The sequence below is a fragment of the Eubalaena glacialis genome, chromosome 14 (assembly GCF_028564815.1).
Source record: "Eubalaena glacialis isolate mEubGla1 chromosome 14, mEubGla1.1.hap2.+ XY, whole genome shotgun sequence".
Taxonomy (NCBI): Eukaryota; Metazoa; Chordata; class Mammalia; order Artiodactyla; family Balaenidae; genus Eubalaena; species Eubalaena glacialis.
Window position 1 is genome coordinate 21,665,517 of NC_083729.1, and position 137,630 is coordinate 21,803,146.

Here is a 137,630-nt window from a genome sequence, read left to right on the forward strand (position 1 = left end):
GCAGGTTAGGGCTTCTGTGGATCATTCAAAGTGTGTGAGCTATTCCATTTCATGAACTTTAGCGGCGTTAAATTTCTGGAGCCAGCAGGCTAACTTACACCCTCTGGGTACAAAGCACCATGTGCAGTGGGAGTATAAAGATGAACAAGGTAATTCTCATCCTCAACTTTGAGGCCTCTTAGGTGGTGAGACATCCAGTGACTTCTACAGATTGAATTGGCACACGATGGTCCAAACTGCTCCAACATCATTCAGGAAGAACCTGCTTTGTGCAAAGAGCTGTTAGCTATTAGCAAGTTGCAGGGATGGGAAAAGGAGATGGAACTCGTTTTTTGAAAACTTAGCATGAGCAGGAACTTTCCACGTATATTTAATCCTATGCCAAACGTCCAACCGTTTTACAGACGCGGAACACTCAGAAGATTACCAGGTGGCTTAACCAACGTCACATCGCTAGGATTCACATATCAGGACCACTTGACTTCAAACTCACCTTTCTGTTAAAAAGGAAAAAGTTATTTCAGGCTTGAAGGGCATTCAAAATCAGTGGGAGAGCCAAGCCACACAGATCTAGACAACCAGAGAACAAGTCTAAGGTGTGTGTGGGGAGCTGGTTCTCAGAAGAGAGCAGCGCAGGTCTCCTGGTGTCAGAAGGATCCACGGAGTTGGGGTTTGGGCTGGTCCCTGCGGAAGGGGCAAGCTTTGCCAGGTGGATGGGAGGAGGGTGAAGAATCTTGCTTTCCAGCTTGAACATAGGCGTGGTAGTTCTGTGTCTGCAGCGCGGTGAGGAGATGCACCGAGACCCAGCAGGACCTTTCTGCGCCGTATTGTTCGGGTTGAGAGCCTGATGAGCCAGACCAAGAGGTTTGGATGTAGATTCCAACAGAAACAGGAGTTCATAACCACAGGCGCTGTTTGAAGAAGGGTGGGACTAGGTGTAGCACCATCTGCCCGTCTGGGTCGCTGAGCTGTCTCCAATCCCCCTAATGTTAATCCTCCCCAGGCTTTTCAAACCCCTGACCCTGACGAGTTCTCCCTCAGGTACCTGGAGGACCTGGTTGGTTGGAAAGGAGAGTATCGTTTCTAGAACGCTTCTACTCCTTTCTAGGACTTCAGTTACCCTTCTTACGCTATTCGAACAAATCAGAGATTTTCCCAAGTACTAGGAAACTGTCACACACACATTCCCACAGAACTCAGGGAGGCTTGTCCTCAGCGGAAGCGGCGTTTGCCGCCAAGCGGCACACACACTGCACTCAGCTGCTGAGTGGTGGGAGGTGTCCCTGCCCTGACCCTTTCTTTGGCTCTCCTAATTGTAGCACAGCTCTAAGTTGAATAAACTTCTTTCCCCTACAACCAGAAAGGAGATCTTAGGACACTGGGAAGTAAAAAGAGACTATCAGCAAGCAATGAAAACAGGCCTTTAAAAAAAACACCCATGTCTGAGACTGTTCCACATTCATTAGGAAACAGCTTCATGTGCTCCGTGTGATTATCATTAACCGCATCGAGTTACAAAAAATAGTTTCCTGGTCTCCCTTCCTCCTGAGATACTTAAGAGGTTTGATCTATTTGTTTTTAAGTTAACATGGCTCTAATTATGTGCCAAGCACTGTTCTAGCACTTTACAAATATTAACATTCTATTTTACTTACTCTTGGATGAACTCTTTAAACATATTCCCCTGTGAAAAGAGGTCTGACCTAATGTATTTGCCTATTTCCTTGCAAAATCATTTCCCCCAACTCTTCACTGTCTATCCTAGTGAAGAAGAAAAATCCCCTCAAAATAGGTATTCCGCTTGGAGCTTGACCACCTTCATCCTATTCCTGCCACTTGTCACTAACGACCTGCAACCGTGGGCCAGTAAGTCAGTGCACCTTAGGGCTTTAAGTCGGAAGGGTAGAGTTGGAAGTTGCCAGCGTAGCATCGGTAGGCGTGTGTAATTCTGTGACGACATCCTGTAGACTGTGGGGGACCTTGCTGGTGATGGTGCGGGGTCGAGAATGAGTGCCAGAAGAGCTGGGGGTAGCAGCCATTCCACCATTAGGGAAGCCAGGTAGGATGTTGTTGCACTAAAAGCAGATGATGGCTGAAGAGAAGAGACAAGAATGGATGTTACAAAACACTAAGGATAGGAAAGTGAAGGGTGGCTCTGTGGGGCGGGCTCTTGAGATGAGGAGAACGGGGATGGGTACAGACCAGCTTGGGGTGGGAAAGGATGAACAATTTGGGCAGGATACTGTTCAGCTGCTGTGGGACATCTCTATGGAAATGTCTCGTCGATAACAAAGCTGGGGAATTGAAACAAGTGCAACAGAGGTAAATGTGATATTTATATGTGATAACGTTAAGTGCCATGAGAACAGAGACGTCGTTATTCACTGATACATCCCAAGCACCTAGTAAAGTATTGAGCACAGAGTTGGTGCTTAATAAACATTTGTTGACCGAATCATCAACATAAAGGTAATGAAAGCTCTTTAAATTTGTGCCTCTGTATTATTCACCGAGAGAATGGGAGCAAAAGCGGGCAGCTAAAACCTGAACCCCAGAAAGGGTTGGAGAAGAGTTCAGAAGAAAGCCCTCAAAGAGGCCCAGAATTTCAGATATGTGAGAGATGGGGAGAGGTGTGGACAGGATCAGATCCTGCAGGAGGCCACAGAGAATGCAGTCTGAGGCACAGACTCAGTCTGATGCTTTGTGAGTGGGAAGGTGGACACCATGTTCATGGGCTTAGTGAGGTATTGGCTTAGAAGCTGAGGGTTGTTTGCCAAGGAAAAAAGAGGTGTAGGGATTAGAACCTGAAAGTCTAGAAAAGGCTGGGAAAGCTGTGATGGATCCTCAGGAGAAAAGGATCACCAAGCAGGGCTCAAAGGGGAAGCTAGATATCGTGAGTTTGTGGTAGGGTTAGGCAGGCAATGCCCAGGCAGGGCCATGGCACCTCACCCACCTTGGAGGACCCTCTCTCTAGAAATATCAATTACTTCCTCTTTGACAGACTCCTGATTAGCTACCACCAAAGGGTGGTGCAGATTTGCCCTGGGGAGTTAGCCCGTAAGGCACCGGCTTGCTGGCCCACGGCTGGGGGCCTGGGGACTAAGATGGCACCTTATGGGCTTGTATTGACCCCATGCCCGTTCCTTCCCTATCTCTCCATCCATTCATTCCTTCACCAGCAGTCGTTACTGAGAGTCTACTAAGTGCCAGGCTGTGAGCTTGGTGCTGGGGAGGCAAACATGAGGAGAGCAGTGCCTTCCCTCAGGGGGTATAAGCAATCTGCAGGGCAACCTCACCCCCTTGCTGTGCCTCCCAGAAGTCTTGTGTGACTGGGTCCTGATCTGAACCCTGCTCTGGTGCAGCAGGTGGGCGAGGTGGACGAGAGCCGGGAGGTGATCTCTGGGCAGACTCCATGGTCAGGGAAAAGGCAAGTTTGCTGTTGTAACGTCTGAAACCTGCTTATTTTGGTAAGCTTTAGCTGTCTTTTATTTCCTGGATTTGGTTCCCTTTTGTTTCTCCCTAGGCTTTTTGGCTACAGTCCTTTTAAAATTTATAGCCTATCTTGGTTGAGCCAAAGGGAATGAGAGAATGGAAATGGATGTTCAGACTGTTTGGGTCAGAGAGAAAGTCAGGCAGTAAACCCTGCGACCAGGTGCCATGGGCACAGCACCAAACAGGATAGGAAAACTCAAAAGGGGTGCACCTGGAGACCCACCTACACAGAGCTTTCCTGTTCTATTCTGGGAAGATTTTGTTTTCTTTGAAGAATGGAAACTATTCTGTATCAGGAGCCTGCAGCCTTCCCTAGGATCATAGCTCTAGGCTAGGATGGGGGAGGCTATGGATGGCTGCACTTTTCTTCTCTCCAGTAATGAGGCTTCCACTTAGGAATTGACCATAAAATCTTCCAGAAATGTAACAGGGAAGAACAAATCTGACTTCACATTGGATCTAGCTTTTTTTGATTTGTTTGTTTTGTTTTATTTGTTGTTTTTACTTTAACTTTTGTATGCTATTACTTTTGCTACAAGTTAAGAATGTTGCCTACAGCCTGAAATATACAGGATAGCCCCAGGGCTCTGACCTTTAAAGGTATAACACTTTTCCATTCATATAGAGATAAAAAGTTGCAGAACAGAGAATAACATTTGTCTTGTTGGAGGTTTGTAGGAACATTGTGACCAGACCTACCTAAACAGCTGCAAGAACAAAGCATTCCAGCACCAAAAAGTTTGCAACAAACAACCACACCTCCTCTCCTTTTAGTATAAAAGAAGCCTGAGGGACTTCCCTGGTGGTCCAATGGTTAAGAATCCGCCTTCCAGTACAGGGGGTTTGATCCCTGGTCAGGGAACTAAGACCCCATGTCCTGCATGCCGTGCAGTGCAGCCAAATAAGTAAGTAAAGAAAGAAGAAAGCCTGAATTCTAACTCTGTTAAGATGGTTCTTTGGGACACCCGTCCACCATCTTCTCAGTCTGCTGGCTTTCCAGATAAAGTCACTCACTATTCCTTGACCCAACAACTCATCTCTTGATTTTACTGGCCTGTTGTGCAGTGAGCAGTATCAGGTAACAGAGGGAGTGGGAGTTCTGGCTCAGGAGGAGAGGCTGGGGATAGCTCAGGAGCGGGCTGTGATGTGCCCTTCCCAGGGTGGCTACCACGGCCTCTACACTGGTGCTGGGTACAGAGGGTCAGCCCAGACAGGAGGAGACCTGCCCTCTGAGTGAGCATCGCCCAGGCCTGGGGCTGCTTCCGGGGGCTTCAGGATGCTGTAGCCAGAGAGCAGCAGAGGGAGGGTGGGGAATGGGGCGCAGGAGCGGGGCGCAGGCTCTGGCAGCCTTGGGCCCCTCCTCCTCCCCATGTTCCCCACCCACTTTCTCTCATCAGTCCTGGCAACAGGGCCCACTTTGTGGGATCATTTGTGATCGTGGCTGCACGTGCAGCCTCAGGCTCTGCCCCGCAGGCACCTGGGAACTGCCCAGCACCCTTTGGAAGGTGTTGACCAGGTGCTGATGGGATGGCCGGGGGCCTCAGAGCAGGGACAGGGAGGCCCAGGGAACTCCCAGAGTTGGGGAGGAAGAGTCCTTCAAGTATAAAAGAAACTCTAGGGAATTCCCTACCAGTCCAGTGGTTAGGACTTTCACTGCCGGGGCCCAGGTTCAATCCCTGCTAAGGGAACTAAGATCCCACAAGCCGAGTAGCGAGGCCAATCAATCAGTCAATCAATCAATCAATAAAAGAAACTCCCTAAATGCAGTTCTCCACAGAGGTGGGGGAATCTGCCAGTAATAGGGGCAGGGGTCTTCCCAGCCTGACTCAGGGTCCTGTGATTCCCTCCAGTCTCCCAGCTGCCTGGGCTGCTACCACAGCACAGGCCTCAGGGGGGCGCTGCTCCCCCTCTGATAGCACGGCTCAAGGCATTCCAGGGTGGGCCCACAGCTTAGGGAAGTCCCCGAAGGGGCAGCAGGGTCACTGGAGGAAGGAGAACACCGCTTTATCACCCTGAGCTTGCTCTTGACCACAGACAGGCTGCTTCCCTGGTCTGCCGGGTCCTCAGCCCTCGCCCCTCAAACAGGAAAGCACGGCCCCCCCACCCATGGCCAGCTGGCCCGACAGCCCCCCGGGCGAGCAGCTCCCTGAGGAGGGCAGGGCCTGCCCAGCTGCCCAGATTTTCCCCTTCAGCACCTGCCCTGTCTCTGCAGCACGAGGCCCTCCAATCCACAGCCTCCCATTCTGGCTTTTCCGTCGTACTCCTTGGTCTCTCTCAAGCGCTCCTACAACTGCACTGAGCCCCCGCTCCTGTCCACCTCATCTTCCTCTGGCTTTCCCTTTTTTCTGGTACATCTCCACTTCTGAGAGCGGCCCTCTCCCCTCTCCTCCCCTGGTTAACCAGCTGTGTAAAGAGCTGCCAGGGCTGGGCTGATGGATGGGCCCTTCCCCCGCTCTGCTCTTCCTCAGGCCTCCCCTTCGTCCCCACGCCTCCCGGCCCTTTCTCCTCACCTCTCCCTCCACCACTCATTTTTACCATCAAGGAAGGACACCAAGAGGAAAGGGCCTTCTGGATAAGCAAGTGGAGAGGTGGGTCAGGGAGATAATAGGGGTGTGCAGGCAGCTCCTGCAGATAAGGATTTCCTGGACTCCCTCGGGAATGCCCTATGAATGGGGGAGAATGCTCCTGATTCTTCTGTGCTTCTCTGTCCCTGACAGAGCAATGCCTGGAGGGGGGTGGAAAGGCAGGGTGGTGTTGCAAAGGGCTGGGGACTTAGTGCAGCCAGAACTGAATTTGGATCTCGACTGTGACAGTTATTAGCTGCATGATCTGGGGCAGGTAAGCCTCAGTTTCTCCATCTGTAAAGCACAGATAATACTGTCTGCCTCACAGCGCCTGGCACCAAGTGTAAGCTCAATAAATGTCGGTTCCTGTCCCTGCTGTCAGGGTGCTGGGTCACCCTTTTCCCTGAAATCCCTCATAGATGCCACCCAAAAGGTAACCCTTTCCTACATGCCCTCTATATACCAGACACACTTGTACCCACAATGTCATGTTACCCCTCTGTTTATAATTAGGAAAGCTGGAATGCAGAGGGGTTACCAGTGACCAGAATATTAGCAGAAGGCCGAGGCAGAACCAAGGAGCCTGAGCGCAGAGCCCCAGGACGGGCTAGCCAGCAGCAGCAGGTTGCTGGGAAAGAGCAGAGAAGAGTTTTGCTGAGAAACCCAACTGTGCAAAAAAGCCTCCCAGGGCCTGGGTGGGAGTGAGAGCTCAGGCTCTGCACCTGCCCCGGTCACTTGCTGGGTGACCCTGGGGAAGTCCTTTTCCCTCTCTGAGCCTCAGCTTCCTCTTCATTTTGCAGGGGTATGGGACAGAGATGGACTGCATGCTTTGTGAGGTCTCTTCCTGCCCTGAACGTTCTGTTCCCTCTCCTGCAAGGGGATCCAGCCTTGTGCATATAGGGCAGGGCTGCAGCTTAAGGCTGTTCGAAAGGTAAAAATCTAGTCCTCGTTTTCCCCACTCTCTATTTCATCACTCTTCCCCACCCCCATCCTGTCACTTGGGGCCTGTAATCAATGAGTCGTAAAATGAGAAAGTAGCAGGAACTAGCAAAGCATGGAGAGCAGCTGGGGCAGCCTTGGTGCCGGGTGTGAGGGACTGCTAGCCCTTCGCCTGCGCCCAGCCTCCCGTGCTAGACTCAGGCCAGCAGGCCAGCAGCGACTCACCCATCCTGGTCGAGGGGCCCCCAGCTGAAGATCAGAATGGGGAGGCCTATTTTCAACGGGTCCAAAGACCACACCTTAAAACAAGGTTTTACAAGATTTCATACACACAATGAAATCTATGTGTATTGACGTGGAAAGACGCACCCAGGATATATGGCTGAATCATAAAAGCAGGTTACATGTTATCGCCTATAATGTAATCCTCTTATGTTATTATGTAAAAGTCTTTGTACATTCAAGAAAATATGAGCAGAAAGACTGTGAATAGCAGTTATCTCTGGGAGTAAGAGTATAGGGGAATCATTCACTTTCTACTTTATACACTTTCCTTTGATAGGTTTTTATTTATGTATTTTTATTTTTGGCCACACTGCGCAGCTTGTGGGATCTTAGTTCCCCAGCCAGGGATCGAACCCATGCCCCTGGCAGTGGAAGCACAGAGTCCTAACCACTGGACCACCAGGGAATTCCCTCCTTTGATAGGTTTTTAAAGCGAACATATATTGCCTTTATAATTTTAAAAAATCAGCACAATTTAATAATAAAGATATTTCCATTGTGGGGGAGGAAGCTTGCAGAAATATGCACGAGCTAATGAAAATGCTCCCGGTCTTTGCTTCAGGCTGGCATTATATCAACCTAGGATGGGAAGGCCAGTGGACTCCTGCACTATATCCAAAAGGAAAGCACAAAGGGCTTGATGTTTTTTTAAGAGAAAATGAACAATCCCTTAATGAGATTTGTAAGGTCAAATCTGTCGAAGTATATGATTCAACATATATGAGGCAAAGGGAGGATAATTGTAAAAGAGGTCCTTGGTGTCCACAGCTCAAACCTGGACTTGGGGTTGGCTGCTGTGAGGCAGGGTTGAGGCAGTCGGGACTGAGGGCTGCTCCCCAGCACCTCACACAGCTCGAGAACAAAGCCAAATCAGCACTGTGGTCCAACCCCTCTCTCCCAAATGGCTGCAGCTTCCCGCCAACCAGCCCAAGGCCACCCTGGCCTGCGGGAGCCTTTCAGAATGACTCCAGTATCCCTCAGCTCCTTGCCATCCAGCTTTCTCCTATAACCAAGCCCAGAACGAATGGGCATCTCCCTGAGCCAAGGACCCAGGCTCGAGCACACTGCGAAGTAGGGGAAGGCAGTAAAGGGACCGGCGGGTTTCAGCCTACATCAGAATGGATATTTGAGGGTGGAGAGGATGGAGAGGCTGGAGAGGCTGGGAAGGGGGTAGGGGAGCTGTGCAAGGTCACTCTGGCTGAGGGATTCTATCTGTTCCCAGATGACCGATTCTATGTCCCCCTCCTGAGGAGTCAGCACAGGGGCTGAAAGGTGCAGTTAGATACAAGTTTATTGGCAGAGCTGCGGCGGAGTCCTCCCTCTCTCTGGGAGAGCCGAGGGCACAGCACCAACAGAGGGATGGCCAGACAGACCCCCAAACAGACACATGGATGGTGCAGACTCAGAGAGACCATAGCACAGCCACACAGGTAGAGACACACAGGCCACAGCACCAAGACACACACACACAAAACCATAAGGCTAGAACACACGGACAAAGTGCAGGCTTTGGGGCTCCTGCATAGACAGAGAGAGAGCCACGTGGGGAGGGGGCCCCTGCTGACCTCCCCCAGGCTTAGGCACACCAACAGCACAAAGACAGGCAGATCCCCCAGCCAGCCAGCCTGCCACACAGACAAATGAACTGCACGGAAAGGAGGCTGGGGGCTGCCCCGAGCACGGAGAGCAGGGACCACAGGACTTCTACACACCCCGACTGCCCTGACTTCCCTGTTCAGCCTGACTCTGGCCCCACTCCCCACACACACTTTGGTCTTGCCCACTGGGGCTGGGGGGTTGGCAGGTGGAAGCGGGCAGAGAGGAAGGGTACGGACCCAGCTCCGTCCCTTCTCCGTGAGCAGGGAGGCAGTTGCTGAGAGTCCAGGGCTGAGCCTGGGCCTGGCAGTGGGGTGAGGGTGCGGCCGTGCCTCAGGCTTGGGGGGGCTCCCGGCAGCGCAGGCACTGGGCCATCTCAGGCTGGTACTGCTCGACCTGCAGGGTAGAGCTGGAGAATCCAAACCGGGAGTGGAGCCGAGATGTGGCTTCAGCCAGGACGGCTTCAGGGTCAGCCGTGGAGTCTGCGGGGGAGTGATAAGAGGCAGCAGGTTTCCAGGGGAATTGGGAACCAGCCAGGGGCCCAGATAAGGATGGGTGAAGGGGAACCAGGGGTTTGCATGGCATGAAAGCCAAGATTGAACGGGGAGCTTTATTTTCTCTATATATTGTATGAACAGTGTAAAACTGTCAAAAAGGTCGGAGAGACTCATCCCTAATCGACTAGGCTAGCACACTAGACCATTATTTTTCTATTCTCTTCTGTTCTTTGAGTATCAGTATACAGCTGTGTATTTCAGCAGCCATACCACCCGATTTTCCACAACATTCCAGATGTTAAATATTCTGTTCTCATTGTCCCTCTAGAGTTACCATCAAATATCCTACAAAGTATAATATTTTTGGCATCCAAATTGCATGTCTGATTGCTTCTTGCATCTGGAAGAAACTCAAAAATTCTTTGTCAGCTTGTGAGTCACCATATATATTTTAAATAGTTGAACCATAATGTAGCTAAAATTTTATATTCCACTTTCTCTTTTAGCATTACACCATAAACATTTTTCCTAGTTGCCCTACGGTCTTCATAATCATCATTTTTAAAAGTTACATGATACTCCACTGAGTGGAGGAGCCATAATTTACCTAACTGTGCCCCATCACGAGACCTGTAGGTACCAGTGATCTTTTAAAGGGTTGCTGGTTCCCCGCACTGCTTCAGAGAGACTGAAACCTCCCCCAGAAAACCCTGTCCAGCCAGGGCTCCTTGCCTCCAACATACGAGAGAGAGAGAGAGAGAGAGAGAGAGAGAGAGAGAGAGAGAGAGAGAGGGATACAAAAGACAGAGAGATGGAAACATTCACAGTTAATTCAGACCATCTTCCTATGTTTGGATGGTGGTAGGGGAAGGGAGAAATGTTTCTGGAAAGTAATTGGCTGGGGTCAGTGTGGACTCACCAATGGCCAGGTGTGCGGAGGCAACATGGTAAGTAAGCGTAAGGGACCACAGGTGCAGCTCGTGGGTTGCCCGAACTCCTGGCACTGACAACAGGGTATCCCGCACAGGTTCAAACCCCACACTTCGGGGGATACCTGCAAGCAGCACCCACCACGCCTTATTACCAGGGCCACTCCTGCCCAGAGGCCAGGACCCCACCTCCCCCATCCTGTACCACTCACCCTGTTGATCCCCACAGTTTACCCCATCGCTGAATCCTCCTTCCACCAACAGGCCTTCTCCCCACACTTTCTCCAGAGAAAACAGAGGTGCCTAGTCCTGGGGTGAGGTCAGAGAGGGCCCCGGGGGGGTGGGGAGCAGTGGCGTCTGACTCACCTTCCATGAGGACGCGGAGAACATCTCGAAGGGTGGGAGCCGTGGATCCAAGGGCACAGATGGAGAAGAGAAAGGTGCTGATGGGGTCAGCTGCCTTGTATTGAGGCTGTAGAGAAAGAAAGCCCTAAGCCTGGGAATCAGGGACCTTTCAGAGGAAGAACTAGGGGCACCCTCGACAAACAGGACCTGAGAGGCCCCTGAGAACCCTGCTGGGGTGAAAGGGACGATAACCCTGGGCCAGGAGTCCTGGGGAGCTGGGAGCTGGAGTGGGGTGGGTGGGGGTCCAGGGAAGGAGGGGCTGGGGGGTGGAATTGGGGGAGGAAGGCTGGGGCAGGCTTGCACAGACGGTACCTTGAAGTAGATGAGGATGGAGGCGGCCAGCACCCCAAGGCTCTGCAGGAGGTCCCCCAGCACGTGCACAAAGGCCGCCCGGACGCTGGTGTTCCCCAGGGGCAGGGGCTCCCCAGGCCCCTCCTCCAGCGGTGCATACTCTGCCCCCCTGGACCCGTGGCTGTGGTGGGGCCCAGCCTGGTGCAGCACAAAGGCCATTCTGAGGGGGAAGCAGAGCAGCTCAGCCCAGGTGGCCTGCTCCCAGCCTCCTCTGCCCACTTCCACACCTCCTCCTCTCACCTCCCCAGGAGCCCTCTCTCCACCTATTTTCTCCCTATTTTCCCAGTCCCAGGAAAAAGACAATACGGTCCAAGAGAGACAAGTAATGCAGCCTGGGGGCAAGAATACGTGGTGCCAGAGACGTGGATTCAGATCCTGGCCTTGCTACTAAAGTAGCTATGTGCCCTGGGCAAGTCCCCTGGTCACCTCTTGGGATCTATCTGATTAACTGTATACCAGGAGTGATACTACCTACCTCATGGGGTGGTTGTGAGCTTTCAATGAGACAATGCTGATGACAGCCCCCAGCAGGGTGGCCAGTACACAGCAGGCCTTTAACAAAGGTCTTTTGACTCTGAATTTTAGGTCTCTACCCCAGTCCCTTCTCAGGCATCCCTAGAGCAGAGAGATGAGAACAGCATGTGCGTGCTGCGAGTCTGTCCGGGAGAGGAGAGCCTGCTCTCCCGTCCTGGAGGAGGAGCCCTCGCCCTGAATCCCACACGGTGCCTGCTCCATACTGGAACGTACAGCAGATTGGCACAGACTGCGATGCTGGCGGTCAGCAGCATGGCACCCCCCTCGATGTGGTAGTCGCTGTGCAGCAGGCGGATGAAGGCCAGGTACAGGAGGATGCCAGTGACCATCCAGAGGGAGACCACAGAGGCCAAAGCCCCCAGAGTCTCTGCAGGGGAAGACAAGCTATCAGAGAGCTGCCCAGGACCCTGAGAGGTACCTTCTGGCAAGATTGGGGGGGGGGGTCATCAGACCATGCAGGGGCCTTACCTGAGCGGTGCCAGCCAAAGGTCATGGTGCGGGTGGCTGGACGGGTAGAGAGCCAGAGGGAGAAGAGGCTGCCCATCATGCTGCCCACATCTGCCAATAGGTGGGCTGCATCAGTCATAATGGCCAGGCTGTGCGCCAAATACCCACCTGCAAGGGTAAAGCGATATATGGTCTGGTCCATTTAGAAAATATCATGCAGTGTGTGTAGAGGCATGGAAAAGAGATGGGGGGGACATACACCAAAATGTGAACGGCAATTTTTCTCTGGTGATGTGATTACACATGGGTTTTATTTTGTTTTTTTTTTTCTCTTCACTCATTCACATTTCCTAGTTTTTCTACAATAACTTTTTTTTTGACCACGCCGCGCAGCTTGTGGGATCTTAGTTCCCCGACCAGGGATTGAACCTGCGCCCTCAGCAGTGAAAGCGCAGAGTCCTAACCACTAGATCACTAGGGAATTCCCTACAATAACATATTTTAATAACGAGAAAACAGGGCTTTTACAAGACCAGTTCATACTGATGAGCCAGCCCTGAATTCCCTTGGTGCTGTCCCTCGCCCTCTCCCACTTCCTGAGTCCTGGGCACCCACCTCCCCCGTCTCAGCCATCCCCATCTTCTCTGCATCTCCACCCAAGAACATTCCTGGGACTCTGGGTGGGAAGTGGCTTAGGCAGGCGTCCGGAGGATGGTGTTGGAGGAACTGCTTTCCGACTTACCGACTACTTCCCCGGCCATGAAGACGCAGCACACAGCACAGGCGGCACACAGCTGCCTCTGTGCCTGCAGCCTCTCAGGGGTGAGACCTGGCTGTGGCAGAGGGTCCCTGTGGCAGTGGTGGAAGGACATCTCCACGGGTTTGGGCTCCTCGGTGAGGGGCTCGGAGGGCTCTGTGAAGAGACTGAGGCAGGCAGCACAGTTCAAGCTGGGGCCTGGTTCAAGGGCTAACTCCTCACTCCCAGGTCCTGGATCCCCCAGACTGGCTTCATCAGATGTCCCGCCTCTCTATCCTTTCCTGAGGCCTTGTGGACAGAGGGCCACAGGAGAGATGGGGCTAAATGGACAATTCAGATTCCAGTCTCCCTTTTCCTTTCACGTACAGAACCATAGAATCTCAGAGCACACATGGAAAGCAACTTAGAGACGTCTAGTCTACCACTTATTAAAGAATTAGAAGTATGAGGTTCAAAGGGGGAGAAGACTTATGGAGGCCACACAGCTAGTTAGTGGTCGAGCTGAGATTAAACTCCAACCAAATCAATTCATTATGATAGGCACCACGAAGAATACAAGATGAGCAGGCTATCCTTTCTGATCTCTGGGAGCCTCTGGTGAACAAGACAAATGTGTACCTAAATACTATGAGATGTAGCAAAAGGTAGCTATTGCCTTAGAGCAGTTAAAGTGCTATCAGGGCTCAGAAGGACATACTGACTCTAATGAGGAAATCAGGGAAACAACTGAAGGAGGCACCTGAGAAGGGCCTGGAAGGATGGGAAGGATTTTGATAAAGAGGAGGTGCACGTGCCCGGAGAAGGCAATATGAAGGGGAAGTGGTGTTAAAGTGTGGGGTGGGGCTCAGCACGTGGTCCTGGCCTTAGTGCCTCCCTGCTGGACCTACCTCCTGGTGCCTCCACTCCCAGGTCCTTCACCTTCCCTCTCTAAGACATTCAGCTAGACGTGGCCCTTTAAGAGGAGAGTAGAATGCTGGGACCCAAAAAGTCTGAAGTTCCTGGCACAGAGAACTAATGGCCAGATTCCAGAGCTGGGTTGTCATGGGGAGGAGAGAGCGCAGACTGATGTGGCTGGGATTGGTAGCAGTAGGAGTGCTGGGTTTGGAGTCTGCCACATGTTAGCTGGACCTCAGTGTGACCATAAGCACCCAGCAGAGGCCACTTTAACTGCACAGTGCAGTAAGCCTCCCTGGACAAATGAATGGGGCTGGAGGCCTCACCTGGGGATGCCAGAGGCTGAGCTCAGGCTGAGTTTTCAGTCCATTCTGGCTTAATTCTCACCCCCATTACTACCCAACCTGAACCCCAGGGAGAACAGAACCTTCCACAGCATAAAAGACCTAAATAGAAAAGTACAGTTCTAGAAATACTCATGGAGGTGTCACAAGAATACTCTTGAGAGAAAATGAAGGCTCCAGATAGAAATGTGATCACAGCAGTAAAGTGGGGAAGGGTGCCTGGGGCCTTCTGGCTGAGGACAGCTCTGCCCAATGGGCGAATTCAGCTGTGAGGGAGATGGGGGCACATTTGGTGCTTCTAGGGAAAATACAAGTGCTGGCAGGTAGATTAACTTCTTGGAATCCCCTTCCAAGACTTAGAATCTGGGTGTGTATGATTCCAGGTGTGTTTCCAGAGGAGATGGGAGATGAGGGTGGCTTTGAAATCCATCCTCATTCTTCAATGAGAGTACCAAGCAGCGTACATGTACTGAAGCTCAGTCTAGTGGAAGAGACAGAAGTGTCGCAAATGACTGACTATGCAAGAAGAAGCTGGGGCCAGGAGGGTTATGAACAAAGGACTTTGGAGCACAGGGGAAGGAGTGACCAACTCTAAAGGGGATGAGGAGACCCTCACAGAGAAGGAGATGTTTAAGGGAAGACCTAGGTAGAGAAAGGAGCTCCAGACACATGGAATGACAATGACAAGATATGCAGCTTGGAGCTTAAGTGTGAGGAACCAGGGGAAGGGCTGAGGAGGAAAGTGATGGGCTCAAAGGAACATAAAGGGAGATACACCGATTGATTTAATCTTTCCTGAGCTGTGAGATGGATGACCTTGACGACGTACTAGTCTGGGAGGAAGAGAAGAGAGGAGATGGAGGGGTCCAGAACAGACAAGGCCAGAGGCTCCCTGCGCAGAATCTTAGAGACAGGCAGGCAGGTAGGGAAGAGCTTCTACCAGAAAATACTGCAGGATTTGGTGACTAATGGTCATATGAGAATGAGGATAAGCTGGGAGTCAGAGATGAGGGTCTGAAGAGCAAACAGAGGGTGAGTGGCTTTGAGGCAGAGGGCAAGATGCCTTTCCTGGCCCTGTAAGACACAGCGCGGCCAGGCATCAAGGTAGTCACCCATCAACAGGCTGCTCCCTTTTGTTTTGCATTAACTGGGCACTAAAGAAGCCTCATTGTTGGTGTATAGGGGTGCGGGGAGCTACCCGCTGTGTGCAGAGAAGAAAAGACAACTTGCTCTCCCTGGCCCTCTGAAACCCCCAACAAACAACAAATACTATTGAGCGGGGTAGAGGGGAGACTGGCCTGAAGCAGAGTCGAAAGGTACGTGAAGAGACGCCAGGGCCACAGCTGCCCCGTCTGCAGTCCTCCGCGGGAGAGATTCCGACGGAAGTCTTCCCTCCCTTCTGCTCATCCACTCCCCCATCCACCCAGGTTTACGGCCCCCATCCAGGGAAAGAGCGAGAAACCCACAGAAGCACCACATCCGAGACAAAGAGAGAGGGGTTGGGAGGGAAAAGAAAAGATAGGGAGAGATGAGGAAAGAGAAAAAGCCGGAGACCCTGTCAAATTCCCGAGATAAACGAACGGTGGGCAAAGAGACAAAATGGCCAGCGGAGGTGGCCAGGGAGGGCCTGGCGCGGCCGCTCGAAGGGACAAGGCGGTCGGCGGGCGCCGGGCGCCCGGCGCGGGAGGCCGGCGGGACGCGGAGGCGGTTCTCCGGCCGCCCCCGGCCCGCTGTCCCAACCGCTCCGAGCGCCTCATTTCACACCTCGCCGCCCCCGGCCCCGTCTGTGCGTAGCCGGGAATACCCCCGCCGCCCAGACCGCACCTGCTCCTTCCTTACCGCCCCCTCGCTTCCCAGCGGCCGCCCGCCCCCCAGGAGCCCGGAAGACCCGCTGCGGAGCCCGGGCCCATCGTCGGCCCGGATGCCCACAGCTGGCCACTCTGGAGGGGGCGCCCCGAGCCCAGTAGCGCGGAGGGTAGGGCCGGGGGCCTGGGCGGCGAGGGGCTCCTACGACCCCGGAGCAATGCGTACATCGGGGCACCTGGCGCGGACTCCGGCCAGACGGAGGGGCAGTCGCTCGCGGGCAAGTCAGACGCGGCGGGGGCGACGGAGGGGTCGGGAGGCTTGGGGGGCGGGCCGAGGAGCAGTTTCCCGGCACCGGGAGAAAGAAGGTAGCCAGGAGAAGGCATATCGGCTGTTGAGCGGCGGGGGTCGGGGATGGCTGGGCGAGCCGGGGCTCTCTGTGCAGCCGGAGGGGACAGAGCGCAGCGCCACGAAGCCGAGGGGGTCGCGGTGCGCTGGGCCGGCCGGCCGAGAGAGACAACGAAGTGGACGGAAGGCGGAAGGGTGGCGCCCCCCCAAACCGAGGGCCGACCCAGGTCAATCCTACCTCTTCAAACGCAGGCCGCCACCAGCGCCGCCGCGGTCTCGGGGGCTCACCAGGCGAGTGGTCTCAGAGCCCCCCGTGGCAGGAGAAGCCTCCATTTCCCCGCGGCCCCGACCGTCTAGGCCGCACCGAGGTAGGGAGAGGCGTGGCCAACCCCGCGCCAAGTCCGAGCGGCCCGTCGACCCCCAGACTCCCCGCAGGGCCTCGGGGCCACCACAGTGGAGGGAACTGCGGCGACAGTGGCGCCGGCAGTCCGAACTGCAGATCCCGCGGCTGCTGGAGCCCCGCCCCGCGTGGGGCGAGCTCCCCAAGCCCCGCCTCCAGGCTCCCCAGCTTCACCCCCCACGCCTAAGCCCCGCCCCCGGAGCCCCGCCCCCGGAGCCCCGTCCCCGTAGGCATAGCCCTATTTCCCGGTGCCGGAGCCAGGTGGAGCGGTGGAAGCTCTCTGCGCCCCCGCCGGGTTCTAGAGAACGCCTAATATCCATAGCCGACCCCTAGGCAGACCAGCCCCGCCCCTACCCAAGCCCTGCCTACCAGTTCCCAGCCGAGCTCCTCAAGCCTAGGGACCTTCCAACCAATCTTCGCCCATGGGACACCGCCCCGTGCAGGTCCGCGCCAGGGCATCCCACCCCCTCTCCCCACCACCCGTCACCTCGTGGCCCCAGCCTCCCCACACGGAGGCAGAAGCAGGTGTGGAGGAGAGAACCAGAAAGAGAATGTGGGGTAAGCAGTGTGACAAATCCGGGAGAACTCCAGGGACTCCGGCCAGAAACCCCTCTGTGGCGGATGTGGGGTCGGAATTCGCGAGCAAAGTCTGCTGCCAAGCACTGTACCGCTCATTATCATTTATTTTTATAGAGACATGGGGCGACAAAAAGCTTCCAGCTCTCCTTCAATCCATTATTATCCCTATTTTTCGGACGAGTAACAGTCCCAGAGGAAGAAGTGTCCGGGGTCATGCGACCAGTGAATAAAGGACTGGGCCTGGAACCTCATCCTCTCTCCCTCCCCGGTTCATGATGCCACAAGGCGACTGGAGAGAGCGCACAGCCGCAGCTTTGTAACTGAGAGGCTGGGGCAGCCGAAAGGAAGAGCGCTCCACTTCTCTGGGGTCACAAGCCCCAGGTTCATGGAGGGAGGCTGCGGTCAGCTTGTCCTTACCTCCAAACCTGTAGCACCTTCCCGGGCATTACTTCATCTTGCCTCATTTAAACTAAAGCCCAGGGGAAGGAGTGACTTACAGCAAAATCTGTGGCTGAGCCTGGAGCCGAAGCTTCAAATGCTCAATGTTCTGTGCCCCTCACACCTGCCACCAGTGTACAATGAAAAGGGGTGGTGACTGGATTGTGCACTCCAAGCTGTGACACTCTGTGAAGAGAAGGGTCCGTAGGAGGAGGGGAAAGAGTGAGCGTGGAGGGTGACAGTCGTTAGCTAGCCCAGGCAAGAAGCCCATCAAACGCACCCTTCAGAGTACCCTGGGCTTCAGAATACCCGTCAGAATGAATTTAGGGTTCTGGTGACAGTTATCTAACCCCAACATTTTTTTTTTTCAGACAATGAGACTGCGTGTGTACTTCTAAAAACAAAAAAACTGGAGGACGTGCCAGCTAGAGTGGTTGGAAGTGATGGGGTTAACCTGGGAGAGCTTCGCGGAGGAGGTTAGGCTTGAACGGATTAGGCAAGCTGGGCGGCGAGCTGGCTGTTCCGGCGGGGAGAGTGCGGCTTGTGCCAAGGTTTGCGGGCGGCGTGTGCTAGGAGATCGTACTGCGCCGGGAGCGCTGCGGCACGGAAGAACGAAAGGGCCTGCGCGCGCCCTCGGCGCCGCCTCCACCCACGCCCTGCACGGGGCCCGCGCCAGCCTCTTCTCCACACTCTTCCCTTAAGGCCCAGCCCAAAGTCCACGCGGGGCAAGGGAGCGAGGGTGGGGGTGGCTTTCGACCCCCAACCTCCCCTAGAGGCATGGGGCCTCAGGTCCCTCCGTGGGTTATAGGAAGGCGAGAGGGGAAGCCACCAGCAAGGTCACCTTGTTGGTCCGTGTCAGAGCTGGGGTGGAATTCATGTCCCCCTCGCCTATGCCAGGGCCCCGGGCACGTCCCGCCTGGCGCCGTCGGTTTTCGAAGCTCCGTCCGCACTGGGCCTGGGGCACTGCCAATTCTGAGAGCCTTGGAGCTGGGACGTGAGGACCACTGCTCACTCCAGGGCTCAGATGCGGTAGCCTCGCCCAAAGTGGCGCGGGGCGGGCGGGCGGGCTCGAAAATGGGCAGAAACCGCGGGACCCTATGCGGGACCGGGTGTGGGGGACGGGCTTCTAGGCACGCCTCGGCCGATGACGACAGCAGGGGGACGTGGTAATAACAATGGCTTCCTCCGGGATTTCCTTTCCTGGGCAGCCCGTGGTGCAGGAACAGCAGCCCCGGGTGCCCGGGAGGGGGCGCAGACGCCGGCACGTGCCCGCCCGGCCACCGCCACCCGGCGGGGAGCGAGAAGGCAGGACGGGAAAGGGGCGTCGGAGCAGACGGATAACAAGGCTGCCCTTCGCTTCGCCTCCCTGGCCTTGGAACGTGCTGCCTCCAGAAGTCGAGTGCAACGGCAGGGAGAATGCCAACAATTTCTTTTGCTTGGACATTTATGCATGAAAAGCCTGGCAGTGAAACAGACGGCTTGCACCTGTTTCTCAAAGAACCATCAAGTGGACCTATGAAAATCTTTGCAAAGGGTCCTCTTGAATTCCAGGTCTGAGGAAGGCATTCTGCACCTGGACAGGAGCTAGGAAAACTGTGCAGGAGCTAGAAGGACAGCTGAGGGCTGGTGCCCTGTATGGAACTCTAGTCTTCATTCAACATTTGCTGAACACTTATTCCTGCCATGCGCCCTGCTATCCTAGCTGCGGATTCCTGGTGAACAAGATAGACGTGTTCTCTCCCATCCTGGCTTTAACTTGATTGCAAGAGATTTCTGTTCTGCAGATTTTGGTTACTGATTTACCCACATGCTCTTACACCTTCCTCAGATACCAATTTTCCCTAAGGTGAGTCCTTAGTCTGCTCTTAGCTGTGGAGGCAGGAAGGCCTGGGTGTTCCCGAGAGGACAGGTCAGTGCCAGCTTCCAGAGCAGAGGGCAACAGAGCAGCTCAGAAGGAGGCTTCAGGGAGACCCAGGCTGGACCAGTTCATATTGAGAGAGAAGGAGAGCAAAGCCCAGTGCTGAGGTCAGGATTTAGGCTGGGCCAGGGATCTCAGGCAAGATTTGGAATCCAAGGCTGTGGGCAAGGGTTAACACTTGAAAGGGCCAAGCCAAGCTGAAGGGTATGCACAGAGGTGTTACCCCTAGAAAGCCTTTCCTGACCCCTACCACCCCTGGGTGGGTTATGTGCCCTTCCCTGGTGATCTCAAGGCCCACTGTGCCTCGGTGATGTTAGCACTCACCACATTTTAACAAAATCATTTACTTGTCAGGCTTTTCACTAGAGTACAAGCTCTCTGAAGACGGCTGTTGTCTTTCTCAACACTGTGTCCCCAGCACACCATAGTGCCTGCTACATAGTCCTCGATAAAGCCATCCCAGAAAGGAGGAGCTGACTGTCAGAGTGGAAGCAGGACGGAGGAAGCAGGATTTTAGTTGGAGGTACAGAAGATGAGGGAAGGCTGCAGCTTAAATGTCACATCCTCAGAGAAGCCTTCCTGACCCCCCAAATCAGGCTAGTGCATGTTATGCATTCTCATTGCACACTTCTTTTTCTGCCTTAGCACTTATCCTACTGTAATTAAATTGTTATTTGGAGATTATTTCTTTTTTCACTTGGCTTCCAGGATACCATAATCTAGTTTTCTTCCTATTTCATTGACTGCTTATTTTCAGTCTCCTTTGCTGGTTCCTCCTCATCTTCCCAACCTTTTAATGCTGGAATATTCCAGGACTTAGTCAGCCTCTTCTCTTACCTTCCTACACTTAGTCCCATGGAGATATCATCCAGTCTCAAGGCTTTAAATACTACCTAGAAACAGCAAGAAGCAATGATTGTTGAAGCTGGGTGATGGGTACATGGAGGATCATTGTACTATTCTGTTTCTACATGTGTTTAAAACTTTCTATTAAAAAAAAAACTTAAAAAATAAATGGCAGCTTATATGATGATTCCCAGATCTCTCACTTGAACTCTGAACTCATATACCCAAATGTCAGCTTGACCTCTCCTCTTTAATGTCTAATAGGCATCTCAAGCTTCATCAAAATCTGAGCTCCTGATCGTCACCCTTATCCCAAACCTTCTCTTCCAGCAGTCCTCCCATGTCAGAACATGCGAACTCCATCTTTCCACTTGCTCAGACCAGAAGCCTTAGAGTCATCCTTGACTTCTCTATTTTTACCCCACATCCAATCTGTCAACAAATCCTGCTCCCATCCTTGTCTAAACCACCATCGTCTGCCTTCTTGATTATTGCAGTAGCCTCCTAGGTTGTCTTCCTTTTTCTACCTTTGTTGCCCTATAGTCTATCCTCAATCCGGGCTAGGCAACTAGGCCAGATTTCATCAGTCTCTGTCTCAGTATCAGCCAAAGGCCTTCCACTGGCCTGCAAAGCCCTATGCAATCTAGCCCCCTCTGATCTCATTTCATACTACTCCCACCTCCCTCCCCAGCCACTCTGGCCTTTGTGCAGGTGGGTCCTACGACATACCCGGTATGTTCCACCCCAGGGCCTTTGCATTTACTCATCTCTTTACCTATAATACACTCTGCCAGATGTCTTCACGACTCACCTGAGCATCTGCTTCAGGTCTTGAATCAAATATGACTTTTACAGGGACTTCCCTGGTGGTCCAGTGGTTAAGAATCTGCCTTCCAATGCAGGGGACGTGGATTTGATCCCTGGTCAGGGAACTAAGATCCCACATGCCACGGGGCAACTAAGCCCGCGCTCCGCAACTACTGAGCACACGGGCCACAACTAGAGAGCCCGTGAACCACAACTAGAGAGAGAAGCCCGCGCACCGCAATGGGCGCAACTAAGACCCGATGCAGCCAAAAATAAGTAAATATTACAAAATATACACATATATATATAACACTTTTACAGGCCCTCTCTGCTTATCCTTTTAAAAAGTGCAGTCTTCCCTCAAATTTTTTCCATCTCCATCCCCTGCTTTATGGTTGTCCATAGCAACTATTACCACCTAACACACTGAATATTTTACTTATCTTGTTTACGGTCTATCTCCTCTCACCAGAATTTAAGCTACATGGTGGCAGAAGTTTTTGTCTGTTCTGTATGCTGCTATATCCCCAGTACCTAGAACAGAATCTGGCAGAGGATAGCACCTAATAAATATTTGTTGAAGGTATAAATGAATGTCTATCTTCCACACTAAGCTATAATCTATGAGAGCTGATTATCACTGTATCCAAGGTACTAGGCATAGAGCAACGATTAATAGATATTTGTTGAGTAAGTGAACTGATTAATTAAAAGGACAGTTCATGAGGGGAACTGGTGTGAGGGCAATGGTATCGAGGTGAGAAAGAACAGGAATATTTAGGAGGAAAAAAAGACTGATGGTTATGGAAGGTTTACTTCAGGGCAATAGCAGACAATGCATTTGGAGGGATAACATGGTATCAGATTGTAGATTTCATTGCCATATTTAAAGGGTTGTTTTGCACCCCATAGGCTATGAGCAAAGGAGTGGTAACGATGGAAACATTGCTTTGCTCTGGTAACCAGTATCCAGGATGAGACTGGCAGCAGGGAGAACAGTTAGAAGGCTAAGACAACAGTCAGTGTGACATGGAAATCCTTTAACTGAGGTGCTTCAAAGCTGTGGGAGCTGAAAAGAAAGGGACAATGAAAGAGCAATTTTGAAAAAAGAAATTAGTAAGACTTTTTGGCCCGAATTTGGGGGAAATAATGGTCCACAGCCCACTGATGTTTGGGTTTTGAGCAGCATTATCTTGGAAAGAGTCATAACATTAACGTAAATAGAAAAAGCAAGAGGGACAACCAGTCTGGGGGCAAGGTCATAAGCTCAGATTTCAGAGTGTGGTTTTGAGGCAATGGGAGACTGGCATGTGGATGACACTAAGCTGAGCTAAAGCAGAGTAGTGCCAGCTGAAGCCATGCCCATAGACTGCATCTCTGAAGTAGAGAGGAGAGAGGAGAAGCAGGAGCTTAAAGACCAAACCATATAGAATATCCACAATGAGGAAATGAAAGAAGGGAGAGGAGCCAGCAAGGGACAGGAAACTTATCAGAGATGTAGGAGGAGACACAGAATAATGCAGAGCCCCAGAATTGAAAAGACATGAAGTTGGTAGAGCTGAACAGAAAGGAGAGGAGAGATTGAAGGCCCAAAGTCTCTTCCCAAAACAGAGCCTGATATTTTTCACTTCATTCAGTCATACTGACTGAAATTCTGCCAGTTATTCCTTTTGTGTTGGTTAAGAATTAAGAGGGTGAAGTATTAATAGTTGTTCTCACTATAAGCTGAATTATAAGGTTTTAATTAGATTGCTTTCCACCTAACCCGTAGGGATGAGATAATTTTATGGAGGTAATCATTTTTATTAGAAATGTTTAAAGGAGAGGCAGTGAGAGAGGTAATTTTGGAGTTTTGACTGCTTGGGGAACACTATGGATATTTTGGAGGGCAGAGGGCACTGGGTAGAGGAATGAGAAAATAGGGTTCTAAGGAGCTGAGAAAAGAATGTAGAAAGGGGATGGAAGGATTCCAATGACAATTTCCAAATCTTCTTAGAGGGAGGACCCTGATTTACCCCCTTCCTCCCAGAGACAGAATGAAAGCAATTTCTCTCTTTACAAAATTGGGAGGAGACAGGATAGAAAGAATGATGATGATGATGACGACAATGACATAGCACTTACCACATGCCAAGCACTGTTCAGATTAAATATTTAATCCTCTTAACAACCCTAAGAGGCAGAGACTATTATCTCCATTTTACAGGTAAGGCAGGTGTGCCCTGTTAGCCTGCCCTTAGGTCTGCAGAGTCTGGGGTTGCAGGGCAGAGAGGACAGGGGTATAAAGCAGCTTCTCTAACTGGAAGCCCTCCACCTCCCACCACGAGACGTCTGCCCTGGGGAGGACAGGCAAACAAACGGGGCCAGAGGTATTTTTAGTCACATGTAGTATGTATGCCTTCAACTGGGGGGAGGGAAAGCAGGATATTACCTGACATCACCATGAGAAGAGGTGAATATCAACTACGGATTTGGTCTGTTTCTACACTTAGATTTTAAAGTGGAAAGGGAGCTGGTGTGTATAAGGAGCAGACACAGTATAGGCACTGAACTTGGAGTCAGAAGACAGGTCTGGACCTCACAGGTTGACCTTGGGCAGGTTAATCCCTTTCTCTGGGCCACACTTTTCTCAATTACAAAAGGAAGGCATTGTATGAGAGTTAAGTTTCTGAGGTCCCTTCCAGCTCAAAATCTGTACGCTTCTAGAACCTGGGGGTTGGGTGTGACAAATTATGATCTCTCTCTCCCACTGCATATGTTCGAGAGCGTGATATTTTGGGTATAAATATGCCAATGTCTGCCGTCTGTATGTGTATATTCCAGCTATATGACTAAAACTTTAGTTGTTTGTGGGTAAATAAGGGATGCTTCTTGGTTTTCTCCAGGAGAGACCAAATGGCTCTATGACATAGTAAACTTCTAAGATCACTGACTCAAGGTATGACGGGAGGGCAAATGATTCCAGAAAAGATTTGAGTCTGTCATCATTCTTTAGCATGGTTTTTAAAATTTTTTTCCATTTTTTTTTACAACCAAATTTAATTTAGTCTTGACCTCAACCCTGTGAAACAGCACAGGATTTTACAGAAGAGGGAAGAGACTCAGAGATTAAGTGACTTGTCCAAGATCACACAGCCTGTTAGAGCCAGAGCCAAAACGAAGATCTAGGGCTTCTGACTCCTGGCTTGTATGTTCTTCCTAGTTCTGTGCTGGATGTTAGAAGAGACCCTGTGCATGGAAAATGGAGTCAAAAAGGGTCTGTTCCTAGGTAAAGGCCAAGTGGAGGCCCCTGGCCAGAGGATGCCAGCTGACCTGCTTGCTCTATTCCCATCTCTGCAGCTGCTGGCTGCAGTGTCATCTCATTCAGAGCAGAGGCGCAGAAGGCTTAAAGATAATGGCTATTTCAAGAGCCACTATGATTAGAATTAATTAGAATGTCAGAGGGCAGTGATAAGAAGTAATAACATTCTGGAGCCTCTGGCAAGATGTGAAAGCTGTTTACTAACTCTTCTCAGAGCCTAATTTGCCGTCTTTCTTGGGCTCACTTCTGTAAAGCAGGGATGGGCTCATACCACCTCCCAGGGTTGTTGTGAGGATCAAAGGAGACAATGAGGTAAAAGTGCTTCAGAAAAGGTACACAAAAGCGTGCTTGTTCATTCAACTTAACCAACATTTATTGAGTACCTACAATATTCCAGATACTGTGTTGGGAACTGGAGGAAGACTAAGACAAACAAGAAACAAGGAGCCCAGAATCGCCATTACTATCTCTCCTAGTGCCTTCTGTCTCTTTACCCCTCATGTCAAGAAGATTGTCTCAGATCATATGAGGAAAAGTGGGCTCTGCAGTCCTGTCCAATTCCCCAGCTAACTGCTTCTGTCGCAGGCAATTCTTGCTATGGCCCAAACTCTGGGCCTCCACTGGACCAGCAGAGGGCTCCCTCTGCTATAGCTCATTCAGCAAATCATTAATTCACTTATCATAAGCCAGGCATGGTTCTAGGTGCTGGGGATACAATGGTGAGCAAACATACAAGGTCCCTGCCCTCATGGAGTTCACTGTCTACCGGTGAAGGCAGACCTTAAACAAATCAACGTGAGATAAATATATATTCACAAATCAGGGTGAGGGTGTTAACGAGATGGGGAGAGAGAAGTGGAACTCAATTTAGAAGGACTCTGCGAGGAGGCACGAAGCTGAGAGCCACAAAGGATGAGAAGTCAGCTATGCACGTAGCCTGGGGAGGAGCCCTCCAGGCAGAGGAGTGGGAGGGAACACGGTGTCTTCAAAGAACTGACAGAAAAGCAGTGCAGCAGAGACCAGAGCACGCAAGACAGTGGTACTCCATAGAGCTGGAGTGAGAGGCAGGGGCCGGACCACACTGGGCCTGTAGACTGAGGTGAGACGTTCCCTGTAAATGCACTGCACTTCCAGTGCCTTCTGTCCTCTTCCCAGTGCTGGTAAAGAAATGACTTGGGCTGTTCTAGTTCTGTCCCTCCATGATGGTGACGAAAGGCTGGAGGTTAGTTAGAGAAATTTGGCATGGTACAAACCATCAAAAAATTGTTAGCTTTATCTCCTTTACTTTAGGTGACTAACCTCTAAACTCATCTAACCCAGAACCTATGAACTCAGTGAGGGATACCAAAGATTTTCATCCCCACCCCTACACTGATCACGAATCTACAGAAATAAACTAATTCAGTGGTCGTTGTGCCTGTTGCCCATGGACTCTTTAGTTTGCTCAGATGGCTCACATCTTTGGGGTGCAGTATTTACAACTTAAAACCTAGAAGGGAAGGTAAATGTACACAGGTAACAGTAATAAAAGGAAGAGATAATAAGTCACAAGAGAGGTAACAGAGAGATAGGATTGAAACAATAAAGTTCTTTCAATTCCATGTTATAGGAGCCACTGAGTGCTCCTTTGTTACAAAAACCAACATCATGAAGTGGTAAATTATAAGGGATGCAAACCTGTAGGCGATCACAGGAATTGAGTAGAAATAGGCGCTCTTATGCCCTGCAAGTAGCATGTAAATTAGGGAGGTAAATTGGTACTTTTGGTAACTTTCTGGAAAGAAAGTTAGCAATATGGATCAAAAGCCTCAAAAAAATTCGCTTTGACCCAATAATTCCACTTCCTGGAATCTACTCGAAAGAAAAAAAAAAAAGATTTATTTGTAGATTTAAAGAAAAGAATTTTCATAATAAGGTCATTATACTATCAAATGATTAGAAACAATTATCCAATCTGGATTATATAATTACATTACGGTACATCCTCGTGATGTAATAGTATTTAAAGGAAGTTTCTGAAGAACAGTAATGACTTTTGGAAATGTTCAAGACATCAATTTAAAGGAACATGCCATCTAAATTACAATATGATAGGATAAATGCTTTTACAGAGGAAGGTGAGAACAATTGAGCGAATGAAGGAAAGTTTCCTAGTAATACTGATATTTGATGTAGGTCTTAAAGCATGTGTAGGAGTTTCCCGGCAGAAGGGAAAAAAAGGACCAAGTGGAGACCCCTAAATTCCGTAAAAGAAGACTGAGAAGGTAATACACCTCTTGAGAAAGGTTTGTAGCAAACATACCTCTCATACAGCCACGGTCTGCAAGCCCCGTTAGCTTTCCTTAGGTGAGTCGATGAGCCATGTGCCTGATCAGAATGAATGAGTCCCCACCCCACCCGAGAAGGGACGGCCCTGCAGCCTGCACCCGCGGGTGGGGCTGGAACCAACACACCGCAGCCCTTGGCCGCTGGCGCCAGGCAGATCCCTACGCTCAGGCTTCCCGCGAGAGAAATAAGTCCCTCCCAGACCTACCTACAGCGCCAAAAAAGGACTCCTAGTGTTGACGCAGCGCGCAGGCGCAGTCGGCCACTGGCCCGATGCCGTGTGAAGTTTCACACCTTGATGGAGGTTGCTTGAGGCCTACCCGGCTGAAGAGAGCGACTCCCAGGTAGACGCCAGGCCGGGTGGGGGGTCCACACAGAGCCAGAGGGGACCTGGGGAACCAGAGCGTTCCCTCTGAGCTTGTTGCCTTGGTTCTCCCAAGCCACATCCTCCCAAGCGCTCCCCCCGACCCTCTGGGGTCCTGCTCGCTGCTACCTCTCTGGTCTGCCCCACAGCTTCTCCTTTATCCCTTGAGTCACCCCTCTGTTCTCCCTGAGGGACAGAGGTGGGAGGGTTTGAGAGGGAGGTTAGGAGGAAGAAAGTCTCTGGCCTAGGTGCAAGCACTGCCTTCTGGCCTGGCTTTTGGACGCCTGACTTCTCTTAGGCAGCGCAGGGTTTGGGCTGACTTGTTTCTCCCTTGGGAATTGGGGATCTCCATGACTCCCCACCCAAGCTGTTCAGGGGCTGGGGCCCTGCTGGTCTTTCAAACCCAATAATGAGATTGGACAGGCTCGGGGCTGTTTACTTAATGTACCAGTAGCTCTGGACAAAATCGATCTTTTTGCAGGGTTTAGACCTCCCTTGGCTTCACCTCTGTAGAATGTGGGGTGTCTGGAGGTCTGTGTATCTGAAGGACACTGGGAAATGTGAGAAGATGTTTCCTCTTTAAAATTTGAAGGTCTTGTCCCCTGCACTCTCCTGCTAGTCACAGCTGCCAGTCACTGTTGTCTTATACCTGTCCCGTTGTAGCCACTTACCTGCCTAGCCCCTGAAGGCGATGAGCTTCCTGTCACTGGAAGTTCACTTCTCTGTGGCCTCACCTGTGGAAGTTCTCACAAATGCTTCTTCTCCTCTGACCCAGATCATGGCTCACGTGGACGAAGCAGCCCGCCGGTTGTCCAAAACTGGATCAACCCTCTATGCAGTGCTGGAGCTTAAGAAGGGCGCTTCACCTGAAGACGTCAAAAAGGCCTACAGGTTCAGACATCAGCCCCTTATTAAATCCTGCAATTCTCCCCCTTGAACCCTTTTCCCTCTACCTTGCTTTCTGACCCATTTTTAAATCCCCAAGCCTTCACTTTGGGGCCAGGTGGGGCCATCATCCTCTTCAGTGTGACATGGGAAGGAACGTAGACTTGGGCTGCTTGCCTCCATCCTTTGTACCACATCTCATGCATTCTTTTTTCACCATCTAGAGACCTATCCCTGTCATTCATCCTAACCCTCCCTCCTCAGCCCTTCCCATCCTCTCCCCACCCTCCTTTGGGTATTGCTTGGGTAGGAGACTGGCCTTGAAGTATCATCCAGACAAGAATCCAGGGGACCCTCAAGCAGCAGAAGTATTCAAGGAGATCAACACAGCCCACTCCGTACTGAGTGACCCTAAGAAGCGGCAAATTTACGACCGGCATGGCTCATTGGGAATATATATATACGACCACTTTGGCGAAGAAGGCGTCACATACTATTTTACGCTGAATAGTTGTTGGTTCAAGGTACACAATTCTTCCTAGTCTCTTAAGAATAAGGAAGGAGGGGCAACCCTCCTCTCTTAGGACAGCTAATCCTCCTCTCCTAGGACAAATGCTTCTGTTGTCTCATATAGCAGGTGCTGGAAGGATTGAGGGAGGGGAGCTTGAATGGAAATACACAAGAACTGCTGGATTGAAGCCATTCTTTCCCACCTTTTAGACGCTTGTCCTCCTGTGTGCTCTGCTTACCTGTTGCTGTTGCTGCTGCTGCTGCTGCTTTTGCTGTGGAGCACTTAAGCCACCACCCGAGGAAGCAGCTAAGAAAAAATATGAGCCAAATGTCCAGAATCAGCCTCCAAGGTCAGGTGAGAACCACAGGCAGGGACGGGGATAAGAGCCAGCATAGGGATGCAGGAAATGGTTGGGGGTGAAACTGTGAACTCCCAACTATGGGCATCTCAAGTCAGTACTGGGGCGAAGTGAAGAAAGAGAAGGGGATACACTTGGTTTCTGAGTTTGTTTATGCCGCACACTGACAGTTTGAATGTGATGTTGGCCTCCTATGACTGTTAAGCTTAACAAATGGGGTGGGAGTTAAGGAAAGGAATGCGGTGGGGGACTGTGCCTAGAAAAGGCAGTAGTCGAAGACAAGTTAGAGGATGCAGTTCATTGCATTTACTCAAAAGAAAGGTAAAGTGCCTGAGATTATCCCCTAAAGTGTGGGTTGACTGACGTTCACACCAGTGCCACCTAGTGATGTGAATGCATAACTGCAAGGTAACCATTTTTTCACCAGTGGACTAAAAACTTGTTACTGAATGTTTACATACATGTTTTTCAAATTCCATCACAGGACGCAGAGAACATTTTAGAGGAGGGGAAGATAATTCTAGTGACGATAATTATTAAAAGATGAAGAAGAGTGAGGTATGAAAACTGAAATGCAGCAATAATTAAAGGGTAAGAAAAGGATAGACTCTAACTTCAGATGAGTCATTAGTGGAAAGTTTATATCTTTATAGTATGGACTACAGGTATTTGTATCCTTACCTATAGGGGGTTGGCTTTAAATTCTGGGTGATCATTCGTTCCGGTTAATAAGATGCCATCTTCTTCTGCCCTTAGGTGCTGACCCAGTGAGGGTGCCTTCTGCTGCCCAGTCTGCTGGACTCGGTGAAGAGAAGAGCAAGTAGCCCTGTCCTGACACTGACCCTGATTTTCCCCTCTACTTGTAAGACTCCCATCTTCAGAAGCATCGATGGCATCCATCCCAGTGAGGATGCCATCTTTGTCCTTGATGGTATAACTGACCCTGGCCATACGAGTCACCCAGCTATTCTTCTTTTTAGCTGCAGTCCCAGTTTTAATCTGTTAGAGAGCAGCCCTCATATCCCTACCCTTATGAGGTCTTAGGCAGTGATGACAATCTTTTCCTGAGCATTCTTTTTCCTGTGCTTTCCTTGGGATTTGAGCCAATGTCAGCTGGTAGGGTCAGCCACTTGCGATATCTCCATCAGGATCCTGATAACCAAGCTGGATGGATCTTGTCCTGGAGCTGCTATACCAGCTAACCCTTCTTTGTTGCAGTTCTGTGTACCGAGAACTCTTAGTGTCAGCCACATTCCTAAGCGAGTACACCTTTCTGGCGGCTGGTCTCATCTTTTCTGGTGCCCATGCCTTTGGGATTGCCAGCCTCATTCCATACCACCATGAGACAACTCAGGAAAAGTATCAATGCATTTGAGGCTTAGGGGTAGTTATCCCACCTTTGGATTCTCCCTGGACTGCAGCTGCCAGCATAGCACCCATTAGCAGGGCGCCTGTGGGTTGACTGAAGTTCACACCTCAGTGCCTGCCTGCCTCCGTCCTTTTGACCACATCTTATGCAAGCTGATCACTATATGTTTTGTTCTTAAAACTGGGGCATGAAACGTGTGATAGGGTAAAGATTGCACTCTTACAGACCCTTTCCCCATGTGTGCCTCATCGCACTGTCTGTTTGGTATCCTCATCACACCATTTCCCGTCTACGCAGGGTCAGAGTCTAGTAACTCCTCAAACTTCTCTCTCCTGACTGGGAGAGGGGCTAAGGGATGTCAGTGAATAAAAGAGCTTTTGTCCAATCCCAATGCATATGTTGGGCCCCAAAAAGACAAATTGTGCCTGGGATATAGAAGAAGTAGGAGAAAAAGATAGAGGACCAGTGTGCACATCTGAGACCAGCCTGCCCTGGAGAGCAGGAGTCCAGGACAACTGTGGAGCTGGGGCAGAGACTTCCCAGAGCCTTGTGATGATGACTTTGTCAGTGCTCTAAAATTCCCCTGGAGACTGATTCCCCTGGTGCCCGAAATAGGTCCCTGGCATTCCGGTCCTTTCTGCCCAGCTCAGCTACTCTCAATTTCCTCACAAATTTAAAGTCCTTGGAGTGGCTCCAGTGATGTGTTCATGGACCAGAATCCCATACTTTCTCAGGGGCATGCTCATGAGGTAGTTCCAGGCCCTGGCACACCTGCCAGCTCCAGCCTCCTGGGCTTCTTTTCCTAGGGGGATATAAGAAAGGTCTGGGCAAAAACAAAAATGGGTCCAGAAGTGTTGAACCAGAGCCTCTCTCTCATCTCTGGTGCCCTTGTTCTGAATCACAGGGTTCAGAGGAAGAGGGCCAAGGTCACTGGCTAAGCCTTGGAGGCAGAAACTTTCACTAACTGTAGGTCTGGCAGGATCTTTCCTCCCACCCCGAGCCATGGATGGTGCCTCTCATACAGGCCGATTCAGATTCTGTGTCACTGCCCTGGAAGAGGGGCCCAGGCCAGAGCATGGGGGTCAGGGGCTCACAGGAGCCCCCTGAGTAAGAGCCCCTTTGCTGTCCTACCTTCCACCATAAGCGGTGAAGCTCACCCCGGCTCTTGCTCAAGGGAGTCACCCGCTCCTGAGTGAGTCAGGGTCACTCGGTGACAGCTGTGGCTCACCTTACATGAGCTAAATTGGGAGCTGGAATGTCACACACAGATGCCCCTTGTTCCCCACCCCCACGTTAAAAAATAATCTCCTCTCTGGGCAGTGAGAGACAAACAGTGCCGCCAATAGAGTGGACAAGAGTGGTTTGGGAAACAAAAGGAGAAATTTCCTGGGACAGAGCCATTCAGGGAGGGAGGGATAGAAAAAGCTACGTGTGCCTGGCTGGGGTACAGAGCAGAGACTCAAGAGAGACAGAGAAGTGTCTGAAAACAGCGATCTAAGACAAGGCAAATTGTTAGAGGAAGGGACAGAAGAGATAGCAGAGCTATTTCGGGAGTGAGCAACAGAAGGGAACACAAGAATCCGCAGAGTGTCTAAAGTAAACGAGGAAGGGTCCAGAGGCAGTGAGGGAAGGCCAGGACCAGGGTCAAGGCCAGGGTAGGCACGATTGCTGAGGGGATGAACTTCACAGTGGGTTTCAAGCCGCTGCTCGGGGATGCACACAGCATGGACAGCCTGGAGAAGCAGCTCATCTGCCCCATCTGCCTGGAGATGTTCTCCAAACCGGTGGTGATCCTGCCCTGCCAGCACAACCTGTGCCGCAAGTGTGCCAATGACGTCTTCCAGGTGGGCCGGGGCAGGGGCAGGGCCGGGTAAAGCAGTGCAGACTCGTGGGAGACTTCTCATCGGGTCAGCGCTGAGATCCCAGAAGGTGATGGGAGGAGGGTTCCATGAGGTGGGTGGTGGCTGTCCTAGCTGAAGAGCAGAAGAAGAGCCAGGGGTCCTAGCAGATCCCAAAGTAAGCGTGAGTCAGCAGCTGCTCTGCAGGCTGGCGAGTACAGCCTGTGCATGGACAGCCGCTGGGATGCTGGTATCTACAGAGGAAAGGAGACCCCCTTAGAAACTGGGAGGGAAGCGATCCTCCACCAGGCTGTGTGACAGTCTGTGCTAGACTCTGCATTCCAGTTTGGAGTTTGAGATTTCGAGAACAATATGGAAAATCTGGAGAAAATAGCAGTGAGATAATGAAACGTTAAAAAATAAACTCTGTGAGAAAGGTCCATGATGACAGTGAAACTATTTGTATTTAAAGCAAAGCTGAATGCATCCATCTCTGGGGGGGCAGAGTTAGACAGTGGGCAGGAGACTGGGAATCCTCCCCAGCTGAAGTTCACACCTGTGTCCCACCTCAGACTGGTCAGTAAAGGGACCTGCTTGTTAAAAGGGATTGAGGTCACTTAAGCAGGGAAAAGGCAGAGAATAAATTTTACTTCCCCAAAATGTAACCAGTCTTGGCTTATGTGTGGTCATGGAGCAAAGCATAGCTAGTCAAATTCACAGATATCATTTTAGCTCCTGGTTTCAAAAATAAAAGCACATATCAGAATGGTTTATATAAATGGGTTTTCTTTCTTGCCCCGTGCCCTGGTGTAGGTTCTAGTAACCTATAAAATGAACAAAGATCAGGGAGAGTGAGGGATAAAGGCACGTACACACACACACACACACACACACACACACACACACACACACATACACACCCTTGCAAATGAAGTAAAAACTCAGAATAGACCAGAGCTGGCTGGCTTAGTAGGCATGGCAGCGATAAGGAACATCATGAGCACATATTCTTCATCTGTATCAGAAATTATGAGGAAATGTGTTGAACATGTGATTTTCAACTTAACCGAGAAAATGTTTCCCTTTTAAGTTCTTTAGGGGCAGCATGTTTGGGGGAAAATAATGGGCTGGCTAATTCAGGTCATTCCACAGCTGTGCCCTGTGACCCACCCTTTGCTGTCTGCCGTCTTCACTGAACTCCATGGTCTCTCCTGCCATCTTCCCATCAAGGCTTGTTCCCATCTCCTGTTCCTCTACGTGTCCAAACCTGCCATTATTTGGCTCCAGAGAACCTCGGAGCCAGTGATTTCCCCTCTCTGGGATCTGCTTATCCCGGGCACTAAGTCATGTACCAGAGGCTATGCCTTGCCCACTATCTTGGGTTTTCCCTCGGTCTTGGTAACACTGAACATCCTTCAGGCTGAGATGCCTAGGAGGGAATGACAAAAAGATTTTGCCATCCCTTCTCATGAATTTGTAGTGAAACGTCTTTTCATTAGAGCCTGAAATATGTGAAAGCAAAACAAAGTTTTGAAAGTGAAGGTAACGTGTTCTGTAAAAAATTGGTCAGAATATTAAAGTACATGGCACACAGTGTCATTGGGAAGAGGACCCAGGGACGGTCCTCCATATGGAGGCTAGAAGATGTTCCAGTCCATCCTCTGTATCTAGACACACTGTTTTGGTTCCTTGAAGCTCTGGAATACTGATCTGGGCCCTGAGAGACCTGGGAATTGTTTGGTACAGAATATTTGGGAGAGTACATGATTCCCAGAGCTTTGGGATGGTTCTGTGCATCTGGACTACTGTGTATCTTTTAAAGGGCAGGGCACCCCTGGGCCCTCCAAGGAGAGAAGTTGAACAGCTCATTTCCTTGCTGCTTTATTTGGGGTGGCCTGGTGGGAGGCTGACCCAGTTCTTCAGCTGCACTTATGTATATACATCTCAGTAGATCTCCCTGTGAAAGATGAGCATATTTAGTTTCTTCACACGTTGCCTCCACATTTTGACAACTCTAGGCATAATCAGATTGTCTGTTTTCTAAGTATGGGGACAAGAATAGGACTTGTGGTTTCTCTCTCTTAAAACTACTTAGGAAGAACACCCTTAGAACATTGCCTAGAAAGTTAATAGGACTTAGAAAAGTGATACCAGTATATTATACACCCCCCCACACACACTTTTTTTTTTCAAACGCTATAGGAATTTATATCATGAAAAGTGAATCTTCACCTCAGGCCCTATGTAATTCCCTTCTCCAGATGGAGATAGCCATTACCAACTTTCTTGGGTATACTTCCAGAAATTTTCCATGGTCCGGTACACGTTTCTCTCTGTGTGTGTGTATACACACACGTTTAAACTAAATTCATCCTATACCTGCCTTTGTTCACTCTCTTGGCCATTGTTTCATATCCGCACATTCTGATATGCACCTTCGTTTTGGGACTTCCCTGGCGGTCCAGTGGGTAAGGCTCTGCACTTCCACTGCAGGGGGCACAGGTTCGACCCCTGGTCAGGGAACTAAGATCCCGCAGGCCTAGCGGCACAGCCAAAAAAAAAAAAAGTTAATGCACCTTCCTTTTTCATGGCTGTGTAGTGGTCCATTGTTGTAGCTGGGCCAGTCTGTTTAATCTGCGCTCTGAAACATTTAGATGATGCCCAGTGTTCTGCTGTCCTAAAAACTGCTGTGATGGGCAACAAACAAGAATTTGGAGGGATTATGATCTTATAACATCAGGTTAACAAAAGAGCCAGGAAGCAAAATTTTAAAAGTTAAAATATTTCATTGAGGTAATTCCCTGGCAGTCCAGTGGTTACGACTCCGAGCTCTCACTGCTGAGGGCCCAGGTTCAATCCCTGGTCGGGGAGCTAAGATCCCACATGCCACACAACACGGCCAAAAAAGAAAAAAAAATTTTTTTTTCATTGAAAATGTTGAACCGTATTAAGGGTTTGGGAGGAAATCATCCATAATCCCACCTCCTCCGACACAATTATTTTCATGTTTGCATATTACTTTCAAGTGCTTGTCTCATATTTTTACATAGTTGCCATCACAATTTAACTAGTTTTCTTCAGAGCTGTGATACAGCTCTCTCTCTCTCTCTCTCTCTCTCTCTCTCTGAATTTAAACAGAATAAAACACCAAAACACCACATTAACCCCCTCTAATTTCTCTCTCTCTCTTTCCCCACACTTGCACCCACTCAGCTACCAAGCATTTTGACTAGAGGAAAGCTGTCGGTGTGGGAATTTGACACAAACATCTTCCCATGTGTTTCTGAATTTGTAAACTCTATTCACTCCTAAACTACTTTAAAGCAGCCTTCGGTTTATTTTTATACCTGCTCCCACTTCACTGTGGGCACTTGTTTATGAGCTGCAACCTGTTGTAACTTAACAGGCAACCAGAAGGCCTTGTAAGAAGGTTGATCAGAAACAGCTTTTCTGGAGGGTGTCCATGTAGGGAGAGATTTACAGAGATGGGAATAGCAAGAAAGGGGCCTCCTTCTCTCATAAAGGGCAGTCTGGGAAAGAGATGACCTCTTTTACTTCATCCCGAATTCCACTTCTTTACTGGCTAATTGTTAGGACCTGCTGTCATCAAGTACAGGCCAGCTGGTGAAAACCCTACACAGCCTGTCTCCTTGGCCACTTCCACCTGCTACTGAGGGCACCAAGACATCCCCTCCCCAGCCCAGCCTTGGGCAGGTCTCCTTTTTGAGGAATTGGTTCACTGAAATTTTGTGAATTGTGTTAACCTTGTAGCAGGCTTAGGATCTTACTTTAGGGAAGAAACTGGGTTGAGTGGGAAACAAAATCATAGACAGAGACTCAGCATTCCTGGGCTCAAGTCCCACCAGCTTCTTCCTTAATTTGTCATGTGATGTAAAGCAGGCTATTTCACCTCTTCAAGCCTGTTTACACATGTATGGATGAAACGGAGGTTTTAAACTGATCTTCAACATCCTTGTAATTCTAACAATCTGATTTCACAAATTCAAGAAATATCATTATGGATTTCCATTTTTTCAGGACTTTGCATTCTGTTACTAGTGTCCTACCTTGGCTCACTCTTCTGCTTACCAGCCCTCCTTTCAGCCAGCCTCCGTTCACAAACCCCTGTGCCACACTCATTGCTAGGTTCTGTCGGGCAGAGCTAGCTCACCACCCAAAACCCCTTCTCCACCCACAGCTCAGCTTTTGCCGCCAATGCCTGTATTCTTCTAAAGCTCAGAGGAAGAGGGCCAAGGTCACCAGACCAAATGTCTGGTCTTCTGCCACCATTTTCCCAGTTTCTCCAGTGTATTCTGAGGGTCTGGCCCAGAGGATCTGCGTGGTCCACTATTCATCATTGGCCAGGCCAATAGTTCAGGGGAGGTAGCCTCCAACAACCCCCCTTACATCCTGGGCCAGTATCCGCTATCAGCATCACTCTGGATAGCCAGGAAAGTGGGAAAACATTCTGAGATAAGAATAGATTTGATAGAGAAACTGCATTCACGGAGCATCTTTCTAGATGGAACATTTCTATTGGATGCCATGGACCATTACAAAAGAAACAGAAGGCACCGTATAGCTCTTAGGCCACACAAAACCCCTGATCGTGGCCTAGAATTCCATGTATTTATTCCATTCCATTTTATCCTTCACAGTGAAGAAAGAACAGTTATTTCATGTCCTGTGGTTCTATGTGGTCATATATTTTTAAGGTCTAGATTAAGATTTTTAATAACCATTTTTACAGTGCTTTATAATTTATAGAGTACCTTCACATGTGTGATTCCATTTGAGTTAGAATCAATGTTATTTCCATTTTACAGGGGAGAACACAGGAAACAGGTTACAGTCACACAAACAAAGGGACAGAGTAGGGACATAAATCTAGGTGTTCTGTTTCCTAGAGTGATGGAATTTTCTCTACACATCACATTATTGGCCCGTGAAATTTTACTTTATGGGGCTGGCTCCCTTGTGTAAATGTAAGATTTAAGCAAAGCTATTTCTTAGTCTTGAAATAGAAAGATAAACAGAAGCAGAAGATAGCTTATGCTAACTGGATACTGGTCAGCTGAGAGATCTTTAGCCCAAGGTGGAGACTGTCAGCTATGGAGACGTATTAAGGAAGTTGCCATGCGCACCTCAGAGTGTAAAGTTCCTATTTGTGATGAGACCATCTGGGGACTCACGATCAGGGCAGGAAGTAATCTCTCTTTGTGCTATAGATCCCTTTTTAGTTTGTGAAGCCTATGGATCCTAAGGACAATGTATGTGTGTGTTTTTTTAAGAACAGGGTTTTTAAGTGCATAAAATATATATGATTATAAAGAAAAAAACAGTTGCATTAGAACACAGCATGCAGTCTCAGTGGGGGTGATATTGCTCCAACTTTATCTGTGGTATTAAAAAAAATTTATTGCAATTTTACTTTTTATTTATTTTCTGCTCTTATGTAAAACTTTATTCCCCAGCTCTGTTGAGGTATAATTGACAAAATTATATATATTTAAGGTATACAACATGATAATGTGATATATCTATACACTGTAAAATGATTACCACAATCAAGGTAGTTAACACATCCATCACCTCACCGTTTCCATGTTTGTGTGTGAGGGGTCTAGACTCTCTCAGCAGATGCCAAGTACACAACATAGTGTCATTAACTACAGTCACCATGCTGTACATCAGCTCCCGGGAACTTCATTTTATAACTGAAAGTTTGTGCCCTTTGACCAACAGCTACCCATTTCCCCACCCCGAGCCTCTGGCAACTGGCTTTCTAATCTCTGCTTCTATGAGTTTGACATTTTTAAGATTTGTGGTGTTAAAATTTAATTGCGGGGGATAGCAATTGGGGGGAAATGTCTTAAAAGGCTCTTAGAAGAGGCAGGAGTGAAAAAAAAGCTTGAGAAACGCTGGAATATAATTACCAAAATAATTAGAACATGTTTTTTGATAGAGTAATATATGTGCTTCTCGATTAACACATTAAATAATGAGATGGGGGAATTCCCTGGCGGGCCAGTGGTTAGGACTCTGCGCTTCCACTGCACAGGGCATGGGTTCGATGCCTGGTCAGGGAACTAAGATCCCACATGCCTAGCGGTGCAGCAAAAAAAAAAAAAAAAGCGAGAGAAGGAACAGTGGGCCTAATAACTACTATAGTTTAGAAGTAGTGATAAGTATAAATTGTTTTTGGAGATTTGATCAACAACTATAATGCGATATGAAAATACCCATGATTTCTGTTGGTGACAAAGTCACAGGTACTACTAAACCTACGTGGTTTGTCGCCTACCTTCATAATTGAAGAAAGTGCTCAAGTTCTGCTAGGCACGTTAGTGAAAATGAAGATGTAATTGTTTTCCCATCGAGGCTCACAGACCGCTTAAGTTGTAGTCATGGATCTTTTGGGGGCTGTGGCCCCCAGGTTAAGTTCTCCAGCATTTATTCCTCAGCTCTGTTGAGGTATAACTGACAAAATTATACATTTTGTCATACAAAATGTATACAGCATACAGCTTCCGGTGTCTCCCCAAGCATCCAGGCTTGAAATACCTGAATTGTCTTACTCCCTCCTTTCCCCACAGCCCACCCACAGCCAAGTGATTGGCCAGATTCCACCTCTGGCATCCCTAGTCTTTGCAGGATTACTGCCACTATCTGAGGGCAAGCCTGTGACCTGCACTGACTATGGCTCTTGCTTCTGATCTGTGCCTTTAGATCAGAAGCAAAAGCCATAGTCTCCTCTCCCATGTATCCAAATCACCTCTGTTGGATTAATAGTCACTCTAATTTTCTCTTGCAGTTTAGAAACCTTGCCTATAAAGTTAAGTTCAGATCTTTACCCTTGGATTCAAAGCCCTCCATGATTTTACCACAATTATTTTTAAAAAGCCCTTTTTTGGGGGCTTCCCTGGTGGCGCAGTGGTTAAGAATCCGCCTGCCAATGCAGGGAACACGGGTTCGAGCCCCGGTCCGGGAAGATCCCACATGCCGCGGAGCAACTAAGCCCGTGCGCCACAACTACTGAGCCTGCGCTCTAGAGCCCGCGAGCCACAACTACTGATCCCACGTGCCACAACTGCTGAAGCCCACACGCCTACAGCCCGTGCTCCGCAACAAGAGAAGCCACCGCAACAGCGAGTAGCCCCTGCTCGCCACAACTAGAGAAAGCCCGCGTGCAGCAACGAAGACCCAACGCAGCCAAAAAAAAAAAAAAAAAAAAAAAGCCCTTCTTGGTAAAACCTACCTTTCTAGCTCCCCCCGACCCCGCAACCCCCGCCCGTCTCAGGACTCCTCTGTCTGTAACCTAAACTCCTATAGTATCTCTGGTCTCCTGAAACTCTTTCCTAACGACCATCTCCTGCTTCCTGTCTACCCTGTCTTCAAATGGTATCTTCTTAAACACCTCCTCCCTCGAACTAACATGGTTCCTTACGGTCTCCTAAGTAGCGTTTTCACTTGTTAACTCGCCTGTCACTCTAGCGCCCCCTTTTCATTCACGGCAGGATTGAGCATTGCACTTTTTTAAAGTAAAGGTTTTTTTTTCCCCCCCAAAGTCCTTGTACAAAATTTGGAAATTATATCAAAAAAAAAAAAAAAAAAAAAAAAAGGAATCACCCACAATTCTATCACTCAATGGAAATGATTGCCAAAATGTTTAATTTTTATTTTATGTATTTTATAAAGTAATTTCATGGTCTATACAAAGATATTTGGTAAATGTAGATGACTACAAAGAAGAAATTTTAAAATCCTGTAAATCCCATCACTCATTTCAAAATTGGGATCCTACTGTCTATATAAACTTATATCCTGCTTTTTTCATGGGTCTCTCCCCATGTTAAGAACTGTTAAAGATAGTTGCATAATAATTCCTCTATAACTCATTTAATCTTTACTATTAAATAACCAGCATGTTAACTATCTGAAAAAGCAATTTTACTGTTCATTCTGGTTACAAAAATAATACAGGTGTATTATGTAAAATTTAAACCTCACAGATAATACAAATTGTAGAATGTATAAATCCATCTAAATACACTAGGGCTGTTTCAGAGGAGATGGGATTTCAGGAAGTGCCGACATCAGACAGGAAGAGGGAGATCCAGGGACAGCTAGGGACTGGCAAAAACAAGTGAGATACCGGATCACAGGAGCCAAAACTTTAAACAGAGTGGGATATGGTGGCCTGCAACGTGTGAGAGGAGAAGGTTGTTATGAAAACCAACAACTCCCTTCCCCCATACTGGGCAGTATTCTTACCATAAATATATCCATTAAGGCTCATTGCTCAGAAAACATCAGCCTTTGAAAGGAGCTAGTGCTAAGTACAAATCCTCTTTTTAGATCTGAGGAAATCTGAGCCCTGAGAGAAATTATTTTCCCAAGGTCATAAATGGCAAATCCCAAACCAGATTTTCAGATCAGTGTTACTTCCCCTATATCATCCTGCATATCATCTCTGTTAAAATATAGAGATGTTGCCAAGAATGGGTAACAATTTTATCTACATATCCAGTACAGGTGACTTTCTCAAGGTAGCCACCTAGCATTTGCAAAAGGTTTGGGATACAAGACACACAAGTTTTGATAAGGGGAGGGAGTCAGAAAAAGGTTAGAGCAAACGTCCCAAACTTCATTCTCGTTTCACCTTCCTGATGTTTGCCAAAGCTGTGTACCACCTATGCTATGCTTGAATATTTCTATTTAAAAGAACTCACATTTTTAAAAACTTTTTATTTTACAATATATTGGAGTATAGTTGATTAACAATGTTGTTCAAAAGAACTCACTTTTTTTTTTTAATAAATTTATTTATTTTTGGCTGCGTTGGGTCTTCGTTGCTTCACACGGGCTTTCTCTAGTTGCGGTGAGCAGGGGCTACTCTTCCTTGCAGTGCGCAGGCTTCTCATTGCGGTGGCTTCTCTTGCTGCGGAGCACAGGCTCTAGGCACGCGGGCTTCAGTAGTTGTGACTCAAGGGCTCAGTAGTTGTGGCACGCGGGCTCCGTAGTTGTAGCTCACAGGCTCTAGAGCGCAGGCTCAGTAGTTGTGGTGCACTGGCTTCATTGCTCCGCGGCACGTGGGATTTTCCCGGACCAGGGCTCGAACCTGTGTCCCCTGCATTGGCAGGCGGATTCTTAACCCCTGCGCCACCAGGGAAGTCCTAGAACTCACTTTTAAAGCTGAAATATTTATGATTCTAAATGACAAAATCCATGAAAAATCACCAGTTTTATAGGCTGGTTATTTTTTCTAATATGCATTGAGATAAACACATAAAAAATTTAAATATCCATCCTCCTATCACCTGAAATCTTCACACCTGTCCTCAGTATGTATGCCGTATTGGGGGAAGTACTGAGCACATGGGTAGCACAGTGAGGCCTCTAAGCAACATGCGTGTTGGGCCATAAGCTTGAGGGCCTGGAAAATGCAAAAGAAAAACTTTACTATTTTATTACCAGTCAAATTTAGCCCCAGTAACAAAGGGCATATATATACACACATATATATATGCTTCAGGGTTTAGCAAAGGAAGTGGGGCGGTGTGGAGTTGGGTGGGGGAAACATTGCCAAAGGCATCACAGAAAGGAAGGGGTGCCCTCGAGGTTAGGAGGAAAGCCAACCAGAAGTAGGATATGGCAGGAGGAGTTGAGCTGTGGAAGAGGGAGGGACTCTGGGACCCAGGGATGAACGGCAAAGCTGTGCTCAGCTGTGGCATCTGCTCCAGGGAGCAGCACCACCCTTAGGCCAAAGCGGTGCAGCCCTCCGCCTCGCCCGCCCTGTGTGCTCTCCAGCTCCCCGGAAAGGTGGTGTTCTTCAAACAAGGGATGGACGGTTGACTGCCTGAGTACTGATTGCCTCTCAGAGCCCCTGGTCCCGGGAGAATGGTCATGGTTAGCCAGTGGGATGAGCTACCACAGAAATTTCTTTGGCAGGTGGGGAAGCGGTGAAGAGGTAGAGTGCCTCGCCAGCCCACCTCAGGCCAATCCCTGAGGTCAGTCCTCATGTGGGGAGTCTGAAGTAGGACCCTTGGCCAAGATAACCCAACAAGTCCTGATTACTTTTTCTTTTCTTTTGTAATACTGTGGTAAAATCCACATAATATAAATTTACTATCTTAACCAGTCTTTTTTTAAAAATTATTTATTTATTTATTTGGCTGGGTCTTAGTTGTGGCATGTGGGATCTTTAGTTGCAGCATGTGGGATCTAGTTCCCTGACCAGGGATTGAACCCGGGCCCCCTGCATTGGAAGCGTGGAGTCTTAACCACTGGACCACCAGGGAAGTCCCTTAACCAGTCTTAAGTGTGCAGTTCAGTGGCATTAAGAACATTCACATTGTCGTTCAACCATCACCACTATCCATCTTCAGAACTTTCATCATCCCAAACCGAAACTCTGTACCCATTAAATAATAACTCCCCATTTCCCCTCCCCCAACCCCCGGCAACCACCCTTCTATTTTCTGTCTCTGTGAATTTGACTATTCTAGGTGCCTCATATAAGAGGGATTATACAGTATTTGTCCTTTTGTGACTGGCTTATTTCACTTAGCACAGCATTTTCAAGGTTGATCCATGTTGTAGCATGCAGTCCTGGTTACTTGTGTCTCTGTTATTTTCTACTAAAATCTATGTGACTTTTATCAGTATCATATATTCTACTTCTTACTGTGTCAAATGTGAATTTTCTTTCTATGTTGATAACATATTTTACTTTCCTTAATTCTGCCAGCTCACTTTTTTCTTCCAGCTTTGCTCCCTTATATCTCTTCTTTAATTAAGGAGACTATGTTTTCTTCATTTCTTTAAAAATGTTAGATTGAAATTGAATTGTTTGCTGGAGCAATTCTTCTTCCAGAGGGTTTTCTTCATCTGTCCTTTGCTCATCTTGCTTTCTTTTCCCTTTTCTTTTTGTATTATCTTGGCTTGTACCTCCTGTTAGATCTCTTCTGCTTATCACTCCTCTTTGTATAGGGGTAGCTTTATCTGGTGCTGAGGGTGAATTCTTCACTCAACCCTGTTTACCTTGGCTTCCTTCCTCTGTTCTCTTAAATGCAGACTGGCTAGCTGGATGTTGTCATTGGTTTGTAATCTCTGTTTAGCTCTTTGGCTTCTTTGGAGAACAGAGGGGTATGACCTGGATTAGTAGGCAGTTGAGTGTCCCAATTTGGTTATGTTGCCTCAGAATATTTTTCACACAGAATCTGATGAATTATCTACCGTGGGGCCATGTGAGGATCCGTCTCCCCTGAGATTTGAGCTATTTCTTCTTTTCACAGACAAGCAGATCATTCTGGTTGCCCGCTGGGCCCTCTTAGCGTTCTGTGGCAACGGGATTTTGGTTTGATGGGTCATCTTTTGTTTATTTCTGCTCAAATAACTTCAATCCACAGTTGCACAGTTGCAAAGTTGATTTTTAGGCTGTCCTCTCTTTTCTGTGTGACGGGTTGTTGTTTGGTCCTTCATGACTCTTTTACTAAAATGTTTCACCTGAGGCTCAGAGAGACAAATGTTAGCTCTGGGCATCGTTCTTCAATTGGCCTAAATTTTATTGTATCTGACAATGCAGTATAATGATTATTAGGATGGGCTCTGGGGTCCGAGTGCCTGAGTTCAAATATTGATTCCGCCACCTATTAGCTGATGACCATGTGCAAATTTATTTAACTTTTCTGGGCTACAATTTCCCACGTTTGAAATGGGGCTAATGATATGAGGATGAAATGAGTTAATACAAATAAAAGGACTTAGAGCAAAGCCTGGCATAAACTAAGTGTTCAATAGGTGTTAGCCTTGTGGTTATATTTCTTGTAGTCCAAGTTAGGGGGTAAATGTTCATTCCCTCCACCATCTTTACAAGAAATTCTTGAGGGTTAATTCAGTAATGTCTGGAAAGCCCACAGCACAGTGCTTGACACATAATAGGCCCTCAAAACATGTGTTGACTGTTAAATAATGAGTATAGAGGAAGAGTGCACTGAGAGAGGGAGGTTAGGAGAGGCTACTTAGCAGTTTGTCTTTGCTCTGGGTCAAGACTTTAGAATACGCCCGCTTTCCTCCCATTCAGACATTTACTGAGCACCTTTATATGCTTGCCACCAGCAAATCAAAGAGAAGTAAGATCCTTCCAGGAGTAAGTCTGCAGGCTTAGAGCTCTCCTAACACCATCTTGCTCACTTGGATTCTAAATATTGAAAGATTATTGTATTAAGCAAACAAAAGCCCAGTGATCTCACACTTTAACCCAGTCTTTAAACTAAACTCAACAATATTCATACAATTCCAGTTACTGAGAAGGACAGATGCACAAACACAGCCTTGAATAATCTCAAGCTAATCCGTTCTAGCTTTATGATGGGCTAAAGTGTTAACTTCTTATAATTCTAAAGAAATTGCCGGACTTCCCTGGTGGTGCAGTGACTAAGAATCCTCCCGACAATGCAGGGGACACAGGTTCGAGCCCTGGTCTGGGAAGATCCCACATGCCGCGGAGCAGCTAAGCCCGTGTGCCACAACTACTGAGCCTGCGAGCCACAACTACTGAGCCCACATGCCACAGCTACTGAAGCCCGCGCGCCTAGAGCCCGTGCTCCGCAACAAGAGAGGCCACCGCAATGAAAAGCCCATGCACCGCAACGAAGAGTAGCCCCCACTCGCCGCAACTAGAGAAAGCCCGCACGCGGCAATGAAGACCCAACGCAGCCAAAAATAAATAAATAAAATAAATTTAAAAAAAAATTCCCCCAAAATGTAATATTTATGATATGCCTGTCACTCTCCCCAAGATAAGTCACCCAATTCACAGTGGGGCCACATTTCCTGCCTTGCCTACATCTCTTGCTACCAAAGGATCAAATAAGACTCTGAACTTGGATGCCCTCTATGTGCTATAGGTGCTGCTGCACACGCATTAGGGTCCTTCTGGTTGATTTATAGCACAAGGATTTGGAGAATTTTATGGAACCCAATTGCGGGAAATACATCTGAACATACAAAGTCACAGGTGACTCTCTCTCCATTACTCTCTAGGAGTGCATGGTGTTCCAGCCAATTAGGATTAGGTTCGGCTGTAAAAGACAGAAAACCAAAAATAACAATGGCTTCAAGTAGGTAAAACTTTTTCTCTCCAGTGAAAGTATGGGTAGGCAGTCCAGGACTGCCTCATAAGAGACTCACTCCTTTTATCTTGTTGCCTTTCTCGACATGTGGCTACTTCATGGCTCAAGATGGCTGCTTCAACCTACGCCAGTCCATATTTTTTTAAAAAATTTGTTTACTTTATTTATTTATTTTTAGCTGCGTTGGGTCTTTGTTGTTGTGTGCAGGCTTTCTCTAGTTGCGGTGAGCGGGGGCTACTCTTCGTTGCGGTGCGCGTGCTTCTCATTGAGGTGGCTTCTCTTGTGGAACATGGGCTCTAGGCACACAGGCTTCAGTTGTTGTGGCACAAGGGCTCAGTAGTTGTGGCTCACGGGCTCTAGAGCGCAGGCTCAGTCGTTGTGGTACGCGGGCTTAGTTGCTCTGCGGCATGTGGGATCTTCCGGACCAGGGATGGAACCTGTGTCCCCTGCACTGGCAGGCGGATTCTTAACCCCTGCGCCACCAGGGAAGTCCTGCCAGTCCACCTTCATTCCAGCCAGCAGGAAGGAGAGAGGAGGAGGAGTAGGGCATGCCCTTCCCATCAAAGATACTTCCTAGAAATTGCACAAAACATTTCTATTTATATACCATTGGCCAGAACGCAGTCACCTGGTCACACCCAGCTGGAAGGGAGGCTTGGTCACATGGTCTTTATTCCATGTGTCTTGCTAAAAACTCAGGGGCTCTATTATTGAAGAAGAAGGGGTGAATATCGAGCAACACTAAGCAGTATTTACCAGTCTTTCATCTCTGCTGCTCTCCCCAGATTGACTGTTCCTCTTCCTTGCAGACCAGCCTTCTCTGTTCACAGTGTCTGACCCCTCACGCTGTCCACTTGCACAGATTTTGGGGTGGCCACAATGTCAGCTTTTAGCCCAACTTCACAAGTCTTTTTTCAGTTCAAAAGCTGCACATGGTCTAGTCACCTCAGCCTCTGTGACTCGATTCCAAGTTCCCAGAGAGAAAATTTGATTGGTCCTGTTGGGTCAGGTGATCACCTCCTCAATTCTGAGCCAAGCATCTGTGGCCTGGGCCGTGGCAGGGCTCTCCCTTTTAGGATGGGATGGAGCAAGTTCCCTAAGAGGTGTAAGCGGGAGGAAGTGGTGAGCAGCTCTGGTAAACCCTTCTTCTGAGATTCCTCCTGTCATAACACGCAGCCCACTGGATGTGGTTGTCAGTTTGCTCTCCCTGAGGGTAATGTGATGTACCTGTTCATGTTTTATCCCCAGAGCCTAGCAATTACCTGACACACTCAATGTTTACGGTAGAATGAATAATCCAATCTCGTCCTTAATTGTACAGAGGTTGAATGCTTGCCCAAATATGCATAGTAGGGCAGTGTTGGGGCAGCACAAGAACCCAGGACTCCTGATTCCCAGTCCCTGGAGTGATTTTCCCGAATTACCCGGCTCGATATGTCTGCCCCATTGTTCAGCACTTGTCTCCGTGCCCCTGACCGTGGCTGCAGGGAACGTCCCCCAGATGTGGCCCGTGAGAGCCCCAGGCTGGAGGACTGCAACACTCAGAGTCCATTTCCTACTTTGGCCTTCCTGCTGAGGTCAATGTCTCCCCACAGCTCCAAGCTGGGCCGCTTTGAGGAGAGCTTGCCCTAACTAGGCTTGATCAAGCTAGGCTCTGGATGCAGGGACACTCAAGGAGGTGGGCTGAGTAACAAGGCAAAGGTGGGAAAGTCTCCATGGCCACCCACCGAGAGCTGCTCTCAGAGGAGCGCCCAGCCATAGAAAAGAGCTGATGCTTCCTCTTCTCCACTCTCCTACTCCCCAGTCCCCGTGATATTCCCCCTGCCTCTTCCCAGTTCCCCCATGACTCACTGTGCCTTTCTCTCACGCTCCCCGTCCCCACAGGCCTCAAACCCTCTGTGGCAATCCCGGGGCTCCACCACTGTGTCTTCAGGAGGCCGTTTCCGCTGCCCGTCTTGCAGGCATGAGGTTGTCCTGGACCGACATGGTGTCTATGGCCTGCAGCGGAACCTGCTAGTGGAGAACATTATCGACATTTACAAGCAGGAGTCCTCCCGGTGAGCTGTTAGGCTCTCTTGTTTCTCTAAAGTGCAGGGCCTGGGACACAGCCAGGGAACCCATCAGGGCCAGAAGAGAGGAGCTGAAACGATCAACCTACCTGTTCAGTTTAGTGATGAGAGGACTGGACCTGAGAAGAGGAGGGACTTGCCCCCAGCTCGTCAGGTCACCCAGCTCAGGCAGCCTCTGATTCCTGGTTAGTGCTTCCCCCTCTTCACCTGGGGAGGGGCTGGCCGTCCACCAGCAAGGTCCTTGCCAACCCTCCATGACGTCCCGCCCCACGGGACTTCCCTGCCCTGGAATAGAAACTACTCTTGGATCTAGGTCTCCGCTACGCCATAGCTCTATTCCTCAAAGGAAGAGCCCCGTGGAAGTCACTCGCCTGCCCAGCCACAGCACCAGCTGCAGGGGCAGAGAAGGTGGCGCTGGATGGTGGAGGCTGAAGAGAAGGTGTTCATGGAGGCTCACACTCTTGCCCCCCACCCAGCCTGGCCCCTGACCCTCCTGCCACCCTGTCTGCTCCCCTCCAGGCCGCTGCATTCCAAGGCTGAGCAGCACCTCATGTGCGAGGAGCATGAAGATGAGAAGATCAATATCTACTGCCTGAGCTGTGAAGTGCCCACTTGCTCTCTCTGCAAGGTCTTCGGCGCCCACAAGGACTGTGAGGTGGCCCCACTGCCCACCATTTACAAACGCCAGAAGGTATCAAGCAGCAGAGGGAGCAGGCGTGTGGGGGTGGGGACATAGGACAGGGTCTCAAACTATAGCCTCTTACTCCACTTGGTTTCAAAGGCAGGCAGATCAGGGCTGAAGTCCCAAGTCTATGCGTGACTCAGTGTGTGACCTTGGGTAAGTCACTTGACCTCTCTGGCCCTCACGTTCCTCACTTGTAAAATGGGGATGAAAATGTTTACCCCTGAGAGCTGTAAGGATAAAATGAGAAATGGATGCAGTATGGTGGACTCTCAACACCATCTCACTGTCACACATCTAGATTCTACATAAAACATAATTTAAAAATTAAATTGGTAGACACTTAGGAAGTAAAGGAAAGCTCCAAGTGCCGGTGAGGTGGGGAGAGGAGGAGGGGAAGTGGGATGAGAACAGAACCCTGAGTGATAAGCACGGAAAAGGCAGGATTTCCCACAGGGCAAATTATTACTGAACTAGAGAGATGAGATTATGCCTCCAAACTCCTAAAAGGTGGGGGGCCTGCAGTGAGGACCCCCAAGGATCCCAGGTTAAACTGGAATCCCAGGAATCCCTAAAGTGGTCAGTTGTGCCACCTGGCTTTTGACAAAAGCAAATGCAAATTCTGCCTGGAGGAAAAACCCTCAATTTAGGCCTTGGGTTTTTCTTAGATTAAGAACAACAAAAGATTTGCTCATGATTGAAGATACACAAAGAAATTCAGATACTGGAATTACTGAAGAATGAAAAGTCACTTTGCATAAAATGCTTTAAAATGGAATTTTAAAATAAGCAATAGGGACTTCCCTGCCGGTCCAGTGGTTAAGAATCTGCCTTCCAATGCAGGGACAAGGGTTTGATCCCTGGTCAGGGAACTAGGATCCTACATGCTGTGGGGCAACTAAGCCTGCACACCACAATGAAGAGCCCGTGTACTGCAACAAAGATCCTGCATGCTGCAACAAAGGCCCGATGCAGCCAAAAATAAAGAAAGAAATAAATATTTTTAAAAAGCAATAATAGACTATCAAAAATGCAGATTTGACAAAGAACCAAATAGAGCTTTTAGAAATGAAAATATAATTGTTGAAATAAAACATTCAAAGGATGAATTAAATGACACATTTCTCTCAGGAAGAGAGGACTGGGGAATTCCCTGGTGGTCCAGTTGTTAGGACTCCACACTTTCACTGTTGAGGGCCCGCGTTCAATCCCTGGTCAGGGAACTAAGATCCCACAAGCCACGGGGCACAGCAAAAAAAAATTTTTTTTTAATTAAAAAAAAAAAAAGGTGGGGAAGAGGGGACTGAAAAAACCACTTAGAATACAGCACTGGGAGATGAGGAGGTTGAGAATGAGAAGGTCTAACATATATCTAATCAGAGTCACAGAACGAAAGAATAAAGAGAATGGAAAAGAGGCAATATTATCCTAATGGATAATCATGAAGAATTTTTCAAAATTGATGGAAGACATGAATCTACAGATAAAGCATCTAGGCCAGTGCCTGGCATTTGGTGGATATTTGGTGAATGTCTCTTCCTTTCTCATTTGGTGGTGGAGGACTTCCTCTCTCCACCTCCTTCCAGAATCCATAGAGTGTGCTTCCACACTTCTTGAATGGCTCCAAACTCTCTAGATCTCTGTCGGAGCTGCCCTGAAGATGCCCTAATGGTGGAGTGGAGGGGGCAGTCCTTTCCTGGGCAGCCTGGCCAGGGTGGGGGCGGGGCACAGCTCTTGACTAGGTCCTCCAGCCCTAAGTGCTGGCCTGTGTGTGTGGCAGAGTGAGCTCAGTGATGGCATCTCGATGCTGGTGGCAGGCAATGACCGTGTGCAAGCAGTGATCACGCAGATGGAGGAGGTGTGCCAGACCATTGAGGTAAGCCTGGGATGGGAGGGAGGGAAAGTTTCTGGACTCCTGGAGGTGGATCACAAGCAGTGGGATGTGCTTACCAGGCTGCTGGTTTGAATCCCAGCTCTGTCCCTGACTAGCTCTGTGACTTTGGTCCAGTAACTTAACTTCTCTGTGTTCAGTTTTTCTTGTTTTTAACTATATAAAGTAGTGATGAGAGAATGATATGTTAGCTACCTCATTGGATCATTTTGAGAATTAAATGAGATAATACAAGTAATATAGACAGCACTCATGAAGCTTCTTTAAAATATAGTGTTATCTGCTGAGAGAGTAGATCTTAAAAGTTCTCATCACAGGAAAAAAAAAATTTGTAATCTATGTATGGTGCTGGATGTTAACTAGACATATTGTGGTGATCATTTCACAATATATACAAATACTGAATCATCATGTTGTACACCTGAAGCTAATGTTATATGTCAATTAAACCTTAACAAAATATATATCATTATTATTACTGAAAAGATCTGGGAATCAGCAGCCCTTGGCTGGAGTTCTGTCTCTGCCACTAATTTGTGGTGTAATCGACAGGTCACTTTTCTTCTTGGCTGTCTGTGACTTCCATTAAGTCGGGAGTGGGACAAGTAGCCCCGTGCTCTCCCAGTTATGAGGTCTCATCCTTGCTTCCGGTCTTTCAGGACAACAGCCGGAGGCAGAAGCAGTTGCTAAACCAGAGGTTTGAGGCCCTGTGCGCAGTTCTGGAGGAGCGTAAGGGTGAGCTGCTGCAGGCGCTGGCCCGGAAGCAGGAGGAGAAGCTGCAGCGCGTCAGGGGCCTCATCCGCCAGTACGGAGACCACCTGGAGGCCTCCTCTAAGCTGGTGGAGTCCGCCATCCAGTCCATGGAGGAACCGCAGATGGCGCTCTATCTGCAGGTGGGCTTTGGGGGATGGTGTCAGGCTGCCTAGTGGCTGCAGTGGGGGCCTTGGCACGGGGAGACCGGGTTCAAGTCTTATCTCTGGCACCTACTTGCCCCACGGCCTTGGGCAAATCACCCCCTCTGAGTCCATTATTTCCTTAACGAATTGGGACGCGCATCCCCACCGACCCCGCAGGACTGTGTTGGGCATCAGAAATGGGACTTTGCCAGAGGTTGGCACAATGCTTACTCTCACCCTCTTTTCTTCCCTGCAGCAGGCCAAGGAGCTGATCAATAAGTGAGTAGGTGGAGTGGGAAGGGAAAGGAAGGGGCCGAGGGGGCTCCGCTGCCACCGGGAGGGGGTGAGGGTGCTGGGTGTTTCCAAATGAGCCGCTGCAGCTGCGGTTGCCGCAGGGTCGGGACAATGTCAAAGGTGGAGCTGGCTGGACGGCCGGAGCCGGGCTATGAAAGCATGGAGCAATTCACCGTGAGCGTGGAGCATGTGGCCGAAATGCTGAGGACCATCGACTTCCAGCCAGGTGAGGGAGCGAGGATGGGAGGGGGCGGCGGGCTGCTAGGACTAGGCGTCCAGACCCTCCAGGTTGGGGGTCGGGGGATGGGTGCAAGACGGCCAGAGAATCGGGGACTCCAGCTCACCCAGCCTTCCTTCCGCCCAGGCGCTTCTGGGGAGGAAGAGGATGAGGAGGTAGCGTTGGACGGGGAAGAGGGCAGCGCAGGGCCAGAGGAAGAGCGGCTGGAGGGGCCGGAAGGTGAGTGTGGGCATTGGCGGGGTCTGGCTGGTACGGCCCCTCCCCCGGCGATCTCCCTCTCTGCTGCATCAGGGATCGCTTGGGGCCCCTACTCCCAACCTCAACCAGGAGGGGTGCGCCCCCTAGCGCGCGTGCTGAAGTACAACTTTCTTTCCCACCATCCATTCCTCTTGGGGTTTGGGAGTCCGAGTTGGGTGGGGAAGTGGAGGAGAAACCCTCCTGGCTGGGGAAAGGGAGTGATCTGGGCTTCGGAGTTGCCTTGTCTCTTTGGAGCGCCCGCCCACCGAGCTTTCTTTCCCGTGGACAGGCCTGCACTGACTCGCCCCTGTTGGGGAGGCTGCGCACCCGCGGCCTGGCGCTCAGGTGGTGAAGGACCTGAGCAGGGACCACCCGCCACCCAGCTCGGAGCGCCGCCGCGGGGGAGGGGCTCAATAAAGGGCTAACGCGTCCCGACCCGCAGCTCCTTTCACTGCTCACTCTCTCAGCCTCGGCTTCGGCGACGATCGCATCACCACCCATCCCAACCTTCTCCTAATCTGGGACCACTTCGGGGGCGGAAGTGGAATGAACCCCTATTGGGCACCTCCTTGATACCAGGCACGGATTCGCAAGCCCAGTGCCAAGAGGGTCGGGGGTGGTGCGGCGGCACCGGGGCTTGAGTTCCTGGGAGACTTGGGGACGATGGGGACCGCAGGACCCTGGCTGAAAGCCGTTCTCGCGGAGCCCTCCCGCAGCATCTGGTCCCCTCTCGCCGACCTGGAAGCCCCACTTTCCCACGGGTTTACACCCTGCTGTGGTTCCCCGCGCCCCGCAGCAGAGGCCAACGGCTCTTCGGCACTTTTATTAAAAACTAGTAACGCGGAGAGTGCTCAGGGTATCCCTAGGCCGCTCTAGCCCCGCGGGACTGGGTCAGTTCCTGTCGCGCACGTCTCAGCCCGGGGGTGGGGGATGGGGGTCGAGATTTCCGGGGCCCCAGACCCCGCCGATCACTTGCCCACCGAGTCGAATATGATGCGGTTCTGCTCGGCGCGCTCCCTCTGGCTCTGCGTCCGCGCCAGCTCCAGCAGGGTCCGTAGCAGGTGGAAGGTGAGGTCAATGGACAGCGGAGGGTCGTCCCGTCGCGGCCGCTCGCCTGTGATCGCGGATCCCCATCGGCCCTGCCCGGCGCGGCGCGGGAAGCGCTCCGCCAGCAGCAAGAGGAGCGCGCGGGCCCCGCCGCCGTGGTTCCGTGTCCCGGGGCTCCAGCGCAGACTTGGGTCCTGGACCCCGGCCGCCGCCGCCTCCGGGCTCCACTGGCTGCTCCCCGGGCGCAGTTGTGCCAGGAGCAGCAGCGCCGCCAGCAGCGCCCCGCGTCCCGCCGGCCTCATGGTACCACCGGCCCTGGACACACAGGCGCAGCGCAGGGTGAGGTGCGCCAGGGGCAGTCGCAGGGGGAGCCACTCCCCTTCCCGCGCACTTCCAGCGCCCCTGTCGGGCCCCTGCGACTGCTGCCCGGTGCCCACAGCCTTCCCTCCAGCCCCAGCCGCTGCCCAGTCCTGTGCCACCCTTTTCTCCCTCCCTCCGTCTTGGCGGGTCGCGGTGGGTGAGCTGAGCGCAGTCCCGGCGCTGAGGGAGTCTGGGCGGACGCTGAGAGCCACTCACAGTTTGCCGGAGAGCGTCTGTAGCCTGCAGGAAGGAGCTCCTGTCTCGGTCCCTCGGGGCGGGCTGAGGGCGCCTTTGGGAACACGGGGTCTGTCCCGGGACTGCCGCCAGCCTTATATAGCGCCAGGACAGCTCCGGCTGACGTCAGCGAGGAACATGCACTGATTGTAAAGCAATGACGGCCGCAGCTTCGAGTCCGACCCTTGCGGCTGCGAGACCCCGTGGGGCGCGTCTCTGGAAGTGACACCTGGCTCAAGAGAGTGAGAAGCCTGTTGGGGAGTAAAGATTGCTCCAGCCATGAGAGTCCTTCACCTGTTTAGAACAGCCAGCAGTGACCAGGGGGCCTGTCCCCAGACCAGACTAGTCCAGATCTGCAGTCTTCTCTGGCACATGAAAGGAAGGCTGGACCACGGGGCTGTCCATGGTGCTGACCTTGTCCTCAGCCTCTAGAAGGGGCCAGAGGCCTCTGGAGAATGCTGTCCTGCGCAGACCCAGTCCCTTGCCCCAGCTATCAGTTCTGTAAATGGAGGCAATCAGGACAGCACTGCTGGCACTCAGCTACTATCATGGTACCCACCCAAGAGGCGTCTGAGGCAGCAGGATTTTTGATGTCATTCTAGCCCCGGGATCTAAATTCTAGGGCTGTTTGACTGAGGCACCATAAAAAAGAGGGCCTCTGGTCAGGGTGCTTTCAGACAACAAAAGGCTGGTCCATCTGCTTCTAGGTTTGCCCCAAAGCAGGAGTTTAGCCAAGTTACTTTTTCTCCTGGGAATCACAGCAGCAGTATTACTTTCTCTTTGACCTCCAGGTTAAGATCACTGGGTAGGAAGTAAGGAAACTTGGTGTCTTAAGTGTTTGAGCTGCTATAACAAAAATACCATAAACTGGGTGGCTTACAAACAACGAACATTTATTTCTCACAGTTCTGGAGGCTGGGAAGTCCAAGATCATGGTGCCAGTAGGTTTGGTGTCTGGTGAGGACCTGCTTTCTGGCTCACAGATGGCACCTTCTTGCTGTCTCATCACATGGCCTCTTTTGTAAGTGTACTGATCCCATGAGCACTCTGCCCTCATGACCTAATCACTTCCCAAAGGCCCCACCTCCTAATACCATCACCTTGGGCATTAGGTTTTCATCACATAAATTGGGGAGTATACAAACATTCAAACTATAGCACGTGGGTTCAAGTTTCTACTCTGCCCGTAACTCATGGTGTGGACAGGTCACCTCACTTCTGTGGACCTCAGTGTCCTCATCTGTAAAAGACTGGGCTTAGTGGTCTCCAGGTTCTTTCCAAACTCTAGAAAACGGGACTCCCCAGTCGGTTTCTGCTGGGTCTTACTCATTGCCTCTGCAAGTTCCAGATTACCTATTTAGAAATATATTTATGGAGGCACCATATAAAGAGCTTGAGGGGCTCCCCCAAAATTGGAGCTAGACTAGGGCTGGGAAGGGTTAGAAAAACAGATGTGTCTATGAAGAGTGGGGATGAGTGGTACTTGCCGGGATATGGGTGTAAACTGAAAGTGACAAAATCACATGGTTCAACAAGTATTTATGGAGTGCCTACTATGTGGTGGGTATAAGACCATTATAAAGGTTTTAGTGATTTCAGTAGGAGTCAGGTTACATTTTAGAGTGAAACAGGCCACTTCAGAGTGCTAACCCCATTAAGCTCTGACCAGCCACCAAACCCTGTGAAAACCAACGTGCCCACTTTGAGGAGGTGGTTTGACCCTTCCAGGGTCAAGCTGCGTCACTGCAAGCTTGAAATGATGGCGTGAGGCAGACCTAGAGCCGATGTGCCTTCCAGGACAGGTAGGAGTTCCAGATAACGGCAACACACTGGACAACAGCCAACCTAAGGAACAGGGATGGCACCGTGAAGCAGCAGCAGCATAAGCAGCAAGCAAGCGGGGAGAGATGGGAAAGCACAGTGGGAAGAGGGATTCTTCCCAAGAACGCCCAGATTTAGCTCTCCTTCCTTCAGCCCCCCACGGAGGGATGTCTGGCTCAGACGAGAGGAAAACCAGCTCAGGTTCTGGTGCCAGCCCAGAGCTCTGTCTCCTGGACAAAAGCCCCAAAGTTAACCCCCCCTCAGCCGCCATCTCGCCATGCATGGCTCCATTATTCGTACTCCTGTCCAGGCTCCTTCTAAATACGCATCTGTCCGTCTTGTACAGCTGAGATCTCATCTTCCAAAAAATGTGCTGCCTGCCATATAAAGTAGCACCTCCTTCTCTTTATTTTAAATATACCTTGCTCTAGTTTCAGAGAGCACTGCAAGGACTCTAAAGTTTCATTTAGTTCGTACGTCTATACTCCTTTTAGCTATGCTACTCATGTCCATTTTGACCCTGTCCCCTCTGAAGAGTTTCATGTTTTTCCCTGTTCCCAAAGCCCCCACACCTCCAATAATTTTAACCACTCATCTTGGTTCCACTATATTTTTTTTATTGAGATTTCAGCAACTACCTTTATTATCTAGGATAAAATAATATTTTGCAGTGGACTAACCTGACCACGTTCCTACTTGTCTCTCTGGTCTACCTTTCTGCCTAACCTAGGTTGTAGCACTGCCCCTGCAGACATGCCATCAAAGGTAGAGAGCCCAGGTGGGATGGAGACAAGGACTGTGGAGCAAGATCCTCCCTAGGAAGATGAAAGAAGTCAGTGGACAGACACTCTGGGATGTTCTGTAATAAAATGCTCAGGAGTCTGAGGAGCTCTGACCAGGGCAGAGTGTTCTGGGGGGTCTAAGGTAGTTCAAGGTTAAAATGAGAATCACTTTGTCTCCAACCGTTCATAATGTGCATCTTCTTTGAAGGGTGGGGTGGGGATCTGTCATACCTGTAATGAAGAGGGACCAGGTAGAAGTTGGCTAACTGCACAGCAGGCCAGAGCTACAAGAGAGAGAAGGTAAAGGTTGGTGGGCTGCCTCCATCACCTGACCCCAGACTCACTGCCTTGCCTGGTCTGACTCCAGCTGACTCCTTGTCTGGTCTGACAAGAGTATGTTGCACAACTGGGTGAGTGCTTCCCTGAGTATGGTGCCCATGTGGGAATGAGAGAGTAATCCCAACTGAGGGATTTCTGTGTCAGGAGGACCCCCAGTCCCTGGCACTTCTGGACTCAAGAAAGAAGAAGAGGCAGCTGAGGTGTCAGCTCTTACATAGTAGTTGGTGATGAGAGCATCAGGATAATCCTGAGGAGACAAGAGAAGGAACAAGTGAACATTTGCATTTCCAGGCAGCTCAGACCTCCCGATCTGAGTATCACATAGAGACTTCTGTTCAGAGAAGACACCCCTGCACCACTGCCCCTCAGCTCCTCTCCTCCAGAGCTGGGGTTCTGCCTGCACCTCCACCTTTCCCGTCCCCATGAAGCCTGCCTCATTCCCCTGGGCCTGCCGGCCTGCCATCCAGAAATCATCCCCACACCTGCCCAGCTCACCTGCTGGAGTTTGGTCCAATTGTCCTGGGCTGACAGTCCATTGAGTGTCCCTACCAGTGAGAGGAAACAGCCCAGAAAACATGGGGCAAAGCCCCCCTAGGGAAGAGAAAGTAAAGCACTGTGAGCTCCTAAACCCCTGCCCTCCCTCGACACAGCTCACCCTCCCCAACTCCCTTTTCCTTGCGCTCACCTGATCCAACAGCATCTTCTTTAGTGCATCCACCCTGGTGGTGCCAGGGATGAGGCGGTCCAAAACCTTGTACCAGCCTCCTACTACAGGGCCCTGAAAGTAACCCCCACAGAGGGGAGCAGGGAGGCAGAGGGGAGCATTAGGCCTTTACATCACAAAGCTCCTCCCCCAAATATGAGAAACCCAACCCCAGGGGGAGCAGACACTCAAGGCTGGCTTAGATGTGACAGGGTCCAAGGGAAATTAAAGGATGACAGGGAACTGAAACCACTGTCCAATCCACCGGCAGCCCTGCTGTGGGCAGAACTTACCACAAAGCCACAGCCCAGGGAGACCATGGTCAGGGTCCGGCCAGTCTTGTGTGCCTGCAGACCTCGCCTCTCCACCAGCTGCTGTGAGATAACATCACCCAGGCCCATCAGAGACCCTGTGCAGGGTACACAGGGGTTGTCAGGACACCTCCCAGGGACAAGCTGCCATCCCAAGGAGGGAGGTAAGTCTGCTCACTGAATGAGGCTCTGGCACTCTGAGGCCAGGGGTTTCATTCTGGGGCAAATGGCCAGTCCTTTCCTGCTGCTTCAAGGATGGTAACACCTCCCCAAGGATGGTGATATTTCATATGTGTCCTGTTAGAAACTGGGATGAGCAGCCTTGAGCAGGCCAGGGCCCAAGAACACTGCACTGAGCAGTGAAGGAAAGTTGGACTCAGAAACCGCAGGTAGGGGAAGGAGAATCTGAGGTGCCAGGGGCTGAGACGCACTGACTGTCGGAATTTGAAAGGCCTTCCAGATGTTTTCGTGCAAACCCCTTACTCTAGAGTTATGGATGGAAATGAAGGTCCGGGACCTCACATAACCGGTAAGTGGTAGAGCCAAGGCCAAGAACCAGGTGGCTTGATGTCCTAGACAGTGTCCTTTCCAGGACGCCTTACTATGAATAGATCATGTGCAGAATGCTAAGGAATCCTGGGGTTGTTTTTCCCCCCAGCCGAAGGCAAGACCTTGGCCAATGTCCTTCACCTTGGTTTTGGGGTCTCTGTTTGTGGAGAACAGCAAGAATAACTCTAAAACATAAGTGTTCAAATGGTCCTAGGCAGGAGGATGACTGGCTGAGCTGGTAAAGAGTCCCTGCAAGGAAGGATCCTGTCACCTCCCAGCACAGTCAGGTACACCCAGACTTCCCATTCACAGCCTCAGACTGAGCTGCCAACAGGTATTAAGGCCATTTCTCCCCAGGTCTTTGCACCCGCTTCCCCTCCCCTCACTTGCACAGACACCCAGCTCCAAGCAGCACTAGTAGGACACCCACACCCAGAAACCAAGACAGAAACCATCCCTGTTTGGGCTTCCCTGGTGGCGCAGTGGTTAAGAATCCGCCTGCCAATGCAGGGGACACGGGTTCGAGCCCTGGTCCGGGAAGATCCCACATGCCGCGGAGCAACTAAGCCCGTGCGCCGCAACTACTGAGCCTGCGCTGTAGAGCCCGCGTGCCACAACTACCGAAACCCGCGTGCCTAGAGCCCGTGCTCTGCAACAAGAGAAGCCACTGCAATGAGAAGCCCGCGCACCGCAACGAAGAGTAGCCCCCGCTCGCCGCAACTAGAGAAAACCCGCGCGCAGCAACGAAGACCCAATGCAGCCAAAAAAAAAGAAACCATCACTGTTTACAGAGCCCCCGTCAGTGATGGTGGTGTGATGGTTTCTAGCAAACACACACTTCTACTAGGGCCACTTGGGAGTGACCGTATGACCTTCAGCTTGCCTGTCCATCACAGTGAGTAATGAGAGTCCCCTCCAGCCCCATAGCCACCACTGTCCCTGTGCCCTCAATTAGCACTGGGCAAACACATCCTCATCCTTGGCCCGGAGCTGGCTCTGACGTCCGTGCTGGCTGCACACTCATTGCTCTTCGCCCGCACCCCTGCACAGCCCTGCCCCTGTGCAGCCTCGTCAGAGGCAGCTGAGTAAGGCTGAGAGCTGCGGTCGGGCTGGGGCACCCACAGGTGACCTAGGCTGCTGGCCTCAGCTGCTGGGACCCCCAGCACACCCACCAAGGGAGCCCTGCCTCTCCTCTCCCTGAAACTCCCAAAGTGGTGGAGGCCCTTCCCAGAACACGGCTAGACACGGCCTCCCAGAGGGCAAGGACAGAATCCTGGACGTCTTTGTTCTCTTATCCCCCACCATACCGAGCCTGGCAGGTGCTCAGAAAATAAACTGGGAGAAATGTCAGAGGTACCACCCAGACAACAAGACTGCCCTGGGAAGGGCACAGAGGACGCCAAGTGTAGCCCAAAGGACGCACCCAGGCTCAAGGTGTGAGGAGCAGTGGGGCTGAAGGCTTGCTCCCCCTCCACGCAATTAGCACTTAACACCCTATCCCCTCTCCCTAACAACTGGGGGTCACCAGCTTCGTGCCCAGGGAGGGGAGGGAGCTGCTGGGGCCATGCATAAAGGGAAGAGTGACCCTGACGAGGCCTGGGGAAGGGGGAACAGAAAGACAGTCACTGCTTAAATGAAGGGACTAACAGTTTGACATTTGGCAAGATGTTTACAGTATACAAAAGGGCTCTCATACATTTAATCCTCACAAAAGGTCTGGAAGGTAGAGGTCACACCTCCATTTAATGTCTTTGAGAGATGAGGTGACTTGGTAAGGAGTGGAGCTGCAGCCTGAAACCAGGCCTTCTCTCAAGGGGGTACAGGAGGCCAGGGAATCCCCAGCAGAGGCTGAGACCTGGGCTCAGGGGCCAGTGGGCACCAAGAGGCTCCTGTGGCTGCTACTCACGGGGCGGGGGGCGGGGGGGTTCCTGCCCAAACAAGGCCTCAAAAGCCCGCATATCAAAGACACTTCCTGGACTAACGCACTTCCTCTCTGTCTTTTACTCCCCAGAATGTGACCACCTCTGTTCCTTGTCACCTTGTGGGGAGGGCAAGCAGCAATATTCTTGGGAAGGAAACAGTCACAAAGAGAGGGGTGTTTTCACTCTTCATGGCTTACCAACAGTCACACAACAAGCTAAAGGCAGAGCAGGAGTGAAAACCAAAGTCCCTGACGTGTAGTGCCACAGTCCTGGAAGCCTGCAGTCTTTGAGAAAGGTGGATTCCAGGCCCCCAAACCATGCCCATCAGGCCTGAGAGACAACCAAGCAGCAGGAGTGAGTAGGTGGTGTGTAGCCTGTAGCCCTGCCAGTTCTGTCCATTTCAGACAGAACCATGCCCAGTTCGTCCTCTGGAGGAACACAGATCATCAGGCCCCATGGGCCTGCAGCAGCTCCAGGGAGCTCTAAGGCTTTGGTCTAAGCACAGAGCAAGGCCTGCATTTTTGGTCAGAGTGATTGTTTGAGCAGGAAGGGCTGACATCCAGATTCCTCATCCCACCTTCCCCAACCCAGAGGCCAAACAGATCCCAACCACCCTAGGCTCTGGGAGTCCTCTTGGACATATTTGGTTGGCCTGGACCCTCCAGTGCTCTGGCTCCCCTTTCCTTGGACTTGTTTCCAGGGGGTTGGGACTAGAGGCCTGCCGAGACATAATGCCTGAGCCCCGATGGGGCAGGACAAGGGGCTGCCGGGCAGTGATGCCCCAATGCCAGGCTGGGCACAGAGCCCAGCGGGCAGATGCTGGCGTGGGTGTGACATCATGCCCCTGGGTAGGTGCCAGTTCTCATGCCGTCACTCGCCACCAGATTCAGCAGAGTGGGGCGGGGGGTAGGGGTTGGGGAGCGCCTGCATCTGAGCACAGATCTATTTGGGACCACCTTCTGCCCGCTAGTGGAAAAGCCCCAACTTCCATGCCCTCATCCTAGGCATGGGTGGGGGTAAGTTCTCTACTTCCCCTATTTTGTTCCTCTCCTGGCTTTTGTGTGTCGAGTCTTAGATGCAAGAAACCAAAGTATTAATGGAAGATGAGAAAACTGAGGGGCAGGAAGTTGGAATGAGGAGCAGGAAACTGTCCTTGACTATGGGAGGCCTGGGTCAGCAGGTATAGCTGCTGGCAGGGGGCCAGGGTGCTATCTCATTCCCCTCCAGAAGTCTCCAATAATTAAATAGCTGCCTGGGGTAGGGGCTTGGTCTGGCAGAGCATGGAGGGAGCTGAAGCCCAGCAGTGAGAGGGGAGCGCCTCCTCTGGGATCGGTAGGAGTGCTCTCCCCACTCCTGGCCTGAACCCTTCCCACTGCTAGAAAGTAAGACAAAATGGAGGGTTCTGCAGCCTGTCAGGTACCTAAGCCCAGACCAGCTGGAACTATACTCAGCAATCTGAGGTCCCAGGCGTCTCAACTGCAGGGCAGTGCATTGGGAAGTGCCCCAGGTTCTCATGCCAGCTCCACCACTGACCATGAAGCCTCATGCATATCACTCCTCCCTCGTGCCTCAGTTTCCTTCTCTGTAGTATCAGGGGCTGGACTGGATGGGCTCTAATGCCTGTTGAGCTCTCACATTCAGACTGCAGGGAAACCAGTGTCTGCAGAAGCTCAGCTGCTTCCACAGCAGGACCAGAGTGGCCTAAGATGGATGGAGCTGGGCCCCCTGGAGACTGGAAGGGCCCTCAAGAAAGGATGGGAGAAGGCTGACTCAGACTCTGCAGAACACACCGCATTCCTTTGCCCAGGCTGCCCTGTTCCTGACTCTGGCTTGGCCCAAACTGGGTGTACCAGACACTTCTTTTGAACCATATCAGATCTTTTTGATTCACTTATCTCTTACTCCAGCCACCACTGAAGTTCACCTGATGGGTCCTTGTCTCAGGCCTATGCCTTACCTGGGGCTGAGCTACTGATGCTTTACCTGGGGATGATGCATGTGCAACCCGGTAGAGCACAGAGCACGGGCAACAACATCCCATATGGCAAACCTTTGACCAACGTGGGATGGAGCCGGTGGGTAAAGGTTTCTCCTTTTCTCCAGAAAAGACTATTCCCCCATAAAGTCCTAAGAAGCATTTCAAAGAGCTTCTCAGTCAGTTTTAAGGGATTGAGCAGCCATGTGCCCTAAGCAGTGTCCATTTGATAATGCATCCTTCTATTGGCTGTCCCTCTTCCCTCTCTCCCCACCATGGGATTACTTCCTAACAAAGTACCTGCAAAGAAGCTTCAGACTCTACTTTTTGGAGAACCGAGGCTAGATGGTTATCCATGTTCCAAATTTACGGCAAGTGGAACAAACCCAACCCAAAAACCACTATAAAAATAAGAGCTTGTTGTTCTTGGGTTGCCAACACTCATATAAAGGGCCAACTCCTGGAGCCTTTAAGTTTCTTGAGCATTTTTTGATTTCTAAAGCCTTTTCAGAGATAATTCCTACACTGACTCTGTGAGGTCATATAACTAAACTCAAATTCTAAACGAGGAAACTGAGGCTCACAGAGGTTTATTTTCTTGTCCTGATTCACACAGCTACTAAGTGCTATGGCTCTGGGATTCAAACCTTGGTCTTCTAACTCCAAGTCTGAAATCTCTATTCTGTTTTCCAGTGTGATGAGCTATGCCGTGGGACCTTAGGAACTACTGTACTGGGATCTAAAAACAGCTCAGTGAGCTAAATCCACTTCCCCCCTTTATTTGTAGTTTGATTCGAGTACACTGAGCAGCAGGGAAGGAAAAGTCTGAAAGGTCTGGGAAATTCTGAGAAAAGTGCTACCTAGAGGTTGCTTCAGGGCTGAGATACTGGCACAGCCTCAGGAAGACTGGGGGTGTGGAGCCACAGAGCTCTAGCACTGACAGACCAGCACCCCAGTTCAGCTACGTATCTGCACTTGGACCCCTTGGAGCTCTAGCTCCTGCCTTCGTCAGCTGCAGATCCCTTGGGTAAGGAAACACCAGGACCATCCTTCCCTCCCTATTCTTGATGGCCACGAAGGGGAGAGGGGGAAACTTCCTTCCGGCAGTTCGGGTCCCTGAGGGAATGTGAGGCTGGGCAAAGGGCCCAGCGTGTCAGTTCCCATCACAGCCACCCAGTCCAGCGTGAGTCACCACACACGCAGCCAGGTGAGTCATGCAGGCTGACGGACACTCTGAGGACAGGATGGGGGACAGCTGGGCACAGGAGGCTGGAGAGGGGCCCAGGGAGGGGCAAAAGACTCCTTGGCCAGTCGCTCAATGAAGTTCCTAGTGCTGATGTGGGGCTATTCCAGTAACAGGACTGCTGTTGCATCCTGGCTTTCAGTAGCATCCCCCCCACCCCTTTTTAACAGTCTTCCTCTCAGAAGCCCATGGTCCTCATTAGAATCCTGTTCCTTTCCTCTAAACATAGGCAAGACCTTATCTTAACCGGTCACCCTCGCACTGCCCCAATAGTCACAGGCCTTCCAATCCTTCCCCCTATAAAACTTATCTCTGTGCCATCTCCTCTCATATTAGCTAATCTGCAAAATGAGATGATAACAAATACAGGTAAGTCACTGGGTTACCTTTGTGAGGTCGCTACTCAATCACTGGATTTAGAGTAAAAATAAATCCTTCATTAGTATATTGTTTGAGGGTACATCCATAGATAGTAAACTATAAGAAAAGCAAAAGAATGATATAAACAAAACTCAGGAAAGTGGTTATTTCTTAGGGTGTATGAATTAGGGACAGGCATTCAAGGGGTCTCAAAGCTGGGTACTGATACAGGAGTATTCAGTTTACTTTTATTTCAATGGTACATACATATCTTAATCATTTTTTTTGTGTATTAAGATGTATTTCACAATAAGAACAATACTAAGAAAAATAAACTGGGGTAAGAGTCTGATTCCAGCACTTATTAGGTGTGTGATCTAATGTGGACCCAAGTAATCTTAGCCCACTTTGTGTCCCCACCTTTGTGGGGACCCTATGAGATAATGTGTGTTGAAAGTGTTTTGCACACTGTGAAATGTTAAAGGAGCCTTTGTTATTGTTCATTTTCTAAGTTAAGGCCTCCTAGGGGCAATGCCTTTCTTCATCCTAAGGGGATCACTCCTCAGGTTTGTGAGGACTTTCAGATCCTACTTTATAGCCAGGTCATCTATGCATACCCCTTTCCTTAAGAACAGCCTTGGGGACCCTCCCTCCAAAACAGACTGGGGTGAGAGCCAATCCTTCAAGGGGTCTGAATAAAAGCAAAAAATGAGGGCGGGGGGGGGGGCTGCAGCGAGCTTCTGCCTCCCAGATCAGCCTGCTCTGGTACCACTAGGTCCCACAGGGACACTTACCAGCTGTCAGGACCTGTACTTTCCACGGGTGAGCAGTCAGAGCCCGCTGGTATGCCCGCCAAAGTGCCATGCTTTCTGTCAAGGCGAGAGGAGAGAGGGGTCACCCCCACTGCCCCTCTCCACTGTTAAAGAGACTTTTGTCCTTCCCTTGAGCCCACTCCCTCTCCCCCTCCCGCTTCTAAATGGGCAGAGGCTTCCTGGACAGCTTCCTGTCACAGGGATCGCCCTAGGCAATCGGGGAAGTGAGGAAGGCTGTGGGCGGCTATGGAATACCGGTGGCCGCCACCCGCCACCCCACCCCCAGCCCTGAAGCAGGTCTATCTGGGGGCCTCTGTCCCGACCGAGACACACAGGAGGACAGGTTTGCTCTGGCTTTCACCCAGAGCCTGGTCGGTCCCCAGATTCAGACTCTCAGTTGGAACCAGCCCGTATCCTTCCTGAGCCCAACTCCACACCAGAAAAACGACCTCTGACTCCCTGAGCCTGGAACGGTCACACGCGCTGCTGCCGCCGCGGGCTCGCTGCGCTTTGAGCCGGTGACCGCGGAACTCTCGCTACTCAACAGCGCGCGAGCTCAGCCCCTCCCACGTGACCTGAGCGGCGGAGGGACTTCCGCCCCAAATCCCGTCCCTTCCGCTCGGCTGAGCGCTAGGCTTTCCCCAGCATCCAGGGCCGGAATGGGAGTGGACTCCGCCCCTAATACCGTGGAGAAGGGTTTGGCTCGGTCTGCGCCGAGTCTTGGTGCGCGGTTCGCCTGCCCCCCTGGGTCCGACCTCTGTCTGCTTCTGCCCCTTCTCTCCCCGGTGCACGGGCCTCTTAACCTGGATAGACTCTCACTGTTCCCGCGTTCCGGAACTGGCCAAGGTCCAGACGTCGTTTTCGGTCTCAGGAATCATAGTTTGGAAACTATTAGCCATAGTTAAATGCGTGCGTGTGTGTTACTTTTTTAAAAAAATGTCTATAAGTTCTTCAGTAGCCTCAACTGTGAGCTCCTGAATGGGTGGAACTGGGTCTTGTTCATATTTGTCGTCCTCATAGCAACTAGTTCAATGCTTTGTCCACAGTAGCCTTTAGAAATGCTGCGTAAAGATGACTGCTCCATGGAAATCATTCGGACTACAGAACCTCTAGTTTAGATACTGGTTTCATAACTAGCGGGTTTGCAGCCTTGGTCATCACTAGACTTGAAGTTCCTCATCTGTGAAATTAGGGGGTTGGACTCTTTGTTTTTCAAACTGGGCTCCTCAGTTTTAGGGCTTTATAGATGTTTGGGGAAGGGGTATCACAGGTTCTTCTTTACCTAAGCTTTTAAAAAATACGTGTATACTTATAGAAAAAGCCACATTTAAACAAGGGCCCACAACTAAAACTGTTAGGAAACCAATAGATAAGGTGATTTCCTAATCCCTTTCCAGCTCTAACATTCTAAAATTTTGTGAATATACTGCAACATCCTTTCTAGGGTAGTGGAAATATTCACAAGGTCCCTAGCAGATTGGTCAGGCTGACAGCCTTTGCTTAATCATCCCTAGGGAGCTCACACTTCAGGAGGCAACCATATCTGACTCTTTCAGGGTCTTTACCTGGCTAGCTCCAGCCCCAATTTACTCAATTCCTATATGATTAAGGCAGGGAGAATCCTGTAACAGATAACTGGAGAAACACAGTAAGGAGGCAAGAGAATTCGATGTCACAAACGTTTAACCAAAGCTTTCTATATGCAAAACACCATGCTAGAGGAGTGAATTTACACTAGTAATAGGAGACCAAATGTGCTAAGTTGGAAAGTTGTATTCTGAAGTCAGACTGTCTACCACCACTCAGTAGTTATGTGACCTTATTCAGACTGCTTAACCTCTCAGAATCTTATCTTTGTCAAGTAAAATGGGGCAATACCAACCTCATAGGGTTAAATTAAGTAACATATGCTAAAGTACTTGAAATAGATCAAGTGCCTAATAAACTCTCATTTAACCTCTTTTCCTTCCTTTTCTCTTGGGAGCACATGGAAGGGAGAATTATTTTTACTGGAGAAATCTGGGAAGCCCCTTGGTGGAGGTGGAATTTGAGCTGGGGCCTTGAACAATGAATAGAACTTAGGTGGAGATGGTGGAAAAGGACACTCCAGGAGGAGGGAATAGTGTGAGCAAAGGCACAAAGGAAGAAAAGTGCAGGAACCCATGGATAGTATAAAGTATATATCAGGAGGAAAGTTTGGAAGGGGAGTGGCCTGGGGCAAAAAGGGCTTATGGCAGAGAAAGAGAGCAAGGGCTGAAAGCATTTTCCTGCTTTTCTTTTGGAGGATGAGATTAGGGCAGAGACCCAGCAGCAGGAGCGGGGCTGCCAACACCAACCTACAGCCTCAATGACATGGGTCCCCAGGCCCCATCTTTTCTACCACTGAAAGTGGGATTTCCTGAGGCAGTGTCAAGGGGCCGTTGTGTAGAATGAGCAAAGCTCCTCTGCAATGGAAAGCACTTCCCTACCAGTCCTCTCAAAAAGAAAACTGGCATAAACTGAGCTGCCACAATAGGATGGTGCATACTTGGCTGCTTTGCATTGACGTGAGTTGTGGTCTCTCTGCTGCTGATGGTCTGGGTTGCCTCCAAATCTGTTTCCTCTTCTGTACAGGGGAGGAACTGAACTACTTGATTCCTTTCCTCTTAAAGGAGATTTTCTCACATAATGCTAAGTTCCCTACACTGAAGAGGCAGAAAGCTGTTCCCAGATATTTGGCCAATCAGTCTACAGTGTCAAAGTGTTCTGTTCCAGGTAGGCACTGAACTAATCTCCACTCCCTTAAATAGGAGCTGGCTATGTGTTTTTCTCTATTTCCTGAAGTCATCTGACTACTCCCTGCCCCAAACCTCAGGTTGTACTCATACATTCCAAGACTATGGTTTGCTTATTTCTCCTTGTGGGGTCTATCCTTGCTTAAGAGGCAATATTGCAGTCACTGTGAGTCTGCAACATCCCACAAGAGGACTCTAACAAGATGAGCTATAATACACTACTGTGCTTGGGTTTGAAATACCTCCTATAGAGTTGAAATAAAGTAGCTAAATACGTTTAATAAGTCAACAGTGTGACAGTATAATGAAGGATCAAAAATCATGACGTGTAAAAGAATGGTTAAAGTAACTGAAGATATTTAATCTAGAGAAGAAAAGACTTGGGAAACACATGATAGCTATTTTTAAATACTTAAAAGGGCAATCATAGGGAACAGTGACTAGATTTCCTAACACCCATGGTAAAATTTATAGAGGTATACCGTTTGACTTGATATAAAGGAAGATTTTTTAAAAATGACTGTCTAGGAGTGCTCAAGAAGGGTCAGGTGACCAGTGATTGGGAACATTTCATAAGCAGGAGCAAGTAAGATCTGAGCCAGTTCTGTTGGCAGGGTGTCTGTGGTGTGTTCCTCAGTTAAGTAAGTACTATAAGCAGCTTCAGTGCAATGAATTACCATCACCCCCTTGTGGGCCTGGGTGTTGGGTACTCTAAGGAGGAAGTTAGGAAGGCAGTAATATTGGATCCTGGAATATAGTCAGACAGGAGCCTTCATGCAGATACCCTTTCCAGTTCTCCAAACACCCACTCACATGTGGTCTCAAAAACACCCAGTACCTTTACTTAGTTTTACCCACTTCACAATATGCTCAATATGAGCAATTTGACTCCCAAGCCTAGGTCAGGCCTGAGTGTTTCTCGTGAGTCATAGTTTTATGCTGAGGAGACTTGAGAGTTTGTGGAGGGAGAACCCCCCTGCCCGCGGGGGGCCGTGATGACAGAAGTCTGTGGAAAGAGAGGGATCTAAGGAGTCCTGGGGAGGCAGGTCTAAAGGTCCAGGCCTGGCAGCATCACTGTCCAGGAAAGCCCCAGTTCCTATGGCTGTGTGCACGGGGCCAATTGTTCTCGGCAGACTTCATCCTGAGTGTTCTGTGGGGACCACGACTAGGGACCAGGCAGAAGGCGATGGCTGGTTGGAGGGAAGCCAGGCCCTTTAGTGGGGGAGGCCAGCTGGAACATAGCATTGAAGTGGGCTCGGCTTTCAAGCTGCATACGGTGGCCCAGTGGGCAGGTGAGTGCACGGACAAAATGGATCCGAACGAGCCCTGACTGCCCCCCAGAGACCAGCCATCCGTAGGAGTCCAGGTTTGGGCTGAAACGTACCTGTGAAGAGAATAGAAAACAAAAGAGATGCTCACAGTTGTTGCTTTAGGGTGAGTCTTAGCTGTAAGAGCAAAAAACAAACAAACAAAAAAAGAGCCACAATCTGAAAGGATAGGAGGACCACGATGGGGTGAGATAGGAATGAGAAGACGATGAATGAGGTATGTCTATCATGCTCTGGAGGATGAGAGTGCCGGAGCTGTTTCCCCCCCTTCACCGTCTCCATTACCTTTTCATCTCCCATTTCACTGCTCACAGGCCCAGAGTTGGGAGGAAATGAGATGAAGGATGGCGAAGATGAGAGATAAGGTTTCTACCTTATGAATAGCTTCCAGCTGCAGCCGGTCCAGGCAGAGCCGCGTTTGCCCCTCTCCCTCCTGCATGCGCAGTATTGGTTCTCTGTGGGGCAGACCGTGGAATGAACCCTGGGGAGGGTGTAATAGGAGAGAGAAAGCGAGCAGCCTCTTAGTCTTGCATCTTTCTGCTGGAACTCCTTAGGATTCCCTACTATACAAGGACTCAAGTTTTTTACTTTTTCTAACGCCACACCCATTCTCCTGGCCTCAATTTACCAAATCTGTGTCTTGAAAGAGCAAGTAGTGATGGTTGACGGTTTCAGCGTAAGTTCGAGCCTTGGGAGGGTTGGGGGCCCCGGATGAAGCAGAAGAGTGGTCCTGACCTTCAGGACTGTCCTGATATGGCATCAGATCTGCTTTATATATAGGCTAGAAAGAAGAATGTTAGATTAGGTTCTATAATACTGAAGACTGAATAAAAGTAAAAGAGAGAAAATTGGTTTGGAGCAGGAAAGACTGTAAGTAGTATGTTTAAACATATGTTCAGATGCACGAGGGTAGGGGAGATTATGTACAGCTCTATTCTAAGACTTCCAGGGAGAATGTCAGGGCTGGGAGACCTAGTACTAATTTGTACTCTGCTGCTAATTGGTAGCACTAATTTGAGAGGTCATGTGGATTAGGACCCAACAGATGGTGCTGCTATTAAATATTCATATACGTACGAATCTTCGCTCTACAGGTCGTTTGACATTTATTGGGTTCAGTGCCATATCAGGCAATATAGCTGCAATGAGCTCCCCAGATATATCTCCTGCAGCTATTGTCCCGAGCCAGTCGGATCCTGAAAGACTCTAATAGGAAGAGAGAGATATTTTTCATTCATTCATTCACTCATATTTATTCAGTTCTGTGAACTGGTAACAACTTCACAGTCTGAGGGGGGAGAGACATATTCGCACAAACAAATATGAGTTTATCATAACCCATATCGCTGAAGATACAATTACCACACACCTATCTTCTCCTTTTATCCAAAACTACTGCCTCTGGGACTTCCCCAGTGGTCCAGCGGTAAAGAATCCGCCTTCCAATGCAGGGGACGCGGGTTCGATCTCTGGTTAGGGAACTAAGATCCCACGTGGCGCAGGGCAACTAAGCCAACGTGCGCCACAACTACTGAGCTCACGCGCCTCAACTAGAGCTCATGTGCCACAAACTACAGAGCCCACGTGCCCTGGAGCCTGCGCACCACAACTAGAGAAGAGAAAACCCGCATGCCACAACTAGAGAGAAGCCCACGCGCCACAACGAAAAAGATCCCGCATGCCTCAGTGAAGATCCTGCGTGTCGCAACTAAGACCCGACGCAGCCAAAAAGAATAAAATAAATTAAAAAATATTAAAACAAAACAAAACAAACAAACAAACCAAAAAAACCACTACTGCCTCTTTCTGACCACCACTAGGTGAGTAAAGGAAACGTTTTCCTGTGTAATGAAGGTTTGGAAGAGAGGGGCTCACCCAGACAGTGCCTTTTCGAGGAGCAGTGAAGTAGGCCTTGAAACCAAGGTAACCAGCATCAATATAATGAATTCCACAGAGTCCATAACTGTAAGAGAAAGAGAAAAGAAAACCTTGCTTTTTCTAAGATTAGATTCATTTCTTCCCCCACAATTCAAACTCTCTCAGTGAAACAACCCTCAACCCTCCTCTCCCCACAACAATCTGGCACAGTGCACCCCAACCCTTAGGGCTTGCCCCCAGAGCTCCTCCTCTCTCCATCCTGCCGTACGAGGCATAGCAGTTGTCCTGAGCCACAGTGACGCCATTGTAGGGGAGCAGCCAGGCCAGCTCTGTACTCAAGAAGCGCTTGATAGAGTTTATTGGTTCATAAGGTCGTCGAAGGTCCCAGAATTTGATTTTCCGGTCGCTCCCTGCAGAGACTAGGAAATGACTGTGGAAAGATGGGAGAAGAGGGAGAGGATCAAATCTGAACAAGCCTGGAAGAGTCAGCCTGTCCCAGTCTTCACCTCCCACCTCCACAACTCTCCTATTCTATACCTGTTAGCTTTGCACCATTGAAGGGTACGCACAGCCTGGTCATGGGCTAGGAAACACTGGAAGGGGTAGAGCTTCAAGGAGCCATCAGAGAGCCGTATCCGCTGCAGAGGCGAGTTCGTGGGAAGGTTCCAGAAAACCACCATGCCTGAGGTAGGGACAGAATGCGTAGGTATTAGAGCCAGGTTCTCCCTTCTTGTTCTAATTCCTTTCTCTGGCTCCTAGGATCTATGTCTTCTGCTCTCAGACCTGATGCCTTATGAAAGGCTATAGGGATCATGATTAGCTAGCCAACATTCCCTCCGTGGTTTAAAGACTCAACCTGATATTATTAGTTCCAATTCTCATCAACAAAAGTAATAGCTCAGTCTGAGATCTGCAGTTGAAAGATAGGTTGAATGAACCCAGTGTCCTCTACTCCCTACTAAATAAAAATAAAGGGATTTTTTAAAAAGCATAAACCTTCCAGGACAAGGGTTGGCAAACTACAGCCCATGGGCCAAATACAGCTTGCTGCCTATTTTGGTAAATAAGTTTGACTGGAACACAACCACACCCATTTGCTTACCTGAGGTCTGTGGCTGCTTTCACTTTTTAATGGCAGAGTTGAATAGTTCCAACAATGGCCAAACAGCCCACAAAGCATAAAATACTCACTATCTGAACCTTAAGAGAAATGTTTGCCAACTCTGCTCTAAGGCAAAGAGAACAGGCAAGGAGCCAAAAGCAATAAAATGTAGAGGAATAGAAAACAAATGGACAAATAGAAACTAACTCAGCTGATCCAAAACAAGCTGACCCCTGACCAGGCTGGCAGAGGACGAGGTAATCAAAAGTATAACTTTGATAAAAGTGAAAGACAAATTAAAGAACAATAAGAATTTAATAAACAAAAGTGGGGGAAAGCGGGACTTCCCTGGTGGCGCAGTGGTTAAGAATCCGCCTGCCAATGCAGGGGACACGGGTTCGAGCCCTGGTCCGGGAAGATCCCACATGCCGCGGAGCAACGAAGCCCGTGCGCCACAATTACTGAGCCTGCGCTCTAGAGCCCGTGAGCCACAACTACTGAGCCCACGTGCCTAGAGCCCGTGCTCCACAATAAGAGAAGCCACCGCAATGAGAAGCCCGCGCACCGCAACAGAGTAGCCCCCGCTCGCCGCAACTAGAGAAAGCCCGCGCACAGCAACGAAGACCCAACGCAGCCAATAAATAAATTAATTAATTAAAAAAAAAAAGTTGGGGGAAGCATGTGAAGCTAAAACCCCTTTTATACATAAACTCAGGAAATGTAGCATCTATGAGCCTTTTTGAAAAAACTTGACAGTGAATTACATCTAAGCAATATAAGTAATTCAGCAATGGAGGGGGAGACCGAGATGAAAGGACTGGTGGAGACAGGCAATCATTTTCAACATAGAGTTAAGATTAACTAACTCTGGGAATTAAGATAGCAAAACAGCACTGAGTATCACATACCTTGACAGTGTAAGAACAAGACCACCAAAAGAAACACAATTAGGAGATCGTGAGAAGGATGACAGGAAGCAGTGTAAGAGTGCTAATTTCCTTATCACCCTAGCAGAAAGTCTACTGGTGTGTCGAAAAGTGAAACTGTCATTTAAAAACAATAACGCCAATTACTTAATGTTATTTATAATTTTTTACTTTTTTCCCTTTTAATCTTAAAAGTATCTTTAGGGAACTAATCTCTCTGTGGTGAAGGAACATTTATTGGGAGCTTAACTAATTTTTCAGTTTCACTTGCCTTTTCCTTCCATAAAGTTAAAGTATAATTAAACTTAATACCTTTTAATTTAAAATAGTATCTAGAGTATGATCCCATTTTTACAGAATTCTTTATCTCTCCATCTAATCTTTTTATCTTTATACATGCATAGAGAGCAGCATGAAATGATGCTGCTCATTTGAAAAAAGTCTAGTGACTTTTTTTCTCTTCTTTGTATTTTTTTACATTTCATGAATAGTTTTAAGTATATAATGTTGAACACTGAATCAAAAAGGAAACAACAACAGAAAAACAAGCATATATAAAAGTTTAAAGAGCGGTAGCTCCTTATGTTCTGCTTTGCTTTTCACCATTATAATATCCAGCAGCCAGGTGGTGGTGGGGCCGGGTGGGCATCCAAGCCAGGCTAAGGCACTGACCACACTCAGAGGGGTCTGACGCTTGCATAGACCCCACCTGAAGGGTTGCCACACATTGGACCTGCAGGGACAGGAGAGACAAGGCTAGGGTTAGGGATAACTACTGTTTGGAACAAAGGCTCCAATCCTTGTTTAATCCAGCAGGAGGTGGGAGATTTTTCAGGTGGAAGGAGACTCGCTGTGGAATCAGTAAGGGAGGCTCAAGAAGATGGAGCCTTGGCTAAGGTAGCAGGTCCCTCACTCACCTTATAGATGGCAGGCTTCACTGCATCTGTGAGGGAAGAAGAGCAGTAACTGACACTCTGCATCCAGAGGACTGAGGTCCTAATCAGGCCTTGCTCTTAGACCAGCACCCCCGGCCCTTTCAACCATGCCCTTCCCTCACACTCTTCTCTTTCCACCATCAAACAGATGAACCTGCCTCTATCTGCCCCCAGATTCTCCTTTCCTCCTGTTCTATCTGATAGTGCCCTTCCTCCTATCAGAATGGCTAATCCCTCCACTCGGCTCTCTTCTCATCCCCTCCTTTTCCAGAGCGTGGCTCATTTGGTTACCCTCCCCTTCTCCTGCCCTGTCCACTTTCTCTCTCCCTATTGGGTCACTCTCATGCACACATGTAAACATGCACTCTTGTCTTCCATCTAAATCAAACGAACAAACCAAAGCCTTCCTTTACCCATTATTCATTTTTTTTTTTTTGTCCGCGCCACGCAGCATGTGGGATCTCAGTTCCCTGACCAGGGATTGAACCCACGCCCCTGCACTGGAAGCACGGAGTCTTAACCACTGACTACCAGGAAAGCACCCCTTTACCCCTTTTTCACCTCCAGCCACCGCCCTCATTTATATGATCCCCTTCACAGCCAAACTTCCCGAAAGAATTGTCTATACATTTCTGTCTTCACTTCCTCACCTCCCACTCCCTCCTCAGCCCACTCCTAACGCCAGACCACTGAACAGGGGATTTCTCAGGGTTCAAACCTAGGTGCCCTCTTCTTTAATTACTCAGTGCTGTTGAAAAACAAATAAATTCAACCAAATAGGAGCTGCATTTCCCTGCCCCTTCCTCTATGTGCTCACCTTCACGAAGGTGAATATAGAGGGAGAACTCTATATTCTCTTCCTCTCTTCACAACAAAGAGAGTGTGTTTACGTGTATGTGTGGTGGTGAGGGCAGGAGAGGTGGAGGACAGGATCTGGGGGAGGAAGAGTAATATGGCAGGGGAGACAAGCCCCAGGCGCAAGCCTCAGCCTTCAGCAGCTCTTTACACAGCCAATTAACTGTGGTTGCAAGAGGGGGAAGACCTGAGAGCACAGGAGAGCAGGGAAGGGGGGGAGATAAAAGGTAATGTGCTGAAAGTGGGCAGTTACAAGACTGCACAAGAGAGGACTGCATGCAGGCTGCATGCAGGCATGAGGTCAAGAACAACATGTGTGAAGTCAGAATGGGAGGAGTGACTTGGTAAGGCTTTGTACTGCAGAGACTGGGCCTGGAGGAGTTTCAGGGGAGACAGAAAGGCTCTGCTAAGCTCTGGCCACAACTCCAGCAGCCCCATTCTCCTTGCTGTGTTACTCACCTAGGGGCTGCTGAGCCAGCAGGGCCTCGGGATGGGGCAGACTGAACAGCAGCACCTTCCCGTCTGAGCAGGCAAGAGCCAGGAGACCCAACCGGGGCAAGAGAGGCGCCTAGAGGGTGAGACCAGATCTGCACTGAGGCTTGCTGCCTTCAGGCACCTCTCAGAAAACTTTTCAGGTCCTGGTCCCTGAAAATATGATATGGAGTTGCTGGAAAAACTCCACCCACCACTCTCTAACCTCCCTCCCTCCAACTCTGGGAAGACCCAGGGCCCCTTTGTCCTGGCTCTGAGTCCTAGGGCCATCCCACAATCAACTGGGAGGTACCTTCCGAGGGGTGCCTGGAAGTTCCCACGCTCCACTGGGGCAGAACTTGAGGTCCCAGATGCAGCCGTGGTCACAAGCAATCCCATAGACAAAGTGGGCTCTGTTGCCAGGACTGAGAAGAGAAAGCATGTGGGGAGAATGGGTGGGAAGGAAGGGCCTGGAGCTGCCAGAGCCTGCGCTCCCCTTGTCTCAACCCAATCCGAGCCTTGCCCCCTTCCCCTGCCCAGCCCCATCCTTCTCTCCTCCTCAACCACCCTCCAATGGCAGTGTCCCAGCCCCACCTCACCAGCTTTCTTGCTGCAAGGTCCCAAGGTCCCAGAGCTGGAGCAGCCCAGGGCCCGAATGAAGCTGGCTCAGTGGGTGTGTCTCATTCATGTCAGGGCTGGAGAAAAGAGCCACATACTGCGAGGCTGCTGCCCCCTCTGGCACTGGGCACCAGTCCAGAGCCCAGAGCGGTCCCCCCGTAAAGAAAGACACATCCCAGCGCTCTGGGTGTGCTGTGATAGAGCTAAATCTAGAGAAAAGTCAAAGATGGGATGAAAAAAGGAGTTAATAAAAGGTAGTACGGACTTCAGTAGGTGAATGGATAAATAAACTGTAATACACCCAGACAATGGAATATTATTTCACACTAAAAAGAAATGAGCCATCAAGCCATGAAAAGACATGGAGGAACCGTAAATGCACATTACTAAGTGAAAGAAGCCCACCTGAAAAGGCTATATACTGTATGATTCCAACTATAAGATATTCTGGAAAAGGTAAAACTATGGAGATAGTAAAATGATCAGTGATAACCAGAGGTGGGGGAGGTGGAGGATGAACAGGCAGAACTGAGTATCTTTAGGGCAGTGAAAATACTCTGTATGATACCATATTGATGGATACATGTCATTATACATTTGTCCAAACCCACAGAATGTACAACACTAAGAGTGCACCCAAAGGTAAACTATGGACTTTGAGCTATTATGATGTGTCAGTGTAGGTTCATCAACTGTAACAAACGTGCCACTCTGGTGAGGGATGTTGATAATGGGGGAGGCTGTGCATGTGGGGGGCAGGGAGTATATGGGAAAAACCCCCTCAATTTTGTTGTGAACCTAAAACTGCTCTTAAAAAAGAAAAAAAAAAAAGTAATGCGAACAGAATGGGAGCTCCACCTGGAGCTCCTATGAACTGACTTAGGCAAGCACCAGAACATCAGTCACAGTCTACAAGTGAAACCCGTCCTAGCCACCATTTGTATCTTCCTCCTTTCCTTCCCAAAGTCTGTCTAGTCCTAGGCTTACCTTCAAAGATGACAGGTTGTGCATTCTGGTTTACTACAGTGTTCTCTCTAGGGCCAGTTTGTCTAGGTCTATCTGAGTAGATGTGACCTTGAAAACTGGTTTTACCCTCAACCTCCCTAGGCTCCCTCAGTCTGGCCAGCAGCGATAAGCACTGCAAATTCGAGAGGGCTGACCAGATCTAGCCAGCACTCCTACCCTTGGGACCAATTGGACCAGCATTAAGGGAAGAACAGGGCCAATCTCTCATCCCTTTCAACATCCATTTTTCATTTTTCTGTCTCCCAGAATCAGAAAAAGACGTGCAATCGTCACCTGTTTATTCGGTAGAGTGTGCCATCTTCAGGAAGTCCTTCACGTTGTACAGAAAACAGTGGCGACTTCTCCTCCTGGGGCAGGTAGTGAGCTGCCTCACTGGGGGAGGGCAAAGGGAATAGCCTAAATTTGGAAGAGTTTCATCCATCCTGGGATTCCCATTATAAATCTAGAGTCCTCTGTTACCCTTCTGTCTCCAGTGGTGTCACCCCCTCCTAGATTTCAAAGATGTTTCTTCAACTTACAGTTCAGATAACAATTGCCACTTCCAGGCTAAAGGAATCCATTCCGCAAACTCCCAGTATGAATGCTTCTGTTCTCGGCTGGAGAAACAGAAGCATCATGAATGAAGGAAGAGAGAAATTCTAGAGCAGCGCTGCCCAATAGAAGTTTCTGTGATGATGGGAGCGATCTATTATCTGTGCTGTGTAACACACTAGCCGCCAGCTGCAAGTAGCTACTGGGCACTTGAAATGTGGCTAGTGCAACTGAGAAACTGGACTTTCAATTATATGTAATTAATTGAAAATGAAATTTAAATGGCTTCATGCAGCTAGTGGCTACCATATTGGACAGCACAGCTCAAGAGCTCTTGCTTTGGACTTCCTTGGTGGCGCAGTGGTTAAGAATCCGCCTGCCAACGCAGGGGACATGGGTTCGATCCCTGGCCCGGGAAGATCCCACATGCCGTGAAGCAACAAAGCCCATGCGCCACAACTACTGAGCCTACGCTCTAGAGCCCGCGAGCCACAGCTAATGAGCCCACGTGCCACAACTACTGAAGCCCACGTGCCTAGAGCCCGTGCTCCACAACAAGAGGAGCCACCGCAAGAGAAGCCCGCGCACCGCAACGAAGAGTAGCCCCCGCTCGCCACAACTAGAGAAAGCCCGCACAGCAACGAAGACCCAAGGCAGCCAAAAAATAAAATACAATAAAATTTTTTAAAAAAGAGCTCTTGCCTTTGGAGCAGTGCCTTTTAGTTATGAATGTCTTCACAGTGTTCTACCCTGTGAGTGCCTTCCACCCTTCCCACAGCCCCACTGCTAGATCGTCCTTTGCACTCCTCCACCACCCTTTCATCCCCAGTCCCCGTTCCCCAAGTCTCACAGGTCCTTGGTGAGATGAAGGCACTTCCAAACAGGAGCCATGATGTGATTTGGTAAGCCATTGGGAGCCACTCCCCGGCAGTGTGGCTTCTGCTTCTGAGGATCAAATTGAAGAAAGTGTAAGGGGGAGAATCTTATAAGCTGGAGAAAGTCCCGAGGAGACCGCTTTCCCAACTTTTACTTTTCTTGGCATTACTTCCTCTCCAACCTTTTACCTATCAGCATCTTAAAAGATTTGTATCTCAACCATTACAATGACTTCTTCATCTTCTGCTCTTATTCCTCCATCAAAACGCAAAACCTGCTATCTGTTTTCTGTTCATCTTCCTTAGCGTGTCTCCATGGCACTTGATTCAGAGGACTCCTTTTGCTTCTTGAAACTCCTGCCCTATGGGGTAGTCTCTCCTTATTCCTCCCACGTCTCTAATATTCCTTCGCAGGCTCTCCCTCCTCTGATCCATTTGGTCAGTGATGGTATTTCCCAGAGTCCCTCTGTCTCCTCAGCCCTCAATACACGTACTCCTAATTTCATCCTATGTCTCATGGCTTTGACCACCATTTTAATGCCTGATTATCAAGTCTGCATCTTAGTAAATGTAAACTTTACTCAGTCTCAACTTTTCTACAAATTCTAGACTCAGTGTGGTGCTGAGCCATATTAGAGCCTGAGGCAAAAGGGAATATCAATTATACGGTTCCTGTCTTTACTTAAATTTTTGATATTTTCTTCACCATAGATTTGTTGCATTAATTTTGATTTTTAAAATGTTGCATCGAGATATTTATCTTGATTACTGGGGGTTTTGGTGCTCCCTTAAATGTTGCATCTGGGAGAAGTAAGGCACTGGTCCCATATATCTGACTGGCAAAGAGACGTCTCCAGAAGGATGGCCCTTGATCTACCACCACCTCCAACTCGACATGTCAGAAAGTAAACTCATCACCTCACCTGCCCACCTTCCCCCCTCCTGTGTCCCCCACTCTTTCTGTGTTCCCAAGTTCAGTGTATGAGAGCACCATCAAAGCTGGAAAATCTTACTCCTTCCTCTCCTTCAACTCCCAACTGCTATTAATTCTCTTATATATCTCTTTTATCTGCCTCCCCGTCTTCTCTTCCTTCACTGCTTAATTTAGGACCTTACTACCTCTGGAACTGGAGAACTGAAGCTGTCTTCTTTATTGTCAACTGCAAATTAATCTATTTTCCTAACTGATCATGTTATTTTTCTACCTAAAAACCTCTGTTGTATAGAGTTTCTGTTTGGGATGACAAAAGTTTTGGAAATGGATAGTGGTGATGGTTACACTACATTGTGAATGCACTGAATGCCAATGAATTATACATTTTAAAATGATAAATTTTATCTATTTTACCATAATTAAACAAACACACACACACACACACACACCCTTTGTTGGCTCCTATCAATTTTAGTCCTTTCATCCTCTCTAGTTTAATCTTCCCCACCACTTTACCGCAGGCCCTATGCTGCAGCCACAACCAATTTCTGGGAAAACCATCCTCTCTGGCAAACTTCTATTCCTTTCAAGACCTAGCTCAAGTATCATTTATCCATGAAGTCAAAGCAGTTAATCATCCTTCCTCTATATGCCTAAAGCATATTGTTCACTCCTGATGGAGCACTTATTACACTGTGAGCTCTGTAAAGCAGGACCTTGTCTTATTCATGCTTGTGTTTCCTAGCATAGAGTAGATGCTCAACATATGAACGAATAATCTTGTTTAGTTACACCCGCAGCCCCTACAATCTCAAATGTGTTTGAAGTTGCTCTTTTTTCCTTTTACCTGTTTTGGCCATCCTAGTTACTAGGCCAAAGCTTTCCTCCTAGGCGTCCTGCTGACCCCCTAATAATCCTGCTATCCCCATTCACTTTGTCTATTCAGGTTACCCCTGAAGTGGATCCTCGTGCGGTGCTCCGGGGCACTGTAGGCTCGGGGTCAGACGAGCTCTCACTTGGGGCCTCACTTTCTTCTCCATCTTCAGCCTCAACCTGGAGAACGAAGTCTTCGTCCCGTGCGGTGTCATCCTCTTCTTCTCTATAATGACAGGCTGCCTGCTGCTGGCTCTTCTTGGGTTTGGTGGGGCTGCTCACCTTGGGGCTCTCAGGACAGGACACTGGAGCAGGCAGGGCTGTTGAGAGCTCTTCAGCCAGTTCCTGAAGATACAGAAGTGCCCTGTAGGATAGGGCAGAGTCAGAGCAATACTCACAGACACTTAACTGAGAGCCCACTTTGCCCGACACTTGGCTGATTCTTATCTCACTAGATCCTCCCAGTGACCATGTGAAGTGGATATTAATTTCCCTTCCCCTTTGATAGATGTAGAAACAGAAATCCAGGAAAGTTAAGTGACTTGGCCAAGATGATTCAGATCACACATGTGGAATCTGAACTCAGGTCTTCTGACTCCAAGTCCAAAACACTTTTCACTCTACCAGTCAAAGATCATTGAGGGCAAAGGGAAAGAATGGAAGGGCACATATATACTGACATATACTGGGCAGTAAAATTGCAATGAAGACTTGGAGGACATTGTGAAAAATATGATAGGATATGAGGTACAGAAAGGAACCTCCCAGATAGACAAATTTAACCACAGATAAACTTGCTGTGGTAAGAGCTAGAAGACTGCTCAAGTCCCCAGAACCCAGACACCACCCCTGCTTACCTGACACCTCCTCACAGTCCTCTCATCTCTCCAGCATCTGCCCCACCCTCATCCCTTCGCCCAGCCCCCCTCCACCAAGCTGTGCCCCGAAATCCTTACACTTGGGCAGCCCTTCGGCGGGGTCGTTCCCCAGGAGGGGTCTCAAAGTCCTCAGGGGGCCTCTTTGGATGTGGAGACTCTGGCTGATCTAGGCCTTTTGACAACTTCAGCAGTAGCAGATCTGCCTTGGACTTTCGACCTCGTTTCTTAGGCATGGGGGTGGACAGAGGGTTGGATTGATCTAAGAGACCAGGAACCCGAGGGGCTGATGGAGAATTAGGCTGCTGGGGCCTTTTGGGGCCTTTCCGTGTCCTACCACCTCTCTTCGGGCCAGGCTTTGAGGCCCTAGGCTTTGGGACCTTTGACATCTCTGAAGAAAGATCTGTAGAGAAGAATATGGGTCTGTGAGATGGGACCAGAGCTCAAGCCTCTTTGGAACAGATTACACCATACCCAGGTTTGTAAGGTCCTATGAGCTCAACCTGCTCTCGTTCAACTTAAGCTGAGCATGGGGAGATAAAAAGCTGAAAGGTCAAGGGACATACCTTGCTGTTCCAGTCTGGAGAGGGTTTCCTGTTCTGGAGGGAGCCTCCTCTCATCAAGAGAATCCTCAAATCCAGGCAAAGGGGTAGGTAATAACGTCTCTATGGAAGCCTCCACACTGGTTGTTTCTGAAGAGGCCTTGACATCAAGCTGGTTTAGCACCTCTTGTCCAGGAGAGTCTACCACAGTCATGTTCCCCACGGGGCCGGCCTCCTCCAGAGCAACACAGCCGACCCCGTAGGGATCCATCAGCACCCCCTAAAATGGCTGCGCCTGCATACAAGAGACATACAAGTGAGTAGAAGGTAAAAGCTATTTGCACTGGCTCAGATTTTTCTACTTTCCTGTTTTTCTCTTCTCACAACCGTTTCTCCAACCTCCCCCCACCTTCCCCACCAACAAGAAACCCAAGCTCTCTGATCATTCATTCATTCAGCAATAATTACTAAGCATCTTCTATATGTCAGGCACTATTCTAGGAACTGGTAACATGACAATAAGCAAGACAGACAAGGTCCCTGACCTCACGGAACTCACATGTTAGTGGAGCTGACAATAAACAAACAAACGATAATAAAGCTACCATTTATTAAATGCTTACTATGTGCCAAGTATTGTACTAAGTGCTTTATTTAGATGATTTAAAGTGAGTGAACAATTATTTAACTCCTCTCCCTGAAACCCAATGAAATGAATCATCCCCTCCCCTTCAAAAAAAAAAAAAAAAAAAAGAGAGAGAGAGAGAGAGAAAATCACCTGTTATGAATGTAGGAAAGGGCCACAAGTTTCTAGAATAGACTATAAAGAATAGCTGCCAGATACTATAAAGTTTACATCAAATTGAAGGAGGACAGGATGACGAGATCTGACATCCATCTTTGTGAATATTAGTCAAGGTACAGATTTATTTAAGAATAAGTAATTCTCTAGTGTCCTGCTAGCAATCTCTCAGCTGGATGGGGGAGGTGGTAGCCTATGAGACAATTAAGGAGCATCCTACTAAATTAAGAGACCATTTTCACACTGAAGAATAGACTAAAAAATGGTCATGAATCTTCATTTTCTTCAAACCCAGGAAACCAGCTGTGCAACCATGGACCAAAGTAAACTGACAGAGATAAACAATACACTGACTACCAAACCAAAAACCTGAGCAACATAGAACTCTGCAAGGGCCCAGTTTTTGGCCAGAATAACCTACTTGTCTGTAACAAAAGGGAAGAAATAGCTCAGATTCCAGGAGGAACCTCTCCATAGGTCTATATATGTCTTAAGGATAAAGAACTCATCAGCCTCAGTGGAAAAGTGTGCTAATACAAATACCACAAGAAATATCATACAAATTAAAGTTTCCAACTGTCTCTCTTGAGGAAGCTACAGTCTATCATTATAAACTATAACAATAGCCAACTCTTTAACTCAGGTGCTAAGGATACATTATAACATCATATGCTAGGGATATAATATAACACTATCAAGGTAAATAGAGGTCAATGAGAATCCACCTACATTGTTCTCTGGTAAACAGCAAACCCTGAGAGAACTACTCCATTCAAAATTAGTAATAAGCAAAAAGGATCCAATGGGACCTATGCATAGTTACTATGGAAAGAATAAAAAGGACACAAATGAAAAAGGTGAAAAGTACCCTTTCAAAGAAAGTCTCCAGAAAACAAGAAAATTTCCAACAAAAGCTTCTATTCTTTCAAAAAAGCCAAAGAGACTGTGGAATCCAAGATTTAAGAGACGAAAGAAGAGATAAAACAATGGCAAGGCAAAAAAAAATGAGCTGGCAGTCATAAGGAAAGAAACTGAGTAAAAGAATAAAATCAAAGAAATGAAAACCAGAGGAGAAGCAAAATGCTGAAACTATATGTACTACTGAAAAGACAATCAGTGATATGAAAGACATGTTTGAAAAAAACCACACAGGTTGTAAAGAGATAAAAGTGATTAGTGAGAAGATGATATGGATGAAAAGAGAAAGTGGGAAGCCAACATATGAATAATTGATGTTCCTGAAGAAGAGAGAAGAAAAATGGGAACAGAAAAAAAAATGTTCAAAGACCTAACAAAAGAAAATTTCCTGAAATGAAAACTAGAAATGCGTACTTTCCTAACATAAAGGAAGATCTCAGTCTATAGATCAAAAGGGCTTATGGTGCAAAAGGGAGACAAAAATCAATAAATACTCATCAAGACCAAGAAATACAAGTGAAGATACTAAATTTCTCCTACAAAGAGAAAAAAATCAGGTCAGCCTCAGAGTTCTCAGAAACATTTGATGTCAGAAGATAAAGAAACATGAAAAGGATCAAGAGAATTCTTTACTTAACTGTCATTCATGTAAAGGTAATGGGATGACATTCTAAATATGCAAGTTTCTAAAAAAATCCACTTGAAGACCTAATTTAGCCAATGAAAGATAAATCAATATAAAGAACTTCCTAGTGGAGAAGTTGTGTTATTAAAAGGCTGGTAGTAAGGATTTAACCCAGTGACACATCATTAACTGTGGTAACTACAGGTATAAAACAGACTATAAATTAAAAATTTCAATGCCCCACAATGTAAAAATACCAATATTCTGATTGTAGTAGATTGGGGCAAAAGAAGAAGTATCTTAATTTTGCTTCTAAGGTTGACAAATTGAAAAATATAGGTTTACTAATACCATTTTTTTTGGGGGGGTGGCACCGTGTGGCTTACGGGATCTCAGTTCCTAGACCAGGGATTGAACCCCAGCCACGGCAGTGAAAACCTGGAATCCTAACAACTAGGCCACCAGGGAACTCCCTACTAATACCATTTAGATGTTTAATAGAACTAAAAACAGTATACTATATTGCTTCCGAAATACCCAATAGGGCTAAGAAACAGAAGGAATTTTCTAAAAGACCACATAATAAAAGATCATTAAAAATAATGGAAACACACACACACAAAGAAAAAAGAAAAAAAAAAACAACACAAGGGTGACAGAAACACGATAAATAAAAGGGATTTATTACAGGGTATTAAATGGTTCACATCAGTGGTTCTCAAAGGGTGGTCCCAGAACTGGCACATCACTTGGAAGTCAGTTAAGTGCAAACTTCCAGTCCTACCCCAGACCTACTGAATCAGAAACTCTGGGATGGGGCCAGCACTTCATGTTATAGCAAGCCTTTCAGGTGATTCTGATGCATACTCAAGTTTGAAAACGACCTGCATAGAGGATCACTGGAAGGGTTGGGGAAAAAACGTTTAGGAACAAGTACTTGTCAAATTGAGAAGGTGTTTACAGCTGCTGGTTCAAGAACCACATGGCTTCTCCTCTGCCATGGTGGGGAGCCAGAAGCTGGATCAAGAAGCCCCTGCCATAGCTGATGGCTCCATAAACAAGCTGCCTCTGCAATAATCAGAAAGTGACCAGCTGAGGAAGACTCTTCTCTGGCTCCCAGATCCAGAACCGTACCACTGCCACAACCTGCAACAGCAAAATGCATGCCTTCTGGCCTGCCTCCTCTCTAAACTCAAGTCCAAATTTGAGTTCTTCAAGAGCACATTTGATTGGCAAGGCCTAAATCATATTCAGAATCTTGGATGGAAAAATTCCAGGAAATGAAATTTCTAGCTTTCCAGGCTCTCAAATGGAGGGTGCTCATTCTCTCACATCCCACTTACCCCAGGGTAGAAAGTAGGATCAGTGTTTTCTCAATTCCTCTCCAGTGTCAATTCTTGACCAATAGTCCTCCCCATCTTGTAAAAACCTTGTTCCTTCCAAGCTCATAACATTCAGCTAAATCACTGCTAGTCACTCCACTGTCACACCTGAAACTTGTCAGCATATAAAACCTTTTAACCTCTAAAATCACTATGACACCCAATATCTGATCACAACCTCCCATCATTACAGCTAGATTGCTCAACTACTATCACTATATCTATTCTTTAACCATATTAATTAATCCACTGATCTCTCCAATTTCTCCCTATGTCAGCCACATACCATCTAGTTTAGACTCCTTTATTTTAATCAGACTCTTGTTGATATTACAAACTTCCTTTCTTTTTGTCTTTTTGTTCCATAGGCCCGGCAAAATTCAAGCCTGGATGAACCAATCACCCGTCTTCTCCACAGGAGCATCTAAGGTAGTTGAGCACTAGCAATCACACGTTCTCTGTAATCAGCTCCCATACCCTCTCTCCTCCAATGTCTGATCCCCTAGTCCTCAGCAGATAACTTAGCCTCAGATTTCTGAAACAATCAAAAACCATACTTCAATTTCTTGTCAGATAACCTAACACTCCCTGCCTCTGAGCCCCTCATCCACTTTCTAAAGCCAAACTTTCCACTTGTGTTCTAGCCCCATGCCCCCTCCTGCCCCACCCAAAGAAACTGAAGATGTTTATCCTTTTCCTTTCCATTGGCTCCTTCTAAACAGAATTTAACGGGAATCCCCTAGTGGTCCAGTGGTTAGGGCTCTGCGCTTCCACCGCAGGGGGCACAGGTTCAATCCCTAGTGGAGAAACTAAGATCCCGCATGCTGTATGGTGCGCCACCCCCCCACCCTCGCCAAAATAAATAAAATATGTGCCTCGCCAAAATAAATAAATAAAATAAAATTTAAAAAATAAACAACATTTAACTATTTTTAAATTTTCATCTTAACACAAATACAACTATCCTTCAACCCACAGTTCTCCAACTAATATCCTCCTGCCCCTCACAGTCAAACTTTAAGAGTTGTCTGCCCTTGATGTTTTAATTACCCTGCTGCATCCTAACTAGGATATTGCCCTCAACTCATCACTGAAGCTAAAGTGATCAATAACTGTTGTGTCAATTAGTCCAATAAACTCTTCTCAGTCTCGTTTAACTTGACCTCTCAGCAGCACCAAGGCTCCTTACCACTTGTTTCTTGAAACATTCTCTTTTCTTGAGAAGCAATTCAAGTGCAGTAACCTTCCAGATGTTTACAAAATTTCCTCAGTCTTTTACAGTTGTCTTACACCTATTTGGTAGCTTTTTTGCTTGTTTGCAAACTCACCACTTTTGTCTCTCCAAAGTATTCAGTTTAGTTTGCTTTCTTTTCTTTTTCAGAGTTGTTTTTATAAAATCTTTAGTTGATACAAAATACTTATAAAATAAGTGTAGAATATAAAGAATAACAATAAAACACCTGTATATCTGCCATGTTTCAACTTACTTTTAATAGAAACAGTAACTCTTACATACTCAAATTTCCTTAAAATTTAAATATGTCGCAATTATATAAACATAGTGACAAATCAACTGATATTAAAAATGTTCGAACCAATACAATGACTCTTGGCAAGCATTCAGTTCAACTAGTTAGAGTGACCAGGCCTATAGGAAAAAAACCTACAGGCTTCGAGAATTCAGTGTGCCATGGGCATCAGTTTGTATGCTTTACACAGGAAATGGAGAATGTCAGTTAACAGAGGCAGCTAGTTAAATGGAATCAGTTAAGAGAATTTCTACATGTCTTAAAGATTTTTCCATATCATTTTTCCACATGCATCTTTTTCATTCTTCTTAGTTACTATATGGTATTCCATAGGATTATAGTTTATTTGGATATTTCCCATTTAATGGACAATTGGATTATAATATTATTACAAATAATATTGCAATGAATATTCTAGTATAGATCTCTTCATTAATGAGAAATTACTTTTCTAGAATAATCATCTGAAGTGGAATTACTGTACTGGGTTAAAGGGTATACACATTTCAAAATTTAACAGATACTGCCAAACAGGTCACCAAGGTGAAAATCAATTTATACTCTTACTAACTGTAAAAATGCGTATACCCATTTTACCACCCCTTGTCAATCTTTGATTTTTGCCAGTCTGATGGGTGAAAGAAATCTTCCCTACTGTATTTATTTGCATTGTCCTGATAATAATTGAGATTAGCAACTTCTTTTTATATGTTGGACATCTATGTCTTTTATGAATTGCCAATACACATAATTTGCCCATATTTCTATAGGACAAATTGATCATTCCTTATTGATCTGTGCAGTTATTTATGTTGCAAATATTTTCTCTCTGTATCTACCTTTTAAAAAAACTTTGCTCATGTTTCTTGCTAAACTGAAGTTAAATTTTGAGTTAAATTTCTCAGTCTTCTCCTTTATGGCTTCTGTTTGTGTCTTTTTTTTTGGCCATGTTGCATGAGGCGGGGATCTTAGTTCCCTGACCAGGGATTGAACCCATGCCCCCTGCCGTGCAAGTGCAGAGTCCTAACCACTGGACCACCAGGGAATTCCCCTGTTTGTGTCTTAAAAAGGCATTTCCTACCCCACTGATATAATATGAGAATATAAAATATTTTCTTCTAATAATTTTTCTAGTTTTGGATTTTACATGTAGCTCTTTAGTCCATCTGGAATTTTCTTATCATAAGAGATACGGGTATTTACCTATTCCATATCTATCTTCCTTAAAAGTTTCAAGAGATAGGGATCTTGTCTATCTGACTCACTATTGTATCCAGAACCTGGTACGTGGTAAGCGCAATAATTAACCTTTGTTGATTGAACAACTAACTTCTCAAGGTACAAAAATCTCTATAAGGATTCACTTCTCATAGAAGGCATGGCATTGGTGGTTAATTTCCATTTTTGACTTCACAATGCAAATTCTGGACACAAGTAAAGGATGTTGAGTAAATGTGTACCAGAGTTTATAAAATTTTGCATCTGCACCCCAACTTGTCTGGTTCCCATGCTGCTCCAAGGCTGCCAGCCTGATCTCCCCAGATGTGGAAAATGATTAGATAACACTGCTCCTCAAGTATGGAATTACTTTACACACACTGTTTGGTCTAATACATTGTTTCCCAAAGTGTTCCTATGATACAACTGGTGGTATGCAAGATGATTTCTGAGATACAAAAATGAACGATTTTATTTGACTAATTGTGTTTTTATTTTAACTTGTATATATAAAAAAAAAACTATAACTAGTCCATGAAACCCATGGTTTCTTCTACATTGTTTAGATCAAGACTAAAGCACTTAAATCTTAAAATTAAGTCAATTTAAAGAAAATTACTAAGAAAACAATACTACAGTTGATAAGAAGGGGTGGCCAAAAGAGACGAAGGCGCAGGAATGACAGGTTTGTGTAACAATATGCCACTGGGGCTATAAGGCTTGGCCATACCCTGCACCCCTCTAACAAAGTGAGTTACCACGGGTGAAGCTAAAGTCACCACCTCTGCCTTCCCCAACAGAAAGCCAAGTTGCTGCGGGATAAAAGGACTAGATTGGGAAACATAACTGGCCCCTGGCTGCGCCAATGAGGTTGCAGCGCGCGGGGCACAACCCCCAGGGTTAGAAGAGCCTCACCGAGGAAGAGGCTGGTACACAGCAGAATGAGAAGACCGACCCGCTACCACTCTAGGGGTGACCGCCTGCCCTTTCTCAGTCCTGGGCGTGGGGTAGCTTTCACCACTAGCCTGTTCGGGAAGCGAGCCCTGAGTTTCGTAAGGCTGAGGACTACGGTAGGTTCGCAGAGTCCGAGGATTGCAATGTAGGCAGCGCCGCGGCCGGGACACAGGATGAGGTGTTACGGACACCGCGTGGGGAAAGAAGGCGAGACCCGAGGAGAGCAGAGATGGGGGATGCACGGTTGCCACCGTGGGTTAGGGAGGTGGGGACCACGACGGTTTCCGGAGGAGTTCAGGGGCTGGAGGTCGCGATGCTGTGCAGAGGCGGAAAAGCGGAGCCGGAGTTGGTTCCCAATATCTTAGTGCTACCGAAAAAGAAGTGGGGTGGGGGGGTAGTAATCGTGGGGCCCCGCACATCCCGCTGTGGTACACTCACCCTCACCAAAGTCCTTCCGGAAGTCCAAGTTCGAAGATGGCGCCGCCTGTCTGGTCGCCGTTTTATGACGAAATCTGGTAGCTACTCTTCATTGACGTCCCCCCAGTGCACAAGGTAAACACGTGGGCTTGGTTGGGAGTTTGTGCCCCAGGACGTTTTCTATTAGACTATGTATTCCATAATGCAGTGCGGCGAGCGTCCCCGAGCCCTGTCGCAGCGGGCGCAGCTCCCGGGCCTTAGCGGCGCAGGGGATGCCGCTGCACGGCCTTATGGGAATTGCAGTGTCCCGAAGGGAAGACTGACGCCTGCGCGGTGACAGTCGTCGCGCCCCCGCCGGTTCCCACGCGGCTTCTACTCGAGCATCGAGAGTGCGGGAGCCCAGGCCTGAGTGTCGCTCCCGAGCGCGGAATCCTGGCTTTCTGTCGAGACTACCGGCCTGTGGCGGGCAGGGCCGGGCTGATGTGAGAGTATCGACCTGCAGCCCCGCCGTCGAGCCGAAGACTGGGAGACAAAGGAATCCTTGCCTCGGGGGACGACTCCGGCTTCCCCCTCAGGGCAGCCCCCAGCAGATCCAGCCACTAGTGAAGTTAAGGATGGACCCGAGACAGAAACACAGTGAAAGGGAAGAGCAGTAGAAAAGCCTGGCATGGGGACGCTCTACTCAAGTGATCCTCGGGCTTGGACCCTCCCCTTGGTCGTAGGCCTTGCCCCACTCCCTCCCTGGGAGGTAGGATGCTGGTGGAGAAAGAATGTAACAAACTTCCGCCCTTTCCTGAGGCATTTAAAACTGTGTAAATCTCACAGGTCTCCATACACCGAATAGTGGAGTTCAGGATGTATAAACAAACAGGAAAGGGTGGGGTAAACCAATCTTTCTCTTCCCAGATAATCTCATCTATTAAATTCCCTTGGTTACACAAACCATTTAAGAAAAGCATGAGAGAAGCTAGCTAAGATTTAAAATCTGGAGCAAGGGGACTCCCATCCCATTTGCCCTAAGTGGCCTAAAGACAAGCTAAGGCTGCGCTGTGGCTTAGGACTGACTCCTTTGTGAGAGTGCAAAATCGGGTGCAGTCGAGGCTGCAGTTCCTCTAATACGGGGTATCTACAATGCTTGTCCGATGGACAGCTCTCAACTTGACAACTTCATGCATTTATTTATTTTTCTATTAGAAATTTTTTTCAAGCATTTATTTCTGTAATGAACAAATCTGACTCTTCTCCATTCCTGTTGCCTCAGATTAGACTATCTTTGACTTCAACTAAAGCAAAATCTTTTTTATACTAATAATTGTATTTATTTGGGGGATAAGACATTCACATGGCTGAAAATTCAAAAGATACATAGGGTATAAAGTGAAGAGTACCTTTCACCTCTGTGTCCAGCCTCCCAGACCACATCCACCCAGGCAGTTTTCTTGTTACAGGTCCAAGATATTTTCTGTATTTATACACATGCAAATACATATATATCTCCCGCCCCCCTTTTTTTTAACCTTTTGGCCACGCTGCGCATGTAGGATCTAGTTCCCCAGCCAGGGAGTCTTTCCCCTTTTTAATTCAAACAGCAACTACACACACTGTCCTGCACCTTACTTCTTTTGAGTGTACCTTGGAGACTATTCCATTTCTCTATATAAAAACCTTCCTTATTCTTTGTTATGATTGCTTAGTATGTAATTATATGAATGTAGTATGATTAGCCCTTGTTATTATTAATGGATATCCAGGTGGTTTCCAGTCTTCTGCTATTATAAACAATGCTGCTATAAATAACTCTGTATCTAAGCTACTTCAAATGTGCAACTATATGGCTAGCAAAAGTTCCTAGAAGCAGAACTGCTGGACCAAAGTTTAGGTGCATTTGTGATTTTGATTGATAGGCAATCTTTTTTTAATTGATCTGGTTCTCTGCCTCTAATCTCTACCAGCTACCTTTCTAAAGCACAGAGCTGACCCTGTTGAACCTCTGCTTAATTTTGATGATTGAGTGGTATGCTCAATATGTAAAAAAACATGAATTCATCATGATCTTTATAGAGAGAAAGGCAAAAATTCAACAACTTCTCATTGTATGCCACTGGAAGTAACCAGTGATCAATCCTGAAAACTGGCAATTAAAAGGAAAGAATTAAACATTTCTCTTGCCTTCCAGTATGAATTGTAATTCAGAATAGTAACTGATGAGAGGGAGTTCTTTATAGAAGATTATCAGCTAGTACGTATGGAATGATGTAATTAGGAAAAAAAAATTTACCATGTTGCATCCTCTAATGAAATAATTCAGGCAACAATAAAAGTGGATGAAACCACTAAATGAAAGTTTGTTGGGAAACTTTAAAACACCTGGACCCATTCATCACTGAAAATGGACCAACCAACCTGATGGCAAGGCAGTATGAAACATACTCAACCTGGTTCCTGGCACAAGTCTACGTCATGAGAAAAGAAGGGGTTGGAGAGACTGCTTTTGATTACAAAAAATTTAAGACAAAATAACGACATGTAATATATGGATTTGTTTGGATCCTGATTCAACAGTAAAAAGCTGCTTTTGAGACAATCAAGGAAATTTGATTATGGATTGGACAATAAGGAAGAGTTTAATAAGTGTAATGACGTGGTAAGCTTCCATATTTTTTAGAGACATACTGACGTTTGGAGGAGTAAAATGATATAATGACTGGGATTTGCTCTAATACAACTTCAGCAAGGAAAAAAAGGGAAACAAAAACCATATGTGGCAAATCTTGGTAATTACTACATTTGGTGATGGGGATTCTTTGTATAGTTCACTGTACTTCTATGCTGCTTGAAATTTTTCAATAAAACATACACACACACACACACACACACCCCCAAAATGGATGACTCTAACATTTTTTTTAGGCTAACCACAATGGTTAGACTCTCACAATCTGGACCTAATCCAACCTACGTTAGCAGCTGTATCGCTAATTGTCCACATAAGCCGCAGTTCTAGCTTTACCACACTACTTGGCACTTTGGAATTGGCCAGTCATTTTAAAGCCTATTCTGTAGTCTGTTTAAGTTATTTCCTCTGTTGATCTGCGTTCTCATTCTTTTCCAACTGGGAAATTTCTTATCCTTCAAGGACTAGGTCAGATGTTACCTGTGAAGTCTTCTCCAACCTCACTAGATCTCCTGGCAACATCCTGGGTTGCTTCCAGTGAACTCTGTTCATACTACTAGTAGAATGTATCTCATACTGTAGATATCATCTGTCTTCCTCCATCATGATGAGTACTCCTTAATGGCAGATAGCATAAAAATTACGGGCACAGTCTCTAGATCCAGAATGCCTGAGATCACATGCTGGTTTAGTTAGTGTTACCTTGGGCAAGTAACTTCACCTCTCTGTGCCCCAGTTTTCTCATCTATAAAATTGCACTTCATAGAGTGGTATTAATCTTCCTAAATGGATAAGAAAGGGACTACAACAGTTTATGACACACAGTAAACACTCAATACTAAGGATACAAAATATTAATATATTAATGTGTAACTATTTAATATAAACATCAACATATTGGTTTAACTTAAATATTAATGTAATAATAACACTGAAATACTAAGGATAGGACTCTTATTTGTCCTTATCATACTTCTCCTCATATCTAGCTCAGTGTCTGGCACATAGATGCTCAATAAATGGTTGATGACTTGGATAGTTTTTGGTCTCCATACTGACCTTCACTTTGGCCCCAAAGCACTGGCATGGAGGTTGGTAGCAGGTGCTAAGAGGGGCTGGAGAGTCTGGACTCCTAACCTAAGCGGTGGCGATGCTAAAAGAGATAAAAGGCAGCAGAGTTGCTAAGTGTAGGGAGTATGTCATTTATTGACCCTGCGTTCCCCCACTCACTGGTCACTACTCTTGACTCGCAGCACAACAGGTACAGAACTGCAAGGGATCATGCCCAGCTCCGTGATCACCAGATCCACCAGTTCTGGGGGGGTCACATCATAGACCAGATTCAACAACCGTAGGGACGAGTGGTTCTGCCAGTCAGCCAGGGCCACACGTTCTCCTCGCTCACACAGCAGGTCGTCAGGGTCATCTGCAATGGGAGGTGTACCCTTTTACATACTTCTAAAAAATAAACTGTGGGCTTCCCTTGTGGCACAGTGGTTAAGAATCCACCTGCCAATGCACGGGACACAGGTTTGAGCCCTGGTCCGGGAAGATCCCACATGCTGCGGAGCAACTAAGCCCGTGCGCCACAACTACCGCGCCTGCACTCTAGAGCCCGTGAGCCACAACTACTGGAGTCCGCACACCTAGAGCCCGTGTCCGCAATGAGAAGCCCGCGCACCGCAATGAAGAGTAACCCCCACTCGCCGCAACTAGAGAAAACCCGCGCACAGCAACGAAGACCGAACGCAGCCAAAAATAAATAAATAAATTTATAAAAAAAATAAAAATAAAAAATAAGTTGTACTTCAACCTCCCCTCTCCCTCCCAAATCTTCTCAGGTCCCTGGAACCTTCTCTCCTGCCCTCCTGGGCCTCCTTACCTAGCTCATTAGAGACAAAGGCATCAGTCTGCACACGCTCACAAAACTTGTATGTTTCACAGCAGACCAGCACTGGCACATTATGGGCCCGTGCCACCAGGGCCAGCTGTGCTGTCCCTACCCGTGACATCACAGACCCGTTGGCCAGGAGTGCATGAGCTCCCAACAGCACCTTAGAAACCTATTTTGGAGAGTAGAGAGGACATGTCATGTGTGACCAGTGCAGAATAAGGTTCCCAGCTCTTACCCAGGACAGCAATATTAAGGCAATGGGTAACAAATCTTTATAAAGGCTCTTGGAAAACACCTGACCATTGACTCACCGCACCACCCACAGGAAAACTAAACTCTTTTGCCCTGTTCCCTCTCAGCGGCTACTAGTTTAATATAAGGTTCTTGCAATAGCTAGACATGCTGTAGAACACGCTGTAGATGCTTCTCCTACTAAATATAAACACAGCTGTATAATTTTAGTATTTCTAGACAACTGCAATGTTGGGAAGGCGACACTATGTCTATACTACTATACCCTTTTACTCCCACTTTGGAGTCCTTTTCCTCTGCCCTCACCTCTGGGAGCACATAGGAAGCTGCAGGAATCAGCAGGTAGGAGGCAGGGACCCCAGCACGGACCAGAGAACGTAGCGTGTGCTTTCCCTCCAGCCGTGGCCGGCTGTCCACCACTACCACCCGAAACCGCCGGCCCTTAGCCCAAGCCTCCTGAAGAATTCGTGATACCAGAGATGAGCTGGAGTGAATGGAGAGGAGGATTCAGTTATAAATGTCACTGACTGATGGTCAGCTCATTCCTAAAGGGCAAAGGGGCAGTTCCTTCTTCAAATCACTTCACTCCCCAATTTTCTCAGTCATGGCGTCTGGCCCATACCATCCATATACCAGGATCACATCTCCATTACTGATCTTCCCATAAGCAAAGCGTGAGATTGCCTGAGCTGCAAGCCCAATCTTCTCTTCCACATATCGATCGATGGCTGCTCGAAGTTCTGACTTGGCCTAAACGGAGCAAGATACTTACGGAACAAGAAATGGACACAACTTTCCCTTTGATTATCATGCTGGATGCTTGAATATGCATATAATGACAGGCCTAAAGGGGGCCCAGGTCAGACAGACCAACCACCTCCTTAACCCTTGACCAGGCAGACCAGAGAGTTGCCCCTCTGGGAGTCCCGAACGTGTTTCCAGCTCTATCCCCCAGGTGCATGCCTTGCTCATTCCTCATACTCATCACCTCCTCTTCCCGCTTGGTGCTGCTCACACCCGTGATCTCCTTGTTAAGGAACTTGATGGCGTTGTACATGCTCGCTGACAGGGGACGGCACTGAGTCAGGAAGCTACAACAACAACACCTTGCATCTGTGCAACTCTTCACAGCTCACAAAGCTTTCACATTTAAAAACATTTTTAAAAAGAGAAGACAGAAAAATGAAAATAGAGATAAAAGAGCAAGAAAAAGGGTCCAAGAAAAGGACTGAGCAAGGTGGGGTGGGAGTGGATGTGCAGTGGTCATCCTTACCTGAAGTAGGGCTTTAGTTTATTCACTAGGTCCCTTGACAGTTCTTCATTGGGAGGTGTGGTGTAGTCCTGAATCACCTGTAGGGTACACAAGTTGATCAGCAAAATGCGCCCTAACAAAAGTCTCTGAAAGGGGGATAGGGTAAGCTTCTCTGAGGATAGTCTTCTGAGGGTGGAGTCATTCCCTCTTCCCCCCAGAGATTACTCTGGGTGAGAGAAGCTGGGGTAGTGTTGGGGAAGGTGAGGCTGGATCATAAGAGGTAACAAGATGGGACATACCTGCTGCAAGGCACGAAGCAGGGCAATGCACCGGGCATTGGAGCCACTGACCAGGCCCTGGGAGTACTGCAGGCCAAGTCGCACCATGACTGGGTGGATCACAGAGGATGGGATGCTGATGGGATGGCGGTGTCACACACTTTGCAAGGGAACTTGAGCACCTACCGCCCACCTGCCCCTGATGAAAAGGAACCTCCTTCACTCGCACAGACACCCCCATTTCCTCTAGAGTTCTGCCTTGTGTTCATGCTTCTTTCCACAGATCCAACCTCAAGTTTCCAGTCACTTTCAAAACAGAATTACTAAAACTTCTCATGCTTAAAAGTTATGACAATTTCATAAGCTCCTACCTCATAAACTGGGTCAGAGAGTTTTGTCTGCTGTACTGGGGTAGGTGGGAGAAGAGACTGACTTTGGATCCATAATCCTTTCGTGTAGGAACCTTGACAAAACAGGGGAACAGGACCAAGGGCCTAGAGTTTAAAACTGTGGGATAATGCTGGGAAGGAAGAAGATGGTTAGCCAAATACCCATCCTTTTCCAGGGTCTCACTTCGCCCCGAGCACCTTTCCTCCCTCTATTCCATCTCCCTAGGCTCTTTCTGGCCACACACCAAACCCACTTCCTACCTGCTGCCGTTCTGGTTTTTTAACAAGCCTCCTCAGAAGCGTGGGGTCATCAACCTGACTATGCTCGGGTAGACGCTTCACTCCTAGAAGATAACAATCGTGTTTTCAAGACACTGTAGGTGATAACGAGAAATCTGCTTTCAGGGCATAAGGGACATCAAGAAAGATTTGAGAGAGAGACGGAAAAAAACAGGAGAAAAGAGTAGAAAAAGAAATGGGTAGGATGAGGTTAAGGAGAGAATTGTGAACTCTGGGAACCAAGGTGAAAATTGGGAGCTGTTTTACTGTGGGGAAGCCTGAGCTAACATAAGCATTTGAATCAACAGAGGTCTTGAAGTGAAGATACCTGAGGGCGTTTCTCCAGCTGTGCTGGGGCAGGCCTGAGGAGGTGGCCCTCCTTGGTCCCCTTTTCTTGCCTGCTTCAGGGCCCGCTCAGCCTCCTGCTTGGCCCGCCTTTCAGCTCGAAGTTCAGCCTTACTCCGACCTGCTGGAACTTTCTCCTTGGCACTGCCCAACTGACTGTCCAGTCCAGGCAGGTCTTTGGTCGGGCCTGCTAAAGGTAGAAGGAAGAGGTGCCCAAGCCCCAGGTAGGTAATAGCTATGCCCCAACCAAAGCTTCTTTTCCTGTTTATCTAAACGTTTTCCCTTTTCACTTGTTCAAACCAACTTTGTCGTGTCTCCCCCTCTTCTCTCCCACCACATCCCTTTACCAGCTCCACACCCCGGCCCTTTAAAAAAGCCCCCGCACCTTGACAATGGGCTGCAGATACAGCAGAGACAGTTTCTGGTTCTGCCCCCTTTTCCTCCTTCCGTTTCTTCTTCTGCTGTTTCTTTTCCTTCCGAAGCTGCAGCTTTTCTTCTTGGGTCATCTCCCTCCCCCCTGCCTAAGACACAGACATAGAACACTGCTCTTCCCCAACAATTCCAAAAATGAATAAACACTACTGGATACTTACTAGTCTCCCACAGGATCCCTAATCCTTCCTAAGTCTCAGCAGCTACCTGTTACGAGCTTAGAGCCCACAGGGATCGAAGTTTCTCCTGCAAGTCACAGTCACATTACCATTAGGGCTGAAAAAGCTCTGTAAAATCTCTTGGCTTTACCAAGAAATAAAGTGAAACGGGGATGAAGATTGGGGCGGAATGAAGTTGAAACGGCCTCCTGCGTACCTCCTGACAGGCGGCTAGGAAGGGCACCCGCACTTACCCCAGGCCGAGGAACAAGCTCCGCCTTCATCCCAGATCCCGAGTCTGCATCAGAAAACAGGGCACAAAGTGAACCAGAGAGGCTCCGGGAGGGTTTGCGGGGACACGTACTCGGCGCTGCTAGCTGCTGGGTCTGCATGACCACGGGTCCGCCACCAGGCGGGAGGTGAGCCGGGGATCGGCGTGGGGTACGCAGTGCGCGGCAGGATCAAAGGGAAGGGGGGCGGGTGAAGGAGTGAGCACGCACACCTCCCGGCGGAACAAGCCGGTTCGCGGCAAGGAGTGCGCCCGAGGCAGTGCGGAACAGAGTCCGGCGTGGCGCGGCAACCGAACGACGTGGCCCAGAGCTACTCAGGGCCCATCAGTAGCCATCCGGGGCCCGTCCGCTCGCGTACCTGTTTGTGCGCCCGGCCCTTCACTCACCCTCGCGAACAGCCACGGCCACGGCAGCCATCATCCTCCGTCCTAGGCTCCGCCCGCCTGAGTCACAGGGACTACAGCGCCGCCTGGGTCACAGGGACTACAGCGCCCCCTGGGCCGACAGCCTCGGCGCGCAGCCCCAACCGGACTACAAGCCCCGAAGTGCTCTGGGGCTCTGCCCCTGGCTACGGGTCGCGATAAGGGCCTTCTCAGCTTTGGGCTCCCAATCCCGGCTGTCGGCTCTTGCCCTTTAGACTACAGTTCCCAGGATGCCGGGGGCGCTGCGCCCCAGAGCGGACGTTCCCAGCCCTTCCCATCTCTGATCGCAAGTCCCCCCCAAAATGGCGAGCGAGGCTGCGGGGACGCGCTGAGGAGCGGAGGCGAGCGTGCAAAGCCGCTGTGGCCCTCACAGTCCGGACCCGGCTGGGCCCTGCCGCAGGGAACATGCACTTTTCCATTCCTGAAACCGAGTCCCGCAGCGGGGACAGCGGCGGCTCCGCCTACGTGGTGAGGAGCGGCCGGAGCCCGGCCGGGCAGGGGCGGGGGTAACGGGCCGGAGCCCTCTCCGAGCGGCCTCCGAAGTCTGGCCGCCACCTTTCGGGCCTGGTCACAGGCCGCCGAGTCCCGACGGCCTCGCTGGGAGCTTATATTACGTCTCAGATTCGTCCAAAGGTCGCCCCAGCTCCTGTAGGTCCTTTGTTCGGCCGCATCGCCTCCCCCGGCTGGGCCGCGGCTACTCTGGTGGGCGTCCCTGGCCTCTTGGGGAGGAAGACTGCAGCCTGAGCGCCCGGGTTTTCCCCGACTGGTCCTTCTGCTTTGGGACCTGGCTCTGGGGAAAATCGACTGGCCACCTTTGGAAGATCTCGGCGCGTTGCTCAGGCGGAGCTGTGGCAGGCAACTTCCGGCCAGGGTTCTCAAGCCCCGGCAAAATGGCGAGCGAGGCGAGCGACCCTAAACAAGACCGCGACCCTAAACTGCTTGCCTGCTTTTGTGTCCTCAGGCCTATAACATTCACGTGAATGGAGTCCTGCACTGTCGGGTGCGCTACAGCCAGCTCCTGGGGCTGCACGAGCAGGTGGGACTAGCACCCCTGCCTTGAGGCAGCTTCAAGCCCTTTTCTACACCTGGGCATCAGTGTCTCCATTTCCCTCCTCGTCGCTTTCCCGTAGGCTGTAGTTCCCCTTTAACCACTGCCACAGGGAAGGATTTGGTGCTTTATCTTATCGTCTGACATTTCCGGGGAACTCCCAGGAAGCTTAATGTCGGCCACTAACTGCTCCTCCCTATACTCACATACTCCCTCCTTTCTCCTCTGTCCCCATCTTACACAGCCTGTACACTGCCTGTGCCTGTGCATGGAGAAAACGACAACCCTACCCCATAAGCTGCCAAAGCACTTTCCTTCTGTTATCTGAGCTGCAACTTGAAATTCTTTTCCCTGCTCATATTGATACAAACCATTCACCAGTTTCTGCCTGTGTTCCTTGACTCACCTGAGTGGGTGTAGCTGTTCCAGTTATCCTTATGTGTCTGTGATGGAATGTTTCTCTGTTCTCCTCACCAGATTGAGCTCTGTATTTAACTCGGTACAGAGTCCTGGTTTTACTGATAACTAGTTTTGCAACCCTGAGCAAGTTACCTGATTTCTTTGGGCCTCAGCTTGTACAACTGAAAAATGGAGTCATTGATCTGCAAAGTCCCTTTAAGTCCTAAAATACTTCGTGAATATATTTAGCTATTACTTAACTGTGCACATAAACTTCCCTTACAAAGCCCTTTGCTTCCTGTGAGGGTTCAATGAATACAGCTTTGCTAGATAATCAAGGGTCTCCCTAGGCCCTGGCCCTATACAAACCCTTCCCACACTGTGGCGGGATTGACTTGTACATTGTAAGATTGGAAAGAACATATATCTAGGACAGAGGAATGGCTCCCTTGGGATGCTGCCCCTGCCAAAGGAATGATTTCCTGGATGACCAGGGTAGATAGGGGAGCAGGGACTAAGGAAAGGGAAGGGGAGCCCAAGAGAACATTATGAATGTGGTTTGCCTCTTCTCATTTGCTATGTTTATGTGAAGAGTTGTATCTCTTTCTCCAAATAGCTTCGGAAGGAATATGGGGCCAATGTGCTTCCTGCATTTCCCCCAAAGAAGCTTTTCTCTCTGACACCCGCTGAGGTAGAACAGAGGAGAGAGCAGTTAGAGAAGTACATGCAAGCTGGTGAGTGGTTGGAGGGAACTGTAGGCTGACTCTGTTGAGGACTATGGAGAGAGACTTAAAAGAGCTGATTTTATAGAAGGTCCTGAAGGAATCTGTAGATCTGGGAAGCCTATTGTTTTATCTATTATTTAATTAGCAAAAGTAAATAGCATGCAAGGATGCTCTAATATCTAGGTACCAGCAAAGCAATTTGGGCACTGACATCTATGAGAAATACTAATATAGCACTAACTAGTCTTAAAGCAGTTTCGATCGGCGGGGAGAACTTAATTTGTATCTGATGTGCTTTAGATGAACATTATTTTTCCCTAGTTCTATAGACTGGACTCAACTAGATGGTAGTCAAGGGTGGGGCAGGTGAAGAATTTATGCAAACAGTGAGTGAGGTGAGGCCAGTTGGTAGATGTGACAAGCCACCATCAGCCCAGGAAAGGGGACCTGGGGGGATCCAAGAGGGAATCATAAGTTATTAGAACATCATTCTCTTGTCCCCACAGTTCGGCAAGACCCATTGCTTGGGAGCAGTGAGACCTTCAATAGTTTCCTGCGTCGGGCGCAACAGGTAAGGCTTTGGATGGGACCAAGATTTAAGGGAAGCACCTTCCTGCAGGGCCACATCATTTTAATGAGGTGGGTACAGAGGAGCCATCCTGGCACCTTTCTGTATGGAATGGGGCTTCTGCTCTACCAGTGAAATCAAGGAAACCCAGTCTATAATTAAACAGCTGAGAATAAAGTCACCAGAGGGACCTACAATACAACATAGTTGGGAAGGGTCAGAGCCGGACGCTGGGCATGTTGTTAACAAGGCGCCTCCCATTCCCGTGTATGCTCACAACCAGGAGACACAGCAGGTCCCAACAGAAGAGGTCTCCTTGGAAGTGCTGCTTAGCAACGGGCAGAAAGTTCTGGTCAATGTGCTAACTTCCGATCAGACTGAGGATGTCCTGGAGGTGAGGCGCTTGTTCTGCACTGCCCCTCCTCCCCCTGCACCCCAGGTTCCCAGGCTTGGGGTGACTGGAACCATCCAGCATGATGAGCTGTATTTCCTTCCCTATCCCTAGGCTGTGGCTGCAAAGCTGGATCTTCCAGATGACTTGATCGGATACTTTAGTCTCTTTCTAGTTCGAGAAAAAGAGGATGGAGCCTTTTCGTGTGAGTTTGTCTGGACTTTACAGCTTCCCTCTGTTTCCACTAGTGAATTTGCCTGTCTCCCCCAAGAATGTGGCATTTCCCCAGGGCTTCTCTCTTGATTTCCCTCCCCTGAGTTTCATGACATTTTCTTTTTCTTTTCTTTATTTTTTTTTTTTAACCCCACAGTTGTACGGAAGTTGCAAGAGTTTGAGCTGCCTTACGTGTCTGTTGCCAGTCTTCGGAGTCAAGAGTATAAGATAGTGCTAAGGAAGAGGTCAGGGCTGGGCTTGGAGGAGGGAGAGGGTGCTGGACTGGATTATGGGGCCACATACTGAGACAGAATAATCTGGATAAGGGGGTAGTGCTGGGTGTTTCTACCAGGCCTCCCAAGCTTCCTCCAACTGTATCGCCATTAGCCCCATAGTTCCAGATTGCTCTGGTTTTGCCCCTTTTCCATTCTGCCTCTTGCCTTCCCCCAGCTTAGCCCCATTACCCCTTTCCACCCCTTGGCCTCACAGTTATTGGGACTCTGCCTATGATGACGATGTCATGGAGAACCGGGTTGGCCTGAACCTGCTTTATGCTCAGGTGAGCTTGGAGCTGCCTCAGAACCCTTCCCCTGAAAATGGCTCTGGTGTCCCTCTGCCAAGAAAACTCCTTTGGTATCTTTACTGCCAGTTCATGGGGAAGTTTCTAGAATACTCTCAGGGCATCTGGCAAAACCTCTACTCTCCCTGCTTTGTAAGCTGATACGGTCAAGGACTCAACTGCGAAGAGCTTGCTCAAATGTGGGGCTAGGGGTCAGGCTGGACAGAGGTAACTGGACACTCTTTGGATCTCTGACTGGGAGCCCCGAACCCCCCACCCCTTGTCTCCGCTGTAGACAGTATCAGACATTGAGCGTGGGTGGATCCTAGTCACGAAGGAGCAGCACCGGCAGCTCAAATCACTGCAAGAGAAGGTCTCCAAGAAGGAGGTGAGCCCTGCCTCCGTCTCCCTCCAAGGGGTTGCTTCCTCTGGGCTGTCCCACTTCCCCTCCTGACCCGTCCCGCGTGCTGACTGGGTTTCAGTTCCTGCGGCTGGCCCAGACACTGCGGCACTATGGCTACTTGCGTTTCGATGCCTGTGTGGCTGACTTCCCGGAGAAGGACTGTCCGGTGGTGGTGAGCGCAGGCAACAGTGAGCTCAGTCTCCAGCTCCGCCTGCCTGGCCAGCAACTCCGTGAAGGCTCCTTCCGGGTCACCCGCATGCGGTGCTGGCGGGTCACCTCCTCTGTGAGTTGGGGTAGGAGGGGGGGACCTTTGGGATGGAGGCCCGGCAAGCCTTGAGCTTCGGGAATGGGCTGGAGTGGGTCAGGGAGAGGCACATCGGTCAGAATGAGCTCAGCCTAATTCTTACCCTTCCTCTCCCAGGTGCCACTGCCCAGTGGAGGCACAAGCAGCCCAGGTCGGGGCCGGGGTGAGGTGCGCCTGGAACTGGCTTTTGAATACCTCATGAGCAAGGACCGGCTACAGTGGGTCACCATCACCAGCCCCCAGGTGTGAGCCCACCCTCAGGCCTCCTCTGGAGCCCATTGCACCGTCTCTCTTAGATACCCAAGTCTAGGGCTTCCAGGACTCCATGTGAGTGGGAGCCCTTGTCTTAGGGGTGCTGGGCTCAGGATGACCACTCTAGTCAGGCTGAGCTCTCTCCTTGCCCTCAGGCTATCATGATGAGCATCTGCTTGCAGTCCATGGTAGATGAACTGATGGTGAAGAAATCCGGCGGCAGCATCAGGAAGGTAAGCAGCAAGCACGGACCAAGCAGCTGAGTGGTTGTGCTCTCCCTGCCTTTTGTCCTAGGTGTGACGCCTCTCCTGAGAGGGAGGGGAAGGGATTGGGATTCCAGAGGGAGTGGCCAGCCCTTATCAGCACCTCATGTCTCCATCCCCAGATGCTACGCCGGCGGGTGGGGGGCACCCTGAGACGCTCAGACAGCCAGCAAGCAGTGAAGTCCCCACCGCTGCTTGTAAGTACTACTCCCTGGTCAGTCCCCCAGCCCCCAGGCCTTGTGTCACCTCCCCAGTGAGGTCTCTGACACCTCTGCCTCCTCCTCCCCAGGAGTCACCTGATGCCAGCCGGGAGTCCATGGTCAAACTCTCAGTGAGTTTCCCACGAGGGTTGGTGAGGTTGGTGTTTGTAGGGGACCTTAGGGAGGCTTGAGCCCTCTGACCCCGACCCTGCCTTTATTACAGAGCAAGCTGAGTGCCGTGAGCTTGCGGGGGATTGGCACTCCCAGTACAGATGCCAGTGCCAGTGATGTCCACGGCAATTTCGCCTTTGAGGGCATTGGAGACGAGGATCTGTGATCTCCAGAGCTCGGATGTCTGCCCTCTACCCTGGAGGAGTGTTCAGAAACTTGCCCTGTGCCTGTATCCCCCAAACTGGGGTATATTTCTTCGTATCGTCCCCTTTTCTCCTCGGCCAGGGGCCTCCTAACCTGCCTTCTCTTCCCCTCCCCAGGGCTGGCTATACAAAGGATCGCTCAGAGCTGGCCTTCAATGCCAAATTAGCATTTAGTATTTTGCACAAAGTCCACGGGACCATGGCTACCTGCCTGGGGAGGAACCACAACTCCCCCCAGGCTGCTTCTGGCTTCTCGGGGCCATGAGCCAAGGGGATGGGCAGAGGTCTGTGTATGGTCTGGCCCAGCTCCCCGTCATTAAACTCAGCCTGATTGCTGCCTACCTCTGGTTCCCTCTCACTGCCCCTGCTCCCCCCATCACAGCATGGACTGCTGTGCTAAGGGTGAGGCCAAGCCGTGCTTGCCACTGCCAACTCAGCATAGACGTGGCTTTGTTAGTGTTTCCTTTATTATAAAGCACTGAAATAAGTTAAATAGACAGGTGTGAGGCTGGACAGTCCCCCAGCCAGTTCATCCACCGCCCCTGGGAGCAGTGGAGGTGGATACAGGGCCCTTCTCACTGAGCTTATGAAGTCGCATCAGTCAAGGCAAGGCCCCCTGGTCCATATGGGCCCCCTGCCCATGGGGTTTGGACTGGTCCGTATAGTGCCTAGGTTAGTCTGTGTGGAGCCCCTGGCCAGCGGGGGAGGAAGGAAAAGGTGGCTTCTGGTCCATCTGTATAAAACATACAGGAGGGTCAGGGCTAATCCATAGAGCCCTAGGGGAGAAGAACCTAGTTCAGGGTGAGTCTGTATGGAGAGCTCGGCTACCAGTGGCACCCAGGGCTGTTGGGCCCCGAGAGCTCAAAACAGAGGGGGGACTGTGAGGTGGGGCCCAGCCCTCAGAGGCAGAGAGGCCAGGCCCTCCTGCCCCACCGTGGCCGTGCACCTTCTGGTGGCGTTTGTAGTTGTCCCAGTGGCCCGTGGTATAGGCGCAGGTGGCACAGCGGAAGGGCTTCTCGCCGGTGTGCCGCAGCATGTGGCGTTTGAGGTTCATGCTCTGGTTGCAGCTGTAGTTGCAAAGGCTACACCGAAAAGGTTTGTCCCCAGAGTGGATTCGACCGTGACGCTTGAGGTTGGCCAGGTTGCCACAGGCATAGGGGCAGAGGGGGCACTTGTAGGGCTTCTCTCCTGTGTGGACACGCTGGTGCCGTTTCAGGTTATCCAGATGAGCAGAGGCATAAGGACAGCGGGCACAGCGGAAGGGCTTCTCGCCACTGTGCGTCTTCATGTGCCGAGCCAAGTGGTTGGGATAGTGAGTGGCAAAGGGGCAGAGGCTACAGGCAAAGCCTTTGTCACTGGGGCCTTGGGGTCCACCACTGGCACCACTTCCAGTCTCTCCTCGCATGCAGCGCCCACACATGGCCGCTCCCAGCCGACTACCCTCCCCCTCTTCCAGCTCTTGTCCACAGTTCCGGCAGGTCCAAGGGAACAGCAGCTCTGGCAGTGGTTCTGATCCAGTCCCACATAGGCCTTCCCTTTCACCCCTCAGCTGCCCACAGTCCGGCAGGAAACTGGCACCACCTGGTGGCACATGGAGGCTCAAATCTGGAAGCAGCAGGGCATCTGTGGAGACAGACCTGGGCTATGAATCCAAGTACCCCTAAGGCCACCCACCCACGTCCGAGGTTCTTTGGTCCCTGGCTTTTTACCTTCAGGTCGCCGGGGCACTGCCCCCTCCTGCTCTGTGGGACTGGGAGGCCGGGCAGGACGTGGAGCACAGCAGCGGAAGCCACAGGTCGGGCAGGGAGGAGTGGGGGGCCCCGCATGGGTGCGCTGATGCCGCCTCAGGTTGCCCAGGCTGCTGCAGGCAAAGGGGCAGTGGGGACAGCGGTAGGGCTTCTCGCCAGTGTGGGTGCGAGTATGTCGCGTCAGGTTGACGAGCTGGGCTGAGGCGTAGGGGCAGCGGCCACAGCGGAACGGCTTCTCCCCGCTGTGTGTCTGCATGTGCCGCTTCAGGTGGCTCGAGTAGTGGGACACGAAGGCGCAGAGGCGGCATGAGTATAGTAGCCGTGGGGGCAGCGGGGGCCCCCCACCCGGCCCTCCTGCCCCACAACACGGCCCCTCACCTGTGGGCCCCCCACACAGCTGGCAGGCTGGGCCTGGCCTCTCACCCCTGGCCTCCCCTGGACCCCTGGCTGGCTCCTCAACTTCACTCTCCGCACTTAGTGCCCGGCCGCCCCCAGACTCGTCGTCGCTCAGCCCATAGGGAAGCCCAGGCCTGGCCCCCAGAGAGTCTCCTGGTGAGACAGACATGAGAAGAGACATCAACACAGGCTAGGAACAGACTCCAAACTCCCTTTCTCACTTGTGGTCTCCCCACTTGCTGGGCTCCACCCTTCTCTTCAATTCAATGATCCTAAAAATTCAACACAAATCATCTACCTCCAAGTCTGGACTAACCTAGTGATGACAGAGTTGTACATAGGACCAATGAACGGAAAAAGATCAAGGGCTCACAGTGGACCACAAACTGAAATGAATCAATAATTAAATAATTAACTGATTCTTAGGATAAGAAAGTAAAAATACACAAGGCAGAGACCTGATACCTTTTTCTAGTGCCTCTATCAGTAAGGACTCTTAGTTATTTTATAATCACCTCCATACTATCTCAAGAGGCAAAATTTGGAGAGAAGAGGAAACAAAGTAACGCATGTAATACCACTTCTAAGCCTAAAGGATGGATTCTCTTTTATATGGATTCCCTCAATGACTTTCAAAATCATCCTTCAGAAGTGGCATTAGTGGATAGGTAGTGTGGCAAACTAGGATGGGGTGATGCTAAGATCACAGGGAAGAGGAATGTGGAAGGATATTTGAGGGCAGAGACTAATACCTCCATACAAGAGGAGTTTATGCTGCAGGTGAAAGGGAGTTAGATTAGCTGTAAATACTAGCTTGAATGAGGTTGCTTCCCTGAACCTCTTAAAAATAAACTCATATAAGGAATGGGCTAGGGAGCGGGATAAAGTTATTAAAAGGGCATTGACTTTTAACCAGTTGTTCCGTGTGATTCCTCTACTGTCCTATTCATACCACCTTTGAACCAGGCCCCACAACTTGACCTCAACAAAGTGATGGACCATCAGGCAAATGAAGAAATCTAGCTCAAATCTAAACTAAACCAGCCCCAGTGGCAGGAAACGGTGTTTTGCTCACTGGCACTATAACGTAACCCGCCTCCTAAAGGCCGGGGTTCCAGCGGTCACTTCCTTGAGTAAGTCCCCCAAACCCACCTTCAGAGTCTCTCTCGAAGCCCATGAGCTGGTCGCTGTTGCCGTCACCTTCCTCCTCTTCCTCTTCTTCCTCAAACTCCAGATCCTGGCCTAGTAGCAAATCACTCTCCAATACCAGGGCCCCGGGTCCTTCGTCGAGGGAGTCTTCGGTATCCACTGAAGAGGGGAAGAGGCTTGTAGATCCTCCCTCAGGAACCGTGCCCATCATTCGCACCCGGGGAGCCAGCCCTCGCAGACCGTACTTCCCGCACTCGTAGACCCTCTCGGGTTCTGTTAATACCTCGATGGGAAGCTAGGAGTCCAGATCGCCCACCCCATCCCTCAAGAGTCCCCCTCCACCCAGACCTGAACCCACACCACTGACCCCACCCCTGCTCCTCCCCACCTCGCAGCTCGTGACCCCTGACCCCTGACCTTTGACCCCCTCGCATTTCACGGGCTGCGGGTGGCTTTGCTTCCTTCGGGGCATCGTGACCGGCTCCAGCCCGACGCGCCTCCGGCCTGCGGCCGCCCGGCCCCGCCCCTCCCAATTCGGCCTGCCCGCCCTTCCCCTCAGGGCCCGCGGGCCGCCCCCATGCAGCGGCGCGGGCCCCGGGCAGCCCCCGGCCCTGGCCCCGGCGCCCAGCTCAGGCCGCTCCCGCCGCCGCCGCCGCCGCCGCCGCGTCCATTCATGGAGCCCCCTACCCCCGCCCTACGGAGACCAGCTGGTACCTCCGTACTCGCTTCCGCTTCCGCTGTCGCAGAGCCACACGGGACGCGTAGTCCGTGGAAAGCAGAAGCCCCGAAAGCGTCCAAAGCGTGACCAGGAAGTGATTGTGACGGAAGCAAGCGGGCGAGCCAATCAGGGATCAGATGAAACCTGGCCGGCAAGGAGGGCAGGTCAAACCGTGACCCTGGCTTTAGTCTTAAGGGTTGCCTGGCCAGTCCTGACCCCTCCCTGGAGGAACAAGGAAATCGTTCCTCACCCTAGGGGGGGGTGAGGATGAGCCGCGACGCCAGGCCAGGCTGCCAGCGGCTCAGGGAGTTACCGTACCCGGCCCCCCTCTCCCTGAGTCTCACACATCACAGGCAGGCAGGTAGGTGGGCAGGTACGGGCACGCGCACGCACGCACACACACACACACACACACCACAAACACACCACCCACACAGGGAAGGGCTCGGTCGATGCTACTGGTGGGGGCCAACTATGGAGCCAGGGCATCCTGGGTGGGTGCTCTGGACAGGATGGCAGCAGAGAAAAAAGGACACCATGGGCACGATTAGGTTTTGGCCTTTAGTCTGAAAAAGTGTTGACTGAAAGTGTACAACAGAGAGCGGGTACAAGCGGCTGGGGGCCATGGAGCCGCCAATAAAAAAGAATGTCCTTAAATAAAGTTCACAGAGTAAAAACCAGAACCACCAGTCCTTCCCTCCAACACAACAGAGCACAGGCACAGAACCGGTGATGAGCCCCAAGGAGCAAGGAGGCGGCTGGGGAGAACAGCAGAGGCTCCCAGGCTGCTGTGTGGAGGGAGAGCCCTCTTTGGAATGGGCTGAGCAAAGCCACCCAGCTCCCCCTGCACACCTCATAACCACTGCTAAGGCTAAAGGAAAAAGACAAAACTCAGTCTCAGTCTGGAGGGCTCAGAAAACAGTCTAGGTGGGCAGGGGTCTGGACAACCGCTAGTCCCGCTTGGCCTTCTTCTTGTTGTCACTGTTGCCATTTTCTTCAGCCTCCTCAGTAGAGAGCACCTCCTCCTGTTTCCGCTTGCCACTCTCTGGCTGAAGCGCTGCTGTGTTTCGGGGCTTGAAGCAAATGATGATGCAGGTCATGTTGTCACATCCTGTACCGTCCCCAGAAGTGTCTGGTGCCAGGCACTGATCCAGCAGCTACAAAAGGGATGGGGTAGCTCAGCTTCAGGGTTTGAAAACCTTCCTGGGAACCTAAAGTCTCAAAGGGCTGGCCTTGCTGAGACAGGGTGGCAGAAGGAGGGGAACGGGCAACAGGTGTCACAAAACAGGCCACTTGCTAGTGCATGAGGCATAAGGATAAGTCAGGGAAATGAGGGAAAGTGAAACTTTCTAGTCAGAGTTTAGTATCTGTCAGTAATTAGTGATACTCCCAGGCTCTTGTCTTAACTCAGGCCAAAAGAGAAAACCTTGGATACACAGACCAGACACCCTCTCTCCTCTACCCTGGAACTTACCTCTTCCACGATGGATGACAATAACCGAAGCTCCCCATTTTCATCACGCTGGCTGATCTTCGATTGAATAAAGTCTATAACTTCCTGGCTGCTCATCACATTCCTGGGGTCAAAAACAACAGTAAGAATCTTCTTTAGTCCCAGCAAGGCAGAGTAGAGGATAGAGGTCACAGATGGCTCAGGCCAACGTCAATACCCACAGAGACTTTTCTCAGCTTTGCCTTAGGCTTGGGGGTCTTGACACCAAGCTGCTGCCTATCTAGGCTCTAATTCTAGAGCAGCCTGAGAAAAGGGGCTGACTACAGCCATTAGAAGGAAGATAAAGCAGCTCAGAGCCCTAGAAGAGAAGTAATGCTGCAGGGGAAAAAAGGGAATTTTAGGGTGTTCCGCCAGTGCTTACCAGATGCCATCACAGGCAATGACCATGAATTCGTGATCGTCAGTGAGAGTCAGCACCTTGATGTCAGGAAGGGCCGAAATCATCTGTTCCTCGGGTGGCAAGTTCTTGTTTCTCTTGTAGAAGTGGTCTCCTGAAGTAAAGGAATGGTTGATGAGTAAGTAGTTTGAGCACTTCGCACAGATTTGTGTTTGAGGCCAGTCAAACCCTGCCATTTATTTCCCTTCTTTACAAAGTTCCATAATCTAGTGGAATGGAGAAGTGAGGTCTAGTTTTTCTGGTTTCAACCCTGTCTTTGGGTTGCTGAACCTTAGGTCAGTCACTAACCTGTTTTTTCATCATCTAGAAATGATACCTATTTTACCTATTTCATAGAGATGATTAAGGGACATAGGTAGTAGATACAAAAATACTCGGAAAGATAAAAAGGCCATGAAGATTAAAGTTTGCTATAGGTAGTCTGGAACAGAGAACAAGACCCCAGAAGATTTTCCCATAGTTTCTTGGCCCTTACCAATGGCTCTGGAGAGGTTGAGGCCACCATTGACTCGCCCATCCATGGTGACCTTGCCACCAGCATTCTTGATGCGTGCTAGCTCCACTTCATCCTCCGGTTTGTGGTCATAGGACATGTCTAAAGCTTTGCCAGCCTCAGACACCACACAGCGGGAGTCTCCTGCATTGGCTACAATCAACTGCTTCCCTCGTATCAGAGCCACCACCGCTGTTGTACCACTGTCAGAGCCAGGCTTAAAAGGAAGAAAGGGACCATCATGGGAGCTTCTGGACACCAGCTCTAATCATTCCCCTATGTCTTCTCATCTCATTAGGACCACCAAGAGCACTTTAACAGACAGGAGGAGCATAGATTTAATCTTTCCAGATATAGCATGCTCTCCCCCTTTTCTGAGATAATTCTACCCGAAAGGCCTAATTCCCCTTGCAGAGTAAATCCCTCCATGACCATGACTTCAGTGCTAAGATAGGAAGGGGACCCTTCTCCCAAAATCAAAATCAGAGAATTCACACTTGGCCTCTTGGCTTTCCAGACTCATTGCCCTCCTTTCCCCACACACCTCCTCTTTGCCTTCCATCCCAGGCACCATCATCTCCTCTTCTTCTTCCTCATCCTCTTCAGCCTCCTCAGTGTCATCCTCGTCTTCCTCATTCTCTGCCTCTTCACTGCTGTAGCCATCTTCTTCCTCACTGCATTCCTGCCAGAGGGACAATCCCAGGCTACTGGGACTGAGGTGACCTCCTTGCCCCCTCCCCCCAACTCACGCTCAGAACCAAGAGGCCCTGACTGAACATAGATCCTTAAAACACTGAAAGATGCAAATATATGATCATGATGGAAAAATGTGGAGGACGGGAGAGAGGACTAGGATGGATATAACTAATATCCTGAACTAGGTTCAGCGGTCACTAGCAGGAAACCTCGGGGAAGGCCAGAGCTGCTAGCCAAAAGCACCTTCCAGGCAACATGACCAGAAAATAAGTTGCCCAGAAAAAGAAACACCCAAGTATCCAAAGTAACAACCACCAACTTCTTGTTCTCTCTCTAGGAGACAGACTCTGAAAGGCCAGAACTAGATCTGTTTGTTATAATGTCAACAAAGGAAGAGGTTAAGAGGGCTAATGGTACCCGTGTTGGTGGAGATAATGAATTAAAAAAAAGCTTAGACTGTAGGTGGGGGATGATGTCAAAATAGGAGACAGAAAAGAGTAGAAAGCTATGCACAGCGACCAACCAGGCCCTCTCTACAACTTCAACGTCTATCTGCCCCCACTGGGCCCTTACCTCGCTGTCTTCCTCCTCCTCCTCCGCCTCATCTGACTCATCCTCACTGTCCTCAAAGAACTTGGACTTAGCAACTCGAGGCAGCTTGTCGGAGGCTGAAGAGCAGGAAGGCCCAGCCTCACCAGTGGGAGTGCCAGGCTCCCCACCTTGGCCTGCCTCAGTCCCACATTCCGAGTTGGAGGAAAGGCCCGTGTGAGCCTTGGCTGTGGGGCCATTTTCCTCTGAAGAAGTTTCCCTAGATGGGTCCCCAGGTCCTGCCTCCCCATTGAGGCCCTGGGACCCTGGTTCCTCGCCTGTCCCAGCTCCAGATTTGCTGTGGGGAGCACCCTTGTGACAGTTCTGCCCGTAGCGTGTCAGCAGCTCTTCAATAGTCATGGTAGCCTCTTCATGCAGCAGTGCAGCCTCCTCATTGTCCACTGCAGGGGAGAGGCTAAATCAGCACCCCATGCCAGACTCCTCATGGCATCAGTCCCTTACTACCTCCACAGCCCTTGCAACCTGAGTTCCAACTTCCCCACCACCTCCCACTCCTAAGGCTCCTGTCACTTATCAAATCTCAGAAGAACAGCCCTTTGCTCCCTTTTCCTCAAGTAACATCAGCCTCCAGAGACTTCCTTTGGTCTTTGTCTTGCACTCCCTTCTTAGTCAAAGGAATACTAGTTACTATATGTGTTCCCTATCACCTCTCATTTTTTTATTGGTAAGTTGGAAACCCTAACCTGGCTGAGGACCCAGGAAGTCCACAATGCTACTAGTCCAGGCCTAGGGCTCAGGCTTAATGACTGGCTGCTATGGCTAAAGGCAGCTCCAGTCTTAAAAAAAAATCACATAAACATTAAAATGAACCAGAAAGACCCAATTGCAATGACAAAAGATGATGTATATAAAAATGCTTACAACACTGTGAACTCAACAAAGGTTAATCCTCTCTCTCCTTTTCATAACCACCTGTAGTACAGGAGATTCTTTAACATGAGGATTTCCCAGGTCCCTAGGAAGCCATCTTTCAGAATTGACACACAACTAATATGTATTAAAGAACAGTTCTTTAATATGCCGATTTCCTCTCAAACAAAAGATGCCACACTCACCATCATCTTCATCAGCTACTTTTTCTTTTTCATCCTCATCCTCAGTGGGTCGCCCTGCAATCTGCGCCAGCTCCTTAATGACTTCCTCAGTGGTCAGTTTGGCATCGATAGCCAGGAAGGCATCTTCCAAAGCCTGAATATAATCAAACTAGTATGAGGCATGTGTAGGAAGAAGTACGTGGGTAAAAAATGAACTGCCTATACACAAGCCTGGGCACAAGGATGAGATGCAAATTAGAGTGTGATCCACCAAGCTGTGAGACACTCACAGACAAATAAAAAAACAGTTTAGAGACTTAGGAATCAATAAGGTAGCTCTAAAAAGGATCAAGTGGGAATAAGCTCATTTTAGGTACAGAATTCTTTAAGAAATACAGTAAGAAGAAGCTGGGTGGCAATGAAAAAGGAAAAGCCAAGGACTGGAAAAAAAGGGAAAGTCTGCAGAAATGGAGAATGAACAGTGTGGGAAGACAGACCTTCTGTAGCTTGCCTTCTTTGTAGGCCTTCTGATCTTTGATGATATCAGGAAGATATTTGGCACAGTACAAGGCAACTTCCTCCCCTAGAACAAAGGTAAAGTCACCCAGAGCATAGCTTCGCACACATAGAAAGTGATATAATATCAGCACACCATTCTAGAGTGAACCCCAAGGATTGAGAAGATGAATATCTTAGCACAACTGAAACCTATTTAAAAGAATGTTTTGGGAAGTTCTGACCAAGAAAATGGATTTCACCATCACCTCTCTCAGGGCTATATTAATATATCCCATGTCTTTTCTCGCCTGTATACTTAGTTTTCAGTGAAAAAGAGATAAATGCTAATGTAGGAAGAGGCTTCTTGGATTAAAACAAGGCCTGGTGAGATTAAGAACCAATACACTATCCTCCGGGGAAGGCAGAATGGCAGAATAGAGAAAAACAGAACTAGGCAGGAAATTATATCTGAGGACCAGAACCCTGGAAAGTAAAAGAACAAAGGACCTGAAAGTGGGGTCCTAGAATGTTACCATATGATCTGCTAAAGTTACCTCCATGTCCATCGTAGACAGAAAACATAGCTGTCTCACTGTCCAGCTCAGGAATACAGTTGTGAGCATCCTAGGAAAAAGAGCATAATCATCATTTCTTAAGGTCAAAGGGTATTCTTCCTTGTGCACCTCAGGTCATTAAGGATTGCCTTCACCCCTTAATCGCACTAACCTTTCCCTGGCTGACCTATATGGCCTAGAAATAAGAAAGGAAGATGGGATGATAAATAAGAACAGTACACAGGAGGGAGAAAGGAAGGGACGGGGAGAAAGGAAAGGAACGAGGGAGGGAAGAAGGGAAAGAGATGAATCAGGTCACTACCTCTGCAGTCTAGCAGCCTCAGCCTAGGAGATCTCAGTCCAGATGGCAGAATGTTTGGCTGTTGGAACTCTAGATCTGACCCTTTTGGATTTGTGGCAACTATGGGAAGCACCAGAATAAAGGATCTTTAAAGTCACTTCCAGACCCATTCTATGAATCAGTGAACTTAAAGGAAGAAAATGTTAGGGAAGATAGCAAAAAGCGACCTGAGGGCATTACCGACCTAAAAAGTTTCTAGGAGAATCCTAAGACAGCCGGAGTGAAAGCACTAGAAATTGGTAAAGCTACATACACTTAATACTCCCCACACCCCCAAAACCACCATCTAAACAAATTACTCCCCTTTTCTCTTAAAGTTTAACTCATTTAAGAAGTTACCCCCAAGGCTAGGCGGAGGATATATTTACAAAAGAGTATCTTTCCAACAAATAGTTATTAAACTACACACAGTGGAATTGACAATGCCCCATTAAATCAGCCATCCCATCTCCTATCCCCAGCTGGAACTGAGATACCATTTAACTCTGAAGGCACAGCACACCTAAAGAGAAATTTGCAATGGTCCTGCTACACGAACATTTTATTTGGGACGCTGGGCTTGATCCAATTCTTCTATTAATAAAACTGCCACCCCAAACTAATATTACTGGCTAAGCCAAAGTTCAGGCAAGACTGTCAGACCCAGATAAAAGGGTATCGCCGCTTACCCTGCCCCATCTTGGAAAACAACCCAACCTTCCTTTCAGGTATTCTCTACAGACAAAAAGGATATAATTAGCTATTTACTTTGATTAATTAGTAAAGTTAATAGTTCTCCTTTGTCTTTCAGGTATTGGTATTTAAAAATTTCTAATTATATTAATAGTCAGGAGACCTGAGTGTAGTAGTTCTGTTGTCACTAAAATAAGACTATTCCTTCATTATACAAGTCTAGAATATAAAACTTAGGGGGCTTCCCTGGTGGCGCAGTGGCTAAGAATCCACCTGCCAAGGCAGGGGACACGGGTTTGATCCCTGGGCCGGGAAGATCCCACATGCCGCGGAGCAACTAAGCCCGTGCACCACAACTACTGAGCCTGTGTGCTGCAACTACTGAAGCCCACACACCTAGAGACCGTGCTCCGCAACAAGAGAAGCCACCGGAACGAGAAGCCCGCGCACCGCAACTATAGAGAGCCCACGCGCAGCAAAGAAGACCCAACTCAGCCAAAAATAAATAAAACAAAAAACCAAAAAAACAAAAACTTAGGGTTTTAAAGTAGGGAAGGAGAGCACTGAAAAGGAGCTACTCTTTCTTGTATTTCCCTCTGATTGTCTCCAGGAGAAAGTGCCCCAGAAGCTAATGGGCGTCCACAGAAGGCCTTTGATGGCCTATCTATGGTCATTGACACGACTGCCTCTTAGCCTCATCCCCAGGATCTAGAAGAACACCACACACCAAAGGTCATCTTCTGCCTCTCTCCCTCTTCCAACCGCTCTACCACCAGCCACACTGACCTCCCATCCCTCTAGACCAGGGTTTATCTTACTGGGCCTTTCTCTCCTATCACCAACATCTTAGCACTTTCTTGCCTTTTATGATTGTCTTTTACCACAGCATCCTCTACAGTGGTTCTCAGACTTTAATGTGCCTAAGAATTCATTTGTTCATTCATTCATTCGTCAAATATCTGAGTATCCATTATGTGCTAGTATGTGTTCTGGGTGCTCAGGATGTATCAGTGAACAAAATAAAGACCCACACTTCATAAAACACTTATATTCTAGTGAGGGATATAGACAACAAACACAGTAAATAGGTAAATCATATAGAATGATGGCATAATTCACATAGAAAGATGGTAGTGCTATGAAATAAAGAAAAAGTGAGAAGGGATGGGTTAGATGACAAAAGCAGTGAGAGAATCGGCATGGGACACAGTATAGCACAGGTATGCTAAGCCCATAAGAAACTGTACCTCAGCCGTCACTACCTTGGTCATGCTGTGAGTGTCTGATTAGTTTCAGCAAAACAGTTGTGTCACATTAATGTTGATTTTAATTCTGTTGATTTTGTAGTTTGGTTTGTTGGCATGTAATTTATGTCCAGTTCTATGTTTGTACACATATAAGTAACATTACATTAAAAACATTTTAGTGAATACTGGAGATCCACAAATATTGCTTTCCTTAAAAAAAACCAAAAAACAAAACACACACACACAAAAAATCCATGGAAGATCTCCAAGATATTTTGTTAAATAAAACAAAGTGCATAATGATATATTTAGTAAGCTGCTTTCTGTATAGGAGGGAGCATAGGAATAGACATTTGTCTTCTCATACTTTAATACTACAAGGACACACAAAACTAAAAGTAAACTGTGGGAGGGCATGAGGGTGCAGACAGACTGATGGGAGCAAGACTTAACCATGGGAATGTTTACTTTTTCAAAAGTAAATGAAATGTCTTTTTAAAAAGACTCAATATATGCTAAACTTTGAGAGGCTGGTCCAACTAATTTCACTTTTTTGGTAGATGAGAGAGGAGCACTCTTCCTGTCCACTGCTTCCCAGTGGAACAAGAGAATCAACTGGTCTTTCTCTGTCCTGTAACGCACTCTAAATCACAGCTGTATCATCTCTTTTTTTTTAAACAGATCTTTATTGGAGTATAATTGCTTCACAATACTGTGTTAGTTTCTGTTGCACAACAAAGTGAATCAGCCATATGCATACACATGTCCCCATATCCCCTCCCTCTTGAGCTTCCCTCCCATCCTCCCTATCCCACCCCTCTAGGTCATCGCAAAGCACAGAGCCGATCTCCCTGTGCTATGCTGCTGCTTCCCACCAGCCAACTATTTTACATTCAGTAGTGTATATATGTCGATGCTACTCTCATTTCGCCCCAGCTTCCCCCTCCCACCCCATGTTCCCAAGTCCATTCTCTATGTCTACCTCTTTATTCCTGCCCTGTAACTAGGTTCATCAGTACCGTTTTTTTGTTTTGTTTTAGATTCCATATATATGCGTTAGCATACGGTATTTGTTTTTCTCTTTCTGACTTACTTCACTCTGTATGACAGACTCTAGGTTCATCCACCTCACTACAAATAACTCAATTTCGTTTCTTTTTATGGCTGAGTAATATTCCATTGTATATATGTGTCACATCTTCTTTATCCATTCATCTGTTGATGGACATTTAGGTTGGTATACTATCTCTTTTGAACCCACACCTCTATTTAAAAAAATCTTTTTGACTTCTCATCTGTTCCTCACAAGATCATGTGACTTTGAAGCAGATCTAGCAACAGTGAACACAGGAAAAAATATTTAACCTCAATAGTAATCAAAGAAATGAACATTAAAAAACCAAGGAATTATCCTTTTGTGCAAATGAGAATGATGAAAAAGATTAATAGTATCCAGTAATAATAAGAGTGAAGATAAAAACACATTCTCATGTACTCTGATCAAACAGGAATATAAATTACTAGTTTTCCTGGAGGGCAATTTGGTAATATGTACCACAATGTGCATGTCTTTTGATCTAGTAATTTGACTTCTAAAAGTTTATTTTATGAGAGTACTGACACAAGGAAACAAAGATATGAAGAATGTTCATTACAGCATTACTTATAATAAAAAACAATTATAACCATGTAAATTTCCATGAATAGATTAGATTACAAACAGTACACCCCTCCAATGGAATATATGCAGCTCTTAGAAATGATGAATATGTATTCATTTAGAAATGAGTTCACAATATATTGTGATAAAAAGCAAAAAATAAAGTATCTATGTATATGTTAGAAGTCTGTAAGATCACACATCAAACTTAGTAGAGGGTGAAATCTGAGTAATAATTATATCCTACTTTTCAAGATTTTTATTTTTATACAATTAGCCGTATCGTTCCGTTCTGAATAATGACCACAACAAAAGAAACCTATGGTTGTCCTTAAGCTGCCAAGCTACCATATACTGTGTGATCTCTGGTCAGCTATCTATTGATGTGCCTCAATTTTACCCTCTATAGTATGGAATAAGAATATCTACATTACTCATATCATCACAGGACTATCATGATGATGATGTAAAACATGTAAAAATTCTTTGTAAACTGGAACGTAATATATAAGTATATATATTCTGCTCTGAAATTTAGTACCTAGTTCACATTTGTCTTCTCTATCCTTTTTCTCAAAGAGGAATGCCCACAATAAAGACTCATCTTATACCTCGAGGTCTCAGTTCCTAGAACCACTCCACATTACCTTCTCCTCCACTTCTTTGTGAGGTTTTGGATCTATATCACTTGGAACTGCTCTACCTTCTCTAAGCACTTCAATTTCCCCCTTATATCTTCAATCATAGCTTCCATACCTTTACCTTTGTCTGTCTCTCTGTCCTTTTCTGAGCCAGAGCTAAGTATTGCATATTTCAACTCTGTCTCTTAGCAATCTAGAAAAACTCATCCAACCTTGTATAACCCGACCAAATGCTTTCTTCACACTTGAATCAGAGCCACTAAGTATCGCTAGTCATAAAATGTCATGAAATCATGTTGATTGTGGTGACTACTTCCATTTAGCACTTTTTTCTCTATTCTGCATTGACTCTTAAATATATTAACCACAGTCAGTCACAAACCTTTCCCACATTATTCAAGCTCTCAATGTTATTTTCCTTTCACTCATAGCAGATGAGCTAACCTCTTACTTTACTTAGATCAAGGTCTTATTTCAAGATCTACCTCATCTTCCCTATTCTAACTCAAAATTTCTCCATAGCTGTATCTAACATCTCCTTCACTTCTGCCTCAGAAGCAATATTTCTCCTCTCTCTTTTTTTAATAAATTTATTTATTTATTTTTGGCTACGTTAGGTCTTCGTTGCTGCGCGCAGGCTTTCTCCAGTTGTGTCAGGTGGGCTTCTCACTGCGGTGGCTTCTCTTGCTGCGGAGCACTGGCTCTATGTGTGCAGGCTTCAGTAGCTGTGGCACGTGGGCTCAGTAGTTGTGGCTCGCGAGCTCTAGAGTGCAAGATCAGTAGTTGTGGCACACGGGATTAGCTGCTCCGCGGCATGTGGGATCTTCCCGGCTCAGGGTTTGAACCCGTGTCCCCTGCACTGGCAGGCGGATTCTTAACCACTGCCACCAGGGAAGTCCCTCTCCTCTCTTTCTAGATTAACATTTCCTCTTAAACTCAAACCCTTCTCCTTCAAGATCATACTTCACGAAGCAGGTAATCACTATAACAGCAATCCCAATAGCCATTTTGCAGGCTTCATTCTCCCCAACCGCTGTATGTAATTAAATAGTACAAACCATGTCAGCTTTCTCAAAAGTTCTCTTGGGTTCTGTGAAGAACTGTAGTTCTATACCTCCAATTGCCTGTTTCTACAGGATATCCCTTCTCCACCTCAAACTTAACATATGTAAACAGGAACTTAGCAGTCTCCAAAAAAATCAAAGCTTCCCCTACATGTCTTATTTCTGTCAATGGAATCTTAACTCTCCTAGGCAACACCTAATATCAGTCCTCCTTGACTTCCTGGCTGTCTTCCACCAACCACTACTGAGTCCTGCTGACTTTTCCCTCATAACTGTGATCCTGGATTACTTTATTCTTAATGGTATTTTAACTCCTCTCCGATCTCTACTCTCTGCCCCCTGTAATCCAGCCTACATACATCCAGCTGCCAGATTAATCTCCCTTATATAACATTTTATTGCTAGGCCCTTCAATGGACTCTACTGCATTAGATTAATTCCATACAAGTTACTGGCAATTTAAGGCACTCAGTAATCATTCCTATCCATCTCCATAACCTAGTCTCTTTAACTCATACCATTCCCCAAAAGAAACTACTCTTGACACTCTTGATACTGAACACCCTACCCCAGCAAAGTAGTAAGAATGCCTGCTTCAGTCTTTCCTCCTATCCTTTCTTCTAATACTTTTTCTTCTCCCACTTTCCTCCTCCCCATTTGTTACCATTTATACTCTTTCCTAAAGGTCCAGTTAGTCTCACCACCTCCAAGAGATATTTCTTCATCACACCAATACTCTGTGATCATTCCCCACCCGAACTCTTAATATTTATTGCTTCTACCAATAATTTGGCATTCAGCATATGCTATCTTGTATTGTTATCCAACATTCCATAGGGGAAAAGGGAGTCCTAGGTCCAAAACAGCATGAAAACAGACTGTCTTAAATTTCTTTACAGCGCTGGGGCCTAACAGTATGTTTTGTAACACAGCAGGATGTTTGCTTATGATGGTGAGTTCCCAGCTGCCTCAGAGCAAATATCTTAGGGATACCTCCTCCTTCATTTACTACCCAACACATAAAGTTGTATCATAACACAATAACCACTGAGATGGTATGAAAGAAATGATGCAGAATACACAGATCACCTGAATAAGGGCTCTTAGGTCTTGCCTTACTAAATTATATATCACACAGCCCCTTCTGACCTTCTAGACACCAGCGGATCTGCTATTAATAAAGACCTGGTTATCTTTCCTGATGTCAATTTCCTAAGGTTACAAATACATCCACAAAGGCTCCTGTGTCACTTGATCAATCATTTAGATTTATGATACTTAAATTTATCTAAATCTTTGCAATTCAAGATAAAACTTTTGAAGGTGGTTGGAAAGGGAACTACATTTTTGGTTTTAAAAAGTCATGTATTGGGCTTACCTGGTGGCACAGTGGTTGAGAATCTGCCTGCCAGTGCAGGGGATACGGGTTCAAGCCCTGGTCTGGGAAGATCCCACATGCCACGGAGCAACTGGGCCCGTGAGCCACAACTACTGAGCCTGCGCGTCTGGAGCCTGTGCTCCACAACAAGAGAGGCCGCGACAGTGAGAGGCCCGCGCACCGCGATGAAGAGTGGCCCCCGCTTGCCGCAACTAGAGAAAGCCCTCACACGGAAACTAAGACCCAACACAGCAAAAATAAATTAATTAATTAAATAAATAAATAAATAAAAATTTATTAAAAAAAAAAAGTCATGTATTACTGTCTGACTTAAAATTATATGCATGTATTACCACTGTGCTATAGACTGAATGTTTTGTGTCTCCCTAACATTCCTATGTTGAAACTTCAGGGCCAAAGTGATGGCATTTGGAGGTAGGGCCTTTGGGAGGTAATTAAGTCATGAGGGAGGAGCCCTCATGAATGAAATTAGTGCCCTTATAAAAGACCCCAGAGAGGTCCTCTGCCTTGTGAGGACACAGCTAAAACACAGCCACTATGAACCAAGAAGCGGGCCCTCCCCAGACACCTTGATCTTAAGCTTCCCATTAGGGTCTCAAAGAGATATTTACACACCCATGTTCATAGCAGCTTTGTTCACAAGAGCCAAAAAGTAGAAAAACCCACGTGTTCATCAACAGATGAATGGATAAACAAAATGTGGTATATACATACAAAGGAACATCATTAAGCCTTAAAAAGAAAGGAAATTCTGACACATGCTATAACATGGATGAATGTTGAGGACATTATGCTATGTGAAATAAGCCAGTCATAAAGACAAATCTGTCTTTATATGAGGTACCCAGAGTAGTCAAATTCATAGAGACAGAAAGTAGAACAGTGGTTGTCAGGGGCTGGGGGAAGGGGGAATGGGGAGTGGTTCAATGGGTATAGAGTTTCAGTTTTGCAAGATGAAAAGAATTCTGGAGACTGGTTGCACAACAACGTGAATTTACTTAACGCTACTGAACTGTACGTTTTAAATGGTTAAGATGGTAAATTTTATGTTATGTGTATCTTACCAAACAAACAAACTTCCTACAAAGAAAAGCCCAGTGTCAGATGGCATCACTGGTGAGTTCTACCAAATATTTAAAGACTAATTAATAGCAATTCTTCACAAACTCTTCCAAAGTACAGAAGACGGGGTGACACTTCCCAACTCATTCTATGAGGCCAGTATTATCCTGATACCAAAACCAGACAGATATCGCAAGAAAACTATAGACTTAATATCATTAAGATAATAATACTCATCAATAGATCTACAAATTCAGAACAATTCCTATCAAAATCCCAGATGCCTTTTGTACTGAAACTGACAAGCTGATCCTAAAGTTCATATGGAAATACGAGGGACCCAGAAAAGAAGAAACAAGAAAAAGAACAAAGCTGGAAGACTTGTACTTCCCAACTTCAAAACCACAAAGCTATAGTAACCAAGACAGTGTGGTACATAGATCAATGGAGTGGAATTAAGAGTCCAGAAATAAACCCTCATATTTATGGTCAATTGATCTTAAACAATGATGCCAAGATAATTCAGAAAGGGAAAAGAATACGCTTCTTAACAAATGATGGGGACTTCCCTGGTGGTCCAGTGGTTACGAATCTGCCTTCCAATGAAGGGGATGCAGGTTCGATCCCTGGTCAGGGAACTAAGATCCCACATGCCGCGGGGCAACTAAGCCCTGAGCTGCAATGCCCGCGCGCTCTAGAGCCCATGTGCCACAACTAAAGAGAAGCCCGCACGCTGCAACTAAGACCCGAGGCAGCCAAATAAATAAATAAATACCTAAAAAAACAAAAAACAAAAACAAACGACGCTGGGACGAACACATATCCAGATGTAAAAGTTTGAACTTGGAACCCTTCTTTACACCATACACAAAAAGTAACTCAAAATGGATCACAGACCTAAATGTAAGAGCCAAAACTATAAAACTCTTAACAGATAAACTGGACTTCATCAAAATTAAAAACTTTTGTGCTTCAAAGGACACCAAGAGGGGCTTCCCTGGCAGTCCAGTGGTTAAGACTCTGCACTTCTACTGCAGGGCAGCACGGGTTCGATCCCTGGTTGGGGAACTAAGATCCTGCATGCCCACATGCTGCTCGGCATAGCCAAAAAAAAAAAAAAAATGGACAAAGGATCTGAACAGCCATTTCTCCAAGGATACAGAAACGGCCAATAAGCACAAGGAAAAATGCTCAAACATCATTAGCCATCACGGAAATACAATCAAAACTACAATGAAATACCATTTCACACCCACCAGAATGGCTATAACTGGAGGAAAAAAAAAAAGATTAACAGGTGTAGGGAGGAGGTAGAGAAACTGACACCCTCATATACTGTTGGTAGAAATGTAAAATGGAGCAACTACTTTGGAAAATAGTTAGGCAGTTCCTCAAAATGTTAAACGTGGAGTTACTATATGACCCAGCAATTCTACTCCTAGGAATATACTCAAGAGAAATAAAACTTATTTCCACACAAAAATCCAAACATGAATATTCATAGCACCATTATTCATAATAGCCAAAACGTGGAAATCCAAACCACCATCAACTGATGGATGAATAAACAAAATGTGCGTACAATGGAAGATTATTCAGCCATAAAAAGGAATAAAGTACTGATTGATTCATGGTACAACCTGGATGACCCTTAAAAATGTTGTTTAGGGGCTTCCCTGGCGGCGCAGTGGTTAAGAATCCTCCTGTCAATGCAGGGGACACGGGTTCGAGCCCTGGTCCGGGAAGATCCCACATGCCACGGAGCAACTAAGCCCATGTGCCACAACTACTGAGCCTGCGCTCTAGAGCCCGTGAGCCACAACTATTGAGCCTGCACGCCACAATTACTGAAGCCCGCGTGCCTAGAGTCCGTGCTCCGCAACAAGAGAAGCCACCGCAATGAGAAGCCCGTGCACTGCAATGAAGAGTAGCCCCAGCTCACTGCAACTAGAGAAAGCCGGCGCGCAGCAACGAAGACGCAACGCAGCCAAAAATAAATAAATTAAATATATATATATATATTGTTTAGTAAAAAGCAACCAGACATAAAAGGTGACATATTTATATGAAATGTTCAGAATAAACAAATCCATAAGACATAATGTAAATTAGTGGTTGCCAGGGGTTAGAGGAGGGGGGATAGGGAGTGACTAATAATGGCTACAATATTTCTTTTTCGGGTGATGAAAATGTTCTAAAATTAATAGTGGTGATGGCTGCACAACTCTGTGAGTATATTAACTATTGAAATGTACACTTTAAATGGTTATGGTACCTGAATTATATCTCGATACAGTTGTTTAAAAAGGGACCTGTATATACATTTTCAAGTACTATGCATGATTAAAAGTTGACACACTCCATCCCTGAACTAGACTTAGAGGGAAACAGAAAACAACTCCACTGGAATTGGTACTCAGTTCACAGTGTGTCATTAAACATCAGTGATGCTTTCAGTTCTAAAGATTTGTGCTTCCAGACAGCACAATTTTAATGGCAGCTAACAGTGGCAAGAACTACTGATCAGATGTGTCAAATTTCTACATTCAAATTCAAGCCCTTACCTCTCAAAGTATAATTCCAAGATGGTAACCCAATAGAGGGTCAGGGGTTCAGAAGCAGTATTAACTGCTAGGGGATTGGGCAACAGAAATAATGTAAAATATTCTTGAAATCTTGAGAAATAAGTTCTGACTGTAACTTACAGTTGCTTGAAAACTTATAAAGGAATAGTATAGTAGAAAACAATTTCTCCATATTAATGGACATGCATTTGATATCATTTCATGCTATCTTTGAATTGTAAAGAATAGGAACTGCATGCTGATCAAAAAGAATGCCCTTTTATGAAAGTTGCTTAACTGTATCCTAGACAAAGGAATTCTGATCTGGTTCAGTAAATAAAAAGTGCTTTAAGCTACAGATGAGACACTAATCTGAGGTACAAACAATAAATGGTCTTCGGCCTCAGATGCCCTCTCTCAAGTGGAACCCCACAGCATGCTTGTGGTATCTCATTTTATATCTCCCCTATTAATATAATGATTGAAACTATCATGCATGTATCTTTAAGAACTTTCTGCACAACATTATCTACATTCAATTCTAGATGACCCTCTGTGACCACTAATAAGCCAGCTTCTATATGGCAATAAACAGCTAGCCTACTCAAATTTATACTCTAGGTATTGATGCTGCCTTTAAAAGGGACAAATATAAGATAGATAGATAGATATATACATATACATACATATACATATATATATATCTCCTAATACCCCACAGGAAGCAATTTTGTCACTTCCACAGAACCTCATAACCAAAAACTAAAAGTACTCTAGTCTCTTTGAGACTACATCAACTAAAACTGTTTTCAGATTGGACTTCTCATTAGACATCAGAAACTCAGAGCCTTTCCATATATATTTCTCAGGCACCCTTCCACAACCTACCTGTTAACCCCCAAAATACATACCTCAACCAGCTTGAGGGTCCCTCCAAACCATGGAGAAGGAAGAAGGGAAGGGAACATCAACTGTGGTATTTTGATTACCCCTCCTCAAAACACCCTGGTTCCACAGCAAAAGGGGCTGGAGAGAGGCAGAAAGTATAAAATGCCAGCTATTGATAGTTGCCATTCTTGCCTCAAGAGAAGGGATAAAACAGTACTCTCTAAGGCTGACTATACATCAGTCAGGATTTCAGTAACCTTTATAATGTGTATGGGTGTGATAAACTTACCTCACCTAAATCATTAGGACCAGGCAAATAAGGTCAATAGAATTAATAAACTGGTGAAATTCAGCCCTAAAGGTTAAGAGGAACAGGAGTACACTTTCGGAAAAGGTAAGATTCACTCAACAGGCTAGAAGTCAGTTCTTTTCTTGCCATAGCAAAGAAACTATGTTATACTGCAGGGAGAAAGGAAACAAAGCCAGAAGCAAAAGTATCAATGCAGCAGAACAGGATCCCAAACAGGACTTCAAGAAGATTTGATTGGGTATACTTAACTATTCAAACAAAGGGAAATTCAGAAACCACATAAGATTTTAAAACCCTAAGTGGTTATCTCTCAGGAGGAAGATTAGGATCTAAGGAATAGTCTAGCAAGATCTCTACAAACCAAACAGCCCCTGATGAAAACAGTTATGTTCTAATTACCAGAGGAGAAACCAAAAATAAAGGGAAATGCCCTGCAGAGAAGAAGCAAACAGTACAGAATCACTGGGCAAAAGACTTGGAAAATTGATTATCCAAGCAACTCAATTCATAAAGAAAACTAGAAAGAGTAACAAAGAAGTGGAACAACCACAGCAGAGAGGAAAGTGGAAAATATGGAATGAGAAACCCAAAGGAAAAGCCTTACTGTGATGTGAGACAGTCACCTCAAATCTTACAATATTAACAGAAAATGCCATAGACCTGGAACCTCCAAATTACCAACTAACCCAAACCCCAGATTGACAGCGAAGCTACATCCAGATATTTCTACCAGCCAGACAATTACACTTACCAAGCACCCAGTAAACTCAATACTGTGCACCACAGAGAAATATAAATGCTTTATTTCAGGTTGACACAGATGAGAACAGTGTGTAGTATAGGTCTTGAACAATTTTCATCCTACAGATTCTTTCCACCAAGGCACAAGTATCCTAATCTCTCTGGGCGTCGGTTTTTGAGCTGTAAAATGTGGTGAGATGAACTATATAGGATCCTCTCCATTCCTGAGATTTTAAGCATATGATAAAGTCTGCCGTGGGTATAAAATGTGAGTCTGAGAACAAACCATTTAAGTTTATACTGTCATTCCAGAGCTAACCACAGGGAGGAGTGAGGGATTTGAAGAAATTCCCAAGGGAGACTTTTGGCTGTTACCTGAAGCCCACCTAGTAAGTGGATAAACCTTCGATCCCAGACATAATTAGAGCATCTCCCTGGCTCCTCTGCCTAGACCTCACAAAACTCTTCACAAAAACACGTCTTACACATGTCTTTCTTCCTTTCCCTCCTACCATAGTTTTCTCTGTTCTCCTTTGTAGTTTCACACCCATTTGCCCAACACTACTCCTTTTTATCCAGAATTTTTCCATTTTTCCCTTTTATCGATAGTAAATTTTTCTATAAAAGAAAAATCAGTTCTCTGTAGGTTAAGAAAAAAAAAAGTTGATGAAATGATTGAAAATCAAGGAAACTATAAGCTACAACAAGCACAGGTAAAATGACAATTACTAAGTTTTAGAGAAATTCTGAGTGAGAAAAAAACATCAGGCATAATTTTAAAAGAAATTATAGTGACTGACACAGTTCAAGGCTTCCAAAGGCCAAGAAAGGCCCTGAAAGAATACAAACGAGTGATAACTCTTGGAGGTCAAGTCAAACCTCTGAAATTAACATGTGGTGCCCAGGGCCAGGCATCTAGGTATTAAGATTTTGAAGCGGACTATTTGCCTGGCTTCCTTTCCTGTCAAACTCCTCGTCCAAAGACGCCTCACACATCACTTTTTTTTTTTTTTAAGTACAATCATTCACATCTATCCGCCTCTCTCTAGCAAAAGTCAATGGATAAATAGTCCCTCTCTTCATCTTTACTCCCACATTAAACCTCACACCGTTTACGAGCCTGGAGGGCTGGTTTGTCACGACAGGATGGCGCGAAGGCACGGGGAGGTCGGTCAGTGGGCGGAAGGTGCCTCTCCCCACATGGCCGAGCCCTCGCCGCCAAGCTGGCCACCGTCACACGGTCTCCTAGCACCGGCAGCTCCCTCTCGGCCCCGGCCCCGCTCTCGCTGTCGCCCCCCAATTTGCCGCTGCGGTCACAGACTCTCGATTCGGACCCTTCCCCGGGGATGACCCCATCCCCCCCCCCCCGGCTCCCTTTCTCCGTCAGGTTCCCGCCCTACAGCCGTCAGCCTATGGGCCCCTCCCGCCTCACCTCCATGGAAACGCGCCAGCCTTGCATGGCGGAGAAGCCATAGGGCAGCGGCAGCCGCGAGGCGCCGGCGCCGACCCCGTCCCCGGAGCACTTCACCGTGTTGGGCTGGGAGAGGTAGGCACCCATGGCGGCGGCTGACCGGCGGCCTCAGGGGCAGGCGAACGGAGCGCGACCCGTGCCGGCGTCGGAGCCGGAGCCCCGGGTGCGCGCGTGGCAGGAGCGGGCCCGGCTGCGCGGCCGACGCAAGGTGCCGGTGAAAGGCGCGAGGCGGCCCAGGAGGCGGTAACGGGACCGGAGCAGAGAGGGAGCGGAAGCGGAAACTGCGCCGCTTCAGACCCCGCCCGGCCGGCGCGGCGCGGCGCGGTGCTGAGGGCAGTCATTTCCTTAGCAACTCGCCCCGCCCGCGGGGACAACGGCCCGCCCAACCGCCCTCCCGCGAGATTGGCGCGGCCACGCCCACCAACGGCCGCGGTCACGCCCACCAACGGCCGAGGCCGCCTTGGGGCAGTCCGGGACGTTGTTCCTAGCCAGTGTCTCTCCCCAACTGTCCCCCAGTGTCCCCCGCCTCCGCTCCCCTACCCCGGCCTCTCGCGTTTTGTCTGAAGCTCTTTTGTGCGGGACCTGGCACTTCCGGTTCATCCTCCAGCGTGTCAGTTCACTCTCCACCGCGCCCTCAGACTCCCTCAAACCCCGCCCCGTACGGTTCAATTAAAGTTGACTAGGGTTCTGAGCGCAAGAAGTACCCTGGCCAGGCTTTGTGAGGCCCACGCGAGTAGGATGTGAGAGAGTCTTTCTGATAAAAGAAAATGAAGACCTCGATCTGTGACCCAGTCTATGCTGGTCGAGAAGAAATCAAAGGAGAGTGGAAGAGCTGTTACTTGAGGTCCTCAGGATGCCCCAGGCGTGCGTTATACCAGGGGGAGAAGGGAATAATGTTACAAGGTTGCAGGGGTGAAGAATGAAAGTAAACTGCTTTGGTAAGGGTTTTTGAGGAAGCTATCTGGCCTCGTTGGAAATTGATTTTAAGTGGTAATATTAGATAGGATAGAGATGGTCGCAAGCGCCAAAATGGGTGACTTGGACTTCACTGCTATCCTGGTGTAGCACTTGGGGATTGTTGGTCTAGTCTTCGTGTACAGTGTAGATTGGAGGGAGAGTCTGGAAACTAACTGGTTAAAGGGCTCTTAATCTAAGTATGGGACGAGAAGGGCAGGAACTAAGGTGGGTGGCAATGGGAATAGAGATAAAGGAACAAATTAGACAATAAGAAATGGACAGGATTTAGTAACAGATTGGATTCGGGGTGGAAGAGAAAGGGAAAATTCTCAAAGGATAAGAAGATTAATTCTTTTAAAATACAAAGATCATGGCTTCCTCCTACTCTTCAAATAGTCCAAATTCCTTAACATAGTTTACCAGACCCTTCATGCTTGAAAGGCTTCTTCCATGTCTCTCCCATTCCTCTCCATTTCCGCTACCCAGTGCTTCAGCAATATGTCTTTGGGTTCCTCCATGCTTTCTCTTCCTATGCTTTCACCCATGGAACATACCTCCTCACCCACCCACCCTCATCATTACTACCTTCAGGAAGTCTTCTCTAATATCCCTACAATGGTTTGGGTCCCCACTTGTGTGTCTTTCCTGACAGACTATAAGCCTTTAGGAAGTCAGAAACTCTGTCAAACTTACTGTTGTATACCCCAGCATCCCTAGCACAATTCTTATCTGTGCTGAATAGTATTTAAATACTTGTTGAATGAATGAATATCACCAAGGTTTTGCCTTTGAATGACAAAAATTGGCAGAGCCGGTAACAGAAAATGGTGTGATGGGGGCGGGGGGCGGGGGTGAATGCTAGTTTGGGGAGAAAATGGTGCGTTTGGTTTAAGGTGACAACTAGATATACAAACATTGCAAATATTGGCTTGAAGTTAGGCTATGAAGGTAGGAGGTGTTAATTAGGCCTGTTGGTCATCACGAACCTGGATAAGATCTCTTACCAAGGCAGTGTTAAAGGAGCATGAAATTACTCGGCCTCTTTTTTTTTTTTTTAATTTATTTATTATTTATGTTTTGTCTGTGTTGGGTCTTTGTTGCTGCACGCGGGCTTTCACTAGTTGCGGCAAGCGGGGGCTACTCTTCGTTGCGGTGCGCAGGCTTCTCATTGCGGTAGCTTGTCTTGTTGCGGAGCATGAGCTCTAGGTGCGCGGGCTTCACTGGTTGTGGCACGTGGGCTCAGTAGTTGTGGCTCACGGGCTCTAGAGCGCAGGCTCGGTAGTTGTGGTGCACGGGCTTAGTTGCTCCGCAGCATACGGGATCTTCCCGTACCAGGGCTCTCACCCGTGTCCCCTGCACTGGCAGGCGGTTCTTAACCACTGCACCACCAGGGAAGCCCTCAGCCTCCTTTTTTTTTTTCTTCTAAGAGTGGAATGTGATGTTGTGGAAAAAAAGCGTGAGTTTTGATATATATATTACCTATGTGGTCTTTCACAAGTTACTTATTCTCTCTCAGACTCAGTTCCTCATCTATAAAACAGACATACAGTATCTACTTTTTCGGATTGCTTTAAGGCTAAGAGGAGCTGAATATAAAATGCCAAGTTTACATAAATGTTGTATTATTATTCAACCAAAAATCTACCATTCATTAGGTATACATATATACAAGCTAAATATGGAATGGAAATAACATTAAATTATGTTCACAAAACAATAGAAGAAGGCCTGAAACAAAATGGGAGAAAAACAGATAAGGAAAAAAGTGGGAAAGAAAATATTATTCAAAAAAAAGTGAGGCACTGGGAGGGCAGTGGTGCCTCTGAGAGAAGAAATGGAGATACTAAGGGGCTCATGGAAAGAGGTGGGAAAGAGACAAAGAATATGAAGGTTATCCTCTCCCTAGTCCATCTCCATTTCCCCCAAACCACTACATTACACTTCTGAGGACACAAAGTTTTCATGCTTTGAGCAAAAAAAATTTTTTAACTAAAAATACTCTAAAACACTGTATTCACAGATTGATTTTCATGAGTCTTTCTGTAAACTATGAGCTTCAGAAATATGACCTATCACACATGGTAACAGAAGCAGCTTCTGAACATGTACTTTAGGGGCCGGCCTGAATATAAAAAGGGTCCCTAAAATATACACCAAGTTCACACAACAACTAGGGATAAAGGCATGGAATTGGTTTGTTATGGGTAGAAAATAATGAATTCTAAGCATTTGGCGATTCCTATACATATTCACAATATTGAGGTATTGCCTTTGCCTTATTTTAAAAAATAATATTTATTTATTTATTTATTTGCTGCGCCGCTTACAGGATCTTAGTTCCTGGACCAGGGATTGAACCCGGGTGTCAGCGGTGAAAGCACCAAATCCTTAACCACTGGACTACCAGGGAATTCCTGATTTTTATATTTAAAATTAGATTGCTTATATTTTCTTGTTGCTCAAATTGATCGAGTATTGAAAATAAACTGACAAATACTTGTCATTTTTAAAACTTTTTTTGTCTGTTTCTATTAGCCTCTCATGAGTTTCTTTCCAGTTATCTCTCATAAGAGAAAGAAGAAAAGAGAAGAAGGTGGCTTAAGCCAGTGTTTTTCAAGTGTGAGTAATTGTGTAGCACTGAGACATACCTGCAAATCCCAAGGGATTTAAGGGACCGTCCCCCGCACCCCCCCCCCGGCCCCCCGGGCTGGGCAACATTGCTTTAAAAGTTAAATGCTAACTTCAGAGTATAATGTGATACCAGTTAAATTGTAAACTTAAACATAAATTCAGGATCACTCAAAAATATAAAATGTTAATCCAGATGATCCAAAATATGCTAACATGCTTATATTATAAAACTTAAAGCACAATGTTTTAAAATTCTCATAGAAGTGCTCATTTCGGCAGCACATATACTGATCCAGCAATCCCACTCCTGGGCATATATCCAGAGAAAACCACAATCCAAAAGGTTACATGCACCCCAGTGTTCATTGCAGCGCTGTTTAAAGTAGCCAAAGATATGGAAGCAACCTAAATGTCCATTGACAGAAATGGATAAAGAAGATGTGGTACATATATACAATGGAATATTACTCCATTAAAAAAACCAATGAAATAATGCTATTTGCAGCAACATGGATGGACCTAGAGATTATCATACTAAGTGAAGTCAGAGAAAGACAAATATATGATATCGCTTATACGTGGAATCTAAAAAGAGGTACAAATGAACTTATTTACAAAACAGAAATAGAGTCACAGATGTAGAAAACAAACTATGGTTACCCGGGGGTGGGGGGAAGGAGGGGAGGGATAAATTGGGAGATTGGGACTGACATATACACAATAGGAAACTAATAAGGGGCTTCCCTGGTGGCACAGTGGTTAATAATCTGCCTGCTAATGCAAGGGACACGGGTACGAGCCCTGGTCCTCGAAGATCCCGCATGCCGCGGAGCAACTAAGCCCGTGCGCCACAACTGCTGAGCCCACGTGCCACAACTACTGAAGCCCACGCACCTAGAGCCCGTGCTCCACAACAAGAGAAGCCATCGCAAGGAGCAGCCCGCACACCACAACAAAGAGTAGCCCCCGCTCGCTGCAGCTAGAGAAAGCCCGCGAGCAGCAACAAAGACCCAACACAGCCAAAAATAAATAAATTTTTTAAAAAAAGAAAATTAATAAGGACCTGTTGTATAGCACAAGGAACTCTACTCAATACTCCGTCATGATCTATATGGGAAAAGAATCTAAAAAAGAGTGGACATATATATGTGTATAACTGATTCACTTTGCTGTACAGCAGAAACTAACACAACATTGTAAATCAACTATACTCCAATAAAAAATTTTAAAAAACAAAAAAAATAAAATTCTCATAGAAGAATCAGAGTGCCTTGGAAGTTCAAGACCCCCAGAGGGTAACAGACCATAGATTGAGAAACCCAACCTTCATGTGGAAGATGTTAAGTGAGGAGAGAATGAGAAAAAGGCAAGAAGTTGAGATGTAAGTCCTCCCAGGCTAACCCCCACCCAGGCTTTTCCTGGGGTTCCTAATTCTGTTTTTGACCATATCCAGTTTCTGATGACATTATACTATGCATAAAAGATTACCTTTGGAAGCTCAGCAGTTTTTATGCTACATTCCATTCTGTGTGTGATTAAAGGTGAAAGATTGGTCCAGGGAGGGAAAAAAAAAAAAGTGGGGGCAAGATTTAGTGCTAAGAAAGAAAGAATATAGATATTTTGAAGTTAACTAGAAAAGGGAAGGAGTCCATTTCTGAGGTTCTGTTCTAGCCCCTACTCCTCTTTGTACTCATAAGTTTTAAAGGGTGCCCAATAAATGAAACATTTTCTAAAGTCAGAGAAGTGTTATATTTTACAGTCACAGTTTTATATTTCTAGAAGGCAAGATGTAAATTCATTTTGAAGCAGTCTGCCTTTACTTAGGAAAATCACCAGGATGGGCCCACTACACATACATAAAGCAAATACCCACCTTTAACCTAAAGAAAATCATGAAATGACCATTAACCAAAATCCAGATATTTCAGACTGAGATGCTGAGGTTAATTTATTTATTAGTGTTATAAATTGTGTCTTTCACAGGATTGTGCCCTTGCAGGGAGAGAGAGATCCGTTTTTCCCCCTAAATTAGAATATAGACTGGAATGTTTCTTAAAACACTTATTGTTCTTAGGAGACCAATGTTTGTTTTTAATTCAAGTGTTTGCTCACAGGTGATCACAAAACTGGAGCCACCCTGAGGTGTGTGCCAGTCTTTTCTCCATACCTCACACCTGACAGACTGGTCTGAACAACTGGTATCTCACAAAGTGGAGTCAGAGCCAGATTATCTGAAGCCTGGAAAGTGTCCACAATTCCTGGGATTGCATCAACCAGGTCAAGGTGGAGGTGAGTTTTTCCCCCTAAGGAAAAGGATAGATGTTCTAGAGTGAAAATAAGCAGGCCTTGAACTGGAGAAGAAAGATTCTCTTTGGACTCATGCCTGTTGCTGGCATCAAGACTCCAAGACGTGGCACAGTCTGGAGATTCCTATTGGGGAAAATGGGTAGGCTGAGCTGGCTCTGCCTTATCAGGAATCTGAAGAATAGCCACTTCTAGTGGCAGTTGTGGGCTACTCTTTGTTTTTCATGTCTGTGCCTCTGTGTCTTGTTAAATAGCCTGGACTGAACTGAGCTTTGGGGAATCGAGTGAGGAGATCTATGTCCATTGGGATGGGGCCATGTGGGGAGCCTGAAGGAGGTGGTGACAAAGTTCAAGGGCCGCAGTGGTTTGGAGCAGGGACAGCTGGCAAAAGTGATAGTAATTTCCTGCGAGGATCTGTGGCACACTTAACCATTCCTTAGAGATTTCTCAGAATCCTTTAGTAAGAGAACTCCTTTGCTCTGTTGGCTGCTGAGAACTGAGGACACACAAGTTGAGTCTGACAGATTGGCCCAAGAGAACCAGAGTATTACTTAGAAAAACCCTGCTGGTTCTTGTAGTCACCAGGAGGGCAAAAGTTCTTAACTGAGGCTCACATTCAAAGTAACAAATGACCTCACATTTGTAATCTCTTGGCTCTTTGATTTGCTAAGGAATAAAGAGCAAACAGTAGTAATAGGAAACCTGCCAGCTGGAATCCTGCTACCCTGTCCACCAAAATGGCTTTCTTACCACTGGAAGATTGTGCCAATTCCTCCTCTCAAATGGTTCTTTCCTCAACCTTGATAGTTCCATCATGAGTATGTTTAGCCGAGATCTTGAGAGGATCCTTCTGCAGAGCTCCATAGTTCTCTCTGTGTGTATCTCCATCCTTTCTGGCACTCTTCCCTGAAAATGTTAGCCACCTTGGCCTCCCTGAACTCCAAACTCTGTCTTCCCAATGCAGTGAGATTGTCAGGCTCTGTTTAGGTTTCCTCTTTCTACAAGGTGGCCTGAAAACTCTTTCTAGGCTGTAAGCTGGGGTACTCATAGGATTCACTTCATTTGTTTACCTTCTCTCAGGGATCACTATCCTGTGCTGCCTGTTGTCCAATGTCTGAAAATTGTTGCTTCATATATTTTGTCCAGTTTTCTAGATGATTAAGGCAGGAGGGTAAACGTGGTCACTGTTATACCATCATGGCCAGAAATGGAAGTTTTCCCAAGCAGTTTTATAAATTGTTATTTATAACTATGTTTTTCAGTGAGATTGTATGGGTGGTTTTTAAAAAAAAAATTCCTTAATTGTTTCTGGTATATCAGAATGTACTTTGCCCTCACTCTTTAATGATATTTTGGCTGGGGATAAAATTCTAGGTTTATAGGGAAGTCTTTTATCAGTCTTCACTGTTGTTTCATAGGTAATCTGTTTTTTTTCTCTCATCTCTGGTAGCTTTTTACAATTTTCTCTTTATCCTTAATGTTGTGTAAATATTCCTATAATGTGCCTCAGCATGTGTTTATTAGTACTAAAGGCTTATTTTTAAAATTTGGTGTCTAATGTCTTTCATCAATATTTTAAAATTTTATCTCTTACATTTTCAAATACTGTTTCACCATCATTCTGTTTATTTTCTTCTAGAACTCTCATTATACATGTTGGAGCTCTCCATCTATCCTCCCTCTCTCTTAACTATATATATCCTTGTGTTTCTGTGCTGCATTCTGAGTAATTTATTCTCTCTTCAGTTATACCCAGTTTAGAGCTCTTACTAACATCTTATTTTCACTGTCTTGTTTCTCTTAGTCCCAAACAAAACAGGCAAGGAGTTCCTTTGCTTGTTTTTGAAGAGTGTTTTGTCACTTTCTTCCCAAGCTTTCTCCAGTAATAAACAAGTATCCTTATCAGACTCTCTAGTTTTTTTCACTTGCTCTCTTAAGAATGTTTTTCCTAGAGAGTCTCTTCTCTCCCAGATGTAAAAAACTTTGTAAAGACAAAGATTTCAATTCAGGGAGTTCCCTGGTGGTCCAGGGGTTAAGAATCTGCCTTGGAATGTAGGGGGCGCAGGTTCGATCCCTGGTTGGAGAACTAAGATCCCACATGCCGTGGGGCAACTAAGCCTGCGCTCCACAGCTGCAGAGCCCACTCGCCGCAACAAAGATCCCGTGTGCCAACTAAGACCTGATGCAGCCAAGTAAATAAATAAACAAACAAACAAATAAATTTTAAAAAATAAAATAAATTCAAACTGAAAAGCCAGAGGTGAAGTGAAGGGAAGAAAAATAACACCTATGTTGGAAATCTGCGACTCTTAACTGCTAAAAAATGAGGCATATGTCACAAAACTTGGGGTGCAAAATCATGTTTTAGGTCCAACTTCCTATCTTCTGAGACTGGAGAGTCAGAGAAAAGGAGGGTTCAGTCTTCTCTGGATTGTTCTTGCCTCCCTTAACGTTCCTATTCATCCTTTATTTACTTATTTATTTTTATAAATGTATTTATTTATTTATTTTGGCTGCGTTGGGTCTTCGTTGCTGCGCGCAGGCTTTCTCTGGTTGCGGCGAGCGGGGGTTACTCTTCGTTGAGGTGCGCGGGCTTCTCATTGCAGTGGCTTCTCTTGCTGCGGAGCACGGGCTCTAGGCGCACTGGCTTCAGTAGTTGCAGCACATGGGCTCAGTAGTTGTGGCTCGCGGGCTCTAGAGCGCAGGCTCAGTAGTTGTGGCGCACGGGCTTAGTTGCTCCGCGGCATGTGGGATCTTCCCGGACCAGGGCTTGAACCCATGTCCCCTGCGTTGACAGGCGGATTCTTAGCCACTGTGCCACCAGGGAAGCCCCCTATTCATCCTTTAAAACCCAGGTCAGGCAGACATCACTCTTGTCCTCTGGGAAACTTTATGTACTAGTTTCCTATGGCTGCTGTAACAAGTTACCACAAACTTGGTGGCTTAAAACCCCACAAATTTATTTTCTTACAGTTCTGGAGGCCAGATGTCTGAAACTGGTTTCACTGGTTTAAAGTTAAGGTGTCAGCAGTCCTGGTTCCTTCTAGGGGCTCTAGGGAAGAATCCATTTCCTTTCCTTTTCTAGCTACTGGAGGCTGCTTGCATTCCTCGGCATAAAGACAGTCTCTTGCTTCAGTGGTTACATTTCTTTCTCTTCTGTAGTCAAATTTCCCTCTGCCTCCCTCTTTTATGTGCACTTGTGATTACATTTGAACATAATTGAATACAGCTGTGGAAATCTAATAATCTAAAAATTAATAAATCTAATTCTTAATTTAGATGAGCTGCTTTTTTTCTTAGTTTCCCAGTGCCCCTATTTATCTATCATGTTTATTTTAGAAGTTGACTCAATTTCTTATGACATGACGTAGAGGTGTAGGGCAAATCATGTTCCCATTTCATAACTTAAACAATGAAGCTCAGAGGCCTAAGTTATGAGTCTGGACAGGAATAAGCATGAGCTATTATGATGGTTACCACCCTTCAGCCTAATGACGAGCCACGCTACCTGCATCAGCATCACCTGGGCAGAATCTTAGGCATACAGATACTCAAGTCCTCCCCGGCCCCCAGATTCAGATTCAGTTGATTCAGGTAGGGTCCTGGGAAGGTGTATGTTTTAAAGCATCTCTCAGATGATTCACAATTATCACGAAATCTAGGTTTCTTTTAGTTTGAGGTCCTATAGAAATGTAAGTGCCAAGCTTGAGGCAAAGGAACATTTTTGTTCCTTTGATTATGTCTTCATTCTGAAAAGAGGCTCTTTTGGAAGAAAGAATCCACATCACATCCCTAGAAGAATGATCAGATTGGAGGTGTGACTAGTGAGTCGCACACTGAGGAAGAAAAGCTTTGAGCAAAAACCCAACTGATTTTCTAATTGCCCTGATTTATGGAAACCAAGATCTGAAAGATTCTGGACAGTTTTACTGAGGTATGATTTTCACATCATAAGATTCACTCACTGTTAATTCAATGATTTTTAGTAAATGTATAGAGTTGTGCAACCAGCATGTCACAATCCAAGCTACAGTCCACTTGGGAGATGAGGTCAGCAGGTCACTTGGGAAGCTTAGAAATTAGTCATATATATATGGGTATTCTAAAAGCATTGCCTTTCTTTATTCTACAATTATTTAATAAATTGTTTCTTTGTTAAATATTGTTTCTTTTTTGAATAAAAAATACGTACATGTGGCACAAAGTACAAAAGGCATAAATGGGCATACAAATAGTTTCCCTCCCACTCTGTCACCCAGCCACCTGGCTTCTATTCCCAATAAATTAGTTCTCAAGGTGGATTACTAACCTGAAATGAAAATCTTTAGGCAAATTAAGTTTGAAGTGAGAGTGGAGCATCCAATATTATCTTGGAGCTTGGGCAAGAAGTGCTAGAGATAAATATAACTGTCATCCAGGTGATGTATTGGAAGCTCATCAATGGACATATTTTCTAAAGGATGGTGTAGAGAGAACAAAGAATATAACTTTGGACACATTGACAGGCACATTAATAGTTAGGAGGGGGAAATTTCCTGGTTGTCCAATGGTTAGGACTCGGCGCTCTCACTGCTGGGGCCTCGGGTTTGATTACTGGTCAGGGAACTAAGATCTCACAAGCAGTGTGGTGTGGCCAAAAAAAAAAAAAGGAGGGAAGAACAGAACGTAAAGGAGAAAAAATTAGAAATTGAGAGAGAAATGAAATAAATTTGTATTATGAAAAGTAAGAGAGGAGCTTTAAGAACGTGCTGTTCAGTGGTCCCAAATGCTAAAGAGGTCATGGAGAATGGGAAATGAGAAAGGGCTTTTGGAATAGAGGTTTATAATAAACTGAGTGTAAAGTTTCAATAGAGATAGAGATAGGATGTGATTCACAGTGTAGGAGACTGGGAAGACAATGGGATTTTCCTAATATACAAAGAGCTCTTACAAGCCAATAAGAAAAAGATGATCAACCCAGTTAAAAATATGCAAAGAACATGTACAGGCAAGAAACTGAAGAGGGAGTGCAATTGGGCAGTAAACATATGAAAACAATGGTATTGGAGCAACTGGACATCCACATACAAAAAAAAA

The 137,630-nt window shown here is 47.8% G+C and overlaps 10 protein-coding genes and 1 non-coding gene across 22 annotated transcripts; 3 read left to right on the forward strand and 8 right to left on the reverse strand.

Annotated features, from left to right (window-relative positions):
• Nucleotides 1-2,017: 2,017 nt before the first annotated feature.
• Nucleotides 2,018-18,626, reverse strand: SLC30A3 (solute carrier family 30 member 3). 4 transcript variants are annotated; one of them, XM_061210675.1, is made up of 8 exons: nt 16,424-16,682; nt 12,782-12,963; nt 12,061-12,207; nt 11,806-11,959; nt 11,020-11,218; nt 10,669-10,774; nt 10,293-10,427; nt 2,018-2,092 (listed from the first exon to the last, which is right to left on the reverse strand). In XM_061210675.1, the coding sequence occupies exons 1-8, from the start codon at nt 16,516-16,518 to the stop codon at nt 2,076-2,078; spliced, it is 1,035 nt and encodes a 344-aa protein (XP_061066658.1). In that variant the 5' UTR covers nt 16,519-16,682; the 3' UTR covers nt 2,018-2,075. The 4 variants fall into 4 exon arrangements, with proteins under 4 accessions (XP_061066658.1, XP_061066656.1, XP_061066655.1 ...); XM_061210674.1 differs by lacking the exon at nt 2,018-2,092 and adding an exon at nt 9,127-9,358; XM_061210673.1 differs by lacking the exons at nt 2,018-2,092; nt 11,806-11,959; nt 16,424-16,682 and adding exons at nt 7,755-9,358; nt 18,444-18,626.
• Nucleotides 18,627-27,941: 9,315 nt separating this feature from the next.
• On the forward strand, nt 27,942-29,457 carry DNAJC5G (DnaJ heat shock protein family (Hsp40) member C5 gamma). Its single transcript, XM_061210866.1, has 4 exons — nt 27,942-28,054; nt 28,359-28,572; nt 28,769-28,913; nt 29,402-29,457. Exons 1-4 carry the CDS (start codon nt 27,942-27,944, stop codon nt 29,455-29,457), a joined length of 528 nt encoding a protein of 175 aa, XP_061066849.1.
• A 2,505-nt stretch (nt 29,458-31,962) lies between these two features.
• TRIM54 (tripartite motif containing 54) lies at nt 31,963-52,140 on the forward strand. The gene is made up of 9 exons (XM_061210867.1): nt 31,963-32,130; nt 47,145-47,317; nt 47,849-48,020; nt 49,792-49,887; nt 50,562-50,795; nt 51,055-51,077; nt 51,194-51,318; nt 51,457-51,579; nt 52,010-52,140. Exons 1-9 carry the CDS (start codon nt 31,963-31,965, stop codon nt 52,138-52,140), a joined length of 1,245 nt encoding a protein of 414 aa, XP_061066850.1.
• On the reverse strand, nt 42,353-42,425 carry TRNAW-CCA (transfer RNA tryptophan (anticodon CCA)). Its single transcript has one exon. It is a non-coding gene; the product is annotated as a tRNA-Trp (tRNA).
• Nucleotides 52,141-52,426: 286 nt separating the features above from the next.
• Nucleotides 52,427-53,835, reverse strand: UCN (urocortin). Its single transcript, XM_061211391.1, has 2 exons — nt 53,191-53,835; nt 52,427-52,929 (listed from the first exon to the last, which is right to left on the reverse strand). The coding sequence occupies exon 2, from the start codon at nt 52,914-52,916 to the stop codon at nt 52,536-52,538; it is 381 nt and encodes a 126-aa protein (XP_061067374.1). The 5' UTR covers nt 52,917-52,929; nt 53,191-53,835; the 3' UTR covers nt 52,427-52,535.
• A 249-nt stretch (nt 53,836-54,084) lies between these two features.
• Nucleotides 54,085-64,594, reverse strand: MPV17 (mitochondrial inner membrane protein MPV17). Of its 3 annotated transcripts, none has more exons than XM_061210763.1 (8): nt 64,475-64,594; nt 64,008-64,082; nt 57,147-57,262; nt 56,836-56,928; nt 56,646-56,741; nt 56,365-56,397; nt 56,043-56,095; nt 54,085-55,053 (listed from the first exon to the last, which is right to left on the reverse strand). In XM_061210763.1, the coding sequence occupies exons 2-8, from the start codon at nt 64,075-64,077 to the stop codon at nt 54,984-54,986; spliced, it is 531 nt and encodes a 176-aa protein (XP_061066746.1). In that variant the 5' UTR covers nt 64,078-64,082; nt 64,475-64,594; the 3' UTR covers nt 54,085-54,983. The 3 variants fall into 3 exon arrangements, with proteins under 3 accessions (XP_061066746.1, XP_061066747.1, XP_061066748.1); XM_061210764.1 differs by having other exon boundaries at nt 64,463-64,594; XM_061210765.1 differs by lacking the exon at nt 56,365-56,397.
• Nucleotides 64,595-67,187: 2,593 nt separating this feature from the next.
• Nucleotides 67,188-88,615, reverse strand: GTF3C2 (general transcription factor IIIC subunit 2). Of its 2 annotated transcripts, XM_061210475.1 has the most exons (19): nt 88,435-88,615; nt 80,593-80,863; nt 80,108-80,429; nt 79,230-79,515; nt 77,320-77,414; nt 76,457-76,534; nt 76,212-76,310; nt 74,894-75,121; nt 74,608-74,719; nt 74,283-74,391; nt 72,951-72,976; nt 72,637-72,766; nt 70,543-70,687; nt 70,274-70,435; nt 70,003-70,090; nt 69,205-69,333; nt 68,756-68,908; nt 68,501-68,608; nt 67,188-68,183 (listed from the first exon to the last, which is right to left on the reverse strand). In XM_061210475.1, exons 2-19 carry the CDS (start codon nt 80,837-80,839, stop codon nt 67,965-67,967), a joined length of 2,736 nt encoding a protein of 911 aa, XP_061066458.1. In that variant the 5' UTR covers nt 80,840-80,863; nt 88,435-88,615; the 3' UTR covers nt 67,188-67,964. The 2 variants fall into 2 exon arrangements, with proteins under 2 accessions (XP_061066458.1, XP_061066459.1); XM_061210476.1 differs by lacking the exon at nt 68,756-68,908.
• Nucleotides 88,616-92,273: 3,658 nt separating this feature from the next.
• EIF2B4 (eukaryotic translation initiation factor 2B subunit delta) lies at nt 92,274-97,090 on the reverse strand. 5 transcript variants are annotated; one of them, XM_061168682.1, is made up of 13 exons: nt 97,043-97,090; nt 96,621-96,664; nt 96,162-96,297; nt 95,760-95,963; nt 95,414-95,496; nt 95,135-95,226; nt 94,785-94,899; nt 94,507-94,583; nt 94,222-94,324; nt 93,856-93,983; nt 93,540-93,717; nt 92,970-93,150; nt 92,274-92,513 (listed from the first exon to the last, which is right to left on the reverse strand). In XM_061168682.1, the coding sequence occupies exons 1-13, from the start codon at nt 97,074-97,076 to the stop codon at nt 92,314-92,316; spliced, it is 1,575 nt and encodes a 524-aa protein (XP_061024665.1). In that variant the 5' UTR covers nt 97,077-97,090; the 3' UTR covers nt 92,274-92,313. The 5 variants fall into 5 exon arrangements, with proteins under 5 accessions (XP_061024665.1, XP_061024664.1, XP_061024666.1 ...); XM_061168681.1 differs by having other exon boundaries at nt 95,760-95,966; XM_061168683.1 differs by lacking the exon at nt 97,043-97,090 and adding an exon at nt 97,015-97,033 and having other exon boundaries at nt 95,760-95,966.
• A 234-nt stretch (nt 97,091-97,324) lies between these two features.
• Nucleotides 97,325-103,118, forward strand: SNX17 (sorting nexin 17). The gene is made up of 15 exons (XM_061168684.1): nt 97,325-97,546; nt 98,040-98,114; nt 99,142-99,259; nt 99,757-99,821; nt 100,102-100,212; nt 100,324-100,414; nt 100,580-100,667; nt 100,912-100,981; nt 101,277-101,369; nt 101,464-101,667; nt 101,806-101,931; nt 102,096-102,173; nt 102,326-102,400; nt 102,493-102,534; nt 102,627-103,118. Exons 1-15 carry the CDS (start codon nt 97,484-97,486, stop codon nt 102,738-102,740), a joined length of 1,413 nt encoding a protein of 470 aa, XP_061024667.1. The 5' UTR covers nt 97,325-97,483; the 3' UTR covers nt 102,741-103,118.
• Nucleotides 103,119-103,226: 108 nt separating this feature from the next.
• Nucleotides 103,227-106,856, reverse strand: ZNF513 (zinc finger protein 513). Of its 2 annotated transcripts, none has more exons than XM_061210709.1 (4): nt 106,785-106,856; nt 106,074-106,229; nt 104,487-105,074; nt 103,227-104,400 (listed from the first exon to the last, which is right to left on the reverse strand). In XM_061210709.1, the coding sequence occupies exons 2-4, from the start codon at nt 106,096-106,098 to the stop codon at nt 103,574-103,576; spliced, it is 1,440 nt and encodes a 479-aa protein (XP_061066692.1). In that variant the 5' UTR covers nt 106,099-106,229; nt 106,785-106,856; the 3' UTR covers nt 103,227-103,573. The 2 variants fall into 2 exon arrangements, with proteins under 2 accessions (XP_061066692.1, XP_061066691.1); XM_061210708.1 differs by lacking the exon at nt 106,785-106,856 and adding an exon at nt 106,488-106,620.
• A 474-nt stretch (nt 106,857-107,330) lies between these two features.
• Nucleotides 107,331-126,989, reverse strand: PPM1G (protein phosphatase, Mg2+/Mn2+ dependent 1G). Its single transcript, XM_061210548.1, has 10 exons — nt 126,624-126,989; nt 112,583-112,652; nt 112,028-112,113; nt 111,552-111,684; nt 110,461-110,876; nt 109,736-109,873; nt 109,174-109,408; nt 108,663-108,792; nt 108,263-108,365; nt 107,331-107,945 (listed from the first exon to the last, which is right to left on the reverse strand). Exons 1-10 carry the CDS (start codon nt 126,747-126,749, stop codon nt 107,739-107,741), a joined length of 1,644 nt encoding a protein of 547 aa, XP_061066531.1. The 5' UTR covers nt 126,750-126,989; the 3' UTR covers nt 107,331-107,738.
• Between the last annotated feature and the right edge of the window lie 10,641 nt (nt 126,990-137,630).

Coding starts and splice junctions, on each gene's coding strand:
- SLC30A3 (XM_061210672.1), bottom strand. CDS start 16,518: ATGGAGGCTTCTCCTGCCACGGGGGGCTCTGAGACCACTCGCCTGGTG. Junction 12,208..12,781: donor CATGGCCGGGGAAGTAGTCG/GTAAGTCGGAAA, acceptor TTACCCTTGCAG/GTGGGTATTTGGCGCACAGC. Junction 9,359..10,292: donor CTCCGCACACCTGGCCATTG/GTGAGTCCACAC, acceptor ACTCCCCCGCAG/ACTCCACGGCTGACCCTGAA.
- DNAJC5G (XM_061210866.1), top strand. CDS start 27,942: ATGGCTCACGTGGACGAAGCAGCCCGCCGGTTGTCCAAAACTGGATCA. Junction 28,055..28,358: donor GACGTCAAAAAGGCCTACAG/GTTCAGACATCA, acceptor TTGCTTGGGTAG/GAGACTGGCCTTGAAGTATC. Junction 28,573..28,768: donor TGAATAGTTGTTGGTTCAAG/GTACACAATTCT, acceptor CCCACCTTTTAG/ACGCTTGTCCTCCTGTGTGC.
- TRIM54 (XM_061210867.1), top strand. CDS start 31,963: ATGAACTTCACAGTGGGTTTCAAGCCGCTGCTCGGGGATGCACACAGC. Junction 50,796..51,054: donor AGATGGCGCTCTATCTGCAG/GTGGGCTTTGGG, acceptor TCTTCCCTGCAG/CAGGCCAAGGAGCTGATCAA. Junction 51,319..51,456: donor GACCATCGACTTCCAGCCAG/GTGAGGGAGCGA, acceptor CCTTCCGCCCAG/GCGCTTCTGGGGAGGAAGAG.
- UCN (XM_061211391.1), bottom strand. CDS start 52,916: ATGAGGCCGGCGGGACGCGGGGCGCTGCTGGCGGCGCTGCTGCTCCTG.
- MPV17 (XM_061210763.1), bottom strand. CDS start 64,077: ATGGCACTTTGGCGGGCATACCAGCGGGCTCTGACTGCTCACCCGTGG. Junction 56,742..56,835: donor AGAAGATGCTGTTGGATCAG/GTGAGCGCAAGG, acceptor TCTCTTCCCTAG/GGGGGCTTTGCCCCATGTTT. Junction 55,054..56,042: donor CTGGTCCCTCTTCATTACAG/GTATGACAGATC, acceptor CCTGTTCCTTAG/GTTGGCTGTTGTCCAGTGTG.
- GTF3C2 (XM_061210475.1), bottom strand. CDS start 80,839: ATGGATCCCTACGGGGTCGGCTGTGTTGCTCTGGAGGAGGCCGGCCCC. Junction 74,720..74,893: donor ACCTTGCAGCAAGAAAGCTG/GTGAGGTGGGGC, acceptor TTCTCTTCTCAG/TCCTGGCAACAGAGCCCACT. Junction 69,334..70,002: donor CTCGAAAAGGCACTGTCTGG/GTGAGCCCCTCT, acceptor TCTTCCTATTAG/AGTCTTTCAGGATCCGACTG.
- EIF2B4 (XM_061168679.1), bottom strand. CDS start 96,758: ATGCAGACCCAGCAGCTAGCAGCGCCGAGTACGTGTCCCCGCAAACCC. Junction 94,325..94,506: donor AAACTAAAGCCCTACTTCAG/GTAAGGATGACC, acceptor TTGTTGTTGTAG/CTTCCTGACTCAGTGCCGTC. Junction 93,151..93,539: donor CTTCCTATGTGCTCCCAGAG/GTGAGGGCAGAG, acceptor TCTCCAAAATAG/GTTTCTAAGGTGCTGTTGGG.
- SNX17 (XM_061168684.1), top strand. CDS start 97,484: ATGCACTTTTCCATTCCTGAAACCGAGTCCCGCAGCGGGGACAGCGGC. Junction 97,547..98,039: donor GCGGCGGCTCCGCCTACGTG/GTGAGGAGCGGC, acceptor TTGTGTCCTCAG/GCCTATAACATTCACGTGAA. Junction 101,370..101,463: donor AGAAGGTCTCCAAGAAGGAG/GTGAGCCCTGCC, acceptor ACTGGGTTTCAG/TTCCTGCGGCTGGCCCAGAC.
- ZNF513 (XM_061210708.1), bottom strand. CDS start 106,542: ATGCCCCGAAGGAAGCAAAGCCACCCGCAGCCCGTGAAATGCGAGGGG. Junction 106,230..106,487: donor GAAATGCGAGGGGGTCAAAG/GTCAGGGGTCAG, acceptor TCCCCTCTTCAG/TGGATACCGAAGACTCCCTC. Junction 105,075..106,073: donor CTTCGAGAGAGACTCTGAAG/GTGGGTTTGGGG, acceptor CTGTCTCACCAG/GAGACTCTCTGGGGGCCAGG.
- PPM1G (XM_061210548.1), bottom strand. CDS start 126,749: ATGGGTGCCTACCTCTCCCAGCCCAACACGGTGAAGTGCTCCGGGGAC. Junction 109,874..110,460: donor AGGAGGAGGAAGACAGCGAG/GTAAGGGCCCAG, acceptor TCCCTCTGGCAG/GAATGCAGTGAGGAAGAAGA. Junction 107,946..108,262: donor TGTCATCCATCGTGGAAGAG/GTAAGTTCCAGG, acceptor TCCCTTTTGTAG/CTGCTGGATCAGTGCCTGGC.